Source organism: Ipomoea nil, unplaced genomic scaffold (genome assembly GCF_001879475.1).
Source record: "Ipomoea nil cultivar Tokyo-kokei standard unplaced genomic scaffold, Asagao_1.1 scaffold0268, whole genome shotgun sequence".
NCBI classification, from domain to species: domain Eukaryota; kingdom Viridiplantae; phylum Streptophyta; class Magnoliopsida; order Solanales; family Convolvulaceae; genus Ipomoea; species Ipomoea nil.
In genome coordinates this window covers 2,521,203-2,629,526 of record NW_017616696.1, presented here as the reverse complement: position 1 = coordinate 2,629,526, position 108,324 = coordinate 2,521,203, and the positions used below count along the sequence as shown (strand labels likewise).

Genomic DNA, 108,324 nt, shown 5'->3' with positions numbered 1-108,324 from the left:
GAGTTTAGACTAAGCTCAAGTAATGTGACCAAATCAGGAAGAAGAATGAGAGTTAAGTGACTTGACAACGCATGTCATCAAATGGCCAGAAAGAAGTCTTTTTCAAGATCATTCAACTCCCTTAAGAGTTAAGACACATGTACAGATACATTTTCATGACTCATGAGTGTCTAATAAAAATTTCATCAAACATCTTTAGTTTTCATTGAAGATATCTAGTTGGTAATAATCTAGAGTTAGACATTACTTTCATATATTTTTTCAACTCTTAGAACCCTAGCAGGAAATTTACAACTTCAATTTTTATTTCAATTTCAATTCTCATTACAAGTTCTAGTTATATTCAATTGCTATTTCTATTTTAGAAACATGTGTTGATGTAGATGGAAGATTCAATTCATTTTCCAACTACAAGTTTACTTCCAATTAGATAAGTTAATTCCAATTCCACTATTTCAATTCATTGCAATTTACTATATATTTGTTTGCTTTGTTACTTTGATTCATTGCCTATTATATTGTCAGATAATGTGCAATAAACTAACTCAAAGAATGATGACTTACGGATACTGTGTTAGATATACAATAGTCTAACTATAATAAACCATAGTATACGAGAGATCTGACCTCGTATGAGCGGAAGCGATAGCCGTGCATCTCCAGCCATAGTTGATGTTCCTGTTGTGTTGTCTCGTAACGGTAGACCGTTAGCCATGTATTGGCTCAGACCTGACTCAGAACCCTAGATGGTGTATTGGTATCTACTGAGCAGTCTGAGTACCGTAACTGAATGTGCTAACATTCATCACCCTGTATCCCATCAATCCAGGATTATATTAGGAGTCTGGTTCACTAACAACTTCTAGTTATTCAGTCCAACCAGACTACTTAATAAGCCTAGTCAACTTGCACCACTTAATTAAGGTCCTAATATATAATATATATATATAATATATAATATATATTATTAGGGAAAATCTTACATACTGTCCATGGTGTGCTGGAGTATTTGGAGAAGAAGAAATGAAGCTCTCTGGAATGGCACATAATTTTCAGCATTTTTTACTGTTAATGCAGCCATTTCCTTCCTTAACATTTGGCGAGAGGCCAGAAATGGAGGGGTGGTTAATACTGTGCATGGGTAATACGTCGGTAGTGAAAGGTGGTACGGTGGCGGAAACGGGTAGATGGAAGTTGAATGTTGATACTGCTGTTGACGAGGAAAGTGGTTGCATGAGTTTTGGGTGGATACTTCGTGATAGCTTGGGTTCGTTTAAATTAAAGCAGCTAAATCAGTACCGTGGACGGGGTGCTACTCAATGAAGGTGGCGGATCGGAGGCTGTAAGTATCCGGGAAGCTCCAAGCTGGATAAAGGATATGAATATCGATTAAGTGGACATTGAAATAGATGTTCAATTAGTTTTTACTACTTTGCATGTTACCTGTTTTATTATTATTTATGATATTAAAGAAGCTGGAAAGTAATTTAGCAATGTTAACTTCATTTTCACTAGAAGTTTTGCAAATTGTGCTACCCGTGCATTGTCTAAGTAGGCTGTTTCTAAGATTGGTGAGTGGTATGCCACTCCACCTACTTTTATTCTGGACATCCTTTTGTTGGATTTAATGCATAATTTTAATTTTGTTTTTCAAAAAAAAATTCACAAAAATGTTTCAAACATGAAATTCACCGACAAAATTTCAAAGCTCAAAACGCAGGCAGGCCGGGTAGGTAAACCCGTGACAATAATGTACGTAAAAATTTATTATTATTTGGAAGCATTTGCGACGACGGACGACCCCGTGACACACAAATTAAAACTCCACAAATTTCAAAACCATCATAACGTAAGACCCACACCATGCCCCCTGCCTTCATTTCCCTCTTTCCAACGACACAAAAACCACATCCTATTCCTAGTACCTACTCACTTCATTCTGTCTCCGATCCAAAACATCAAATTCTTCATCACAACATAATTAATAAAATTAATTAAACTTGCCCACTAACACCAACACCAATACTTATTATCTCACCGATTTCCAATCCAAAACACCAAATTCTGGATCACGACTGAATTAGCAAAATTAATTAAAGCAGTGATATGATATGATATGATATGCATGCATGATTATATGTTATAATATAATATAACACTCCGGCCGTCCGGCGGGCGGTTTAGCTGCAAAGTTCACGGGCGACGCCGAGTCTTGAATTGGGGACGTCGAAGAGGATGCGGTGGTTCTGCTGCTGCATGTTGGCGATGACGTTGAGGACGGAGTTGAGGTTGTCCGGCGCGGCGGCGATGGCCAGGCAGGTGGTGCTCCCCGCCGTGCTGTGGATCAAGAAGTTGTCTTGCGGCAGCGTCACGTTCATCCCCTGGAACATAAAAGTTATGGTCGGCACCGTCACCGGCACCGTGTAGCACGTGTCGAACCCTCCTAGTGACGTCACCGTCGTGTTCCGCCCCATTCGCCGCCGGAACTCGTTTCTCACGGCTACGTACGCCGGCTCCACCAGCCGCGTGAACACCGTTCCGGAATCGATGACGGTGCCGGAGCCGGTGACCGGGTTGAAAGCCAATGCGCTGGGAGGGATATCGACGACTCGCCGGCCGACCTTGATTCCGACGAGGTTGACGTAGTAGAGGGAGGATCTCCGGGGGTTTTTGAGGAGCTGGGTGTACTTGATCCTTAGGGGTTGGCCGGCGGGACCCAATCGGAGAGATCCGGCGAAGTTGGGGGACTTGAAGCTGGGCAAGCAGTAGGAGAATGTGGACTTGTAGAGGCTCTGGGTTTGGGACAGCAGCGAGAGGGGCCCACGGCCGAGCCCCAGGAGACCTTGCGGCGGCATCGAGCTTCCGGTGGCCCTCCGGACGCAACCGAACGTGTAGCCCGGCACGGCGTCTGTGCCCAGTGTCACGGTGTCTTGGGACAGGTTTCCGGCTATTGTAGAAACGCCGTAACTCATGTTGAAACTACACGCGCCGCCTTCACACGTAGACTTTGGCATCTGAAAGTTTACATCAACATCAACATTATTCATCCAAGGAATTGTCATAAAGTGATGATCATCTAACTTTTTTTTTTTTTTAATGACGAGAAAATCCAACAATTATAAATCTGGCATTGTAACTCTAGTTAGTAAAGAATCACAAAAAAGTAAACAACTTAGGATATTTAGAGACAAAGATTTAAACTTAGGTTACAAACGTGGATCTCTTAACATCTTGATTGAGGTTACTCTCAACTTTTTTTTTTTTTTTTTTGGTTACTAGGAAAATTTGCAATCATTTCTTAAGAGTGCAAAGGGAATAAATTTCACATTGTAATCTTAATTGATAAAAGAATGATAAATCATTCTAAATTATTTATAATTGATCGATTCAAAATAAGAAAGCCAATAGACTTCTCTCATTGAAAATTAAATTTATAACGTTATAATTACCAAATTCATATGACTAATTTAATTGTGTTGTCCCATCATCACCTAACTTTGTACGACTATAAAAATGAACATTCATTTCACAAAATAGACATTATATTTTATTCTTTTTTACATGAATATATATAATATGTGTGTTATTAATATAATTTAACCAATTTTATATTGTTATAAGATCCATACATACTTTCTCAATCTATTAAAAAAACAAAGAGTTAATACCTCCACTAAAGTTAGAACATTTGGAAAAATTATATAATTGTCATTAAGTTACAAGTTACTTTGACAAAAATGTTATAAATAAGGGAAAATGACACTTTTTCCCCCTAAGTTATATACTTATATCACTTTTTCCACCTCAATTATTTAAGTGGCTCTTTTTCCCCCTGAAATCTTAAATGGACATATTTACTCTTAAAATAAATATTTCATTTATTTTTATTCTCCAACAAATTATTACTATAATTTGGTTCAAACCAAATAGATACTATAGCAACCAAACCAAAATATTCCAATTACAATTTATAATGAAAACGCGATATTTAGAGTTTATTAAAATCGCGAACCGGAATGACCGGTTCATATTCCGAACTGAAAAAATAAAATACATTTATTGTTGAATTTAGATTATTTTAAAATAAAGACGGTTCAAAATCGCGAACTGGATCCGGAACTGTCGGTTCACGGTTCATGATCCAGTTTTTTTTTTTTATTCTTAAATTTAATAAATTGAAATTGAAATATTGGGTTCTAGATCTGAATCATAACTGAAAATTTTTAATTCGATTGCTATAGTGTCTGGTTCAGTTCGAACCGAACCGTGGTAATCGCTATATATACGCAATAATTTGTTGAGAAGTAAAATAAATAAAATATTTACTTTAAGGGTAAAAATGTCAATTTAATATATTTGGGGGAAAAATCACCACTTTTAAAATAATTGAGGGGCTAATATGCTTACATAAATAATTGAAAGGGAAAAACTGCTATAAGTATATAACTTATGGGGAAAAAGTGCCATTTTCCTTATAAATAATGTCATAAGTGATAAGACAATCATTTCATGCTATCATTTATTACATAGATGGCAAAAAATGTTATAAATATTTGATCCAAATTTCTTGAAAATATTTTAGAAAAGTTATTTATTTGAAGGAGATGATAATAATATAGTTAGATTAAAGCATAAAGCTACTTACCAGATGACACTGAGGAGCTCCACAGCTGACGTTCTTGAAAGTGGTGGACTTGACCGGCGAGAAGTGGGCGGAGGCGGGGCAACCGGCGCAGCCGGTGCAGGGAATCCAGGCGGCGTCGTTGCTAGTATCCATGGCCAGAAGCAAGGTCTGGGGCGGCGTCCCAATCTTGGCCCTCACAATGTAGGTGGGGCTCTGCATCATCTGCCGCCCGGAGGCAATGGGCACGGCGGACTTGCGGCCGGCGGCGAGGCTGCCCAAGTACTCCAGCCTCGCCTCGTCTTTGCTCTGCATTTGGACCACGCTTTCCTCCCATGAAACTGAACCAGACGGCCTAAAAGGAGAGCAAGAGCTGTAAACATGGAGGACTTGCAGGGTTGAGCCCTTCTCTTCAACTTTGCAGGTGCCTCTGCTGCATTGCCCTACTGTGAATAAAACTGCAAAGGCTAGGGATACTAAGAGGATGGCCTTCATGGCTAGGGGCTTTCTTTGTGTTTGATAGATGCTTCATTTTGGGTTGGTCTGCCAATGTATATATAGGGGAAAATTCAATAATTGTATAATTGGGGCAACCAGTCAAGTAGATCGGGTTGTTGGTTTGGTAACTATATAATTTCATTTCAAGTTTAATTTTCAGCACGAGCTGTTTATGGGTCTTTTTTATTTGATCCGTTCAACTATAAGCAACTTAGGTTAATGTTACCTCTTTGTAATCTTTTATTGGCTAGAGTCATAAAACAATTTTACTCAAAATATACCTTAAAAATATTCAATAATGGGGGCAACCAGTAAGTTGGTTAGATTGTTGGTTCAGTAACAATGTCGTTTCAAGTTCAATTTCCGGTGTGAGCTATTTATTGACATTTTTTATTTGAATCAGTCAGTTATAGATAACTTAGCCTTAATTTATCTTTTTGTAATCTTTTATCAGTTATGATCAATGGATCAGAAAAATTCAATAGTGCATGTGATATTCAATTCGGAGAACCATGTTTTAACTTTTATTTGTTTACATGTCCAAAGAGAGCTAGCTTGAATACAACCATGTTTTAACTTTTATTTGTTTACTTTTCTAAAGAGAAGTAGCTAGAATATATAATTGAAAGTACTCTGATCTCTTTATATATTTTACTTGTCACATTATAGGATACATGTATACACTAATTAATTACAGCCCTAAAACTAGGTTGAAGTAGTAATGCTCTAACTCTAATTAACGTCGTCGTTGGTTATTTGTTTACTTTTTAACTCCTACATGTCAACAAAGTTGTCGGTTTAGTACGATAGAAACAGGTTTTAAGAAAAGTTAAAGAAAAATTACGTTGTTTTTTTTTTTTTTTTTTTTTTTTGCCTAAACTTAAAAAGCATATCATTTTTTTTTTAACCTTTTAACCTTTATCTGAAGAAAGATAATGTGGGAAAGTAAGATTATTTGTGATGTTTTATTACATGAGAATGGCAACATTGTATATTGTATAATGAAATAATTTTTTTTTTTTTTGTGGACCAAAAATAGAATTTAATGTTATACATTTTAGGTTAAGAGAAAGCTATGGGATAAATTTTTTTCCGAAACATGAATACAAAATACATTTTTAATATACTAAAAGTTTATTAATTGTGTACTGAATATACATTATTTGATAATATATAAAATAATATATTTTAATACTCAAATAATGTACTTAACGTACACAAATAATGTATTTTTAATATATTAAAAATGTCTTCTTCTTTTTTAATGATCCATACAGTTGTGTGGACCATGAAAAAATGATTACAACTAATTTAAGGGGCAGAATGAGGTGAAGGGTAGTATGTATACAATATTAAAGATGCACCCCAATCCCCTAGATCCCATCTGTCAAACACCCTCAAATACATACTTGTACGTTTGGTCTCGGTGGCTAATAAATGCACTAGGAAGACCCACTCAGCCAGTCCTTCTAAAGTTATACAATAATATTAAGTTTAAACTCCTATTTTAAAACTTCTCAAAAGTATGAGATGAGTGAATGAAGTAAATTGCAAGATCTTTCTCAACTAACTCACATACTTTCAAACACCCAACTGACCTAGCTAAGACAGTTTGTTTAGAGGAACTAACAGAGTCGTCGACAGTTGTAGATTGAACAGCCATAAAAAATCCTAGACAACTTATATATACCAGATGATAACGTTAAATTCTGGATTAGTTACAAAAGTCACAGAATACAACAATTATATACACAATGAAGACTTACAGTAGCATGGAACAAATAGAGACCTAATACACTCATGCTCAGACTAACACCCCGACTCGACAGAGCATTTGGGAGGATGTAAATCATGGTAACGCAACTGAACATGAACCACAGAGGTCAGCATTTGGGAGGATGTAAATCATGGTAACGCAACTGAACATGAACCACAGAGGTCACTCTGAGAGGTTGCTCCCACTCTGCCGCTGTTATTATGACTCAACTGAATATGAACTATGAGGTTGCTCCCACACTACCGCTGGTGAGACTCGATCCCTGGTCATTCTTTTAAAATTTCATCTCTATGGCCAGTTGAGCTTATCATGCTGACTTATTATTATTATTATTATTATTATTATTATTATTATTATTTATGGTGGTGGCTTAGCTTGAGACAGACTGTAATTCCATTCTCGAGTTTCGTGTGTGTATGTGCGATGACATCTAATTGCGTTATAGAAGAATGAAAAAGCATGAAAATAATACATTTATAATAAAGTTAGGTAAGTTTTAGTGGCGCATTGCTTGTCTCTTCTTTTTTCAGATTTTCAGAATGTGGGGAATCGGAAATCGGAATGGCAACCACGAATATCATGGACTACTAATATTAATATGGATTAAACCTATATTAATATAGTACCAAAATAAAATTTATATTTTTTTGGAAAAGAAATAAAATTACATTAAACAATAAATAAGGATTATGATATTTATAATTTATTTTTAAAATACTAAAAATCATATTTCAATTTTTTTTTTTAAATGTACACATTTAATCATCACTTAAATATTCCAATTGCTTTATATATTTATAAATAAAAATGGCATTTTATAAATGTTGTCTAACAATAAAACAAAATCTACGTATCTCTAGATACATTCATGTGCTGATGCATGTGAGTGATTGGAGTAGTACCTGCTCCCATACATTCTTTCTTTCTTGTCTACTTCTCAAATATATATTAGTTGGGGGATGCTAAAAAAATGTTCGAGTAGGTAGATCATAATTCTCGTACTTAAAAGTTATGAGTATGATTCTTATCAATATCCTTTTGGTCGAGTTTGTCGCACATGCATTTTCTAGCGTAGTTTACTTTTTCTTGAATAATTTACGAAATATAAATTTACCTAATGCATACTCTCAAGTAGTGATTGCGAGTTTTTTCTGATAAAAATAACAAAAATTTAAAATTTAAAAAGTTGTGACTAATAATAATTAAATGAACAAAATCTTGTACTGAGCATTTGAGCTTAACCTCAAAAGGCAGCTCACGTGGAGTCATGGAAAGAGTGTCCGAGATTCTTTAAATCTAGGTTAATGTAGCACATTTTGGTTATATAATTAAATTTATCTTGTCCAAAATATCTATAATATATTATTTATCAGAAAATTTGTAATTTTTTCTATGAATCTAAATAAAATGTTGCATATTTAATCTCTATCACTTTTGGTTTTGGTCCTTTTGGATGTAAAAAAAAAAAATTAAATCATTCAAGTTAATATTCAAAAAGCAAAATTACTTTTATCCATGAAACAAAATGGAATTGTGGGTGCAGTTAATTAACCAGATATGGGAATATTCTTTCTCTTTGAGAGGATGTTCGCAATGATTAAGGCTGGTCAAAAGTAATAAAGTTGCTCAATAATTCCCATCATACATCTAATGCCAATTAATGGTGCTTATTATCCACTACATCTAATAACCATTTGAGATTTTATGCTCATGCACCATGTTAAAATAATCAAAAGTGTGATTCTATGTTACTCTCCTAATATTCACTTTATTTTATGTGACATCATTAATTATTTGATTGATTTTTTTATTTGATTAATAAGTAATTTTATTTAAACTTATTGTGGGTGCCAATCAATTCATAAATAGTTTTATTACCCCATTAAGATGTGAAAAATAAGAGAGAGAAAAAGAGAGAAATCTCAAGTGGCACAGATGAGAAATTGAGAACAATAATATTTACAAAGAGTTTTATTATTGATCAATCGTGTTTCTAAAGTATAAGAAATGACATATTTATAGAGATACGATATTTTGTAGGACTTTTATATGGTTGAGTTGTGGATGTTGTACTTAACTTACTATTAGCTGGAATTGGAGTTGAGATTGGTTTATAGTGTTCCGAACCATTCCTGACTTTATATACCTTTTGCGAGACAAGATCATCACCCCCTCGTTGTTAACTGTTTCTTTCTGTATCTATAAAGAAGCTCAATGGCATCATATCTCTGATTTTAAAAACATCAGCTAGCCTGTTTGTAATTGAGATCAAGAGGTTTTTGTTGTTGCATATTATTAGTATATCATCAACATAAATTAATAAATAAATCTGAGTGTTAACATCTGAATATATAAACAGAGACACATAAACTTTTGATGCCTTGGAACCGATTGAAAGTAAGCAATCATGATGTTTGAACCACGCACGAGGTACATGTTTCAAGCATATAGTAACTTCTACAGTTTTCAAACATGAGTAGGAAAGTCTTTGTTTATATACCCTGGTGGTTGCTTCATAAAAATTTTCTCACTTAGGCATCCATTTAGGAACGCATTATGAATATCAAACTAACGAATGGACCAATGTATAGTTATAGCAAAAGATAAAAGAAGTCTTACAGTAGTTGATTTGAACACTGGACTGAAAATGTCAAAGTAATTTTCTCCTTCAACTTGATTGGACCCTTTGGGAGCAAGTCGAGCCTTGTAATGTTGAATTGATCCATCAATTTTTCAATTGACTAGGAACACCACACCCACTTGCATCCTATCATATTCATATTTTGTTAGTGGAACTAACTTCCAAGTGTTGTGCAGTAGGGCCTTGAACTCTTGGTCCATCGTTGTTTGCCATTCAGGGCTCTTCACAGCTTGAAAGTAGTAGGTGGGTCTAGAATTTTCTACACATGTGATCGGCTTTGTTACTAGTAGAGCTACTAGTCATGTTGCAATGTACCATAATATATGTTCGTTGAGCCATAAGTGCTGGTTGGCGTTGCTCGGGCTTGGAAGGAACAATTGGAGGATGCTCGGGGGTGAATTCTATCGGGGGTAGGTTGTGTCGACATAGTTGTGTCCCTGGCTGGACTGGTAACATGACCGTGTTCAGGAGTGTCAAGGTGGTATCCCTCTCTGACTAGGCGATATAGCCATGACACGAGGGAAACATGACCATGTCCTCTTGCTGACAATGCGATTGGCTCGGGGCGCTAACAACAGCCCATGGTACTACATCCCGAGCACGAAGAGGAACCTAACTTGTAGAGAAGTATTTAATTTGCTGCAAAAGGAAAAACATTCTCATCGAATCGAATATTGCATACAAAAAAAATCTTTGTAGTATTGAGATTCAAACAACGGTACTCTCAAAACAACTTTGGGTAACTAAGAAAGACATATGGGGCAAATCAAAACTCTATATTTTGCTTGTTGTAAGGACGAATGTAAGGAAAACACAGGCAAATAGAGACACAAAAGAAGGAATAGTAAGGATTTTCTTTATTGATGAGGGTATTGGAGCTTATACTATTTAGGGTTGTAGAAGACATTTGGTTAATGAGGAAAATTATGGGTTTCAATCAATAGAAAGTCTAGTATGGCAAAACGATAAGCTTAACTGTGAAAAGAATTGCCCAAGGTTGGGGGAATAGTATGGAATTCTTATCCAATAGAAGGAACGAGAAAAATCGAAATATTCCTACTCGAATAAGAAATCGTCAAATGAGCAAAGCCCAAGCTTATACGCATTGGCTCACAGGGTGCCCATCTTCAAGAAGACCCGAATGAAAGAATGCTACTAAGGACTGAATGAAGAATGAAAAATGTCCGCTAAAGCCCACGGGATAAGGTTTGCAGATGCGATCATGAATCGAACTATATCGAAACATTTAGCTGTTGACAGACAAAGCCGGAACGTCAACCACAAACGATGGATGGCCAGGCCCCGACTGTTCTATATCTCCATGAATCTAGGAGCTTTTGCTTGCATTGTATTATTTGGTCTACGTACCGGAACTGATAACATTCGAGATTATGCAGGATTATACACAAAAGATCCTTTTTTTTGGCATAGGTATATGCCTAATAGCTAGGAGGAACGGAGGCTTGGGTAAGCAAATTGAGACCAGTTTGGATAATGTGTTTATGGCGTACGTCTTTCTACACGTCCATTTTATGTAAGACTTTCCCGTATAATATATATTATATATTATGGGTCTTACTTATGTGGTGCAAGTGAACTAGGCCCATTAAGTAATTGGTTGGGTTAGACCTTTAGGTTTAAGTTTGTATTCCACCAATGTGCCTATATAAAGCTTGTATTGATGGGATACAAGATACATGAATATTATATGGTACTCATACTGCTCAGAAAATACCAGTACACCATCTAGGGTTCTGAGTCAAGTATGAGACAAAACGGCTAACCCTATTCTGCAGATCTACCGTTCAAGAGGCAACACAACATGATATCAACCATGGCTGGAGATCTACAATGCTTCCGCTTCCGCTGCTACGAGTTAAGTTTCTCGTAGATTATGCTTTGTATATTTAAATCTCACATTTGGTATCAAGAGTCTTTATTAATCTCTGTCTGGTTGATTGTTGTGCCTAAAACAATATCAATTTATTTTCATATACATTAAGTTTTTGTATATGAATATTTGGACTGCTGAAAATTATTATTTTTAGCATTAATAAAATATTTTTTTTTTTGAAAACATTTGTTTGGCTCAATGAGATATACGTCGTATGAAATTTCATTCCTCCCTTCACAAAAATTTCATGCTGATCCCATTTATTGATGATTTTATGGTTGTTGCCTGACCGGAATTACGAGTGCTGCACCATGGGGCGCTGTTGGTGGGAGACCGACTCTCAATCATAAAGAAACTTTAGCCATTGATTTCGCGGCTACATGAGGAGGAATAAAGTCACTGGTTTTCCGGAGAATGGGCAATGGATGCAGTAGACGGTGACCGACAGCAAGCTACGGCTTTGCGATTTGCAGACGACGGCGGCTTCAGACTCCAGTGGCGTCGTAGCAGCAACGCTGTGGGACGCTGTGGGGTGGCAACTTCTTCGCCTAAGCCACGTACGGCATCGATGGAGAAATCACCGGTCGGTTTGTTCGTCCGGTGGTTTCCCTGCTTCTTCGCTAGTTTTCCGGCGACGTCCTGCTTCAGGTGACGTTGGCTCCGGGCTGCGGCTGCTCCATCTGCGCGCTGCTATTAAGGTCGGCGACGGTGTCCTCCTTCAGGCAGTGTCTTCCGTGGATGGTGATGGTCCGACGAAGGCATGCAACATTCCAGGAAGAAAACGGATGAGTACTACTGGTACATTTCCTTTTTCAAAATTGCAATATACCTTTATTTTTTAGTTTTTTATCATATTTAGTTGCCTTATTTAATTAATATTACATATTAATTTTGGTAAATGGTAATTATGTGGTTTAATTATTACCATATTTATATTACCTAATTTAATATGGTATATTATATTATTTTGGTAAATGGTAAAAATATGGTAATTGCTTGTTTTTTTGGATGATGCACTTTAGTTTTCTTAATTTTGGCATTGAATTCATAATTAAATTATCATTCAATTATGGGAAAATATTAAGATTTAAAGTTTCTATGTGAATCTTAATTTAATATTAAAGTGTATATTAAATTGCCTGAAGTATTGCAATTTGTTTAGGATATTCATGAGTTAATATATATTAATATGTAAAAATCCAAGCATGCTATGTATATTCATAAATTATTTTATTATAATTGTACATTCATAAAAGCATGCATTAAAGTTGGATTAAAATATTATCAACTCATAGTCTCTATATTAAATGTCATTCAATTTTTAGGATCCTTAGGTCAATATTTGACATTATGGTCTGTTAAGACAACTTGTTTGGTTTCTCATTTAATTCTGAGCATATTTTAGTCCTATTTCTGACTTAGGGCTTTAAAACCTATTTTGAACAAGTTTTTTGGGACCTATCTTGGGTCATTAAGTTTGGATCCCATCATTTTTGATTGATATTTTAATAATAATTATAGCTATTTTATTTTGACTTATAACATGTTTATTATGGTAATAATATTGATTATTATGCATAACATGTTCACTAAGTCTTAATTATTACTAACTACCATATTATGTTAATGGTATTCTTGGTTGGTAATAATATTAATTATTAAGTTTGGATATATTTCAGTACTAGACCATTTTATATCCATGTCACAACTCACTTGGATCACTTGGACCATTGAGTTTATGAGTCTAATTTGAGTGATTAAGTGCTATAATTATTATATTGGGTCTATTTATGAGCCATTAAGAATTTAAGGATTATAATTGTTATTTTGGCCATTAAGAATTATAACTATTGTTTAAGTTGATTATATATATTTTAATCTATCAAATAGTTTTCAGGGCCTTAATAATAATATTAATTCCTTTAATGATATAGTAAGCAATATAGTTGGTATATTGCCTTTACAATGGTAATTTGATTATTACCATAATTTCAGTCTCCCTGAAAGACATTATAGTCTTGGTTAATTATTATGTGGTAATATGAGATTGACATTCAGTATCCCCTTAATTATGGTTTTGCGGTTTTGTCATTTATTAAGTTATATTTGGCATTATTAATTACTATTATTAAGTTTAGGGACTAATCTAGTTTATTACCTTTCATAGTAATTATTATTTCTTGGTAATCTATTATGTTTGGAAAGATTACCTATTTAGTGTTTATTGTTACATGACGTTGCATTGAGGTTACTGACGATGAAGATGGGAGAATTATAGCACTATGGGAAATGCAATTTGCATCATTAAGGTTAGTCATTAAGTTTTATCATTATTCATTTTTAGTAATTAGTGCTATAGTTATAGTTTGACTGCTATAATTTTGAAATTGCCACATTTTATTTCTTTAAGAAAAATGAAAACATTAAAGAAGGTATATTACCATACTTTGGTTGTTATTACCAAATATTAATGGTGATTATAAGGTTATTTATTACCATTAATATTTTAATGATAACAATATTATTATGGTTTATTTATGAATCCTGATTTGTTTCCAATTATGTTTATGTGGCAATGCTTCAGATGAGAATTTTTTTTTTTTTTAAGACAACTGACTATTGCCATTATTGTACATTTATTCCATAATTCATTTATTAGTCTTTGAATTATGATTAATGTTATTGCCCATATTTGGTTATGTATGAAATATGAATAAATGAATACTTGGTGTATTTTTCATACTCGATCTTTATATTGTTTTATGCATTTGGTCACATTAAGTGCATAATATTAAGTTTAATTATGCAATTAGGGTTTGTGAGATTTTGATTTACAAATGATAACATATACTTTTGGTTTGTTATTGTTATAATCTGTGAATTCAGTTATTTCTCATAAATTTGATCTTTATGCATTAAAACATTTTGTCATGGGTTTACAGTTTAAAATTTCAAATTATTGAAATCTCATATTGTAAATTGCTTTGAACTATGCAATTTGTTTGGAATATATGAGTTTAATGTTTAATTTTATGCATATTTGTCCTAAGCATAATATTCTGTTTTAAATTATGCAATTTTGTCTTATTATGCCTTTAGAAATGCATAAATTTAGGATGGAATTATATTAGTTCCTAATTAAGTTGGACCAATGCATAAACTTTAGTTGCGGTAGTGCCTGAATTTAAGCACGTTTAGTCCGTTAACTTAATTCATCAATTTAAAGCCTTAACCGTAGGTGAATCTACAATCTTTAGATCTTCCAAACGATTTTACTTCAAACATGAGAACACATAACTTAGGGAAGTTTCTTGGGGAGGAATACTAGTTCTATGGCCCTGGCTTAAAAGCCTTGTTGCTACTAGTCCCCTTGCGATGCTACTCTGTCTAAGGAGTTAGTATTTAACCGAGCTTCGTCTCGACCAACTTTCCTGGGAGTATACCTAATAATTATCTATCATGTGTTGGTTTAATTTGTTTGTTAGGCTTTAAATTCCCCTTTTGCCAACTGATTACAATTTTAGATTAATTAAAGAGCAGCCACACGCAGCATCTTTAATTTACTAAAAATTGTCTATAGTTTAAATTACATAAAGATGGCAATGATAAGTGTCTAGTGATGTTATAATTTTAATGAGTTGGGGAGTAGCCACAGCATCCTTAATTAGCTAAAATTATATATTAAGCAGTTTATCTTGATCACATACAGTTTTGGACATATCATTTGTGATTAATTGTATGTAATATGATCGAATTTAGCCCACAGGCAATTTCGTTATATTTGTATAGTTAATCAGGATGAAATACTGGACTACGGTCATAATTTAGCCCACAGGCAATTATGTATCGGAATGTGGTTTAGTAGTTTTATCAGTGATGATAGAAATAAATTAATTTTATTTACTTTATGGTTATTTGTAAATAATTCTCATCTCTATCCTAAAGTTTAATTTTATGATGTAAATTTTTAAATCATATTTCTTAATTTACCCACAGGGATTAAGGAAATGAACATGATTTCTTAAGTTTTTTTATCATAATAGTTGTTGTGAATCTTATTGAGTAAAACTTTAGCCTACAGGCAAGTTTTATGTCACTTGATTCTTCAACTTATTTGATAATTGTTTCATCATAAAATTTCAGTTGGATCTAATTGAGTAAAACTTTAGCCCACAGGCAAGTTTTATGTCACTAGATTCTTCTATCTATTTAGTAATTGAGATAACATATTATCATAAGGGTTTAGTTGGACTTAATAGAATTAAAACTTTAGCCCACAGGCAAGTTTTATGTCAATAAATCCTTTAACCCATTAGGTAATAATTTTATCACAATTTCTTAGAATTTATAAATTTAGTTCAATTATAATTCTAAGTTTCATGGTTTGCATTGGCAAAACATGTATTCAGTCACTTCCCAAAATTTAGCCACCTTTATTAATTGAGCCACAGAACTTGCTCGGTTTTCGGACACACTGTAGTAAGTTACGTGATTTGATATAACTCTATTCCAAGAATAAAATATATACCTTTTTGAGCCAAATTCTAAATTGGTTTTGGAAAGTATATTTTATTATTTTTGAATGTCCAACTATGGTAGGGAGTCATGTCCTCATTAGTTATTCCTTTTGTTGGACTTTAATTGGAACCCAAAATTGATTATTTAGTATGTCCAACTAATGGTGGGGAATTATGTCTTCATTTGTTAGTTGGTCAAATCAATTACGAGTACGTATATCATTAATTTTGCTAAAGAATATCTTAATCAGTGGGAGTAATCATTTAGAAAAAGATCATTAAGATACTCCATAATCAGTGGGAGTGATCATTTAGAAAAAGATCATTAAGATACTCCATTAAAGATTTTGGATTTAATTGACTTCATGCATCCCGTATTGGATTGTATGTAAAACAATAAGTCCAAAAGATTCCACAAGTATTAATATTGTATTTGTTCATATAAATTCATATTGGTTTAGCAACATATTTATGAAAAATGTTGTAACAATATTGAGGAGTTTATTAGAACAAAACATATAACTTGTGGTGCACTGTTAAGTAATAAATTCTTCACCACGCATTTAATAGTCTTTAGTTTCTTCAAAATTGATCCTGGGCCATTTTGGTTTGTAAGGCTCAAGACAATTTTGAGAAACATAAAAGTAAGACTCATAATGTTCAGTTCATTTTGAGGTGGACCTTAAAGATTATTTGGGAAGTTATGGTGTATGTTTAAGATTCCAAATTTATGTACTTAGAGTTTTGGTTTATTGTCTAAGTTATTGGAATGCTTCTGTGACTTGACTATCTTTTGGCTATTTTGATGAGTGGGAGTGACAGACGTGTCAACTCCAAGCTCTTAGCCGTTAGAGGTAGTACTTATGTTAACTTATAAAGAAGTTATGGAATATATAGTTAGCATTATGCTAATTAAGAGATCTCTACTTGAGGCATGCTTTTAAGGATATTAGAGATCATACAATGTACTCTTTTGTACAATTTGGATGATTTTCTCTCTTAAGTTGCGCATATACATTTTATTTTGAGAAACATCCCTTCAGGTACCAAGAATAAACATTGGGTTTGTTCATAAAGGATTCAAGTTGGGGAATCAAATATGCATGTGATCATAGGAGATATTACTCACTTATTCAGTAGAGGACATATTACTATGATTCGTGTGTTTTGTTCTTTAATGCGAATTATGCTATTACTTGCACCAAGTGGGAGACTGTAAGACTTTCCCGTATAATATATATTATATATTATGGGTCTTACTTATGTGGTGCAAGTGAACTAGGCCCATTAAGTAATTGGTTGGGTTAGACCTTTAGGTTTAAGTCTGTATTCCACCAATGTGCATATATAAAGCTTGTATTGATGGGATAAAAGATACATGAATATTATATGGTACTCATACTGCTCAGAAAATACCAGTACACCATCTAGGGTTCTGAGTCAAGTATGAGACAAAACGGCTAACCCTATTCTGCAGATCTACCGTTCAAGAGGCAACACAACATGATATCAACCATGGCTGGAGATCTACAATGCTTCCGCTTCCGCTGCTACGAGTTAAGTTTCTCGTAGATTATGCTTTGTATATTTAAATCTCACATTTTACTCATATGTGTAAGCACATGATTTGACGATGATTTATTTTAAGATTGACAAAGAACTTGTCTAATTTTTTGTATTCCCGTCCTATATCATAGTAAATGGCATTAATTTTACGAGACAAAGTTTGCTCAACTAGTGCTTGAAACCTATGAAAAATGATATAGATATCTGTCTTTAGTTTCTTGAGAAAGAACCATGTATACTGAGAGTAATTATCTATAAAAATTACAAAATAACGATAACCTCATAAGATAAAATTGGGGATGACCCTTAAATGTCCGTGTAAACTAAACCTGATACAACATTACTAGACTTTTTTTTTTTTTTTTACTCTTTCTAGTGAAAACCATGAGGATTTTCCTAGTTTACATTCAAAACAAAGAGAGTTAACGTTATTTAAGGGCTTACATACTAGATAATGACGTAGAATATTGTGTAAGGCTCTTGATTGAGGGTGACCAAGACGATTGTGCCAAACTTTTGAAGATTCTTTAGATGTAATGATGAGACAATCATTCAGTTGATCAATTTTCATAGGTTCCTTTATGGTCCATGAAGAGACCATTGCATGGTCTCAAGGTAGAGACCTTTAAATGCGTAAAGATTCTGCTCATCTAAACTAATTGGTATGTTGAATTTTGCAAGTAGTCCAATTAAAACATTAGCTTTGCCAAGATACTCACCTATAGTGGAATCCCCCTTGGTGCAAAAGACTGCAGCTACTAAGGAGACTCAAAGATCATGCTTGTGAAGTGGACACAAACGCAACTTCAATAGCTTGCCACAAGGCCAGGGACGTGGCACGTCCCAAAACAACATACATAACTTCATCGGACAGAAACTAGATGAGCATGGACAAAATAGAAGAATCCTTACGACCCAAGATTGGGCTGCATGATTGGCAACAACGGAACAACCATCTGAATCTTGAATATAAGTAGTCGGACACAGAAAGGAGCCATCAACGTATCCACTATAGATTTTGACTGTAGAGAAAGGGAACAAGCTGGGCTTTCCAGAACAGATAATTTGAGGAAGTAAGTTTGAGAGAGATAAAGTGATGTGATGACATTCGTAGAGTATTTATCGAGGCCGGGGGTAGAGGGATAATATTTGAGATAGTGCGAGAGGAGGAGTTAGTAGTGTCGATGGTGTTGGCAGTAGGAGGTGGCGTGATGTCGGGATTGGCATCCCCAGGGGTGGCGCCGGCATGACTGTTGTATTGTTGGACATGGATCGTTTGGTATACTAATACGAGATGAGAAAATTAATATTTGCAAAGAGTTTTATTAGTGATCAATCACGTTTACAAAAGTATAAGAAGGGACGTATTTATAGAGATACAAGAATTAGTCCTAGTTTCAGAGTGAGGGGGCTCTTTGTGCGCAGTAAGCAAATGTCTAGCCTCTGTGGTTCATGTTCAGTTGAGTTACCATAATTTACATCCTCCCAGATACTCTGTTGGGCCGGGGTATGGGGAGCCCTTAGGGTTGGGGTTCAACCTTTTGAAAAGAAGAATTAGTCCTAGTTAGAGGCCAGATCGATAAAGATAGAGTTACAATAATACACATAAACGAAAAAGGAATTCTATATATAGTAGTTGATAAAATATAGTCATAATAGAAAAAATAGCATATTTCTAATCAAAATATGAACTTTTCCTGGTTAGAGTTTTTATGCTGCTCTTCGTTATATTTATGTTATTACTAAAATAAGAGATACAATAACATTTAACAAAAAAAAATAATAATAATAAATTGAATCAAGATGCAGTAAAAACTTCCTAATTATTTATAGAGTTCATTTCCACCTTTGGTTTCGGGAGACTATAATGACATTTTCATTTTTAGTTCTTGATTTTAACTTGTTTCACTTTTTAGTTTTGGACGGAAAAAAAAAATCACTTTTAATTTAAAATGCCCTTAATACAGTAACATAAAATTTGATGCCTTTTGAACATTTAGAACTAAAATAAAACATTTTTTTTAAAGTTGGAATCTAAAACATATTTTAAAAAAAAAATCAAAGTTGATAATTAAAAGAAAAACTAACGCGGAATAAACTCTTGTTTATGTTGTTATCAATGTAGTGTAGTGTAGTGTAGTCTTGTCTAGCCTAGGAATAAGATGTTGATGGAGTGTGTTTCAAAAAAAAAAAAGAAAAGAAGATATTGATGGAGTTTAGATATGGCACTAAAGGAGAAAGTAGCAAAATAAATTAAACAGGAAAAGTGGAAAAAGTAGATCCACTTCACAACAACAATTATTATGGGAGTAGGGGTGGTTTTGTCACATTGTGACCAACACATACATGCAAGAAAAATGCAGTGAACTAAAAGGAGAAAGAAGCAAATGCAAATAATAGACAAAGTGCCTGCCTGGTGACTGGTGTAGTGCAGTGAAGGTCAGATCCAGACTTTAAATCACAAAAATGGCAGTGTAAGCTGCGCTGCATGTGATTCTACTGCCATTCCATGTCCTTCTCTCACATTACCAGTACCCCTTTGGGTACAACTTTTTGGGTAAATCAATAGTGTGTTTGACATCAGATCTAAGTGTAAGAACATCATGCATGTGTTGTTAAGGGTAATAGCATTAATGAGATAAAAGATTGGGTTGGGTATTTTTTTGTCTGTATTTGGTATTTACATTAAGGGTCGGTTTAAAAATCTAGAAAATGTTTTATGTAAAATAATTTTTTAAAAATGACTCATTTTTTTAAAAAATATTTTAATTTTCTAGAGTTTGGTTGAATGTCTAAAAATTACATTTCTCTGTTTGGTTGAAAGTTAAAAAATTGTATTTTTTCCTGTTTAGTTCATTTTCTGAAAATGAACATATTATTTGTTATATAACAAAAACAACAACAACAACAATAACAATAATAATAATAATAATAAGTAGTGGTATGGTGGTGGTGATGGTGATGGTGATGGTGGTGGTGTTAGTGGTAGCGGTAGTGTGGTGGTGGTGTTGGCTTTAGCGATAGTGTGGTGGTGGTGTTGGCGTTAGTGGTAGTGTGGTGGTGGCGGCAAAAATAATAATCTGAAAATTTGAAAATGGATGAGAGAAAAAAGATAAACATAGACAATAAATAATTCAGAAAATGTCTTTTGACTAAATATCTAAGAAGACATTTTATGTCAAATTGAGTCTTTTTTCTATTGATCATAATGAATGGTTTCCATTGTACCAAAAAAAAAAATGAATGTTTTCCATTGCTTGTATTTTCCTTGAATAGCCAAACACAAGAAAATTCAGAAAATGACTTTCAGAAAACATTTTCTGAATTTCTAAGCGGACCCTAAGTTTTGACTAATAATTCAGAATTGAATTGCACTTGTTGGAGAATTTTTTTAACATATATCATTTCATTCATAATACCGGCACTTGAGATCATGTTTAAGAATAATTTAAATAATTCATTATTGTTGGGGTAAATATCATCAACCAAGATGTTGCGGATTGCCAAATGGTCAGACTCGAGATGACACACTTTGTAAATGACTACGATGAATAAAGTATTTCAAACAATTAATGGAGTCTAGCAGACGATTACAATTTCCCTTCTTGCAAACAACACCACTTTTGAAGCAAACTGCTCCGAGACGAAGGAGATCGCCATGGCCAAAATCAATACACATTGTGCTTTTTGTATCCTCATTCCTCGAGCCGCCAAGAACTTTTATTCTTAGTTTCTTGTTTATTTAACCTTTTTACTACTTAGATGAATAACATGTAATCAATGTTAGAGTTATATGATTCAATTTACATCGGCGCCTATTAAAACAAAAACTATTTAAAATCTAGTTGAACCGGCCACCATTCGGGAAATCTCATGCTTAAGCAACTCGCACCCATTCCACTTAAGTCACCCTTTTCACTTGAGCCAATATCACTTGTGAATTCTTTGTTTTAAACTTCAAACATCTTGCAAGTCAGTATGTATTTTTATCTTTTTCAAAACGATCAGCGAACATGACAACCTATTTGTTTCTAGGTCTGGTTATTCAGAGTGATTTACTTACTAACCCTCATCTCTATCTTTGTAATGTTCTGTCTTCGGACTTGATTTAATGAAATGTTCTCTTTCAGGAAAAAAAAAAAAAAAAAAAAAAAAAAAAAAAAAAAAAAAAAACTTCAAACCTCTTCAGATCCCTTGGCATGGCATCTCTCCACTGAATTTGGAGCAGAGCCAAGTGTAACTTGTATGGTGTAAAATACTCAGCAGCTACAGTGGGGCCCATGTTCAGATGTGGAATCCAAAAGCCTACAGGTATGGTATGCCATTTAAAATATGTAAACAGTAAAAACTGAACACAAAGGCTGCAAAGATCTGAAGAAGATGATAAGAGCAAAAAAAAAAAAAAGTGGGATCATGGATGCTCTCATGGGACAAAAATGACATTTCATTTTGTGAAATAATATACTATACTCAGTAAATCACCTTTCTTGGCCATTTCCCATATTCTAATTTTCCCCACTATGCTATATTCTGGACTCTAAACTCTAAACCTCAAAAACATATATCCTGTTACACCACAAACAGATTCTTGATGGGCTCAACACAAACATCTAATCTACTTAAACTAAATGTAAACATGACCTAATCGTGTTCACAGGAGTTTCCGCCTTGACTACGTGCTAACACTTTTGTCTTAACATGATGTTGTGTGCCGGGATTTGTCAACAAGTATTATTTGTGCATTGGATTCCTTTACGTAGCCCGGGAATTTCCTTGGATTTAAAAACCGAGAGATGTTTTTACCGTGCAGTGGTACGGTTCAGATGAAAGATTCCCAGTTGGGAAGGTTGGCGGTGGCTTCATTTACCATCTTCACAAGAGCGACCTGCAAAAGCATCAATTGTGTGATTAAATACAGTCATCATACCCATCATGATGTTCACACATCTTTGCTAAAGAATAGCCCTTTCCAGATTTCCAAATCGATTGTACATTGAATGTTGTTATGAACAGACAAATAAATCGAAACTTCACAAGAAACGACAATAGAATGCTTCTTCAATTATTGCACGCAGGTTGCACCCCCACTGCCAGAATATAATCGAAGAAGAGAAGTTTGGAAACATAGAAGAAACCGAAAATGCTTTAGGGAAAGATAAACTCAGTAAGGTCAATTATAGATTAAAATTGTAACCACAAGGTCACAAATTCGAATCCCAGCCCTCTTGGTTCGAGCCGGTCAGCTATGGGCAACCTAAGCTGGTTTACCTCCTTGTGGTCCTTTGCTGGCTAGGGTCACAATGCGGGGTTTACCCAGTGCACACTCTCGGGTAGTGGCTGCAGGTTTCCCTCGTCACCCCCAAAAAATGGAATCATTTGATAAAAAGATTCGGAAAATTTCTATGGCATTCAAGCAAGATTGTGCAATGGATAATGCAAAATCAAAATACGACGAAAATGAAAAAAGATTGAGAACAGCCCCCACATCACATTGTAGAAGACCTACAACTGTCAATTCAATCATAGCTGCCCAGTTCCTCTCTAGTCACAATTCCCAAACACCCCCACCAACATAAAAGAGTAATAATCAATCAAAAAGACAACAGAAAGGCCCCCAGCTACTAGTTCTGTTCAATACTTTTATGGAATATATATTTGATATATAGAATCTCTATATATTAGGCAGTCTTAGGGGTTTAGGTAGGTAGGACATATAGAAACTTGTTTCCTATTTGTAGTCTTCTAATACCTATTTATAGGGCTTTGTATTCTCTTTTTTATAAGACAATTTGAGACAATATACGACAGCACATTAGAAACTCTCTCTTCACTTTCGTATGGCTTGCAACAATGACTTTCAAATGGCGTCCCGGTGAAAAAGACGTAAAAATAACTACAAACAACAGTCTATTGCTACAGGAAACCGTAAATTTTGCAAGTTACTGTGTACGGAGAAACTAGCATTTCAAAGTGACGAGTGCAACTGGCTTGGAGAGAATGTTTAATCATACCACACTTTCCGGGACACCCGGTGGAGGCAAAGGGATGTTTCTCGGTGGAGGTCTCTGGAGGTGTGATCTCTTGTCAAATCGCCACTCCCCGACTTTTCCATAAGTCAACTCACCCTGATAAATAAGCTCGACGGTAAGTTTATAAGCATCACGGGATAAACACATGGAATCGAGAAACAATTTTTACCTTCATATTGTAGTCACACCCGTATGTAAAATGCAGGATAAACTTATTTTTAACTTCCAAATCCCATGGCGGCTGAAAGCCAACAACAATACAAGTTTCAACGAATTCTCGTAATTTATAAAACTGCAGCTACCATGCACCGAAGTATATATATAATGAATAACGAAGCAAAAAGAAAAAAAAAAACGCACAAAACCTACCTGTATCATGAAGTCCTTGATAAGAATATGTTGTACACCGTGCAGAGCAGAAGCTACAGCATACGCGTACCTTTTGTTCATCAAAGCATAATTAAGAACGTAAAAACCCCATTTTTGCGGGAAAGATCACGTTCATCTCATAAGGGCAATGAAAGTTGTTAAAAGTCTCGCAACTCACATTTCCAGAACCCAGCCAAAAGTGTTATCAGTCTCGGGATCATGTTTCATTCTCAAAGAAACATTCATCCAAGTAGGTGCAATTATCTCCAACAAATCCTAAAAAAAATTGTTACATTAATATTTCGGACTAATATTAGCAAGTAATAGCAAATAATGATAAAGAGTTGAGTCAAGAACTAAAACAGTCCAGAAAGAGAATCCCATTACAGAGTCAGTTCATTCTTGACTATGTTATTGCCACGTTATTTTACCTTCTTAATAATGACAGGAGAATTGCCGATTGGATCGATATTCGTTACTGGACCATTCTCTTCGGGAAAGAACTTCCTTATGATTTTTTCATGTTCAGCAGGTTTAATATAGAAAAATGGGTAACCGGCAGGGTAGTCCCCGTGAGCCAAATTTGGCAGTGGTTTTAGAAAAATATGATCAGGCTCTGCCATCAATACGTACCTGCCAAAAAAACCCAAAAAAAAAAAAAGAAGAAGCTTTAATCTTTCATAAACACGATTAACTATGCAATCTCATGTAAACAGAAGGAAACGTACTCTTCCTCTATGGTAGCCTTTTCCAGCCATTGCACAAAAGCCCAAGGTCGATTTAGAACAACATAACCCTGAAACAAAGGCACATTAGGATTTAAAAAGAATGGCCATAACCCTGCTATGGATTGTCATGAATAGCTAAGGCAATTTTGAATATGTCAAATCCACCGTGGTGATGTAAAGCCCAGGATTTCAATAAGAAATCCAAAAACCCGAGTTTTGAGATCGACTAAATATGACCCAAAAACAACCACTCAAAGGTACATAAACCGACTTAAAAGATACATAAAGTATGCAAAAGCACACATATATCATGGCAAGGATAGGTCAAGATGGCTTTGTCTCACCCGATCTAGCCCTTCTGGAAGAGGATCAACCACAACGGTAGGAATTTCATCCATTAGATTGTCGGGCCCACCTGAATGAAGAATTCGAGTGAATTTTCCCATCTCCGAGCCAGGCAAATCCTTCTGCTTCATGTACCAGTAATACATAATGCGGCATTGCCATTTGCTATAAGTAACATTAGTTGCTGTCATGGCAATATGGAATAACAATTTTCCTTTCTTCGCCTTTCTTATGCTCTTAGGCATCTCAACAACAGGATCACGAAAGGGCTGACTACCCGGACCACCAGGGATCCATTTCACAGAACGAACGGTTTTGTAGTGAATAATCACTGTGATCAAATTATAAGTTGCAAGGAAAAACCCAAGTGACAGAAGAAACAGCAATAATGGCGTTGCATGTCCAATATTTTTCTTCGAAATCATGACTATATATTATGTAATGAATTTCATAACTGAATATAAATGCAATGTAGAAAGTGCTTTGAAGGCAGGTGTGAAAGGAATAATCAAGCTTTGGAACTATTGAACCCAATAAGCCAAAATGTTGAATAAATTCCACAGAGGATCAGAATTTGAACGGAATCTGCAAGAAGAAGAAATTTGTTAGCCTGATTCAGCTAAGATTTAGGGCGGCAAAATGTTTTCCACAAAACGACAATTAAGATATGAATTCCCAATCAACTAAAAACATATCCAGAGTGAGTCACAGCATACTATTCTCCTATATAATCAGTTCAAAGAATGAGATCACAAACCAAATTGGTTTCAAGTGCAGACCTTAAAAAGCTCTAATTTTTTTTGTCAAAATAATATGGGCAAGAAGTTCTAACTTCTAAGTCAATGTGTCTACATCCAAATCTCACCAACTGAATGTATTAGTTAGTATGTCCATGACACAACCAATTGCTAGAGTCCTATCCACATAGAGAAAATGGATTCTAGCAAAGCCCCCACACTCAAAAGGGCAACCCCCTACAACTAAAAGCACCTTCGCCAAAAATATTTTACCACTAAATTTCACTATCAACAATTAAACACCGACCATCTAACCAGCTTGGTTGGTGTGAGTGGCCATGCACTCTTGTCCCTTAAGAGAGTTCGGGAGTTGAACCCCCTCTCGTATGGAAAAACCAATCTGGCCAGCACTTTGCCTCTTAATTGGGCCGGCCCGGTGCGAACCGGGGATTAGTAGTATGGTACGGGTTTAAAGGTGCCTCATACAATTAGGACCTGCTCAGGACACTTCATGGTTTGACCCAAAAAAAAAAAACACTCATCTTTTAAAGGGTTATTGGCAAGTATACCCCATGATTCTCCTGCCCTTTTTGTACTTTGTGGAATGGCTCACCCATCAAAAGCCATTAAGATACTAAACCCCCATGCCAAGTCATCTGCAACCAATCCTGTGTGCTATCAAGAAGCCATTGTCAATTTAAACTGGTCCCTTCTACTAAAAATAGAATCTTGGTAGCTTAGACTTTAGTTAATAGCAGTTGGTTTGTTTCACATGATGAGTAAGTGATAATCCCCCCATACTCCTATTGCAATGGCAACAGCTAGCTAGGTTGCCATAGCCACAAGCATCTCACCTAATCGAATAGGGCGACCCATGCAAGTTACTATCAAGTACCAGTCACCAAATCATGGCATCTTTAAAAATAAATTTAATCGAATAATGAAAAAACAGTAAATAATTTCAGCAACGTAAACATCAAAAGGATCAAACATCATTAGAGAATCCAAAGAAAATCAGAACCATATCCAAATGATCAGTTTTGGGTCAATGCTGAAACGTAGAAGAAAAGATAAAAGATTAAGAAAAAATAAAAAAATTTGCCATTTCACACACACTCGAGTAACTCGAAGAACAAGTGGTAAAGTAGGAGCAGAGGCGTATCTGTAAACCAGACTTAAAGCTGAAAGTTTGGATTTGGTTTTACCTTTTTGGACGGAAATGGGCATCCAATTTCAAGAGAGCGACGGGGCGACAGGCATTTTTCCAGTGAGAAAGAAATATGGTAACAGTAGATGACGCGGGATGACAGAGTGGAATTATGGAGGGAGAGATAGAGATGAAGAATGGAACTTTTTGGAACCCTGGCTGAGGCTGACAACGAAGCCAACCACTTTCGGAGTTTGTTTTCCTTTTGTTTTTGTCTGGTGCGCCAAATGGCAATTTTGCGTCGTTGGACGTCCCTGTTATTGTTTCTTGGTCATTACCGATTTCGTCCATAGACTATGGGTATTTCATTAATCTGGTCCTAGACTTTTAAAATTCTTTAATTTATGGAGTGTTTGGTTGGCATAAATTACATTGACATTGAATTACTTTTTTTTGAATGCACATTGACATTGAATTACAATTCAATAAAATGATAAACTATATTGTTTGGTTGGAGGGAATTGCAATTCAATGAATTCATCTATATAATAAAAAGGAAAAAGGAAAGAAATGACATATTTGTCCTTGAATATTATTATTATTATTAATATTATTACAAAAGAGTATTTTAGTCTTTATATCACTTCTCTCATTTTCATTATTCTTCTCTACCAAACAATGTAATTGTAATTTCTACTTTATTCCCACCTTATTCTTTTTCCACTGAATTACAATTCCTTTCCCCCTTAATTCATTCCTTCTAATCAAACGCTCTGTTAATCTCTGATTATGTTTTTTTCATCCGAAATGATCCTAACGGTTAGACATCCGTTAATTCGGGACCAATTTGGCAATTTTGTTATAGTCAATGAACCATTAGTCATCACATGCACTATTTTCTTCGAAAGTTAATTACTGAAATGGTCCTTTGACTATAGCGAAATTATCAATTTGATCCCGAGTTAACGGATGTCTAATGGTTAGGATCATTTTGGATTTTTTTTTAAAAAAAAAACATAGTTAATGATTAAATTGAAGAATTTTGAAAGTCGGGGATCAGATTAGTGAAATCTTCATAGTTAAAGGACCAAATTCTTAATTAACTCTTGTTTCTTGTCTTTTTTTTTTTAATTATTATTATAAGGAAGGGGGATACCCTACATACAAACTACTTGACTCAAGTAAGGTTTAAACCTTTCACCTTCCACTTAAAGGAGCAACCGGATACCAATGGACTACAAACCCCTTGTTTTAAATTGAGATAATACTATTTTAGATTTTTACGCATAAAGGGTAGTGGTTCGGTTTCGAATCAGCTATTATTTTCAACGTCTCATCTTAAACATATAGCCGGTTACAAATTTGGACCTTTGTGTAATATTGCTTTTGATTTATTATTTATAATAATAGTTTTATTTTGATTTATTATTTATAATAATAGTTTTATTTTTAATCTTCAACTATTATTTCAATCAAATTAAATCCTATGAGGTTTTAAAATGATCTAATTAAATTTGAAATGCTCAAGTATTTTTTTATTTTTTTTAAGGTTTTGTTTCTAGCCTAGTTTAGAAGTTCACTTTTGATTGTTTAAAGTTTAGTATGTATGGTTTAGTATAACAAAGATGGGAATGGAATGAATTGTATTGATTGAACTTGATTACAAAGATATAGGATACATACATACATACATACACACACACACACACACACACACACACACACACACACACATATATATATATATATATATATATATATATATATATATATATATATATATATATATATAGTGAGGAAATCACGGTGAGATTATGATAGAGAGTCATAATATAACTCAAATACATAGAGTCTTAATACTCCTCATCAAGCACATGATAAACTAGTAATTTGTAGCTCGTCTCTAAGAAAAGAAAATTTATGACTAGGTAAAGCTTTTGTAAATATATCAGCAAGTTGATCTTTCGTTGAAATAAAATTAACTTGAATATCTCCAGATGAAACTCTGTCTCTGACAAAATTGTAATCAGTTTCAACATGTTTGTTGCGAGCATGGAAGATCGGATTTGCACTAATATAAGTAGCACCAAGATTTCACACAATAGGAGCAGTTGAAACTTGTTGTACAGAGTCCACAAGTACAACTGACGTGTTATGACATGGCTGCAAAACGGATTCAACCAGAGGTTGAGCCTGTGGAACTGGAGGTGTGACAACTCAAAACTATGATTTTTAGTCTATTAATGCTAGATTCTTGAGATTAGTTGCTTAGAAATGTTAGAGAATACTTGTTGTTGAGTTATTTGTGTGTTGATGATGTTATATGTTTGATTTATTGTGGTCTGGAAGCATTTATTTGAGCTCTGTGTTGAATCTTTGGAGAATAAGACCTCTGGTGCACACTGTCTGGTGCACCAGACTTGCCTTACGGCCCTAGCCAACGGATCTAGGAGAGATCCGCTGGCTATGACTGTGATCCAACGGACCAGGGTGACAGATCTCAGCCGTCACTCAAGGCCGCTGCTTGCCGGAGTCAAGTGGAGGGGCTCCTCAAGCCCCGTCACTAAGCTCCACCATGTCAAGTTTTGAGAAGGCCGGGCCCTTTGAGGCTCGGACACTCGGGTTTGTAACGACGCGCTAGTATGAGTTGTTTCGTTTAATTTCAAGTAGAAGCATGTTTAGCAGAAGCATGAAAAAGATGAACTTTGTGTATTTGAGGCTTTGAAATGCATGACAGTGAAGTATATATTTTGCTTCTATTCTCAAGATTGTGTTGTAGCTATGCTATTTACTTTGTTTAATTCTTAAGTTGATGATTTGTTTAGTTATTTGAGATTAATTGTTTAAGGCAGTGCATTCTAAGTTTCACAGTAAAATAGCATGCTCATCAATTTCATGATTTATGTAGAGTTGAGGCAAAGTAAAGCCTAAGTTATATTTCAAAACCTTATATCTATTTTGGAAAATCTATATCTTTTTGCATTGAGAAGTTCTCATGATATTTAGTTTTCCATTATAAGAAAGAGAAGTTATATGAGATGTATTTGTGCATTGAGAAGCTTGCATGACATCAAGATTACTAGCTTGAGTAAAGAAGTTGCATGTGTGATATATACTATTTATGTGGTGAGGAAAAATCCTTGTTTTGGAGGTCCCCGTTTTGGAGAAAGAAAGAAGTTTTGAGAAAAGAAAGAAACGGTCACTGAGGACCGACAGTTTATTCTAGAAGTAACTTGGTAGAACAATCCCGAGTTGCTAGGTTGGATACTACCCACTGGGCTTGGAATCCTAGTTAGCGGGTGTGCATACTGAAAGTACGATATCTGATTCCATAGAGTTTTTTTTTTTTTATAAAAACCATGAGTATCGGTTCTGTGGGCGAGATGAGTATTAGGCCGGCTAGATGCCGAGCCTGGATAGGTCCATTCACGATTCGTGAAGTTCCTACCTCGCCCGCGAGTTCAGAAAGAAAGCAAGAAAGAAGAAAGAAGAGAAAAGCGAGTCAAGTGACTCAAACAGAGATCCTCCACAGAAAAAATATTTCTTTTTGATAAAGAGCGAGAGTATAAGTATATATATCTATGTATATATATGTATAACATCATATCCTTGTTCATATCATGTCATAGTTTGAGTCTCATTGCGAGTAACTGAAAAGTACAGTATCATTCATTGTTTAAGTAGTAACATGAAAGCATGACCTTACTTATTAAACTTCATTCATCTCATTATCTATCTTGAAAGTATCATCTTGATTATGAGAAATGCATAGTAGAATATAGATGACTTATATCTGTTTGTGGCATGTGTATGTGCATAAGTATAAGTTATGAGTTAAAGCCTGTTTATATGAGTTTATAGGTTGCGAGCATATAGAAGTATATATGTATATCTATTGAGATCTATGACTAAGTATCTTAATTGCTTTTATTCATACTTGAGAATGTGTGTGAATGCAAAATGTTTTCCAACATATATCTATAGTACTTTACAGGGTTGAGTGACTTTATACTTAACATTAATTGCTAATGGGTTTATTTTCCTACTTGTTTTTTTTTTTTAACCCCTTTTAGGTGGACCCAGTACTTGAGAGCGCACGATGATAGTTTAGTGCGTAGCTTTAGTTGTGGTAGTTGCTAGATCAGTATCTCTTCCTTTAGTAGTACTTTTAACTGATTGTAGTGAACTACCTTTTTGATGGTGCGTAGACACCGGGGTTGTTTCCCCTGTATTACTGTTTTGATGAGCATTGACTCTAGCTCCCGTAGATGTTTTGTAGCCTGTGCAGTTACCGTGAGTGGTGACTGGGGTGGTGACATTCCCTTTTAGTTTTCCTTTTTGGATGGATATTTTAGTTACTTAAGTTATCCTTGATTTATCTTAATTAAGTTTGATTATATCGGGTTTTAGATTTTAGAAAAACGGGGTGTTACAGGAGGTGCCTGCAAAATAGTCTTAGTAGCAAAGGGAAAAACTGCCTCATCAAATCGTACATGTCTACAAATACATACCTTATTAGTCTGTAAGTCCATGCACCTATACCCCCGAAAAGAGATACCCCCGAAAAGAGTTAGGATAACCTAAGAAGACACAAGGAGAGGATTTGTAGTACATTTTATGACGATTGTAAGGTCTTAGGTGAGGATATCATAGATAACCAATGACACGAAGAAAAGAATAAGACGGAGGAGATTTAGGTAGCATAAGATGAGGAATGGAATTATTCAAGACACTGGATGACATTCTGTTTATAAAATAAACAACAGTTTCTTGGTTTGTGTACGTCTTTGTTATTTGTTCAACGTTTTGCTTTAGATAACAATGTGTTTTTTGAGTTTCACCATTTTTTTTGTTGTTGTGAAGGATATCACCACCAAGGAAATTCTACTACGGACTAATAGTTCTAGTGGATTATATAGTCTGCTTGTTCCACGTTCTTCACCCTCTGGGTTTCTTTTTGCTCATGCCTTTGCTTCGGTTTGTCACGACCGTTTAGGTCATCCACATCAGTGTGTTTCCAGTCGTGTTCCATTAGTGGGTCTGGTCGTTCTATTCGTTGTAATTCTAATTTTTGTTCTGCGTGTCAATTAGGGAAATCTGCACGTTTTCCTTTGTCACGTGTTGAGTCTACTAGTTCGAATATTCTTGAGTTAGTTTATATTGATTTTTGGGGGCCAGCACCCCTTTTGGTCTTATAATGAATATCGTTATTTTGTTATCTTTGTGGATGACTATTCTCGTTATACTTGGTATTTTCCTATGCGATTAAAATATGATCTTTGTGCTATTTTTGATCGCTTTCATGTCATGGTTGATGGCTTCTTTTCCCGTAAAATAAAATCCATCCAATCTTATCTAGGTGCTGAGTATAAAAAATTGCATTCTTTATTTCAGCAACTAGGTATTAATCATAGACAATCCTGTGCATACACTCATGAGCAGAATGGTTGTGTAGAACGATGACATAGACATATTGTTGAGACTGGGTTGACTCTTATGGCTCATGCCTCTGTTTCATCTCGGTTTTGAAATTTTGCTTTTGAGACTGTTGTTTACCTTATCAATAGAATGTTGTCCAGTGTCTTGAATAATTCTAGTCCTCATTATATGTTGCATAAGTATCAACCGTCATATTCCTTTCTTCGTGTCTTTGGTTGCTTGTGTTATCCTCATCTAAGACCATACAATCGTCATAAAATGAGCTACGAATCTTCTCCTTGTGTCTTCTTAGGGTATCCTGATTCATTCCAGGGGTATAGGTGCAAGAACTTGCACACTAATAAGATATATGTTTGCAGGCATTTGCGGTTTGATGATGTAGTTTTTCTCTTTTCTCTTCCAGGGGTATAGGTGCAAGAACTTGCACACTAATAAGATATATGTTTGCAGGCACCTTCGGTTTCTCAGCCTCGTCCTTGGGCTGGTTCTGTCTTGCAGTCGTGTTCTGAACCGCCTATTTACCAGTACCAGTTTCGCTCCCACCCATGCAATCTGCTCCCACTGCCCCTACTGTTGCCTTTATACGTGGTCATGCCTCATGGCCAAAGACAAGGACTTACGCCATGATTACTATGAGTTAGTATCGTGCTCCTCCTGCAGCTTTTAATTAAATAATACTATCCATACTTTTAATTATTTTCTCTCAACTCATGTGACATGTTTTGATTTATTTAATTAAAAAAAATAAACCACAATTTTATTAATTTCTTTCTCTTTTATCAATAAAATCATGACATATAACTAGAGACCTACTCCCTATAATTTTCCCTTTTTTAGGTTGTCCAAAAGGTATCTTTCCAGATAGCTAGAAGGTTAATCCCCGTCCCTATGATTTGCTCCATTCACATAGGTAGGGATCAAAGCCCCAACCTCATACTTAAGGAACAAGGTACTGGACCACCACGTCAACCATGTTGGTTAAAGATGTTTATTGATTAATAGTGTTATTTGTTTATTGCATTTATGCCATTCACTATTATATTAATTTAATGGTGACTGGTGATGGACCACAAACGTGGAGCACATTAATCTCTCTCGACTGACTAATACGGCATTTTAAATAATGTCTTGGAGGCATTAATTTATCAAACTATTTTATAAATTGCTTACACATTTTGGTTATTTATTTAATTGAGTTTGACTCATTTTGGTAAGACATTGGAACTGCTTATGCTTCACCACTCCCAATATTTTAAGGCTTTGAAGTCAATATGAAGTTGACACACTACAATTATTTATTTATCAAAAATAATTTTTTTAATAAAACAGATAACATTATTTCCTCATTTTAAAAAAATGAAGTTTTTAGTTATCAGTAATAACATATAATAAATTTAGTCACTAAATGTATCCAATTTGACTATCTAATTAATAACATAATGATATTTATTTTTTCTCATTGATCGAAAATGTTAGAAACAACTAATTTCAGCCTTAAAACAATTATTTAAGGCTAAATTTATAATTTCACTTCAATTTTCTTAATCTCTCTCATACAATAATTTTGGATAATAAAGTTATTGTATTGTACGGTTTGTACCTTCGTAAATATACATAGATACTAAGTTGTATATATCGACTCTTAAATGATTGAGTCAAGTTCTATGGAATAGGGGTGAGTGCAGAGCGGATTGAAGCGTATTTTGAGAGAATTCACATCCAATCCGTTAAAGATGAATTTGAGAAATCTTATCAACATTTGCATCCGTAAAAGGTGCGGATCCGATCCGCTAATAGTAGCTTTAGAGGATTGAATGCGCATCGAATGACGAATTTTAAATTTAAAAAATAAACTAATTTATAATATATAAGATTTCAAACATTAAAAAAAATCAAAGTAATCAATTTTCCAATCTTTATTTTGAACCTTCCTAAACTTCAAGACTTTTTGATTCTTTCTAATTTGTTCATCCAAGCAAATTAGAAACTAATTTCTTATTATAGCACATGATGAAAATATTTCATAATCTTTATTAGAAAAGTTCAAGGTTGTCAAATGTCAAATTCAATGATTGTTTAAGATAGCAGAGTAGATTTGATATAGGGAATTTTGTAAAAGTCACATTTGTATCCAATACATTAGTGGCAGATTTTCACCAAGTGGATCGATATCCCATCCACTTTAAGTGGATACGAATTAGATCGATTTAACAGATTTGGTAATTCTTGCTCACTGTTGGACATTATTCACGTTATTTGATTACTAGAAATACTAAATCACGTGACATGGCAATATATACAATCTTATCTCTTTTCTTTGATTGTAAACATAGAATCATGATCAAATGAAGCGGAATGGGAATGCATTTAGGGCATTCACAATAGTGAATTTTGAAAGATTTTTACAAGTTTTTAAACATATGTGAAAGAGAGAAAGTGTGAATAATCTTCCTACAAAGTCTTATGGTCTGTTTGGTTGGGCGTAATTTGGCTGTAGTTGAATTGCAATTCAGTGGAAGCCACAATTACGTTGTTTGGTTTGAGGGAATTGCAATTCCACAGAATTGCAATTCCCTCCTTTTGCTGAATTGCAATTCATGGGCACCCCCCTATGAATTGCAATTCGGTGGTTGTTGGAAAAGGAAAAATGACTGAAATGACAAAAGTACCCTTAGTTATTACTACTATTATTATTACACAAGGACATTTTAGTCTTTATATCACTTCTTTCATTCCCTACCCAATAATTCTATTCATCTCTACCAAACAATGTAATTTGAATTCCTACTTTATTCCCACCTTATTCTTTTCCCACCGAATTGCAATTCCTTTCCACCATAATTCCTTACTCCCAACCAAACGCCCTGTTAGTGTTTATCATACCTGTGGGACCCACCAAGGAAAAAAACCCCCCCTCGTCATGTGAAGCACAACCACAGTGCCCAGCCTCTGCAAGCGATCGGGCACGTTAATCTGAGGCTTATCTTTTTATTTTTTTGTTTTTCAAATTTGTTTTGTTTTGTTTTTTTTTTCTTTTCTTTTCTTCTCTTCTCTCTCATATTATTTTTCCTAGTCACACACGTAAAAACTCCTCAAAATCTATAGATCATGATAATGCTCCTAACTATTATTAAAAGATTTGAATATGACAATGGAATAATAGAAGTGATTAGAATTATCCTTACGAGTTTAACTCATTAGTTCAATAGGTAATATTTGAAGAAAATGTCTAAAGTAGGCATTATACAGATTCCTAATGTGCAACGTTGACCTTATCTGCTGAACTATTAAGTTATGGTAATTTTACATTATTTTAAATGCTCCATTGGATTAGGGCGTGAGGACCATTGAAGTTAAGAATTCAGCTTTTGGGAAGAGAGTAATAATTAGAATAAAAGTTGAGAATATGCTCCGGCAGCTCAACTGGTGGGGTGAAGTTTGGGAAGATGATCATTATCATGATTTACATCTTCCCAAATATTTCGTAGAGTCCGGGTGTGGGGTCCTTGAGATTGGGATTCAACGGAAGAATAAAAGTTGAGAATATTTATTAGGAGAAAGATAGAAGACGGTGAATGTGATAAAACACGGTGGATTTGCAATAGTGTGGTGCGGGCGGCATGGGCATAGCGAAAGAGTGCTGCGGTACGCCGAAGAAAATGGTAAAAGCATGATCGGCATCATAGGCATGTGTCTGTGATCTTCGCATTTGTAGCCGATTTCGGAGCCAAACCCGGGGACCAACAACGGATTCTTGGTCAACCTCAATCAAGAAAAACAGCAAGATTGTGAAAGGACAAAAATTTTAGAAAAAATTTTAAACAAAAACAAAAGAAAGAGACACCCTGCCTGCCTGTTGCCTGTTGCCTGTTGCTTTCCATTCCTGCCAAATCTATCGCCTCATCATCATCGCGGATAAAGCAACAACAAAAGAGACAGACGCACGTTTCTTCAAATCAATCAATTTGTACATACAGAGCAGAGATACCGACCCAATTCTGGGTCTTCATGATTGTTTTTGACAACAATTTGTTTCTTCTTCTTCTCCTTGTTCCTGCCAATGTAACAGCGCTCCTCTTGGCCAAGCCTTTCCCGACCTCATTTCTGAAAAATCTGACACGTGGTACGGGCAATAGCAGAGGTTTCCGTTTTCGTAATGCATCTTTATTCATTTGTTGTTGGGTGTGTGTAAGGTGTTTGTAGAAATGCTTGATGGTTTTCTTCTTTTCAGAAAAATTACTGACACTTTTTTGCTTATGGGTGTATTTAGGTAGGGCGTGTGTAGAGTGCAGAAATGTTTGGTGGTTTTCTTCTGAATCTCTCATTGGGGAAAGAAATGAAGATTGATCTGGGTTAAATAAGAATAAAGGGGGTTAGTAATATAGAAGAGGATTGATAGATAGGAGCGTGGGTTAGTTGGCGGAGAGAATGAGCAAAGAATTCGGTGGCATTGTGAGGGCCTGGGAAATGACATTAAGGAAATCACAAGCAGCTGCAAAGAGAAGGGCAAATGGCATTTTTTCGACAATGTCGGTGTCCCATGTGGATGATGACCTTGATGTTCCTGGGGATGTCTACCACGTTGAGAAAGTTTTCTCCCATGGAGACATGTATACAGGGCAGTGGTCAGACAACTGCCCCAATGGGCAGGGCAAGTACCTGTGGTCTGATGGGTGTATGTATATTGGGGACTGGGTAGGTGGCAAGACCATGGGCAAGGGGAAGTTCAGTTGGCCATCTGGAACCACCTATGATGGCCAATTCAAGAACGGCTACATCGATGGCGAGGGCCTTTTCACTGGCTGCTCCAATGACACCTACAAAGGCTCATGGGCTTTCAACATGAAACATGGTAAGGGCTCCAGGAATTTCCCCAATGGGGATTGCTATACTGGGGAATGGCGCCGTGGGCTGCCAGATGGGCAGGGAAGGTACCAGTGGCCCAATGGGAATCAGTACATTGGACAATGGAAGAATGGGAAGATGAATGGCAATGGGGTAATGCTGTGGGCAAATGGGAATAAGTATGATGGATGCTGGGAAGATGGAGAGCCTAAAGGAAATGGTGCGTTTCGATGGGAGGATGGAAGTTTCTATATGGGTGTCTGGAGTAGGGACCCTAACGAGCAGAGTGGGACGTTTTACACTTCGGATTCAAAACCGGGTAGTTCTAACTGGGATCCTCGAGAATTGTATTCAGTTCATTTGAAGGAATGTAAGCTAGCTACTGGAGAAGAGATAACTGTGTTTCCTTCAGAAAAGATGATAAACTGGCCTTGTGAAGGGGAGTTCTTGCAGAAGCAGCTCATAGGGAAGGTTAATAAAATGAAGATAAAGCCTAGACGGAAGTCTGTGGACGGGAGGCTCAGCGATGGAGAGGGCTTTAATATTGACACTGATTCTGATATGCGTTCAGATATTGTTTTTGGACAATGTGTATCACAAAGAAGTGAAGGGCTTGATAGTTTTAATGGTAATGATCCAGATGCTCCAAGGGGGTTGAGATCCCATTGCTTCAAAATCCAACCAGCAAAGACTCAGGGAGAAACAATATCTAAAGATCATAAGAATTATGAGCTTATGCTCAATTTGCAGCTAGGAATAAGGTACTCATCTCAAATTAAATTTCTCCTTCAACTGTCCGGCTCTTTATCCCTTTGATTGCGCAGTTTGAGATCTTTATATTCATTTATCTTTTCATCTACTTTTTCCCCTGATTTTGCAAACGGAGGTACTTCTACATTTTCATAGCATTGCTTTAGACCCCTCTATGTGCTTGTGTTTTGTGGTCTTGCTGTCAGCAGCTCATTTATAGTGCCATTACTTAGACATTCTGTAGGAAGGCCTGCTCCAGCTACATCACTTGATCTGAAAGCTACCGCTTTCGATCCAAAGGAAAAGGTATGGACAAGATTTCCTCCAGAAGGATCAAAGCACACTCCCCCTCATCAATCATGTGATTTTAGATGGAAGGATTACTGCCCACTGGTTTTCAGGTTAGGCCTTGATTTATTGCATTTCAGAGAAGGAAAGAACAGATTACTAAATCTCTAACCTGAACTCCTAGCTAATTTCTCCTTTTATGTATGTATATATTAGTATATGTATCAATGTATGTATATGTGCCCATATGTATATTTGTGCGTGTCTCTATTACTCTATACATGGAAAATAATCCTTATACTTGTTGGAACTTTCCTGGCCAAGGCCTTAATGTGTGTGAACATATGAATCTTTTGTGGGCATCAGTTGGTTGGGGAGGTCGGGGTGGGTTTAGTCATAATAAAACAAGAAAAGGTTTTGCTTTTGAAGTTTTTAAAGTTGAAATAGGTTGATTTACTTTGCAGTTTTTTAGCATTATTCACCACTAGTTAATCTGGGAAAAAAATAAATATTTTCAGGACATTAAGAAAATTGTTTAAGGTGGATCCAGCAGATTACATGATATCCATATGTGGCAATGATGCCCTTCGCGAGCTCTCTTCCCCTGGGAAAAGTGGAAGCTTCTTTTACTTGACCAATGATGACAAATACATGATAAAAACCATGAAGAAATCAGAAGTAAAAGTGAGTTTTTTCTTCTGCTTCTCTTCTCTATGGATTTGCAATGAGTTACATGTGGAGTCATCTAAGGAAAGCTTCAAATGCTGTTTTTTATTTGTATGGGACATCTTTGGGGCATTCAATAACGTTAATTGTGATAACAAAGCTTTCTTGATCAACACATGCAGGTGTTCATACGAATGCTTCCTGCTTATTACAATCATGTCCGTTCCTTTGAAAATACTTTGGTTACCAAATTCTTTGGCCTTCACTGTGTGAAGATGATAGGACCTGCTCAAAAGAAGGTAGTGTTGGACTGAAATATTTGCGTTACGACTTGCAGTATTTGCGTAGTTAATGGACTTTATACCTTCAATACATAATGTCTGATGAGCAGGTGCGGTTTGTTATCATGGGGAATCTGTTCTGTAGTGATTTTGCCATTCACAGACGCTACGACTTAAAAGGTTCTTCACTTGGCCGCTTGACTGATAAACCTGAATCTGAAATTGATTCTACTACCACTCTCAAGGATCTAGATCTCAATTTAATATTTCGGCTGCATAAAGTTTGGTATGAAGAGTTCTGCAGGTGAACATTTTATACCTTTTTTTTTTTTTTTTTGGTGTGAGTAATTGAAAGGATAAATTGGAACTTTATTCAGAGGCTAAACTTTTGCAAATTTTAAGAGCCTCAATTTTCAATTTGACAATAATGAATTCCTTTTCAACAAAAAACTGGGGAAATAAATTTTGGAATTCCTTTTCAAACAAAAAAAGTGTTAATAGAGTTCACATTCCACAATGAAATGCTGATTTAAGGGTGATTATTCTTGTAATTGTCTCTTTGGTTTTTGCTTTTTATTTTACTTTCTTTTATGGATTATTTTTAGTAAAGAGCAAACTACATTTTTGTACAAATGTTCATTACCATCAACACACAAATGGCAGTCAGGTTGCTTCTATATGTAGGTCATGTTCAATACTAAGGCTCTGTTTGACACACCTGGCTGAAAAACTAGTATCTAATAAGCTAACTAATTGAAATTAAAGTGTTTGGTAAAATTAACACTTGAATAAGCTAACAAGTGTAAAACGAAATAAAAATATTAGGGTTTTGATTAATGAATGGTATATGATATCATTTTTGTAAATTAATAAGGAAAAAGACAAGATAAAAGTTAAAAGCCAATAGCTTATATTGAAACTACTTGGTATGGTTTTTCAAAATATTATTGTAAACTTCCTATATTTTACCAAACAGAACTTATTGCTTACTTGTAGCTTAAAATGAGTTATAAGTTCCAAAATAAGCTCTACCAAACAGAGTCTGAATATTTCATTTTGCAGGCAAGTGGACCATGACTGCGATTTCCTGGAACAGGAGAGAATTATGGATTACAGTCTATTGGTTGGTGTGCACTTTAAGGAAGTTTCGAGTTCTGGGGAGCCAGTTATAATTGAAGGTCATACAGCCGGAGGTATATATCTAAATTTTCTAGAATCATCAACTGTTTGAAGTATACTCGATAGAGGAGTTGACTATTTTGATCTTTCTCACAGAAAGTGGAGATTTGGAGTGTGAAGGAGGAGCCTGTCGACTTTCTAGCGCAGACACAGGCTCTTCACGGTAAAGATACAAGATTTTACCTTTTTCTAGCTTGATAAAACATCACGGTTATTCTTTGTTTGTGACACTGTATAATTGAATTTCGCAGGCATCTATCGGGTAGTTTAGGTATCAGCATGGCAGCAAAGGCGGAATTAACAGTGAGGAGAAGTGACGAGGTGCTAGTTGGAGAACCTACAGGGCAGTACTATGATGTCATTCTGTTCTTTGGTATAATCGATATTCTACAAGACTATGACATAAGCAAGAAGCTTGAGCACGCATACAAGTCGTTCCAATACGACCCCACTTCAATCTCCGCTGTCGACCCGAGGCAGTACTCGCAGCGCTTTAAGAATTTCGTACTCAAAGCTTTTGCAGACGACAATTTTAGCTAGCTATCAACTTAATTTCAGTTCCCGTCAGTCCAAGCTGGCAGGCCTCGATGCGTGGATCGTTGGTCCTCGGTGACATGACAGTGCTTCTTTAGGCCACAAAGCTCGGAAGAAACTCGGCTTCTAAAGGTGGATCCTTGTACCACACTCGCTAAAACAGGTGCATGGCGTTGCAAGTTTCATCTCCTTTTATGTTTTCAAGTCACCGGGCGTGTTGTTGTACTTGCATATAAGCCAGGAGTATATATAGTTTAGCAGTGTGAACAGAAGCCCCCCCACCCCCACCCACCCACCCCCAGGCATGTCACACTTCAACCTGCTGGCTGCAATTGTACATGAAAGAAAGTAGAATGGAGTTGAGGTTAGGTTTTTGTTTATTTATATTATGCTGTCATTGTAACCCATTCTTTGCTCCAGGGAGTGAGTGATCTGATCAGTCTGGGAGCCAAACATAACTGTATAGAAGAAGCCTAAGAACTAACAGTGATGATATATATTCACCATTTGAGCAAAATATATATTACATCTCTTCAAATGTTCTATCCATCCATTTTTAGCTTTAATGAGAGTACAGAATTATAATTGACTGCATAAAATTGGACAAGTGTGGACATGATTTTGTGATCTAAAAATTCTCTTGAAGGGGAAAGAACAATTATTATTGTGTGGATCATACTATCAAATAATGTACATTTAATACACAAATAATGTATTTTTAGTATATTAAAAATGTAAATTGTATGTAAGAAAAATACATTATTTTTTTTATAATGTACAATCAGTACACAAATAATATATTTTTAGTATATTAAAAATATACTTTATGTTATGGTCCGCATACTGTGTAGATAGTTCACACAATAATTTGCTGTGAAAGACCATTCTGTCAAAAAATGACATTTGTTACTATTATGCGTGTGATAACTCACACCTATTCATTGATTAAGTTTGTGAATTTATTAGGAATTGAATTTATATATATTGTGTTGAGTTTATGAATATTGTATTGTACCTTCAATATGAGATATTGTACATTACTGAGTGAGCGAGCGGATAATGGGCATGTAAAAATAAAATTATAATTTAGAGAATATTGACTTATAAGGTTAGGCATGTATGAGTTTTAAAATCTTCAAAACATCAACTACAATTTGTGGGTTAAATAAACTTTTCTATTTTACTTGTTTTCTTTAACTTTTTTTTCTTTTTTTCCAATTTTTAACTTTAGTCTTATGTTTTCAATGAAACTTTTAGTATAGTTTATACCTATATAATTTATTTACTCATATAAAATTAAACAATACAACATATAAAAATTATGAATAACTAATCTAGCTGACATCTTGAGCAATTTTAGATGAAATTGTAAATATAAATATTATGTGTTTAAATTATTCACACATGAAAATTGAAATTTATAAGTGTTCAATCAATAGAATATTTGTAGATGTTATAAATTATTGTGTATCCTCATGGAAATTCTATATAATCATATTGTTAGAACAATACTCAAGAACCATACAAAGAGTAGTAGAGAGAAGAAGAGTAAGGGTAAGAAACTGGGAGAAATGCAAGAACTGGTGTCATTCACAACTGACAAATATATATAGCTACAACATGGGAGAAACTGTACATAAGATAATGCCCAATAATATATATTTACAACAGTAGCTATATTATTATTATTACTAAAAAATGATTAATTGATTGATTAAAAATAGGCATGTACAAAGAGTTGAAGGATGCCATGTAAGACCCTTTGGAGGGCTCAGCTAAACCCGATAAAGTGAACAAGCACCAACAAGAACAAGTACCAAAAAGAAAAAGGAATTCTATAGTACCGTGTGAAGGAAATTCTGTATTGTGGAATCTCATCTGATCAAAACTCAAAAGAATAGAAGATGTATATCCACAAAACAGTTAGCACATTCATTTGCCCATCTACAGCCTACAGGTTGGTTAATGTGTACACAAAATCAGGGAAGCTGTTATAGTAAGATGTCATATTACTGGCTTAACAGGCCGGATTGCCCACATTCCCTAAGCCTGGCTAGTAGTAGAACCCATTACTTGTCATTTGTCAACAGTGGTCAGTAGGTAACCAAACTCTTTCACCCAGAATATGCTGCCTGCTTATACTATCTCTGTCTCGGAACAACTTGTGCGAACGAAGCTAAGCCTAGCCAGATAATTGTTTTCAGCAAAGTCATGTACTGTGCGATGAAGTCGTGATCCATCACGACCTTGTTTATCATGTGCTTCCTTCAGTAGGCTTCTGAATTCATCAGGATCCTAAAAGTAAATGCATAAAACTTTATTATACTTGTTTTCAAAAAAAAAAAAAAAAAACTTTATTATACACACAAACTCACTATAAAAACCTTTCTCTACCATCAAATGACATTCAAAACAAACACTAAGGGGGAGTTTGGTTCAGTTATCTCACATAACCTCCGAAATGTGAATACATACATATTGTAATATCAAATTCCCTTGTTTGGTTCAAGGATATGTGAGTACGTGAGGTCATTGTCGTAGGGAATGTGAGAATATGAGATTCTCAAACTTTGTTTTTAGTTCATTTTTGGTAACATTCATGGGAATCATATTCCTCCCACATTCTTAGGTTATGTGAGATTCCCGGGAATGTTGCATTACCTCAAAACATCCCTTGAATCAAACACCCTCTAAGGTTCTTAACTGTAAATAATTCAATTTCCAAAAAAGCTGATTTGCAATTCACCTACCAATATTCCCATATCCATAAATAAAAACTAATCTTAGCATGCTCTTTCACATTAGAAAAGGGAAAACGAAAAGGAACAGATGAAGATAACCAGTACAGCGACTATAGTAATCAATTAATCATCACACAGCCTAGAGATTTTCAAATTAGATTAAAAAGACAAGAAATCAAATTTTCAAATTTCTGATAATCAAACTTTTAATTAAAGAATACACTGTACATTAACAATGCTATGCTAACATGGGCAGATAGAAATTTACCACTAAATGTTTATTCAAACACATAATGTTTACTACCTCATGCCATCAGGAATCCTTATCTAGTCATTGCAATTACCACTTAGAAGCCCCAAAACATGCTAGATATTGGTACCCAATTTTCACTCTGACACTCTCAACTAGTTTGTTTGCCTACAGTCAATTAATTTGACCAATTTTTTTACCTAATCCTGCTACATGGCATTGACTTGCTACTCTCAAGGTACAAAACACTATAAAGGGAGAACATTTTTCTTTTTTCCTTTTTTATTAGTGGAGCTGTGAGTAAGTTTTAGGAAGTGTGAAAATGATTTTTTTTTTAGAGTTTTGTTCCTTGACAGTTCCAGGTTTGGGTAACAAATGGGTTAAATTGACGATGGGCAAACAAAATACTAATAGAAGGGCAATATTGACTCAAATTAATCAAAGTGATTGCAGTTTTGGCAGAAAAAAAAATGAAAGGATAAAATTGTTGGAATAGTCGTAACATAGGGGCCAAATTGACATTTTTGCCAATAAAATATAGAATAAGCACACTACCTGTAAGAATTTCAGCATTTGGTCTTCAATTGTACCGCTCATTGCCAAAGTTTCCACAAAAATAGGGCGTGTTGCACCCATCCTGTGAGCACGACTAATCACCTGTTCCTCCATACTGACTTGTTTGAAAGGAAAAGATCACATAAATGCATGAGAAAGATTAACAAAAAAAAACCTTGTTTCTAGTTGTGAGATATATCCCAATATATACCAAGTTCAGTAAAGTAAACTATTATCCAGCAGAATACACTATAGTACCAACAGAGAAAAAAGAAACAGAAGTTTGATTTCAAAAATGGGTTCAATTTATGCCTCAATGTTCAACCAACCGTAAATAAAGTTGGGAAAAGAGTCAAATCGGCCCTCAAACTTTAGCTTAAAAGTCAATTAGGCCCCTAAACTTTTTAAAGGTTCAATTACACCCATCAACAATTATTTAGGTGCAATGAAGCCGAAAAACAATTTAATGACCTGCTATCACAGGTCATTAGGGTTCAGGCCACCTTCCAGCGAATTTTCCGACAAAAAAAAGGTGACCAGCAACCGACCCAGATTTGCCGAAAATTTTGCCGGTCACTTCTTTTGTCAAAAATTTCGCCGGTCATTTTTTTTTTTTTTGGCCGGAAAATTCGCCGGAAGGTAGCCTGAACCCTAATGACATGTGATAGCAGGTCATTAATTTGTTTTTGGGCTTCATTGCACTTAAATGAATTGTTGATGGGTGTAATTGCACCTTTAAAAAGTTTAGGGGCCTAATTGACTTTTAAGCTAAAGTTCGAGGGCCTATTTGACCCTTTTCCCAATAAAGTTTATTAATACAATTACAAAGCTTTTGATGTCATAAGCTCTTAAAACAGACATATAATCTTCTAGTACCTTTTGTCCCATATTGGTTCCATCACATAAACACGTGACACAAAGCTTAAATCAAGGCCTAAAGCTGCACTTCCATCCATCAGAAGAGCCAAACAGTTTGCATCATGCTGAAAGGTTGCCAGTGATTTTATCTGAATCATGTAAAAGTAATTGTCCCCCAATTAAGCAAACAAATCATCCGAAAAAAGATCAGATAACCACAGACATTAAATGCTACAAGTACTAATGAGGTACCTTGTTGGCAGAATGCATTGGACTATACATACTAGCAAACTGAATACCAGCAATTGTTAACTGGTAAAAGGAGAATTTGAAATTATTAAATTATCACTTGATGAAGAAAAAGAATCATACTGAAGTATCCAGGCATATAATACAAAGAATTACCTGCTGTTCAATCACATGTATATGCTCAAGAAACTGAGAAAAAATAATAACTTTCTCCGGAAGAACTTGGCAGATATCACTCTCTGGTCCATGTAAAGTCATGCTGATGTTGCGACGCAAAAAGGGGAGACGAATATCATTAACACTATCGACACCTTTATCCTCAATAGTCTGCACAAGCAGCCTATTAGCTTCTTGAATTTCCCTCAATCGATGTACAAGATAAGTTACTTTGCTGCTGGAGGTAGACTGCCAATCAGGATTCCAGTCATCCTGTGAAAGAACCATAAAAAAAAAAAAAAAAAAAAAAAAAATAAAGACCTTAAGTACTCGATGATTTGATAGGCAAGAGGAAATGAGGAATAAAAAACAAAAAAGACAAATAAATAAATAAATTTATAAATGAGGGCAAGAAAAAAGGCTATATCAGAACCAATGACAGTTTAAATTATCCCACCTGCTTATAAGAAGGCTGTAACTCAATAAGATCCTGTGGAACAGGCCACTTTGGATTGGGATTTTCTGGACGGGTTAGTATTTCAGGACTCTGCATCTCGTATAAGTTACCACAGCCAGGAAATGTACACTTTTCACTGTCCAAAGAAACACAGTCCAGGCATAAAAGGTGTTTACAGGGTGTAATGACAGGTAAACGGCACCATACTTTGCACCTACACATTTGGATAAAGCTTGGAAATTATATTGTGGACAAATCAAATTGATTGCACAAGGAATCTTTAATTAGTTAAAAGTCAAAACCTCACCTCATACAGTTGCCACCAAATTGAAGGTTATATTTTATAAAAGCATAGTCCTCTGAACTAGGATCCAGACCATTCCCAACTAAAATATCCATAGTTTCCTGAATATCTTGGCTGGCATCCGTAACACTAACGTGTCCGGCCACACAACAAGAAAGTCTCACGTTTCTGATGGTAGCACTGCGGAACTTCCATTGTTTTGGGTTCAGTAGACTCTCAACATGAGAAGGGTCACTCCAATCTGCCATTAATATATTCCGCCGTACTGTTTCTACCAGCTCATTGTAACTTCTTGCATGGTCTTGAGTAAAATTCAAGAACATCACTTTCTTGATGCAAGGAGGAATTGCTAGCAAATCTTTCTTCCTTGCACTGATCATGCATCTGTGCAGTAATTGCAACAAGCGTGACCGACCTTCCTCCATCTCCGCCTCAAATGGCCTAATAATGCCAGTTTCCCATGATTTCTGATTCTGGCCATAAGCTTCTTCTTGAAGGAACTTAAGCAGTGGTTGAAGATGAGAAAGCTGACTGTTAGGGATGTTGGGAGTCGGTGTACCTGTTAATAGCCAACGGTTTGTAGCCTTCAGAGAAACCGCCATTTGCAACTTATTTGTCAAACTCAAACTCGACCCAAGTGTGTGGCCTTCATCTAGTACTATCCGTAGCCAATGAACTTGCATCAATGCACTTCTCTTTTGGGGGCTCCATTCAGCACTAAGACGATTAAAGGTAGTTATAACTACATCATAATCCCAAGCAAGATTGTGCACAGAAGGTTTTCTGCGATCAGTCCATGCAAAAACCCTCAACTGACCAGGTCTGACATGTTTTTCAATCTGAGTTATCCAATGATCAACTAAATTTGAAGGAACAACAACTAAAGTAGCTCGTGACAGATACAATCTGAATGAATTTAAAGGCCTGCAGAGGGCAATTCGGAGTGCATCCAAATCAAAGACCAAGTTGACAAGAGCTCTTGGGTAGAGCCACCTTGTAAATCCCTTCTCTACCCTCTTAACGAGACCAAATGCTTGAAATATTCTGTTATAGGGATGAGGAACTCCTGTATCTACAACAGTATAAACCAATCCAGCCGCTTCCATTTCTGAAAGCCTTTCAGCGGACAGTTTAGCCAGCCAAGTAAGTGCCTTCTTTGTTTCTGAATTAATAAATGTATAATGATCTTTTAGCACATTGATAAAAAAGGATACATTTTCTTCCATGCCTCCTGGTGTTCCTTTGGTATGGAATCCTGGAAGGTATGTAACAGGCTGTTTAGAATCCCAAGATTCTTCTGGAGCACTACATGTCTGAAATAAAGGATCTGTGTTCATACTGCAAAACCATGCTCCACTTGTATCCATTACGCTTGCATCATCAACCCTCCGCCACCTGCGACAAGCATCACATTGGACCCAAGTTTCATCGTGCTCAAGATTATCCACATTAAAATTTTTAAGCTTCTTCTGAGTGGAGGACAATTCATGTGATTGAGTATGCTGTTTCTTTGTCATGTTTTCCCATTGACCATTTGAAACACGCTTTCTCTTTTTAAAAGTTCTATTGGGATTTTTTTCTTCTGGGGATAGAGCTGATTCTTCATATGTAAGCATAAGATTTCTCTTCACATGGCTCCAGCTCCTGGTACATCGTGTAGCACATGTTGGTGGTGTGGAGAATGTAAATGGCGGCAATTTGATATCTGGATCTGTTACACACTTAGCTGAATCAACGAAGGTAGATCTTAAAGGTAGGGAGCTTTGCAAACTTGTTTTTGGCATTAATTTATCTGGAGAAAACATTCCCCTCCTAGCCTTCTGTTCCATAACTCTATTAGCTGGTAATACCCCTGCATCATTATCACTCTTCAACTCATAATAACCACACTTTTGATCTCCATTATGTGAGCACCATATCACTTCCACACCATCAGGGGGCTCAGCCAATGTTCCTTGTGTCTTTAGAATGAGAGAAAGAAGAGTAATAGTTTTACCAAGTCCAGGTTCATCACAAAACATTCCTCCATGGAAATCATTAACTTTAGGAGCCACATCAGTTACTACTTCACCAGACACAACATTTAGATAAAAAACAAATCCATCTTCGGTAACAAAGTCCATGTACAGAGGGTGTGGTAAGGGTCTAACATCCCGCTCACGTTGTAACATCCAATCAACTGCAGCCTGCTGATGCGGAAACAGCTTAAGTTTCATACAAGGCATGATTGACACTGTCAAATGTCTTAAATGGTGACATGTTGCTGATACCCGAACAAGGTCAATAGGGTCAAGGGAAGAAAGAATATTGACTAAGATATCATCTGCAACCAACCAAATACCAGGTCTACTTGGATCAGCTGCATTTATTCTTGAAGAATCAGGATCGACCTTCTTTACTATGCTAGGCAAGCTCTTAAAGATTTCATGAAGCTCAAAGAGCTTTTTCTTGGATGGGTCAGGGGCACTGCAATGGTGTTTGCATCCAAGAGCATGACAGTCGGAAAGATTCCAAATACTACAATTGTCTTCATCACCAAGTTTGGCATACTCAAGTATCGAACTTCTAGCTTTCCAATCACAACTGTTATGATAGAATTGGAGAATGTGAATATCATCCACATATGTATACAGCAGTATGTACATTACAACTCTCAAGCTTTTCAAGTTACAAATAAATTGCTAGGAACCAAGTAATCCAAAGGGCACAATAAGGCAAGAAAGTAAAATGGTGTAATGTCAAGTGCATAAAAGTTCAAGCAGATAAAGAAAGTTAATAAAAATCTGCTAATGCAAACAAAGGAAAGCATTGGTTTCTTCAGAATTTGCTAGCGGCCACATCCGCCCCACTGAGACTAACATTTTTTAAGAGGAGAAAAACAGCACATAGTCATTAAAGAAAGACCTAGCCTCCCCATAAACAACAAAGATTATGAATTCAATGGAAACTTTTTTTTGATTCATTTGAATGTATGGCTATATAATTATTTTTGAGTACTACTCGCTCTGTTACAATGTAGTATGTTACAATATAGTATTTGTTCATAGCTACTTCCTCAACCTACTACTGAATATAGTATTTGTTCATAGCTACTTCCTCAACCTACTACTGAATTTAGTATTTGTTCATAGCTACTTCCTCAAACCTACTACTGAAGCACAAAGAGTCAATACCACCCCCACTGAGGGCTCAAACCCATGACCTCCATTTGGGAGAGTCACTTCATGTCACAAGACTACAAGGGCATTGGCTATGGATGTATAATTATGATTGTAGCAAAAATTTTAGGAAGAAAAATAATTGACGTTAAAAAAGCTGAAATAGAAGAGGGAAAGGTATTAAAATTTGGGTAACCTGACGTGGCGGAATAGCGCAGCAGCAGCAGAGGCGGACCTAGGGAATCTCCAACCAGACCACAATGCCACTGGCAAGTAGACATCGACCAGCAGAACAGCCCGGGCCTCCCCATTCTCAGCCGCGACGCAAACCACCCGTGCAATGATGCTCAAACACTTATGCGCCACCAGCGCGTTAAGCTGATGGACCACGCTCAAGCTCCCATGAACCATCCCGATTCTACTCCACTTGTTATTCTTCTTCGAAGTGGAGGGCGTATTGACAATAACCGCCATACTGTTCGCCTTCTTCTTCTTCTTCCTCTTTGCATACTTATTCTTCGAGGTTGAGGGCACATCCGAACCAGAGGGCGCCGCAGTAGCATCGCCACTGCCGCCAGGGTCCGGGGTATTAATAGGGGCCAAAACGACGCCGTTATCCGTAACGAAGTGCACGTCATAGTGATCGTCGCCGGCAATGCGGCAAAAGGAGCCGAGAGGTAGGGCATCGGCGAGGTCGTCGTCGGTAGGGTTAATTTTAATACTAAGGACTGCGCGTAAGAAACCGCAGAGCTTGTAGTCAGGAGGGATTGAATCTGAAGCGTCGGCAATAGGGTTCTCCATTGCCGAAAGGAATTGACGGTTTCTCCCCGTCCGAGACGCGAGAAGAAGAGGGGATTGGATCCATGGCCAACAGAAATTGGCAAGTGATAGTGGACAGTTAACGAAATTACGAAAATGCCCTCGAACACTTGTGTTAACATTTGACTCTCAGATTATCTTGACTTTCAGACTTAAAAGTACTAAAAGCATCCTCATCAAACAAGTTTGTCTTAGTTTTTGCCAAATTTGTTAAATGAGGAGGGAAATCTTGTTGGGAATAACACACAAATATCTGATGTTGGAAAATTTATGAGTTGGTCTAAAGCTACTTTGTCCAATTGTTTTTGTGTGGTTGCTGATTTTTCACTCAAATGAGTGAATCTCATTCGTTAAGAATGAGTGGTCCTGCACTGTTTTTGGGTTTGGATGGTTGAGAAGTGAAGCCTATGTTAGTATATAAGGGGCTCTTTCCCTTGTTCATTAAAACACACAATTCATTCTTCTCTTCTTCTATTATGTCTAAGCTTTAAGTCGGGTTCTACTGTGACTGCGAATATCTGTGCCGCTATCTCGTAGAAAGTCTATGTGCAACAAGTCGAAAGTACCTGGTTATACCGGCAATTTGCTTTTAAGGTAGTGTATTCACACGACACAGGATTCCCTTACTTTTTCCCTAATCAGTCAATATAAAAAGCAGTGCTTCTGTGACATTTTCCGGTACAAAAACCCAACAGTTAAAAGTAAATTATTCTCGTGAAAATGTCGTCAATGGCAACCAAGCCCTCCTCTGACCTCGCCAAGATCGAATCTCTCACCGGTCTGAACTACCGCTGGTGGGCGATCAAGATGATGATCCACTTCGAGTCTGTCGAACTTTGAGCTAAGTATTATTTCTTTAATACATGTGTACGTGATAATTCATTTAATGGGTGTTAGAAATGCTTTCATACATAATCACCACCTTATATTTCATCTTTTGGTTCGTTCTCTTCAGTGTGCACAACATGAGGATTGACATAACTAAGAGATAATTAGCTACATGCTTTTCAGCACACAAAATTATTAGTATTTTGTATATATTATGACTTAGTCATTATTAAATTTTGTGCTCTTGAATTTAAAGTGCAAGCAATGATAGTTATGATGATGATATATCACATAATTATCTTTTATAGCATATTGGTCTTGAAGAATTGGAATAGCAAGATCATTATATTACTTAAATATGCTCTCTCACTCTTAAGAGTTAATTCCACCAGAGGTTCCTTATCTTTGGTGGCAATTCAAAATTTAGTCCCAGATTATTGTTTTTGTTATTTTACATCCCAGGCTATCATTTTTTGGACATTTTTGGTCATTCTTATGATTTTTTTTTAGTAAGGACATTTTTGTCTCTTCATATTTTTCTTTTGTTATTTTTTTTTATTTCAACCGGTTTAATTGATTTAGGACTTTACTAAAAATCGATTGAAAAATATGGTTACTAAAAATCAAAAGTTATATAAAGTTCTAAACCAATTAAACCGGTTGAAACTAGAAAAATAACAAAAGAAAAATATGAAGTGACAAAAATTTCCTTACTAAAAATAGAAAAAATCATAAGAAGGACCAAAAGAGTCCAAAAAATGATAGTCTGGGATGTAAAATGGCAAAAACGATAGTCTGAGACTAAATTTGGAATTACCACCAAAGATAAGGGACCTCTGGTGGAATTAACTCCACTCTTAACATCCAAGATTATAAATGGAACTCCACTCTTAACATCCAAGATTATAAATGGTTAATCTTGATGATCAATATCTCATGCATATTGTTATGTCTATGTTGATAGGGAATATACCCCGGGTTCAGCCTCCCCGTACGCTTCGTGCTCCGGTTTGAGTCGGGTCAAATGGTTCGGGTCATGGTCCAAGTTGACGGTTCAAGTCCTATATAAAAGGCATTAGCCCTCATGGTGAAGGAGGATTTTTTCCTCTCCACTCTCTCTCTCTCCATTCTCTATAATCCTCTCAACTTTCTCTACAAGCACTCTAAACTATACACTGAATAAAAGGGCATTATTGAGCTACATTTATGGCTTCTTCCCTTTGCTATTATCCGACGAGAATACATACGGTATACACCTCGGGTAATTATCCACATCAAATGGCGCTGTCTGTGGGGACTGTGGCAAAAAGCCATGTCCATCAAGCACTCTAAACTATACAGTGAATAAAAGGGCATTATTGAGCTACATTTATGGCTTCTTCCCTTTGCTATTATCCGACGAGAATACATACGGTATACACCTGGGTAATTATCCACATCAAATGGCGCTGTCTGTGGGGACTGTGGCAAAAAGCCATGTCCATACCATCAAAGAAAAACCTATGAAGTACTGGAGATTAAGGAGGGTTCGAAACCAAGTATTCAAACTGCCTAGCCGTTGCCCCAACCACCAGACTACTCTACTTGTTGGTTCCCATTCTCTGTTTATTGCCACTTTATGGATTCGATGAAGAGGAGAGGCGAAGGGTTTTCCCAGCCATGCATTGTCCGAGATGAAGCCGTCACTTCCCTTCGCCGGAGCTCTGTACCTTGCCGTTCAAAGCCATTAAAGGCATTCTGGGCATCAGTTTCTGATTCGAAGAGAGTGCAGCAGCCGCATGCAACCACCATAGCCGCTACCCACATCATCACCATCCTCGCCATGCGTAACGGCCACTCGCTGTCGTCTCTACTGGACGCGGCATCAGCATCGTCGCTGTCGTCCGCGGTGCGGTGGGCAGGGAGAGAGAGAAAGAAGACCTGGCACCGTACCGCCACCCACCGTCGTTGCCTTCTTTGTCGCGTCGCTCCGCCACCCACCGTCTGTGGGCAATCAGGGGCATTCAGGGCAATTGTGAAGAAAGTGAATGCTGGTTTTGATGATCAGTTTAAAAGATTAAGAGATTATGCTCATGAATATTTGAACTCAAATCCAGGGAGTACTGTAATTACAAAAACAAATAGAGTTGTAGAAAATTATCCTTGTGTTCAAAGAATTTATGTCTGCTTTGAGCATCATAGAGGGGGTTTGCACAAGGATGTAGAAAAGTGCTTGGCTTAGATAGATGTGTTTTAAAGGGTAAGTTGAAGGGGGAAATACTAATTGTTGTAGGTAGGGATGCAAACAATCAAATGTATCTGGTTGCTTGGGTTGTGGTAGAAATTGAGAATACTAATTCATTGAGGTGGTTCTTGACCTTACTTAAAGGAGGATTTGGATATGAGCAACAGCTGTGAGTGGACTTTGCTTTCTAATCAACAAAAGGTACAAGTTTTTTTAAAAATAATTTTTTGATATGTGCTTACTGCTTACTGCATTATGCTGATTTTTTATGGGTGCTTACTGTTGCTTAGTGTTTTTGAGATATTCTTAGTTAGTGCTTACTACATTACTACTTATAGCAAATCCTATTTTATAGCATGTGCATTACTACTGACAACATTCTGTTGATATTCTCATTGCTTATAACATGCTGAAAATAAATTATGCACTATCTACTTTAAATTACTGCATTCTGCTAATTTCTGACATGTGCTTACTGTTGATTTCTGCTTAGTGTTTTTGAGATATTCTTAGTTATTGCATACTGCACTACTGCTTATAGCATGCTCATAAAAAAATAAAGTCCAGCTTATACCATGCTGATATTCTTACTATTGATATTCTTACTGTGCATGGGTTAACTAATGTGATCCAACAATTATTTCAAAAAGCAGAGGATAGAAACTGTGCTCGACATATTCATGTAAATTGGAGTAAAAAGTATAGAGGCATGGTGTTCAATTAAGAAACTATTCTAGAAATGTGTAAAGGCAACGACTACCTCACAGTTTGATGAAGTTGTAATGGCAAAGAGAGACCCTAAAGCAAGTGAAGATTTGCTGAAGTACCCACCCAAGCTATGGTGTAAAGCATTCTTCTGGACCAATATTAAATGTGATGTTGTAGATAATAACATGTCAGGAGCTTTTAATGGCACTATCGTAAAAGCAAAACCAAAGCATATAGTGCCAATGCTTGAAGATATCCATGTTGTCACGAGGAAGAGGATTGCTAAAAAACATAGGTCTTTGGATAAGTGGCAAGGAAATCATGATCATCTCATCTTAAAGAAATTAAACCAAAATATGTTGGATAGTGTTGGATGACATGTCGACTTTAATGGCGTTAATGAGTTTGAGGTAAAGTAAGGAAAACATCAATTCAAGGTTAAGCTATTGGAGAGGACATGCAGTTACAGACCATGAGATTTTAGTGGCATACCTTGTATACATGTTGTATGTATGTGTAATCTTTGATAGGAAAAAAGATCCAGCAAAATATGTACATCATTGCTATAGTAAGAAGATGTACCAAATGAATTATTCTCGTTCACTTAAACTAATCAATGGGGAATTATTCTGGCAAAGAAGAGAATTTGAAGATACTGTTGGAGCTCTTATACCAAGGAGAATGACTGGGCGCCCTAAGAAAAGAAGGAATCGTGAAAATATTGAGCCACGTCATTCTAAGATCAAAATGTCGAGGAAAGAAGGACCAATCAATTGTTCCATGTGTTAGGAGAGTGGACATAATAAGAGATTTTGTCCAAGAAAAACAATAGAAGCTACATGTGTGTCATTGAATGTAAGTGTTACAAAAACTTGTATTAATGTTTTACACTATTAGCTATTGAATACTTGGATAATTGAAACTCTATTTTTGGTCTTTATTATAGTCTAGCCAAGCAGGGGAATGAGCTTAGACAGGATGGACTAGTTGCAAATGGTGTTAAAGGAGCAATATTGGCAGAATAGTAAAACTGGCAGAGTAGTAGAACTTGTTCAATGTTCAATTTTTTGTATGCAATGTTCAAAATATGTATACTTCCATCACCTTATGGAATGTTTAATTTTAATTTTTGTAAAGTTAAAATGTGGCTTTTTGTAATCGGCTTTTTGGCACAAACTATGACTTTTTTGTAATAGACTGGCAGAATAGTAGGACTGTCAGAATATGTAGTAGAACTTGTTCAATGTTCAATTTTTTGTATGAAATATTCAGAATATGCACGCTGCCAGAGTATTCAAACATCATGCTAGAATTATCTTTCATAAAAGGAGGAGATATAAGGTACAAGATTCAGTAAGATCATGTTTTAGTTACGATTGGTTTCTGCAGTCAACCATAAATTGTCATTGTGGGTTATGTCTTATAATATACTAGTATTTGTCCCGTGCAATGCACGGAAAATATGTTATAAAAATATACCCTATATGAGGTTTATTCATATATAAAATTTTTGTTATTTAATAATTATTATGTATGAATTCCTATGATAAAATTATGAACATAAATATATTTACAATTAAAATAATATTTAAGGTGGGTGATTACTACAAATCTTAAACTATATTAAAAATTTAGTACATAGTATTTAATATTACAAATTTTTAAGAACTTAGTAAACTACAATAGTAATTGAATTACAATTTTAGAGTCACCACGGATCAAAATTTTTAGACCTTTGAGATTTCTAACTCTAGATGTAGCAACATACAATTGACCTTTAAAGACCAAAATCACAATCTTAGTTCGAACATTGATTTTTTCTTCCAAATACTATCGAATTAAGTGTGTAATCAATAAAAGATGAGAACTAATAATTTGAGAATATAATCTTAATATTACTAAGCCACTTCACGTCAATTAAGTTGGAGAGTGTTGTTGGATAGTATCCGATGAATCCATGAATAACACATCTTTGTCTCCGTAGTCCTCAATATGCACATCAACCATCTTAAATATTACGCCGCCTAGCTATGCCATATATTAATTTCAAACTTATGAACTTTGGGGTTGCATGCAATAAAAAGTATATTTTAAATATACTAAGGGTACATTATATTTATATATGTATGTAAGGTACTTTCAATATAAAAATAATGTATTTTTAATATATTAAAAATGTATTTGATATTCATGATCCATACAATTATGTGGACCATCGTTCCTCACAATAATTTGCCAGTAGAAATTGAAATATAAATAAATATAATAAATAAGTAAATATATATATATATATATATATATATATATATATATATATATATATATATATTAGAAATTGTCCGTGGAAATTATTATCATTATTATTATTATTATTGCAATTATTATTATTATTATTATTATTATTATTATTATTATTATTATTATTATTATTATTATTGTTATTATAATTAACAATATTATTATGGTTTTGTGAAAATTAAATGTTGATTATCAACATTTAATTTCACAATAACAATATTATTATGGTCTTGTGAAAATTAAATGTTGATTATCACCATTTAATTTTCACAAGACCATATGGCTTTATTATATATAGGATAGGATGTTAGTTTGCCTGATTTTTGTTTATGTGATAATATGTTGCACATACGGCTGATGGAGTGCACATACTATCCCTAAACAATCATTGTCAGTTCTATCATATACTAGATGTTTGCTAGAAGTTGTTTACATGATAATTGTTGCACATCTTGTTGATGGAGTGCACATACTAAACTAGTGGAGTCCTAAAAATACTTTCAGAGCCTTTACACTAGTTAATCGTACCAAAAATTTAAGAGCTTTTACTTTTGAAGGATCTGTAGACTGTAATGATTTGTTTTCCAAATGTGATGTGCCCTATGTATGAATTTTGAACAAATTAAAGAAGCATAACATAATAGCATTTAAATACTGTCATTTTGTAAGGATTTCATTCTCATTGCAGTGCAAAACATCACAATACATTTTAAGAATCATAAAGTCCATAAAGTTTTCCTTGTAATCCCTAGACCTCTACTTAGCAATTATTGTCCTTGCAAACTCAAACAATTAACCTTAAATTAACATAAGAATATATTCCAAAAAAGGACTATTATGCCGGAAATTATGTAATAAATAAATTGCTACAACTATTACACTAAAAATCACCCACATTCTCCTCATTTTCTTAATTTTCCTAGATTGAATTTCCAAATCCATTCATAGGTGCTTGATTTCATCTTGCAATTCAATATCACGCTTTTGAACTCATGAATTGGCTGATTACTCACATCATTCAAAACTTCAGCATCATTAGCCAAGATGTCTTCTTTCCAATATAACAATACAAGCAATAGAAAACAAACAACCCTACAGGATTTTGCTTCTAGAGCCACTATGAAAATATATGTAAATTACATAATCAGTTACATAATCAGCTAGCCCACCAATCAAATTCTAGTCTTTATGTGTACATAAGGGATCTGACCTTCCAAAAGATCAAGCTAGCGTCAAATAAATAGATGTGCGCTAGGGTGGTGGGCGTAAGCGGCAGCAGAATTATGGTAGAGTTGACCAAACGGGTAGGAGGCGGCATCTGCGGCGAAGAGGAGCAACATGGTAACCCACCACCGGAGACCAGTGCATAACACTTTGGCTATGCAAAACACTGTGTTCCATGCCACTGCCATTCTATGATGTTTTGTATTATTGTCTTTTTTCTATATACGATGAATGAAAGAGATGAATACAAGTATGTGAAGATCAGATAATGAGGATGGTTTTATATATAGATATCACTTATTAGATGACAGATGATGATCTACTAGTATGGATAGGAGTAGGTATTAGACTGTTAGGTGACCATAATCAAGCAAGCCGATCTTTTATTTATTTCATAATCCTTTTAAGATCTATATATCCCATAATATATTGTATTCTTGAGAAATAAGGCTCAAATTAAATAGATTATTATATATGTAAACATACATTTTTAAAACTGTACGTAATTGAGTCTTTAATTTGAATTGGGCGCAAATTCTACTTATTTTGGTTATAACGTAACATACAGATCGAAAGATTAACTCATTTGGGGTTATATACAAAGTAGGAGATCGAAGGTTAATTTTAGTCAAACGCATCAAGCAAATCAATTATTATATTTATTTCATAAATCTTTTACAAAGTACGAGTACGTTTATTTGACTCCTTTCAGGATTAAATTGAAGATATCGAATCTAGATTAATCTTATAATTATGATATCAAATATCATATGAAAAAACAAAAAATCTACTTAAGATACCATATATCCTTTATTTTTACTTTCAAGTTTCAACAACAAATGTGTTGGGTTTTGAGTTTTGGTTTGATAAAGATCAATAATATCCGTAGAATAGAATATATGGAAAAAGAATAATGAAATAATATACACATTAGTTTGATTTTTTTTTTTTTTTGGATAGTAATTTTAGTCTATTAATTATATTTAAATTGTAGACTCAATCCATGAATTATTACCCTATCCACACTATCCCCTTTAGTTATGCTGAAAGTGGTAATTTCAATTGATTTATTCAAGATTTTGTTAACATTAACAATTTATTTTGATTAGCATATGATCGTGTCGAGTGGAGGTTTCTTAGAGCAGTTATGCTTAAAGTGGGTTTTGATTTGAGATGAGTCAATATCTTGATGGAGATTGTAAGCTCAATGAATTACCATATACTATACGAGCAACGCAAGTTAGGGCCTATTTGCCCCAATAGGGGTCTGCGGCAGGGTGATCCACTATCACCATACCTGTTTTTATTAGTGGCAGAAGGGTTAAGTGCGCGCACTAATTGAGCATAAGATGAGACGATGAGACATGCATGGTATCACCGTTGCACGAGGGGCACCGCCGATATCCCACCTTCTATTCGCGGACGACTGTTTCCTTTTTTTTGCGTGCAAATAAGGAGGAGAGTGAGCAGATGAAAGGTGTTCTGGATATGTATGCTACCGCTTCGGGGCAAAGAATCAATTTTGATAAGTCTTTGGTGTGTTTCAGTGCAAATGTGCCACAGCAAACCCGTAATGAAGTTGTTTATATCCTTGGGGTGAGTCAAGGGGAAACACATGGGAAATACCTGGGACTCCCCTCGCTAGTGGGTCGGAATAAGAAGGCCGTGTTTGGTTTTCTCAAGGACAAGATACTGAGCTGTGTTAGAAGCTGGAATTCAAAATTCTTATCTCGAGCAGGTCGTGAGGTTTTGTTAAAGAATGTGCTACAAGATCTCCCATGTTATGCTATGATGGTTTTCTTACTGCCAGTTGGTGTTTGCAAGGAAATTGATACTGCCCTCAACGAGTATTGGTGGATGGGTGCAATAGGGAGTGGGAAGGGGATGCAATGGTAGGCGTGGAATGGCCTGTGTGCTCCAAAGAGTAGAGGAGGGCTGGGTTTTCGTCGGTTGAGGGAGATGAATATGGCTTTGTTGGGGAAGCAAGCATGGCGGCTACTCTCGAGGCCAAATTCGCTGCTAGCTCGGGTTTATAAAAGTAGGTATTTCCCCCAGTGCTCCTTTCTAGAAGCTACTTCTTGTAGTAATGCATCTTTTGTTTGGAAAGGTTTGATGGAGGTGCAAAGTGTGGTGAAAGAGGGTTTGAGGCAATGCATTGGAGATGGGCTCAGTACGATTATAGGCTATGATCCGTGGCTGCCAATTGATGAGGACCCTTATATATCTACCATCTTACCGGACAATATAAAAGAGTCATCTGTCTCATCTCTTTTTAATACTCAGCAAACTGGTTGGGATGAGGGATGTGTTCGGGACATCTTTAATGATCGTGATGCAAGGTACATTCTTAATATTCCTATAAGCATGCGAAAGCCCCCACTTGGTTTTGGCACTGGGATTCAAAGGGTAATTATACAGTGAAATCTTGTTACAGAATGCTGGCCGGAGAAGTTCATGATGACCGACCTTGGTGATAAACATTATTTGTATTGATAATTTATATTAATTCTTTTTATTATTCATTAGTAATTTTAATTAATTATGCATTTATTTTTCATTTATTTTAATACTTAATAATGTTTGAGTTTTTAATATTTTTTGTTTAGTTTTTGTTAAATTTATCAGCTCACTAATTTCTCAACTTCAATTTATTATTATTATTATTATTATTATTATTATTATTATTATTATTATTATTATTATTATTATTATTATTATTATTATTATTATTATTATTATTATTATTATATTATGTTAGTAGTTTTGTTCCCATCCCAAATAAAACGCAGATCAACGCCAACGCAGCAGGCGTGAACAGAATCCGACGACGCGGAAAAAGTGAGCGACGCGAGCGGAAGAGGCTCCGGTCCTTGGACGTCCGACTGTTTCTGGCAAGAAGCTCTGTGGCATCCCTTAGATCAAGGATTGTTGTGGCTATTCTTCATTGGAATCGCAGCATTACGGTTGGGCTGAAGATTATAAATATTGGGCAGGAAACATCAAGATCTTCATCAAAAGACTCCCCGGAGCAACTCCGGTCGAGACGGCGGCGATCTCCTGCAGCAACGTTGGCATTCTACGGCAGCGACCAGCCCTTGGGTGGTGGTGATTTCCGACCGGCGGTGGCATCAGCTTGGTTCAACGTGTGGCTGCAGATCTCATCTTTCCTGGTTTTTGCCTTTATTTATACTTTCATTCTCTAATTAGTGTTGCAATTTATTTAATCGTTAGTGGCAAAATTACTGCGTTTTTGTTTTTATCATACTGCCAACTCTTCCTTTCACTTCACTTTCCCTTGTTATTAATTTATTTTGATATTAGTTGTTTGGTGAAGGAATGAAACTGTATGGTGATTTTTAATTTGGTTTGCTAAATCTAAACATTCTAGGATCATTTTAGTAGCAGCATTCCCTTTCTAATTTCCTTTAAATATTGCTTTTCCTATTCTTGGATCAAAATATGTTCATTTAATGTGTTTATCATTTGATTATCAAAACATTAAGATTTAGCAGTAGCAGTTCTCTGGTTTTCTTCTTCTTAATCTTCACTTGTCATTTAGAAATTCTTTACTTTCAACTTTGAGAGTGGTGTACGTGGTGAGCTTGTCGTAACGATATTTAATTGGTTTGCAATTAATTTTGAAATGCTTTTGATATTTTTAGGAACAAGATGATTTTAATTTTATTCACACTATTTGTTAGAAAATTTAATTTAATTGTTGATCTTGAATGAGCCCGTGCTTTGTTTTCGTTATTATTATTTTGATTTTGCTTTTCAAATATTCCATTTGTTAATTAGTTTAGTTTGCATCAATTCGTAGAATTGAACTATTGAAGCTATTATTAGAATGAGTAGCTAATTGATTCATGTTTTTAGCCTCTTTTGTTGTTTCGTTTCGTGGTTGATTATTTATCCTTCTTGCTTTGTTTTCTATGTGTTTTATTACCTTAGTTGCCTTGTTTTCTACATGCGTTTCCACTTAGTTTATTCCATTGCTTTTGGAACATTTCATTCAATTATTTCTTTTAAGTACAGTTATTAAATTGCATTATTACAATTCCCTGTGGGATCGACACTTGCATTTGCACGCTATTACTACCGTGACTCGTGCACTTGCGAGGACATAAAAATTGTCCATCACTTGGTGTAGGATTTGGAACCTACAAGTACCCCCGAAGGTGAAGTTGTTTAGCTGGCAGTTAGCGTATTCTTTTCTGCCTACGTGTGATGCACTAAATAGACGAAGAGTTCATTACAGTTTTACATGCCATATGTGCGCTCAGGAGGAAGAGTCTGCCTACCATCTGTTTGTGTCGTGTGGGGAGGCAGTGCGAGTATGGGATGGGTTTTGTTTACCGGCAAGCAGTTTACAACAAGGTAATGTAGTTGACTGGTTCTTTCATTACCTTACTGTTTTGGATGAGTCTAAGCGTAGCTACTTTGTCATGCTTTGTTGGGGATTGTGGTTGAGTAGGAATGAGAAAGTGTGGAGCAATATCCCGTTTGCACGAGTTAATATGGTCCAAAGAGTTACCTCATTATTGCATTCATGGCGCTGCGCGAATGAGCAGGATGAGGAGCCCGCCGGCATAGGAACTGTTGGGGAAGTTTGGAGAAGGCCACGGCCAGGAAGGTTGAAGTTGAATACCGATGCAGCTTTTAATGATGCGAGTAATTCCATGGAGCTCGGTTGGGTTTTACGTGACGATGGGGGGGGGGGTGTCTTTCTAGGGGCGAAAGCGGTCCGACTCATGGGGAAATACACGGTGAGGGAAGCTGAAGCCATTTGTATCCGTGAAGCTCTAACATGGATGAAGGGAACAGGTCTGGGAGATATAGATGTTGAGACTGATTCGCAGTTAGTTTTTTATGCATTAAATTCAGACTCTTATATTTCTGCGTTTGGTTTGGTTATTGATGATGTAAAGGAATTAGCATCCAGTATACATGGTGTTAATTTCTCCTGTGTTAAGCGATCTGCGAATCGTGCTGCCCACACTATTGCGAGGGAGGTCGTTTCTGTGTCAGGTTGCGGGGAATGGTTTGACATACCACCCCTTTGTCTTGTCGATTCTCTTTCTTCTGATTTAATGAATTAAGCCTTTTATCTCAAAAACAATTTATTTTGAGTTTTTAAATTATTAAAAAATATATTGAGTTAAATATTTCAAAAGAAACCGAAAAATAAATGAACGTGTTCAAAAAAAAATTTCCTCTCTAGGGTTTTGCTAGGGTTTCCTCTCCCTCTTGATTCTCAAGATTTTCCGGCGTTTGTCTTGTGTTTCCTACGGTTTCTACACCGGCGTTTCAGCGATGGAAGGTACGGAGCAGGCGGCGGTAACGCAGGCAGTAGCGGCTTTGGGCCGCCGATGGGCGGACGTAACTCTGGAGGACGAGGAAGACGCCGTCTTCGTGCCGGCGATGGTGAATGATGATGAGCAGCCGACCGAAACAGTCCCAACATGGCGCTTGGTAGGTAGGTTCTTGACTACTAAGCTTGTGAAGGCGGAGTTTATGAGTCAGGTCATGGCTTCGGTATGGCAGCCGGTGAAGGGAGTTCGGGTCTCGGAATTGCAACCGGGGCTTTTTCTCTTTGTGTTCTTTCATGAAACGGATATTCAGTTGGTTCTAGATGGTGGCCCATGGTCCTTTGAGAATCACACTTTTGTTTGCAAGCAAATTCAGGATGGAGAGATACCGGTCTCGATGCCGTTGGATTCGGTTGATATGTGGATACAAGTACATGACTTGCCGTTGGGCTATACTTCTGATCTTATTTTGGAGCAGGTAGGAAACTTTTTGGGAGTTTTTATTAAGATTGATGATAGGTTTGCTAATACACCCTGGAAGATGTTTTACTGGATTAGGGTTTCAATCTCGGTTTTGAAACCGCTAAAACGGCGCATAAAACTAATGAAGAGGGATAAAACTACTTGTTGGGTAAATTTCAAGTATGAAAGGCTACACCACTTTTGTTACTTCTGTGGCATGATGGGGCATCTACATAAGTATTGCTTAAAGGCGCGGGATGCGAGAGTACCGATTGAACAGTATCCATATGATGAAAGTTTACGTGCTGGATTTAGGAAGGGGCCGCGAAAGGTGGGAGCTTCATGGCTTCTTGACATGAATGGTAATCCGATGGCGGGGACACGGCCGGATATTGTGCCTAGGGCACGGGTTGGTGGGCAAGAGGGGGGCCATCTGAGCCTTCACGTGAGCAGGAGGAAGGTGACATGGTCACGGCTGCAAGTAAAAGGAGAAGGGCTGAGCTGAATGATGGGGGCAATGTGAGTGTTGGTGGGGATGTGGTTATGACAGAGATCCAAAAAAACTTGTCCATGGCGGGTTCTGGTTCCCAGACCCGCCTGTCATTATGAGTACCATCAGCTGGAACTGTCGTGGCTTGGGCAATCCACGAACAGTTCGAGAATTAACGGACCTTGCGTCCCAGAAGAAGCCTAATTTTATTTTTCTTATGGAAACCATGGTGCAACGAATACATGCTGAAAGAATTCGTGTCACCCTTGGTTTTGATGGTCTTTTTTATGTTGATCCGACACCGTAGGGTGGTGGTGGTTTAGCACTGCTGTGGCGGAAGAATAATACGGCAAGTCTATTGAGTTACTCCAAAAACCATATTGATATTGAAGTAAATATGTCCAGTTTTCCGAGGTGGAGAATGACATGTTATTATGGCTACTCTCAGCGCCATAGGAGGGCAGAAGCATGGGAATTAGTAAAATCCTTTGCACCCCGGTCCACCTTACCATGGGTTATGATTGGAGATTTTAATGATCTCCTATTTCAGCACGAGAAGAGAGGCGGTAACCCTCACCCTAATAATCTCCTACGCGGCTTTCGGGAGACTATTGATCAGTGTGGCTTGACTCAGTTGCCTATGGAGGGTTACCGTTTTACTTGGGAAAAAGGAAATGGTACGCCAGCCTGCATTGAAGAACGTTTGGATAAGGTATTAGCATCTAATGATTGGCGTGAGATTGTGCTTGGGGCTAGGGTGATTAATAATCTGATGAGGAAATCTGATCATTCTGCGTTGTTTTTGAGTGTCCATGGAATATTCCAAAACGGAGGGGGAGGAAGGAGGGGGTTTCGGTTTGAAATGGCCTGGATATATGATGATGGATGCAGGAATGTGGTGGAAAAATCATGGGAGGAAGGGAGGAGTGAAGGGATCCAAGACTGTATAACACACTGTGGGAACAGATTGTCCAGATGGGGCGGAGACCGGTATCATAAGTTTGGTGAAAAGATCAGACACCTGCGAAAACAGCAATTACATCTTAGGGGTCGTACTGATTTGGCATCCTTGAATGAATTCCAGCGCCTGGAAGGAATTCTGAGTAATATGGAGATCCAAGAGGATGCTTACTGGAGGTAAAGAGCCAAGCAACAATGGCTGAAGAATGCAGATGCTAATACAAAATTCGATCACAGGTACGTCTCTCATCGTAAGAAGAAGAATACTATTTATAAACTTATGAATGATAATGGGGATTGGGTGGAAGGAGGTGCTATGAGTACGATTATCTTGGATTATTTTAGACATATATTTTCCTCCTGTAATCCTATGAATGGTGACAATTTATTTTCTGGGGTATCCCCTGTGTAACCCAGAATCAGAATGAGTCATTATTACGTCCTTTAGAGGTATTTGAGGTTAAAGATGCCCTATTTGCAATGGCCCCTGACAAAGCTCCTGGACCAGATGGTATGAACCCAGGTTTTTATCAACATTTCTGGGATATAGTTGGTAGCGATGTTTCGGCGTTTATAGTAAATTGCCTTAATAATCGAGTTTTTCCCTCTAACCTGAATGATACGGATGTGGTACTCATCCCGAAAAAGAAAACCCCTGAGGTGGTAGCAGATTTACGCCCGATAGCATTGAGCAATGTGATATACATGATAATGGCTAAGATGATTACGCAGAGAATGAAACCGTTAATGGAGAATATAATATCTGGCTCCCAGAGTGCTTTTATTCCTGACAGGCTGATTACTGATAATATTCTTGTAGCTGCGGAAGTGGGGCACTACTTGAATAGGAAACAGTGCGGGGCAGTAGGATGGAGTGCACTCAAACTTGATATGGCCAAAGCCTATGACCGCATGGAATGGCCCTTCCTCTGTGGGATGCTATTAGCTCTGGGCTTTGATAATAGATGGGTTGAGTTACTTATGATGTGCGTGACTACTGTGTCGTATAACTTTATGATAAATGGCTCTCGCAGTTCCTCCGTTACGCCCACGCGTGGCCTCCGCCAGGGAGACCCATTATCTCCATATTTGTTTATTATATGTGCAGAGGGGCTCTCAGTACTATTGCAACAGGCACAGAATAGAGGTTTAATACATGGCTGCAGGGTTGCTAGAGGAGCACCACCGATCTCTCATTTATTTTTTGCAGATGACAGCCTACTGTTTTTCAGAGCAAATAGACAGGAAGCATCTGAAATTAAAAATTGTTTACAATTATATGAGAGTTTATCTGGCCAGAAAGTAAACTATCATAAGTCCAGCATATGCTACAACAGGAATACAGGACAGAACGAAAAGGATATGGTGGCACAAATACTAGGTGTTGCCCAAGCCCCCAACTTTGGGAAATACCTGGGATTACCCTCATTTGTGGGTAGGAACAAAAATGCTGCATTTGCATACATAGAGGATAAAATCAAACAAAGGATTGGATCTTGGAACAAGAGGTTGTTAACGCAGGCCGGTAAGGAAATTTTGTTGAAAAGTGTGGCTCAAGCAATGCCAACATTTTCAATGAGTGTTTTTCTTTTACCCATATCTGTTTGTACAGCTATTGAACGTGTACAGCTATTGAACGTATTATGAATCGGTACTGGTGGGGGTCGGGTACGGAACGTGGCATACATTGGAAAGCCTGGGATAAATTGTGTGTCCCAAAGAAACATGGTGGACTGGGTTTAAAGATTTAAGGGCATTTAACTTGGCAATGTTAGGAAAGAGGCATGGAGGCTGCTCACTAACACGGATTCATTGGTAGCCAAGGTTTATAAAGCTAGATATTATCCAAAGGATACTTTCCTAGAGGCAACTATAGGAAATAATCCAAGTTTTTGTTGGCGCAGTATCATGGCGGCTAAGGATCTAGTATGTGGTGGCATAAGAAGACGAATTGGGAATGAGAATTCTACCTTAATATGGGAGCATCCCTGGCTGCATGATGAACTGGATCCTATGATTCACACAGAAATGCCACAATACCTGTCTGGGGCCAAAGTAAAAGGATTAATTGATCAAGATACGGACACCTGGGATCCACATATATTAGCTGATATTTTCCAACCGAGTGATATATCCAGAATTCAGAGTATACCAGTTGCCCCTGAGTATGATGATATATGGTATTGGTATGGTGATCCTAATGGAACTTATTCAGTCAAGAGTGGTTACAGACGTATAGTTGGGAATTATGAGAATAATTCTAATGGAATTTTTAATGAATGGCTAGCCCTATGGAAATTAAAAATTCCACCAAAGTGGAAGACATTCCTATGGAGAGCTATTTGTGATATCCTTCCTACCACCAACAATTTGCTTATAAAGAAAGTGGATGTTAACCCAATGTGTGCCATGTGTGGGAATGTGAATGAAGATACCATGCATGCATTAGTTTTGTGTGACTATGCACACTCCATTTGGGCAAAATCCAACCTTCCAATCCCCAATATTGTCACAAATATTTTCCATGAATGGTTTAGTGCAATCTTGAATGTTCTAGACTTTGATGGAATTGTTTATGCAGCTGCAATTTTATACCACCTTTGGAGGGCCCGAAACGGAGCGGTATGGGATGCCTGTCTACTAAGGCCAACGAAATTATTGACAATTGCAGCAGTTACAATGAAAGCATGGAAGGATATTCACCATCGGGCCCCGTCACAGCCCCGAACAGCGGCCGGCTCCCTACTGCCGAACAGCAACCACTGACGCTACTTGGACCGAACGCAGGAACTGCCGAGACCGGACTGCCTCTGCCGCACGCCACCGTTCCGGAAACCGCGATTGACGAGATGATGACGCCCGTCAAATGCTACATGGACGCGAGTTATCATCGAGGAACCAATGCAACAGCTGCTGGTGCGGTACTCCTCGACACCAATGGCCGCTACATATCTGCTTTCAGCGCCCCACTAACAGGTTGCCACTCACCGCTCATGACCGAGACATTGGCATGCAAAGAGGTATTATCATGGCTTAAAAGGATGAATGAACTATCTATATAGATTCATACGGATTGTCAACAACTACAGAGCTATTTATCTGGACCACCAGCCACATCACGCTCGTATTTAGGTTATGCTATTGATAGTTGCAGAACCTATATATCTACCTTTACTTATTGTTCAGTAATTTACATTCCTAGATTACAGAATTTATTAGCTCATACTTTAGCTACTTCAGCACTTAGTTTCGCTACTGCTATGTACTGGGACAATGTCCCACCAGACTCTATTTTAACTCTTCTATAAATACAACCGCCAGGTTGACTTTCAAAAAAAAAATATATTGAGTTTTCCTTTAAAGATGGAGTGCATTCACACGAAACACCTGACTATAGATAAACTTAATAAAGGTAAGACAATTGTAAAACAAATTTTGAAAGAGTTAATTATCATTTTGCATTGGTACCTTAATTGTTTTTCAACTGTTAATGTAATTCTTAATTTTCAATTTCAACCAATTTGATCTTTGAATTGTTTAAAATTTTGTCAATTAAACTCTTTCAGGGACCAAAATGGTAATTTTCACATTTTTAAAATTTTATCAATTTGATCTCTAAAAGGATTTAATTGACAAAATTTTAAACAATTTGAGGATCAAATTAGTTGAAAATAAAAATTATGAACTACACTAATAGTTAGAAAACAATTAAGGGACTAAAATGGTGATTTCCCTATCTTCTTCTTCTTCTTCTTCTTCTTCTTCTTCTTCTTCTTCTTCTTCTTCTTCTTCTTTTTTTTTATTTTTTTTTTATTTTTTTTTATTTTTTGTGAAAAGATAGTATTTACTCATTATATCTTTCAATTTACATTATTAAAGATTGAGTGCATTCCCACAAAGCACTTGTAACAAATGGAAGCCATGTAATCAGAATTGAAAGTATAGTGTTCGATTTGATTTAAAATTTTCTTGTAAGAGCTTATACTTTAGTTTTAAAAAATAAATGATAATATTAATATTAATATTAATATTTATATTATATTATATATTTTGAGTGAGTCACGTTGCGATTGTAAGAATATAAAGAAAATAGGTTTAAGTTGCAATTATAATGATGTAGTATGATGATTTTATAAGGATCGAGTCTATCATAAACCAAGTATGCATGCAAGTACAAAATATAAATAGAAAAATAGTAGTATTGTTGTTCGGAAAAGTCTAGCCCAATATAATATGTACAATGCCCGAGATAATAGCTCACGGAATAGATAAACAATAAATACTATAGTCCAAATAGAGGACTAGAAATAATGTTGTAGTCACGGAGAATCAAACCCTGATGTTACTGTAGAAATTAAAGACCACAATCCACTAGACCAAGAGGCATGTAAGCTTAAGGCTCTGTCACAACTTACTGAAGTACAAAGAGTCAATATCGCCTCTATTAGGGGCGAATGCATGACCTCCCATTTGGGAGACATGTCACTAGACCACAAGGTCGTTGGTCCCTTTACACAAAGGTAAGAATCTGAGAACTGACGGATCAACTCACGATTTTCTCCAACAATTGTGAGAACTGATTTAGTGACTCACGATTTATTAACAGGGATTTTACGACTTTGAATTAATTCGACGTAAGTTAGGAATACTTAATACATTAAAAAAAAAAAAAAAAAAAAAAGCTTTATGCATGGTTTAAAATTAATTGGACATAAGTTAGTGATACGTAATGCATGCATAAAAAAAAATGGCATTGAATCAACTCATACCCCGATTTATATTATTGAACAAGGAATGATTATAATATAAACCAATAAAAAATGAGAGACTCAAATTGTTCCAATTGTTTCACGATTTATTTATTCAAACCCCGTCCGCTTCAACACTAGGCGAGTAAAGTAGCACCGCTACGTTGTTTGAAAAAAACGCGGGTAAACAAAGATTCAGTTTTAACGGCCAAAAATGGTCGCCCCACAATGTATTCTTACCGATTTTACAGTACGTTTTCTAGGAGTGTATTGATCCATCCTCCTTTTACCGGCCATCAAATTACCAACATAGAATTATAGAAAATCCAAAAAAAAAAAAAAATTGAAGAAAAACTCCCGGAGGTTCGCCGGAAAATCTATAGATCGTTTGGATCTTGATTCCGCAATTGTTTATAAAAGAAAAAGGGAAAGATCGGATCTGGAATTTTCGATAATTCTGTGTTCCATATTTGATGGCCAGTAGGGAAGATGGATCGCCTGTGAGCACAATAAGAAAAGGAAACGAAGGTGCAAGGTTCGGAGGCTGCGATCTGTCTGAATCCCCCCAAAAGGCCTCATTCATATTTAAAAAGGTGCAAGGTTTCCAGGTGATATCCATGGCGAATAGTTCTTACAAGGGCAATAATGTCCGGAGGCTTCGCTCCATATTCGAGCCTCGGACCCCTAGCGGGTCGCCCAATTCGCGATCCCTGCCGTCTCCTTGGTCCCCGGTGAAAACCCCGCCCCGATCCAGCAAATCCTTGAATTCCGATCTGTTGGATTCGCCGTGGCGGTTACCGGGGACGGAGGACAGAGTCGTGATCTACTTCACCAGCCTCCGCGGAATCCGGAGGACGTTCGAGGACTGCTACACGGCGCGGATGATCGTGAAGGGTTTCAGAGTGAATCTGGACGAGAGGGACATTTCAATGGACAAAGCGTACAAGAAGGAGCTGCAGAACGTGCTGGGGGAGAAGAATCCGACGCTGCCGCAGATCTTCATCAAGGGCAAGCACATCGGCGGCGCGGAAGTGATCAAGCAATTGAACGAGACAGGGGAGCTTGTCCGATTGCTGAGAGGGCTCCTTACGCGGCCGCCCGGGTACGTGTGTCAATGCTGCGGCGACGTGCGCTTCATCCCTTGCTGCAACTGCGACGGCAGCCGGAAACTGTTCGACGAGGACCAAGGCCTGCTCAGGAAATGCCCGGAGTGCAATGAAAACGGCTTGGTTCGTTGTCCTATTTGCTGCGACTCATAATAAATTATATTATTACTATTCCCAATTATTAGTTTGATCGAGTTGCATGCATTATTGTTCCCCAAAGGTTAATTCCCAACCCCAATTGCCCCCCATATTCCGGCTCGGCAGAGCATTATATATTATATTTGAAGCCTGGCCAGATCAGAAAGCCAATTTTTTTCCAGATTGTCAATCTTTTACACAATGAAAAACATTATTTGACTACTTTTGGAATGATGTCTATAATATAAAGTGGTAGAGATTGAGCTATATATATATATATATATATATATATATATATATATATATATATGTGTGTGTGTGTGTGTGTGTGAGAATTGATGTATTTGTGTTTGAAGACATGAGGGTTGGGGCTAGGGGTTTAATTACACAATTCGAGTTCTTAAGGAAATATTTGGCCAGTTGTTAACTACATGTGCATAATATATTAACTGCAAGCACATAATATGCAGTTAATATATTATGTGTTTGCCGTTAACATATTATGTGTTTGTAGTTAACATATTATACGACTTCAATTTATTTACATGCACTTAATATGTTAACTGCAAACACATAATTTGAATGTAGTCATTTTGGATTAAGTCCACAATGCAAGGTGGACCTTGGTCCATGGTATAATTTGTCCTCTTGTATAGGGGGAAATTTATATCGTGCACCAGGTGCGCAGTGCATTGTGCGCCCTGATGCAAAACGACATCGTTTTAGTTTTTTTTTTTTTTTGAAATTTTCGCTACCCTGTGTTGGCGGTTAGTTTTCTTTTTAAAAAAATTCATGTTAAAAAATGTACATAATTTTATACTAGAATACACATAATTGTATAAACAAAATACACATAATTGTATAAACAAATACACATAATCACGTTAACTCCCTACATAACTTACCAAAACGACGTCGTTTTGGGAGGTACGGAACGCACAGTGCTATGTGCACAGTGGTGCAAGGTATAACGATTGTGTATTGGGTCGACTTTGATATTAGAATGAAGGATATGTATGTTTGTCTCAACTATAGGTTTATACATGCATATCTTAGAAATATGTGATGATTGTTGTGTTTCGTAAACTCTTATTGGGCTTGAATATCATTCATGTTGAGAGTAGGGCAAATTATGCTATGCGCACGGTGCTAAAACGGCGTCGTTTTCCGCTGTTTTAACTATAAAAAAAAATTTGTTCGAAACGCCATTAACGGCATATTCGTTATGAAATTATGAATATACAGTTATGACATTATGAATGTACAGTTATAGAATTATGAATGTATAGTTATGGAATTATGAACTTACAATTATGAACATAGAGCTTCGAAAATTATGAATTTACAGTTATTGAATTATGAATGTACAGTTATGGAATTATGAATGTACAGTTATAGAATTATGAATGTACAGTTATGGAATTATGAATGTACAGTTATGAAATTATGAACACAAAGCTGTGAATATATGCTCCTATAACGAAGCGGTCTGAAATTAAATTTAAAAAAAAAAAAAAAAAAAAAAAAGGAGGAAGATAACGGTGCTTGACGGCACCGTTACCGTGCCCATGATGCACGCTGGGCACGAGCCCACAGCATAACTATCCCGAGAGTAGTTAATATATGATAGGGTTCATTCATGAGTACATGCCATATTGGCTGTTATCTGATAGCTGTTAGTTATTAGCTGATTGTGTTAATTAGAGGGTATAAATAGTTGATAACATTAGATGATTGTAAAAAAGTGTTTGGTAAATTAGCTGTTAGTTGTTAGCTGTTTGGTATAATTTCTTTTCTCAAAAAGCTAATTGAAAAAGTTGTTTGGGGTAGCTTTTTCAATTTTAGCATTTTAGAGTTGCAAAAAGCTAATTAACCAAACATTTATATTGATATTTTAACTAAATTAAACAATTAATAGTGATCAAATAAGCCAAAATTGACCTATAGGCCAACTTTTTACCAAACAGGGCCATTATCAAGCTAAGTTTAGTAGTCTTTGACTCCATGAACAACCTTGTAAATGCATGCGACCAAAGCAAATATATGAGGGTCTTTGGATAGTGGCTAATCAGTTATTTTTCAGCTTATTTGATTAAGTTTGGCTGTTTGACTTAATCAATCAGTTAAAATGGGTGTTTGGTAAAATAGTTTTTTCTTTGAGTTGATTGTCCCAAACAGCTGAAATTAGAAATGCTACTTTGAGCAGTATTTTCATTCACCTTTTTTATCTTTTTATTTTTAAGACTAATCTGCCCCCATTGTAGATTCACCACAAAATGCCATGAAAATCTATCTAAAAAACAAGAGTGAAGAAAAAACATTTTTACATATATTTTCTAGTTTCTACGACAAAGATTAAGCCGTGGAAGCCCAAATAACATAGAAAATCAAACTCAAAACAAAAGACATGAAAATCATTTTTGTATTGAGATTTCTATTACAAAATCGAGCGGCATAAGCACAAAACACCGAGATTCAAACCCAAAAATGAAATAGAAGAATAGAGTTTTTTCCACTTTTGGTCCTATGACTTTAGTGTCTCTGTCAATTTAGGTTCATAACTTTCATTCCTGACGTAAGTAGTGCTTGACTTTGATTTTTTTTCCATTTTTAGTCCTTCCGGCCATCTGAGCTGCAAGTTTCAATCAGAATTAATGAATTGCCTTGTACATTTAAATTTTAGAAGGATAAATAAGTCTTTTACCATCAATTAAACAATAAACAAAAGAAAAAAGAAAAATTAAAATCAACATCTCATCTTCTTCTCACCGTATCTGCATCTGAGAGTATCTACAGGCTTGGGCTGTGCCGGCCGGATCATTCCGACTTGGATTGCCGGACATGCCTAAGAAGCAGTATCCAACAACTGGAAACTCCGGCAGTGGGTGCTAGAACTATCACCCCAGACTGTAATATTAGGTATGAGAAGTACCCTTTCTATAATAACACAGCCGCCTCTGCGCCTCCGCCTCCAATCCCTCCTCCTCCTCCCACCGGTGAAGGTAAAGTTTTCTTGGTTCATATATATCTGTAATCTGATGTTTTGGGTATTTTCTCTGTTTTAAGAATTTAAGAATTAGTTTATGTTAAGGTTGTGATGGATTCATCCTTTCAACACCAATTCGATCAGTACTGTAGTCTATCTCTGTTGATGCAGGAAACAGTGGAAATTCATCTTCAGAAGTGATAATTGCCATTGTAGTTCCTGTCGTTGTTGGGATTATACTCTTCATTGCAATCTTCTGTTTTGTGAGAACTACAAAAGCCAAGAAACAAATTACTACAACAAAGCAAACAGGTTAAGTTAGTTCTATACTTGTTTGTGATACAACATTCACCTACCATTTAAGCTTTTTGAGATTTACAATCTGTTCTCCATCTTTCATGTAGATGTGTCTGGATTCTCAACTGAGGATTGCTTGGAGTATGATCTTGCTACTATTAGCTATTACAGATGATTTCTCCCAGAAAGTAAAATGGACAAAGGTGGAAGAAGAAGATGAGCGGATGACTTTAATTTTTCATTTTTCTTTTATTTATTGTTTAATTAATGGTGAAAGACTTATTTACCCTTCTAAAATCTAAATATACAAGGCAATTCATTATTTACGATTGAAACTCGCCGCTCAGATGACCGGAAGGACTAAAAATGTAAAAAAAATCAAAGTCAAGCACTACTTATGTCAGGAATGAAAGTTGTGAACCTAAATTGACGGAGACACTAAAGTCATAGGACCAAAAGTGGAAAAAACGCTAGAAGAATATGCAATTTTTGTAGGTACTGAGGTGTTCTACTGCAAAATCGAGCAATGAAAGCCACGGAGATACACAGAAAACCGAACAAAAAATAATAATAATAACGTAATTTGTGTACTAAGATTTTCTACAACAAACTCGAATATCTTTTCTTCTTTCTTCGGATTCTCACCATCCCTCAATTTCGAACTCCCAAATCACTGTCGTTGATGATGCTCCATTTCCACCGCTGTGAGTTGCTCTCGCCGCAAATGGAGGTAAAGGGAAGTGGAATGCAAGTTTAATTAGAGCATCTACACCAAATCACCAATGCATTTCTTGGAGTTTTTGCACAGGAAAAAAAAAATAACAAATGGGAAGATGGTTTTTGGGAGGGTTTTTTTTTTCCTGCAAAATGTATTTTTTGTGGGGCCTGCCATGTGAGAGAAAAGAGAAAACAACAGAGGAATTTCCGGGCGTGAAGCGCAAGGAGTGCAACAAGTATGCACGCGCCTACTAGGCGCGTTTTTATACACTTTTTCAGTTTTTTTTTTTTTTTTAATTTGTTGTCGGCCTTTTTTTTTCCCCCTTTTTTCTTGCCCTCATATCTCTTTCCTAATGACACTCCAAAAATCGTGAAAAATCAAGAACGGATGAGGATGCTCGTAGGGCATTTGCTTTTTATTTGTCATATTTTGTATAATTATATTTTGGCCTCAATAATTTGTTATGATTTCAAATTCACTCTTTTAATAATAATAATAATAACAATTGATGGGGAATATACCCCGGGGTCAAGCTCCCCGTACACTCCGTGCTCCTGTTTGGGTCGGGATCAAATGGTTCAGGTTATGGTCATAGTCAGTGGGTCAAGGTCAAAAGTAGCGGCTCAAACCCGCCCAAACCTTTGACCTATAAAAGGGCCTTTAGCCTTTCAAGTTAGGAGCTTTTTCCCATTTCCACCCTCTCTCTCTACAAGATCCTCCTTCATCTCTCTAGAAGGCATACAAAGAACACTTTGAATAAAAAACCTCATCGTTCATACACATTCTACATTCATTTCATACACACACGTATACATACGGTACACATCCTGCATACTCTACGAGTACAACCGGGAATTAGTACTATCAACAATAACAATAATAATAACAATAACAATAACAATAACAATAATAATAATAATAAAATAAAATAAATAAAATAAAAATAATAATAATAATGTCCTACCAGCTAATAGTAAAAAGTTAATTTACCAACTATCTTTCTTATAACCAACTAATAAAATCAATTGGTCAAATGTGTCCTTATTAGTCATTTTACATGCAACCAGGTAATAGTAAAAAGCTAATTTATCAACCATCTTTTTATAACCAACTAATGCAATCAGTTGATCAAATCAGCTAACACAATATAAATATCTTGTTTAGATGTTATTTTTAATTAACTAGTAAAAATTAACATCTTGTCATTTTATATTAAAACTTGGTTATTTATAAAAATTAATATGCAAATAGGGTAAAATAAATAAAATGTTGATTAGCATAACATAGTATTTCTCATGCCTCATAATGGGGGTTATGAGAACATAACAAAGAAGTAAATATGAAGAAATGTCGAGATTTAAAGATGTTAAAACTTCCAATATTCACATCAATTAATGTTGGCAAAGCATGAAGACAACTTTTAAATAATCTTTCTAATTTTTGTCACAATTTACCTTAGACATGACTCAACATTTAGTGTTATAATATGAAACCCAATAAAAATTGCAACTCACAATCTTTTTCCATAACACTTGAACATATAACAAACACACAACCAAATAGGGATATTATCCATCCATACATTCTCCCCAAAAAAAAATAAAAAAAATATCATCGTACTATAAAATCTACAATTGAAACCATTAACTTGTAAAACTTATACAATTGACTCCTTTAATCCTATAAACCTTTGGCCAAAAGCTGTAAACCTCTTATCAAAATCAATAAAAAAAAATGAAGTTAATTACCGATTTAGTCCCTCGATTATAAGGATTTTACCAATCTGGTCCTCGACTTTCAAAATTTCTCAATTTAGTTCCTAACTATGCTTTTTTTACCCAAAATGATCCTAACCGTTAGACATCTGCTAACTCGGGACCAAATTGATAATTTTGCTATAGTGAAGGAACCATTTCGGTCATCACTTGCACTCTTTTCTCCGAAAGTTAATTACTGAAATGGTCACTTGACTATAGCAAAATTACTAATTTGGTCCCGAAAGTGAGAGAGTGAGTGTGTGTGTGAGTGAGAGGTTGAAGATGATGACCAAATCAAAGAAGTGTGTAAATTTGAACTACTCACACTAAGATTAACTTTCCATTCAATCAGTATAATACAAGAACCATAACTCCAAATACAATATTGAGATTCAAAATGGTCTTTGTTCAGACCAGTTATAACAGATCTGGAAACATGAATAAAGAACACAGTACACATTCTTGATGTTTAACCATAACTAAGAGGAACATGGTAGTTCCGAGTAACTCTTTCAACTAACACCGTTCTCTACCTTCCAAAATCGATGAAAAGGAAACCTTTAATGCTTGGAGAACTTCTGAAGGACCTCGAAATAATCTGGGAAAGTCTTGCGGGTACAACCAGGATCTTTAATGGTGACTGGTACCTCTGCACAAGCAGCAAGAGAAAACGCCATGGCCATTCTGTGATCGTCGTACGTGTCGATTTCTGTCACGTTTAGTCTCTCGGGTGGCGTGATTATACAGTAGTCTGGCCCTTCCTCGACTGTCGCTCCCAGCTGGATTCCAACCAAATTGCACGTGTAAGAAACACAAAAAGAATTGAAGCACGTAGTCGCTTATCGGGTGACGTAGAGATTTGAACCCATAACCTTTGGTCTGGCTCTGATACCAAATTGAAGCATGTGCTCCATCTCAACTAAAATCTTAAGCTAATAGTTGGATTGCACATTAATGGTTATATGCTCAACAAAAAGAAGAAGGAATAACAGAACAAACATAACTAGGATTGGAAGTCGACCTTTCTAAGTTCAGTGCATACAGCAATCATCCGCTCGGTTTCCTTAACTCTCCAGCTCGCAACTATGAACGATGAAAGAAACAAGATTATGAACTTCTGAAATCAGGCAGATAACCGTATGTAGTGAAGTAAGAACAGCGTAAACATAAATATACATGGAATTCGAGCAAGTTAAATCGCATTAAGTTCCACTTTCATTAGAAGTTCACGGAATATTACCTACCTAATATATCTGTATGTATCATATCAGAAGATTACATACCGTCTCTTATGGCTGTCGGACCGTCAGCAAATAGCGCAACTACAGCAAGAGTCATGGCAACATCTGGCATTTTGTTCATGTTGACATCAATGGCACGTAAGTGTTTTCTTCCCGAAGGGGCACGTGGTGGTCCTTTCACGGTAACACTGTTCTCTGTCCAGGAAACTTCGGCTCCCATCTTCTCGAGAACCTCAGCAAACTTAACATCCCCCTAAATGAAAAGAAAAACAAATATAAACTGATTCAATTCTCTCGAGAATAGAAAGAGAACAAAGCATAACGTACATAAATCATTTCAATATCATCATATCATAATGGTTAGCGAATAGCTATACCTGTAAACTGCTTGTTCCACAACCTTCAACGGTAACAGTACCCCCAGTAACAGCTGCACCGGCTAAGAAATAACTCGCACTCGAAGCATCACCTTCCACGAAAGCATTACCGGGAGACCTGACGATGAAAAGTTTCGTACATCGTAAATTTCAAATTTGAAAAATGAAGTTGTAACTATCAGCAGTAACGCAAAACTTACTTGTATTTCTGACCTCCGCGGATCAAGAACCTGTCCCAGCTGTCACTATGCTCTACACTGACCCCAAACCGCTCCATCAACTTAATAGTCATTTCAACGTAAGGAACAGAAATTAGTTTATCAACGATTTCAATTGTCACATCTCCTAAAGCCAGGGGAGCGGCCATCAGCAGAGCAGTCAAATATTGGCTGCTAACTGATCCTGAGAGTTTCACCTGTTAACAAAGGCCATAGGATTAGTCGGAATTAGACAACTTACAAGTTCTGGGCTACAATTATAGTGGCAGATTATGCAGTCTAATGCAAGGATAATTAAGGACACGTTCCTTATATAGACCGAAATTATATTATAATGGAACATAAGTCTCACCGTCCCTCCTGGAAGGCCACCCTTTCCAATTACACGAACCGGGGGACAGTTTGTCCCAAGGAAACAATCAACATCTGCTCCAAGCTGCTTTAGACCTTCAACAAGATCACCAATTGGTCTCTCTCTCATCCTAGGAACTCCATCAAGGACGTACCTAATGATAATAAGTAGACCAAAAGAATTAGCAATCAGATAAGACCCAATGCTAATGAAGAAAATTGTTCTATTAACAATGCCAAATTTTACGATAGCAACCCTTGAGCAATCAACCATGCAAAACTCTAAAAGAGCACATTCTAAAATCTAAACTATATTGCTTCAATCAAGATCGAATATACACGAGAGGAAGAATGTTTTAAAACCTTGCATTTCCACCGGCAGCAACAACTGCAGCAGTCAATGGTCGCATTGCTGTTCCAGCATTTCCAAGGAAAAGTTGAATTTCATCTGTGGATTCCTTACTGGCAGGGAAGAGACCACCCGAACCTTCTATAGTTGCTCGCTGGATTGCGCTATCTTCTTCAACACGAAGACCAAGTGTTCTCAAAGCACCGAGCATATAATGAATATCATCACTGCTTAGTAAATTGTCTATCACAGTTGTTCCCTGAGTTCATTATGCAGAATCAGACAATAATGCACAAGGTAAATTAATGGAAAAGCATATAGAACAGAACAAAGAATGAAAGCATAATCTTTAATGATCACTGATAGGTAATAACAGTAAATGTATTGAAAGCATAATCTTTAATGATCACTGATAGGTAATAACAGTAAATGCATCATGTCTGATCAAACAACCTTATACCCCTAGGAAAAACAGCCATGTCTGATCCTATGATGTTTACAGTGTGAAATTCAAAAATCTCTTTGTGATTGCTAAAACTACTATTATAAAGCTGAAATCTTTCAACTAATACAGCCCAATAGAAACCTCAGAATCCTCTTAAACAAGACATCCAGCAAAAAGCTGAAACCTTTCAACTAATGCAACCCAATTGAAACCTCAGAATCCTCCTAAACAAGACCTCATATATAGTGAAGTTAAAAGAATTATGCGTGCATATATCAACTGTATATATAGGATGAGAGAGAGAGAGAAGGGGGGGTGGGGGGGGGTGGGGGGGGGGGGGGGGGGGGGGCTGGAAGCAGTAGGTATACCTGAGAAAGAGCAGCAAGGAGGAGAATGCGATTGGAGAGGGATTTAGAGCCAGGCAACTTGACGGTGCCGGAGATCTCTTTGATGGGCTGCAGCACAATCTCCTCCGGCGCCTTCGATGGCTTTTTGGTGGTGGCCACCGATGCCCTGACCTGTAACGGCAACCGGGTGGCAGTAAAAATCGAATCTTTATTACTCTTCAAGAACTTAACAGAAACAGCTGATTTCTTCAGGCTGCTCGACCCCAACAAAAGCGACCGCGAAGGCAGAGGGGTCTGAGGTTTGGATAGATTGGTGGGATTCAAACGCAGACCCTGCATCATGTGTGCCATATCCTCCCACTGCACAGAGCTTGAGACCTTTCAATTGAATTTGGTAGGTGGGTAGCTTGAAAGGGGTGAATCAGAGAGTAGCGTGGCGACAAGAACTTGTATTAGTACAATCCCTCTCAACAACCCACTTCTGGTTGAGCAGGTGGACTCGTTTTATCTCTACCAACAAAAAGTAGGTAAGGATATCTTTGCAAACATCATCTTATTTAATTACTAATTTCAATAAAAATAATCAACATTTTGATAATGTTATAAACAATTAAATTACTAAAAAAAGTTATTTTAACACATTATTTTATGTTGTATGTACATATAATATAAAATATATATTATATATGCATATTATAATCAGTATAATACTATAATACTTTCAGCAACAGAATACATACAAAAGAAAATCAATCTATCTATACATATATAAAAACAAAATGTTCTGTCAAAAAGAGAAAGAAGCATTTTCCCGCCCAAATATCCTATCCTATCTAATCCTATCTATAATAAAGCCAGATCTTTTCCCGGACGTAGTTTTGATAAATTTGTAAGACATTAATTGTGCAATTATTGTGTTTACATTTACTGCAAAAAACAAAGAATACTTACAAATATCAAAACTCACATGTTTTGAAGTGCAAATGACTTTTACCATCTCCAAGACTAACATTAATTGATTGGAGATGAATTTAAAATTCAAAATCAATATTTAGAACATCTACACCTACTTCAACACTATAAATAAGTCATCATACCACAACCAGTACTACAAAATTTGTTCTTGCAACAATCAATAATGCTGAAAGTGGCAGAGTATTGTGAGGACGGTCGTTGGCTTGAATTGGGTGAAGATTAACCATTTCTTAGATCTCTTATGGAGCTTTATACCGTGCAATCTGGGGAAGAAGAATATTTCTAGGAGCTGGAGAACTTAGGGTTGTTAATCCCTTTTATTAATTTTAATATGTAAAAATAAAAGGTAAACAACTAAAACTATTTTTTATGCAATCCTAATAATTCGTATAGGCCAAATGTTTCTTCACCTATTGTTATGTTATTACCATGCTGGCATTCAAGCTCTGATGATGTAAACTGAATTATGACTCTAGCCAATAATAAGCACTAAATGATGAGACGCAAATTAGATTTAGTTAACAGCTTAACACAAGAACAAATTTAAAAATCAACAAACAAACGATACAAATTGAAACATAAAAATAAAATAAAATAAGCTCATCAACAATTGATCAAGATCGAAAAATGCAGGGATTAGGTTTTGGAGCAGTAGCAGTTTAGATAAATTAATGATCCTCGACAAACCAACCAGAGCAGCAAGTTACTAGATTTTCCTTTTTCTATAAAGTAAAAAATGAAAACTTACTTTGAACCTTAGAGTCACACTGACTGACTCAGTGAAGCAGAGACGGGCTGAGGTGAGGCCCGCAGAGCCGCTGAGTCGATGAAGTGAGGTCTGACGGCGAGGGCGGACCAGAGGCGGTGAGAGACGACGGAGAGAACCGTCGTCGAAGAGAATGTGTCTGCGCAGACCTTTGAATTGAATTTGGTAGATTGAAAGGGGTGAATCGGAGAGTGGCGTGGCGACAATAACTTGTATTAGTATTTAGTACAATCCCTCTCAACAACCCACTTCTGGTGGTTGAAAGACTAGGTTTTTTTCTCTACCTACAACAAAGTAGGTAAGGATATCTTTGCAAACATATCTTTTTTTTTTGTACATATAATATAAAATATTTATTATGTGGGCAGCCATATGGTTGAATAGCGTTAAGGGTTGTTCTGTGTTAGATGCTAGGGTCTGGCCGAATTAGGCACACCGATCCGAGTTTGGAGAGCCTGCGATTCAAAGGGCACAACTGGTTGCATTCAAAGGGCACAACTGGTAGGGAGCTGTTGCCGCTTTCAGATGTGGAGCCTGTCGTTAGTTTTGGACAGGGCGAAACCAAATTGGCTCACGACAGGGTGAAACCAGATTGGCCCAAATTGACTCAGATGTGAGTAAAGGCTGATCCGCGGAATATAATGAGGGCCCGACCACACAGGCGTTGTGCGTTGCGACGGGCTCTATGCCCCGGGATTCGTCTAATTTCACAATAATAATGACTAATTTCCAATCCTAATTATTATGGATTTATATTGTAACTGTTAAACAGAAAAAGACAGAGAGTGGAGAGGGAAAGGTCAGGATCATCTTATTCCTTATCTTCATCATAGTACAGTGATCTATATATACAAGATACAATGAAGAGATATAATAATCAGGGTTGTAAAAATCGGTCTAGGCGCCCGCCTAGGCGCTAGGTGCCTCTAAACCGTGACGATTTCCCCCCTAGGCGCCCGCCTAGTGCCTAACTCGGCCGATTTGGCCGCCTAGCGCCTAACTCGGCCGATTTGGCCGCCTAGCGTCTAAGTTAGTCGAGTTAACTCGTCCATTTCGGTTGAGTTAACCCAATCGGCTCGGCCTATTATATATATATATATATATATATATATATATATATATATATATATATATGTGTGTGTGTGTGTGTGTGTGTGTGTGTGTGTGTGTGTGTGTGTGTGTGTGTGTGTGTGTGTGTGTGTGTGCACGCGCGCATACATATATATAATGACATATATACACTCGTAGACTAGTTTGATACTTTGAATCTTTGGATGATTGAAGTATTTGAGTATTTTTAATTTTTAATATTGTTTTAATGTTTTTTTTAAAAAAAAAAACCATTGTTTTGATGTTATGACTTAAGAATTATCATTAAATTCATTTATTTGGATGTGTTATTTGATTAAATGTTGAAAATAACCTCATTAAAATTGTGAAATTGCAAGTCTACCACTGTTTTTTTGGCGCCCGCCTAGATTCCGCCTAGGCGCTGTCCGGGCGCCCGACTAGCGCCTAGCGCTTACTGCAACCATGATAATAATAGAGAATAATTACATCCGTTACAGACGTTACAAAGCTATTATTAATGTCCACCATAAATCTATTTACAACAGTAACTTTATTGTTTGATAAAAAGTAAGTCAATCAAATATAATCGTACTAAAGATCAAGCTTACTATTTTTTTTTTGATATAAAATATGAATAGTATTTGCATAATAGTCTATATAAGTATTTACATACAACTAAAGGACTAAAATTACATTTAAAAATGAATCCAAAGAAAATATTACCAGTACATTCACAAGGAGTTGTTAGTAATTGCATTAACTAATGAATTTATTTAATTTACATAGAAAATCTAAAAATGGATCCCCTCCATCCATCAAACAAACATCATTATATTGCACACTGTTTCTAGGTCAAAGGTATCCCCCCAGTATCTCTGAGATTAATTGCAGCTTAGAAGCAACAACTAACTCAGCAGAGGCTGCAAAAATTTTCCCAAACTGTTTCTGAAGCAAAATAAGCTATCATATGATATCTGTAGTGCAAATGCAAATGGATTTTGTTTTCAGTTTAACTTTGTGAACTATTGTGAGAGAGACACACATTCAAGCTCAACCTCCAACACTCCCCTCTCAACATTCTGCAGCTTTAAGACTATTTCCTGCCTCACTGTACCTTCTGCGAGGTTTATAGTGCCATCTGGTGGAAGTGGGGGCGGGGGCAGGGGCAGGGGCGGGGGCATGGCGTTTTCTGTTTCCGCTTTCTTTGGTGTCCGGGGCTGCTGCTGCACCGGATCGTTCTTGGTGGAATTCTCAGATGCTCTCGCAGCCACGAGGAGAGGTTGGATGTCGATCTCCGCCTCCCCCATAAAATCATCTGTCGTAAATGTATCCTTGTCAAACACATGCTGCAAAATCATTTCAACACTAGTTGGTGACTTGAAGTACAGTTCAGTTCCACAGCACCCTATCTAATCTATTTCAAAAAGATGAAAAATCGCAGGATATTATAGATTAAAGAGTTAATTCCACCAGAGATCCCTTGTCTTTCGTGGCAATTCCAAATTTAGTCACAGCCTATCGTTTTCGCCATTTAACATCCCAGACTATTGTTTTTTTGGACATTTTTAGTCCTTTTCATGACTTTTCCTACTTTTAGTAAGGGCATATTTGTCTTTTCATATTTTTCTTTTGTTATTTTTTCGGTTTCAACTGATTTAATCGGTTTAAAACTTTAGGTAACCTCTGATTTTTAGTAACCATATTTTTCAACCGGTTTTTAGTAAAGTCCTAAACCAATTAAACAGGTTGAAACTCAAAAAATAACACAAGAAAAATATGAAAAGACAAAAATACCCTTACTAAAAATAGGAAAAATCATGAGAAGGGCTAAAAGTGTCCAAAAAATAATAGTCTGGAATGTTAAATGGCAAAAACGATAGTCTGGGACTAAAAATTTGAAATTGTCACCAAAGACAAGGGACCTCTGGTGGAATTAACTCTTAGATTAAATGAGCCTACCACTTTTAGAGGAGGGACGTTCTCTGGAATTGACAACATTAGTTGCTCGTTCCACACCGGGTTCAAATTGTTTTTTATGACGCGCGTCTTCACTGACTGCAAGGAAAAAAGATGTCACGACTTGAAAGAATACAATAATGTAGAGCTCTTTTAAGCTCTCGCTGATATGAAATGCAACCGAGAGATTTACCTGGTTTCCCAAGGTTAGAATAACATAAGGATCGCTGGATACCATATCACGGATAGCTAGGTTGGTGCCCCTTACCACATTCACTTTGATCAGTCCGATGAATTCAACCATACCTGCCTATAGAAAAATGCCCAAAATAATATCGAGCTGTTCATTTGTTTTTATTGAACTGAGATATTAGATCAAATATTTTAGCATAAAACTCTGTAATATTTAATGTATCAATGAACTTTCTTTATGTTCCTCGAACAATCTTAGTTATAAAGCCTTGACTACATTAGACACAAATCCTTGCAGCATAATAACATACCATTGAGTTACTTTTCCTAGTCGCCTTCTGGGTGTCGGACTCTTTCTTTCTCCAGCTGTTGCGAAATGCAAATCCCAGACCATGGATTCGATGGCCACCCGAATGTTTCTTCTCGGAGGTTGAACTAGAAGAAGTTGTTGGAAGCGGGCACATCAAATGTAAATCGGAATTCACAAACTGTTGCAGCTCGTATTTTCTCCTGAGCATTGACTACGAGAAATTTTCAGCATAGAAACATATATTACATATGAACGATGAGATTGAAATATTATTACCTGATAAAGTCATTGCGCTCTTCGGTGGACGAATCCGGCTTTATCTTTTTATAATTTTCTGGAAAGGCAGCTTCGTACTTCAAGTTTGCAACATTATTTCCGCCCATCTCAGTTAAAATATCAACTTGCTCATGTGTCCACTCATCTAATTTCACTGAAACCACCTGGAGAAAAATTCGGGATGTAAAGTTACTCATAGGAGATAACAGTTGGATGTGTGCAACAAAGACTACCAAATTATCTCATCAAACGATGAAATCACTAGACGTTGAGATCAAATATTGCACTTCCGGGAGGGGAGTGTTGAGCATATAGCCATTAATGTGCAATCCAACTATCAGCTTAAGCTTTTAGTTGAGATGGAGCACATGTTTCAATTTGGTATCAAAGCCAGACCAAAGGTCATGGGTCATAATGCTTATTCTTTTCTTGGATTTAGCATTGAAACCGACAATGCAACTAAAGACTTGGGGTAGAAGATGCTCACAAAGTCACACCCTTATGCTTACTAGTCATGTCGAACGGGAGAAGCCATTAAAATGCAGCTTATCTCATCAATTGTCTTCCTTCAAAAAAACTAAAGTTTAGCACTCCACTAAATTGTCTACCGAACTTCTCCCTCATTTCCGTCCTAAATTTTCACTTCTACCTCAAGTCTATAAACATTTCCATGATACAAGTCCAAGCCATGGAAAACTAGGCCCCGAAGCAATCAAATGCATTGTTCTTGGGTACTTGCATGCCCAAAAAGGCTACAAGTGATATCGTCCCTCTTCTAAATAAAGAAGAGGATTAGTACCCTACCTTCGATATATGCACTCCAAGGCTTCTATGTACACCCGAGCACTTGATACATATAAACACTCCAAGACTTAAAGACCTGGAAATCATCAAATGAACATATATGTAACAGTATAAAAGCAGGGTGAAAAGACCATCTTATAAAGAGACCAAGTAACTTCTTAGTCAAGGTGCCATTATGAAAATACGAACATAACAAGGAACTACTAAGAGACAAAAATAACTGTTCATTGGCGCAATTTTCATACATTCTTGTCCAACACTTTCTCCGAGTGTTTGTTTTGCAGCCCAAGTGTAAAATAATGATTTGCAGTGTTCACCAGTGAGGCATGTTACACAGAATGTATGAAACCAGACAATCAGATGGCATAAAAACGAAGTTGGACTTTACTCTAGGTATGGTTTAGTTACTAGGCGTGAAAAATGGACTTCAGTAACAAGATTTAGTGGGTAAGCAAAAATAAGCAGCATAACCAAGTGCATTGACACTTACACCCATTTTGGATCGGGAGATCCACAATCTGCACAAAATTGATTGCCAGACTCTTTCATTAGAGCCTTTAGTCTACATCGAGGACCTGACAGAAACAAAGTAATTAAGACACTGAAAAGGAGCCTATTTTGTATAACATGGGCAGAGAAGCAAGAGAATCAAACGTGGGAAATTGAGCAAAATTGAATAAGAGGAGATAAAGAACAAGAAAAGAGAATGATGCATTACTTATTTTCAGGAAGGAGTTTTATCGATTTAAATGTGTTTCTTTGGCCAATTATATAAGCTAGGAAGGGCAAGCAGTCAAGCACAATAGGCTTATAACAACAAATCCAAGCACTAAGCAGAAACAAGGGAGCGAATCAGAAACTGAGTAGTGTGCAGATGATGAACAAATTACACTGTAGTAGAAACTCGTAAACAACATTCTAGTCCCAAAATTAGAAAGCAAGAATCACGTACTCAAAGAATAGTCTTGCATTTGCGGTTCCATCTGATCACTATCACTTGGAGAAGTGTCCATTTGTAGAAGGTCATAGAGGCGGGCACCTTAACAAAATGGATTAAAATAAGGTTGCTTTTTATATTAATAAGCATCTCATAAAAATAAGCTTGATCTCCGTGATCAAGAAACACACCAGATAAACGAAAAGAAAACAAAATATACAAATTTAAAATCCAAGAAAAATCAAAGGCATAGAGTAAACATCAAACGAACGACGAATTTACTAAAACTCCAATGATTCTACGAGTCCATGTGGACAAATTATAATATAGGAAACACATACCAAGCATTTGACAGATTATCATTGCCACCTAAAACTCTAAAAGAATGTGAAATACGCCACAAACTAAACGAATTGACTACTCCCTCACAGAGGTGACAATTCTAAGCACATTAACCATCTCACAAGCATACCAATTATGTAAATGCATTACAAAGCAAATATTACTTTTATTTTTCCTCTTTTAAATCCTCCAAATCCTCTCCCTTGTTGCTAGGGTTAGGAAACTTTGGCAAGGGCAAGATTTTAAATAAAAGTACCCAAGAACAATTCAATAATAAATGCAGAATTAAAGAATAATTTAATTGATTTCTGGATAAAATAAAGAAAAGAAACTACCAGAGACATTATTGCCCTCTGTATTGCCCACTGTATTGTCCTGTGTATTGTCCTGTTGAACAGACATTTTTCAGCCTCTGAAATGAAAGATCCAGATCAGAAAGGCTAAATGCACAGCACTACAATCCTAATCCTAATGAATCCATTTCTTCGGCACCAATTCTGCATTGAAATTAAGGGTCACAAAGATCAATTTCCCAAAAATTAAAAGTTTTCTTATCGAATGCAAGGAAATTAGAAACAGATAATGCAAAGACAGGAAACATACATTCTCAATTGAATTCCACCAGAAATTGTGTATCACAAATATGCAGAGAAGAAGAAGATGTTAGGTTGATAAAGGGTATATCAAATTGCATTCAGAGTTACAGGATATATTCCATACATGAACATATGTCTACATTCATCAACAAATTTCGTCATCAAAATCAACTAAATTTTCATAAAAAGATTCTCTTTCGGTTGTCCGAACTCTTTTTCTTTTAATTGGGGAAAAAAAAATAAAAGAAGAAAAGTCAATTGTTGTTGGAAGGTTGGTTAGACAATTACTGGATAACTTCTCAGTCCCACGCGGGTGCACTTGTGGCGCCTATTCACTGTTCTAGTTTTCGTTTTCCTTATCCTTGGTTTGGCCGACATAATTTTCCCCATTTTGGTTTACGTTCCGTAAACTAAAAGGAAAATATTATGTATACTTTGACTCTATACTCCTAATTTTTATTCTTACACACAAAATCTTGATACACTTGTATTGAATGCACATGAAAAAAAATGACTTATCAGAGTCCGTCACATCAGAAAGTAAAATTTGAGAATACATATAGTAAAACTCAATTAAAAAATAGACCTAGGGTGAGTCAGAGTTAAATGCTCATTACCCTACATCTATCACTCACAAACTTGACACACCCTAATGTGGCAAGTTGTGACCGGTTAAGATATGAAATAAAAAAGATTAAAAAAAAAAAATCAAACCAATTAAAACTTGTCAGATTAGGGAGTAGAAAGTTTGTGAGTAGTAAATGTAGGGGCACTAAGTATTTTTCATTCTTTTTTAAATCTTTACACTGTTTTTTTTTTTTAAAAAAAATTCCAAATTGATACTTTAATTTACAAAAAGTTCACAGCCATTATACTCCAATAAGTGCAGAAAGTTCACAGCCGTTATCCGAATAAACGCTCTAGATGAAGCCAGCCTCCGCCTTGCAATTCTAAACGGCAAAGGATTATAAGGAGGTAAACTATCTTAGGTTGTCCATAGCTGACTGTTCAAACAAAGAAAGCTAATAGGCAACTTCCATGAAAAATTGAACTTGAAATCTTGTGGTTACTAAGTTAACTATCGACCAACTTAGCTAAGATTTCCCCAAAATTAACGTTACTTAACTTTTGAAATTTTGTCACTTTTAGTTTTCAATTGTACTAAATGTGGTCTTTGGAGAACTAAGATTTATAAATTTTCAAATTCAACTGCTAAATTTGTTAGTTATAAAGTTGATAATTAAAAGCAAAAAAAAAAAAAAAGACAATAATTTATTTTATATGTAGGTGATTTCCACTTCGTCGGACTAGTCCTAAGCCCACAGTACCCCGCTATTAGAACCACTACAGAGGTAAATCACGAGTCGCGTAATCAGCTCACTTGTTGGACCCTAGTCTTCATGTGCGCATTAGGGATCCAATCCACACATTCCATCATCCTGGGCACCCCCCCCCCCCCCCCACACACACACACACACACATACACACATTGTCGCCTTTAGCCGTGACTCCAAGTCAGGCGACGAACCACTACTCTATGTCTTGGGGGCAAAGTTATTCGTTGAGGGAGTAGGTTCATGCAGCCTCGCAAAGGAGGTAAGCAATTTTTGGAAGCATATCTCTGGTATTATGAGGGCCATTACGCGCGTAACAGCCTGTGTGGCAGCAGAGAGTCTGATATTATGAGTCTTCTACGGATAGTTTCTACTATTAAGATATGATGTCACAAGGGGTCGTTATGATCGTTAACGCACCCTCATGGCGCGACACAGTTCAGTAGATGCGCATATTTTGCATATGATTTAACCCCTCCATTTCCCAATTATCCTACTTTCTTTCTTTACCTCCAATTATGCACCCTCTCAAGTACTCTCTTCAAGGTAATGCTCTCTAATCCATTTTCTTGTTCAAATTATCATGTCTACCCATTTATTGTGTAATCCTATGCTTTATGCAATGATTATGTTGCTTAATGTATACTTGTGAGTTGCATGACCTTGAGGTGTGGAAATCATTTTTGTAGCTAATTATTGTGTCTATTGGTCATTAATTTGGGGAAATGTTTTAATTGGAATGCCTATGGTCTATAGCCATCTATCTATTACTTGTCTTTTGTCTAGGTGATGGTGGGCCAAGAAACTCCTGTTGAAAACCTAAGGAGGCAAAGTGAGCATATCCGCAAGCGTGAGGAGTCAAGGAAGAGAGCACCACACTCATTTGGTTGCCTGGAATGCACATTGAACCCACCAAAGAGGGGTGAACCAAATGTTGACTCCGATGAAGACATCAACCCTGAGGGATGGGATTCCGACTACCTAATAACCTTCTGCACCATGCAAAAGGCGTACAAGGCGGAAGAAGCGACTCGAAACCGTGCTCTCGAAGCCCCAACTGAAGTCCCTCCAGCGAAACCCCCGCCCCTCATGGGTCGCTTACCTCCTGACACCACGTCCACCACCACTGCAAGACCAACCCTAACGTTTCTTGCTCATTTGAGTTGTTGATTTTTTATTGAGACATTACACATAGGTCTATATTGATGGGATACATCATTGACACTCTTTATTTTTCCTGCACTTTCATTTTATGTTCTTTACTTCTATCCTATTTGTTTGTACTAATTACTTTTGGTTATCTTGTTGTGTTAATTGCCAAAGGATTCTATCCTATTTGTTTGTACTAATTACTTTTGGTTATCTTGTTGTGTTAATTGCCAAAGGATAGGGTATGATCGTGGGGATCGACTTCCTTCTAATGATATATTTGAGGGAGTATCTTACCTTCTATTCCTTTCTCTTTCATTTCTTATTCTTGTCATTCCTTACTTTGCATTGTTTGTGCCTCCCCATACACACTTCTAAAGTGTGGAAAGGGGAAGTTGTATACTGGCATTGCCATACACACTTCTAAAGTGTGGAAATGGAAAGCTTGATTTTTCTCATCCCACCCTTATTCTAAAATGTGGAAAAAGGAAACCATGGTTTGCCCATCCCACCCTTATCCCTAGGCTTATTTTCTTTGAACATCAGGACGATGTTCCTTTCTGAAGTGTGGAAAGGGGTGCCCGTTGCACTTGACACTTTCTTGTGTGTGAGCTAATCATTTGAAGTGTCCGTTGCAATTGACACTTTCTTGTGTGTGAGATAATCATTTGAAGTCATAACTCTCAATAATTGGATAAATATGTATTTGTGAACATGTATGATCCAATGTTGTGTTGTTTTTGTTTTTGGATTGTCTATGTATTTTGAATGGTTTATTGCATCAAAAGTTTCGTGAATTGCCTTCTTAACCCATTTGTGAGACTTGTTTAGAGCCACAATTACACACTTCCACTTTAGGCTTGCAATTAATATTCATTGTATGTTTGTATGTAATTTAATTGATTGATCCTTGAATGGTGTCTAAGTGAGCCGAAGCCGTAGGGTCAACCCGCACTCACCCCGTAGGGCGGGTTAGAGTCATAAAAAAGATGTCCCACAAAAATACTAGCTTAACAAGCCTGGCCCGCAGCCCGCGGGGGTCGCGGGCTAGGACATGTTTATTAAAAAAAAAAACCTACAAGACATCTTTTTGCTCTAGTCCTCAAATTGCTTTGGAACAATCAAAATCTAATCAAATATTGGGTTGGTCACTGGGTCCCCAGTTTCCCCCTAATGGCCTAATCTACTCCAATCTCTATAATACTTTTGATTTTCTTTAAGAGTCCGTTTGGAAAGTAGGAAAATGAATTTTGGAAAATATTTTCTGTAAAATTAGTTATTTTTCACAAAATATTTTCCTTTATAGTGTTTGACTGTACATCATAAAACTGTCTTTATGTGTTTGATTCATTTTCTAGAAAATAAGCAAGAAAATGAGCATAATTATATACTTCAACATTTTAATTGTTATATACCCAAAAAAAAAAATTGTTATTGTTTTGTTTAGAATATAACAACTTTTATTTTAAATTCCATGCAACATAAGTTTGGGCGGTAGTCAATCATGGTGGTGGTGGTGGTGGTGGCGATGAGGGTGCAAATGAAAAATGACTTCCTAAAAAAAAATGGGAAAGTCATTTTCTAAAAAATTCCCTTTATTTTCCATTGACCACACCCCTATTTCCATTGACTTTCATTTTCCCCTTTTAGTCAAACACGGGAAACACACCCTTTTATTTCTGTGCTTCCTCTTCAACCTCAATTCCTTTTTTCTCTTCTTCTTCCACTTGGCTCTCAATTCTCATGGTGACTGAAGCAAAAATCGCAACCCAAAAAAAGCTTTGAGTCCAATTGTAGTGCCGCACAGCCCCGCCGCTCGCAGACGCCGGTCACGCAACACGCCATCGGCCCTTACAACGTCATAGTCTCTGGAATCGCTGTTGTTGGCTTGTCCTCGCCTGCTAGCCGCACCTGCATAGTTGTCGTCACCGTTGTTGCCGTTTGTATTTTTAATTAAAAAGCATGCATTGTGGGCTAGGGTCAAGTGATGGGGTTAACTCAGGAGTGGAGAAATGAACTTGCAGATGTCACAGCAAGCGCCAATCATCTCATGCGGTAAATCTACTTTGCTACTCATGCTTTTTATTCTGTATACCTTGAAGGAGCACTTGATTCAAATGTTATCACATAATTATAATAATTCATAATATTTTGAGAAATAATTTTCAAGTTCTCCCTAAAAAATCTCATTCCCTCTAATATTATAGATTTTTAGATTAACATTTAGGGGAGATCATATGAAAATCAAAATCAAATATTTAGTAATTATTGTTGACTTCAAATGAATTGTCAAAACATTAGCAGCAAAAACCATATCTCAATCATAGAAGATATCATAATCCAAATATGATTATGATTAATAACCTATTCATACACAAACTAAGGTTAAATTGATCCTATAAAAGAAGCCACTCTCAATCACAAGAATTTATGCTTTCAACACCTGTGAGCACGAGAGTCATTGAGAAGAGATACCCAAACTCCCTTGAAAAGTAATACAAGTGTTTAGGTCACAATAGGTTAATAGGATATCATATTGTGTAATCCCCGTTCCCTAAACCAAGTGTACTTTAAATATCAAGCTTTTAGTGGATTTAGGCAAATTCTCAACTTGAGAAGTGCCTCGCAATTTAGGGTTGTTTGCCCAAACTGCGTTATAAATTAATTGTGTCACAACGCCAGTTTCAATACTACCGAATCCATTGTCTATATTAATTTCAATTGGTATCAGAGCGGGTCTGCTTAAGTTATTAGCAGGATCCAAATGGAATTCCCTAGAGAAGGACTTTCAAACAATAGACCACCAGCCCTACTTGGCACAAAATTTTCTTACTGGAAAGCTCGAATGCAGATATACATTTTAGCACAAGGAGAAGCGGTCTGGAATGCAATAGAGAACGAATGGAAAACTCCAGTCGATGACAAAGGAAATGCTAAACCTAGAATCGAATGGAGTGAAGAGGAGAAAACTGAATATGACTTCAACTCAAAAGCTATGAATGCTATATATGGAGCAGTAAGTGAAGACACATTCAAATTAATTGCTTATACCCGCATAGCCAAAATCGCGTGGGGAATATTGTGCAATCATCATGAAGGAAACACATCAGTAAGACAATCTAAGTTACAGATGATTCAAACGGAATTTGAAAATCTAAAGATGCAAGAAGAAGAAAATATCACCCAATTCAGTGCCAGGGTTTTGAGTATCTCCGGAGATGCATTCAACCTAAGCGAACCTATACCCGAACATAGGATCGTCAAAAAGGTACTACGCTCACTACCCGAAAGATTCCTAATAAAAGTCACTGACATTCAAGAGAACAAGGATTTGAATACATACAAGCTTAGTGATCTAATAGGAAATCTTCAAACCTATGAGCTTGAAATGCTGCAAAATCATAAATACAATGGCAAAGGAATAGCATTTCAGTCCAAACAAGAAGAGTACTCAGAAATTGATTCAGAAACTATGGAACAGTCAATTGCATTATTGATAAAGAATTTTAATCGAGTCCTTAAAAAATTCAACAAGTTCAGAAATAAAAATTCTTCAAACAACCAAGGAAATTCCATAGTCAATCAAAAACAATCAAATCCAAAACGTAGAGACAACACAATTACGGAAGGAATACAATGTTATGAATGCAAAGGGTTTGGACACATCCAATCAGAATGTGCCACATATTTGAAAACAAAGAACAAAACATACATAACAACCCTGAGCGATGACTCAGATAGCGAAGAAGATGACAACAACACAAATTTTGTGGCATTCACTGCTAGCCATGAAAGCAACAATAACGATGACATGCAAGAATTGCTAGAGGCATACACTCAATTAAATGCCAAGTGGGAGCAGATCATCAAGGTAAATTTAGAACTTATGGAAGACAATCACTTTTTGAAAGATGAAAAGAGTCGACTAGAAAAACAATTCCAAGAAGCCCAGAACGAACTACTAGACTGCAAGAACAGAGAAGCTAAACTGCTACAAGAAATTAAGGAGCTTACCGAAAGACCCAGGACTCCAAGTACAGACATTAGTGAGAATCATCAAACCGAGACACAGGAAGTGTCGCAACAGCACTTCCGACACCGAAGAAGAATAAGGTGCTACTATTGCCACAAACTAGGACACATCAAAGCACACTGCTACAAAAGACAAAATGATCTTTACTACAGGCAAAACAACAGAGTATGGCCATCACATAACAGAAATAATAGCAAGAAAATCTGGGTAAGAAAAGATCAAAATGTTGCGTATACCTCCAAAACAAACAAAGAGCAAGATATATGGTATTTTGACAGCGGATGCTCCAGGCATATGACTGGAAATCCAGAAAATTTAGAGAATATACAATATAAAAGGGAAGGATATGTAACCTTTGGAGATGGAGGAAAAGGGAAAATTATCGCAAATGGAACTCTAAACGTACATGGGCTGCCAAAACTGTCAAAAGTCTTCTTGGTACAAGGATTAAAAGCAAACCTGATTAGTATAAGCCAGCTATGTGAAGATGAACTTAAAGTGGAATTTTCAAAAGATAGTTGCAATGTTCTCAATCAAAATCATGAATGTGTTATGATTGGAAGAAAATCCACAAATAAATGCTACACATGGGACAATGATCTATCTTGCCTACAGACAACCGTCAATCAAACACAATTGTGGCACCAACGGATGGGTCACATAAACTTTCATGACATGATAAAGGGCTTAAAGAAGGGAGTCTATCGAGGAGTTCCAACACTTGACATAGACGAGAACAAAAAATGTGATGCATGTCTTGAAAACAAAATAACACGAACAGCCCACAAGAAAAGCTCAGGAATACACACTTCTAGAATCTTAGAACTACTCCACATGGACCTATTTGGGCCAACCCAGACAGAAAGCATAGGAGGGAAGAGATATGTCTGTGTAACAGTCGATGACTATTCACGATTCACATGGGTGAACTTTCTTAGTGAAAAATCTGAAGCATTCACAATATTCAAAACTCTCATTATCAAAATTCAGAATGAAAAAGGCGGAAGAATAGGAAAAATAATTCGTTTAAGTGATCATGGAAGGGAGTTCGAGAACTCAAAATTCAAGGAATACTGCACAGAAAATGGGATTCATCATGAGTTCTCCGCACCAAAAACACCCCAACAAAATGGAGTAGTCGAACGAAAAAATCAAACTATCCAAGAAATGGCAAGGGTTCTCTTAAATCACAAAAGACTTCCATCAAAATTTTGGGCAGAAGCAGTTAATACAACATGCTACTTGATAAATCGAGTATTCATACGAAAAGAAACCAACATGACACCATATCAAATCTGGAAAGGAAAAACACCAAATTTAAAACACACACGTGTTTGGAAGTAAATGCAATATTCTAAAAGATAGAGAACCACTGGGAAAATTTGACATTAAAGGAGATGAAGGGATTTTCCTAGGATACTCCTCAAACAGCAGGGCATATCGAGTATTTAATCTTAGGACAGACACTGTCATGGAATCTATCAATGTTGTGGTCAATGACACAACAACAGAAGATCCCTCCACCAATGATGAAGAGATAACTGTTGTTGAAACAACAGTTCTAACATCGCAAAATCAGAAATCTGAAACAGAAACAACAGAGAAAGAAGAAGCTGAAAACCCTGAAGAAAAAGAAGAGACCCTCACCACTGATGAGACCAGGATACAGAAAAATCATCCAATAGAAAACATTATAGGAGGACTAAATGAAGGAATCAGAACTAGAAGAAAGAAACGAGACTATCAAAAAATGGAAGAAGGAGACTATGACTACTGCTACACCTCAAAAATTGAACCCAAAAACATCACGAAAGCCTTAAAAGATGAATTTTGGGTGGGAGCCATGCACGAGGAGTTACAACAGTTTGAAAGAAACAACGTCTGGCAGTTAGTCACTAAACTAGAGAATGCCAATATCATAGGGACAAAATGGATCTACAAAAATAAAACAGACGAACAAGGGAACATTATACGAAACAAAGCCCGACTAGTAGCACAAGGATACACTCAAGTTGAAGGAACAGATTTTGAGGAAACATTTGCCCCAGTAGCCAGAATTGAATCAATCCGGCTTCTCATAGCAGTAGCCTGCATACTCAAGATAAAACTCTACCAAATGGACGTGAAAACGGCATTCTTAAATGGATATCTAAAAGAAGAAGTCTATGTTGCTCAACCAAAAGGGTTTGAAGACCCCCATTTTCCACAAAGTGTTTTTAAACTCAACAAAGCACTATATGGACTAAAACAAGCACCACGGGTTTGGTACGAACGTCTCATTGAATTCCTAGTCAAAAAGGGCTACAAAAGAGGTAGCGTGGACAAAACTCTATTCGTCAAACACTATGGACAAGACATAGTCATTGCCCAAATCTATGTTGATGACATAGTATTTGGCTCAACACTTGAGGACCACAAAAACCAATTCATCACTAACATGGAAGGAGAATTTGAGATGAGCATGGTTGGAGAACTAACCTACTTTCTAGGACTACAAATTAAACAACAAGACAATGGGATCTTCATATCACAAAGCAAATATGCAAAAAATCTAGTTAAGAGATTCGGACTAGAAGAAAGCAAAGTTGTCAGAACACCAGTTCCAACAACAGAAAGAATCTCAAAAGATATAGAAGGAAAACAAGTTGAGCAAACCTTATATCGAAGTATGATAGGAGGACTATTATATCTAACTGCTAGTAGACCAGATCTAAGCTTTGGAGTAGGAATATGCGCAAGATATCAAACAAATCCTACTGAACAACAGTTAAAAGCAGTAAAAAGAGTCATTAAATATGTTAAAGGAACCACCGAATTAGGGTTACGATATTCTTTCGACACCAATCATCACTTATCAGCCTATTGTGATGCCGATTGGGCGGGAAACGTAGATGACAGAAAAAGCACCTCAGGAGGTTGTTTCTTTCTAGGAACAAATCTCGTATCTTGGATAAGCAAAAAGCAAAGCTCTATATCATTATCAACAGCAGAGGCAGAATACATTGCAGCCGGGAGCTGTTGCACACAACTACTTTGGATGAAACAGATGCTAGAAGATTATGGAATACATCAGACAACCATGATCATACACTGTGATAACAAAAGTGCTAGACATCTCCAAGAATCCAGTACAACACTCAAGAACAAAACACATCGACATCAGACATCATTTTATAAGAGAGTTAGTTGAAAACGAAATTATCAATCTCACACATATCAACACAGAAAATCAACTTGCAGATATACTAACAAAGGCACTTGATGGAAATAGATATGCAAAACTAAGAGCCGAATTAGGACTGTGTATTTTATGAACCAATACATGGGTCATTTTATTTTATTTTATATATATATATATATATATATATATATATATATATATATATATATATATATATATATAATAAAAACAAGATCATATAAGCATTATCCATACCGTCATCTTTTAAGGAGGTCATATCCAGTCCATCTTCGAAAGGCCCATACCCAATCCACCACTGAAAAGCCCAGAACCCGGTCCACTTCTAGAAATCCCCAAAATCAAAAACACATTGAGCACACCCGATCGCGATTTCTCATCCACAATCACTTTCACGGTCTTCTTCTACACTCTACGACAGAGCAACAATGGTGAGAACAAGAAATCAAAGGCAAGAAAAATTACCTCGGAGAAGAACCACCTCACAGTACGCCGGCACCGAAGTTCCATCAAATCCAGTATGTATCGAAGAAGAAGAATCCACCACCATCATCATGGACCCGGTCCCCATCTCACAAGTACCATTCGAGGAGATACAAGATCATCAAAACCCTAACCCAGGTAATCTTACAGTTGAATTACACGGGGACATCACAATTAATCTACCCACTATGAATGAAATTGGGGATAATGCTAATTGTCTCCAAGCTGAGGAAGAACGCCCTATAATTGGAAGTGTTGAATCCTCATCTCCACCTCCTCTATCCGACAGAGAACAGAGAAAACGAAGAAGATCTGACCCCTACGAAGGGGCAGATCCTAGAGCAAAAAGGTCCAGTGACTTTCCAATTTCTGCTAGACCCCCTCGAAGAATCCCTAACATACCTCCCCCAAGACAGACTACCTCTAAGAAACAAAAAGAAAAACCTACTGAAGAAGAACAAGATTGGGTTCCCGAAAGAGAAGTCTCCGATTGTGATAAAGCCCATCCAGAAAAGAGGAAAAAGAAATTGTCTATTAGAGAAAAAGGAAAACAGAAAGTAGTTAATGATGCTGACCTGTCAAAACTACCCAAGCCCTATAGTCCAAAATTCTTGTCTAAAGAAAATTCCAAAACATGGAATAAATTCTTGGAGAAAAAGATCATCAGTCAAAAGCTTCTAATACTAGACAGGCTGGAAAATTGTGAACAAATCACTGAGGTTCTAACAAAAACCAAACTCTTAGGATCAGTCATCAATATTGACTCCTATGAAGAACAGGCTGTCAAAGAATTTTACTGTAATCTCACCAAAGACACATCATCTCCCACCAACCCTATGTACGGAAAAGCATATCTAAGAGGAAAATTTTATGATTTCAATCCAGAAATCATCAATGCTCACCTAGGAACAACCAGTGAAGAACAAAATATTCAACTAGAAAGTGAACAGGTTATTCAAGAACTTACATCTGGAAACGTGAGTTTTGACAAAAAGAAAATCAAGGCTGCCTCATTAACGAGCAAGTATGCTATATTACAAAAAATTGCACTTGTGAATTGGATGCCCTCTCTACACGAAACAACAATCAAATGGAGTCTGGCAGAGCTCCTGTACAAAATTGGAAAGGGAATCAAGGTTAACATTGGAAATATTGTGTATTCACAAATCACAAACTTGGCAGAAAGTAGTGAGTCAAAGGCTTCCCTCATTTTCCCAAATCTAATCCACTCTATCCTATCCAAGCAAGGACTGAAATCACATGGACCAAAAACACAAGTCAAGACCATAAACACAACCATGAAACTGAAAAAGGGGAATCACCAAAATGATCTCAAAGCCTCTTTTCCAACTGATGATCCAACTGACCAACAAACCTTGATCAAGTACTTTGAGAAAAGGATAAAAGAATTGGATGACTCAGAGAAACAGTTGTTACGAAAACACATGATTGAAAGCCCTAAAAACAGAAAGAAATGAAGAAAACAGTGAAAGTGAAAATGAAGAAGAAGAGGGTCAAGAAAATGATGAAGCAGATGATGAAGAAGAAGATGGTCAGGACAGTGAAAATGAAGAAGAAGAAAATCAAGAAAATGATGAAGAAGAAGATGGTCAGGAAGATGATGATGAAGAAGAAGATAGTCAGGCAGAACATGGTAAAGAATCTACCTAGCATTCTCAAACTTTTAGCAAAAAGGGGGAGACAGTGGGGAGACAGTGATCACAGTGATATATCTGGATTGGATAGTTTTTGAGGTCTCTATCTGGTTTGAACAGTTTTTGATAGTTGTTTGTGACTGGATAATAGCTTGAGACAGTATCATGACTGCTCTGTTTGTTGATCGAAACATTGGAGTTGACAGGGTGTTCTTAACTGCTTTTTAAACTGTTCTTTTTGAAGACTAGCTTGAACATTCCTTTTTGGACAGTGATCTATCTGGTTTGGACAGTTTTTGGATACAGCTTTGGATAGTTGCTTGTAACAGTCTTGTGACTGTTCTTCTTGTTGATCGAAACATTGAAGCTGACAGGGTGTTCTTAACTGTTCTCTTTTGAGACTAGTTTGAACATTTTCCTCTGGATTTTAGAATATTAAAGCTGATCTATCTGGAGGCCTTTTAATCTATCTGGAAGTTTTTTTTATTATCCTTGAACTGGTTGTTGATCATTTCTTTTGTATATACTTGGAGTACCAAGACTGGATAGCAATCTTCTTATGATCCACACTGTGTAGTAGTCTCAACAAATGTAAATTAAAGGAAGACACATCAAAGACTGGGATCAAACTAAAGGGGAGACAAGCCAAGAAACAAGCCTCTCTAAGGATCAAGGTTTTTGCAAAAGTTTGACAAAGGGGGAGAGTGTTGACTTCAAATGAATTGTCAAAACATTAGCAGCAAAAACCATATCCCAATCATAGAAGATATCATAATCCAAATATGATTAGGATTAATAACCTATTCATACACAAACTAAGGTTAAATTGATCCTATAAAAGAAGTCACTCTCAATCACAAGAATTTATGCTTTCAACACCTAACTGTGAGCACGAGAGTCATTGAGAAGAGATACCCAAACTCCCTTGAAAAGTAGTACAAGTGTTTAGGTCACAATAGGTTAATAGGATATCATATTGTGTAATCCCCGTTCTCTAAACCAAGTGTACTTTAAATATCAAGCTTTTAGTGGATTTAGGCAAATTCTCAACTTGAGAAGTGCCTCGCAGTTTAGGGTTGTTTGCCCAAACTGCGTTATAAATTGATTGTTTCACAACGCCAGTTTCAACACTACCGAATCCATTGTCTATATTAATTTCAATTATAATAAACAAAAATCTGAGAGATGTAGTGAGAAAGCGCCAAAGTGACAGATCGAGGTGACAAATAAGGAATGATAACATGAAATGAAAAACTCATTTTTAATTAAAGAATAAAATTTTTAGTTGAAGAGATAATTAAATTTCATAGTTATATTTTAAAAATTTATCAACCGAACAATACTATGATTTTAATTCTCATTCAATGAATATAAACCCATAAATCAAAAACACTCTTATTAAGTTATTATAACTTGGAACCAAATGCCTTCTCACGGATGTTTTAAGCGCATCTATGTTTCTATTAAAGCAGAAGAGGTATATACATGGTTGCAAAAATCGCGCTTAGGCGCCCCCGATTAATCAATCGGCGCCTAGGCGCCCAGCCGTCGCGAAGAAGTTCGAAATCGGCCTCCTCCGCGGCCGGCCGAACCGGCGCTTTATTAATTTTTTTTTTTTTTGGCGTTTTAAAATTGCGAAAACTTCAGGAAAGCATAACTTTTGACTCGGTTGTCCATTTTGGACAATTTTTTTTCAAATCGCGTATTTTTTTGAGATCTATCCACCGCAAACAGCCGAAGACAGTTTGGTCCACTAATTTCACAAAAAAATGCGTCTTTAGCTCTTAATTTTAGTTTTTTATGTATTTAAATGATTTAAACAATCTTTTGAACACTTTTACAACCACTTTCGTAAATAGTTTCTAAGAAATAACTATGGAAACCTTATGTTTTATTACTAAATTTTAAAAAATTTTAAATTTTAATTTTATTTTTAATTAAAAAAATAAAAATAAATTAAAAATAAAAAAATCAGCGCCTAGGCGCTAGGCGCCCCCTTGCCGCCTAGGCGGCGCCTAACGTGTTTTGCAACATCGGGTATATAACAGCAACGCTAAACTACTAATGCTACCGGCTAACTCGGTTCTCAATTCTCATTCTGATTGGATATAAAAGGTCACGAATGTAAAGTCCAAAAAGGATAGAAAAAAATTTGGCCAATGTCATATAACAGCAGTCTTGAATCTTGATGATAGAAACAATAATGCAATTAAGGGCAATGCATAAAATCCGTTCATAAGCAAAAAACTAAGAAACTAGTTCAGATGGAATGCGCAAAATGGATTCAAATCCTCTATTGTATGACTGCAAACCTAAGCCTTCCGAGATTTGCTGGTTGCTAACTGGGTTTCGGGCTGTAAAAAGTAGAACGAAAACAGATATTAAGATGTTGTGGGTAATCTCCATTATATTTATTTATTTAAAAAAATAATAATCAACAACAACACAAAACCAAACAAAATTACGATAAATGTGATCCTCCAACTCGAAGACAACTAACCTCTTTTTTGACAGGCTCTTCCTTTTCGGACAAGATCAATTCGATATGGCAGGGGGATGACATGTAAGCTGGCAACCAAATACGTTAGCATAAAACATTTTGAGATATACAAGTACCATGCAAATAAGAAGAATAAAGTAGGACATGGGGCATACGGTTAATTCTTCCATGAGCACGGTATGTGCGACGCCTTTGCTTCTGTGCTTGGTTAACTTGAATGTGGGAAATGAATAGTGAATCCACATCCAATCCTTTCACCTGAAGAGTTGGAAGGAAAAAAAATTCAACTAATAAGAACAAAATTAACAGAGAAAATGTAATAAAAATACCTTTCACACATGAAAGTCAATGATTGATTATACCTCAGCATTGCTTTCGGCATTCTTGAGCAAATCAAGAATAAACCTAGCAGATTTCACAGGCCAACGTCCCTGTCCATTAGGATGTCTGTTCTTTGCCTGTGCAGTTCGCCCCACACCTCGACAGAAACGGGTGAAGGGAATGGCTTGCTTGTGGACCAAAACATCTTCCAAATACCTTTTAGCCTTGTCTAAAGGCAACTTCCTGATAGCATGAGCTGTTTCCCTAGTGTTCTGAAAGGGCATAGAATGTTTAAACAAAATGTCAATATCCACTGGATGGCCAAACAATATGCCAAAAAGAAAAGAGCAAAAAACAAAAATCAAAAGTGAATCACAACAATCGTCGATAAAGGATAACAGCTGAGCATGTATAAGAATTTGGGGAAGATGATTGTTGAAATCTTTCAACTAAGAAGATGAAACACAATTGCCTATCTACTTGCAGAGAAATCTTTCAAGCATAGTGCACTACAAAACTAGCACAACACCAATACACACGATCCCTGTTTTCCTACAATAATATACTTTAAAATATGATCATTTCCTTATTATAGACATCGCAATGGATTCAAAGGAAACACATTCAGCAATAAAGGGCAATATGGGTTTGCAAGAAATGAGAGTCCAAACTGAGCCAGTCTGAGACTAAAAAAATAAAAGATCTAGGGTTCATTCTGGTTAAGAGGACAGATCCATTCTTGGAAATCTATAAATGAGAATTGCACAAAGCAAATCTTCTAAAGTCACTTAAGTTTTATAATTAGAAACAAGCAATTAAAATGATAATTATATATAGTTGTAACACCATTTACTGAACCATCTGCCATAATCCACAAAGGACTGAAGAGGCTCACCGCCTCACCCAATAACAATGCAAATTTACTGAACACCATTTACTGAACCATCTTCTTTTAATTAGGTAATGATTATAACACAGAATCAAACAAATGAAATACAAAAATGAACCATAACTTAACAAAAAAGAAATATTAAAAAACAATTATCAGACTAATAAATCATCCCATTTTAAGGGGAAAAATGTACCTTGAAATGAACCCTGAGATCTGAGCCCCTGGCTTTGCAGGCTGCAATGTAGAAGAAATAGAAAAATACACAAAAGAATTGAATACTAACATACATTAAAAACAAATGAGACTTCTAATAAATTATACAAACACTAAGCAGAACATAACGAAAAGAGTACTCTGTGTATTGTAAGATCTTACACTTGGTGGGATTATCTGGCTCTCTTGAGTACTTCACCTGAAAGTTCAGGAGACATTCATTTTAGAAGTTCATGGGATCAAATCAACAAAAGAAATAACCTTAGAGGAGCACAAAATGAAGGAAAACATATGGAAAGATAAATACCATGGCGCTGGCAGTTGCTTCAGCTGCAATTTGGAGCAGAAGAACAGCTTGATGCCTTGGGGGAGAGAGACAATGTTAATCAAGCAGGAATTTTTATAAGCAATGTGAATAAAGCCCTAAGTGATATTTAGGGTAGTAATTCAGTCAAGTCAAGCTAGAATATAAAAGCACAGCTAAAGCTTTATAGAGCTCTACTTTTTTAGCTCAAGCTTCGAACTATTCAAGTCCGGCTTGAATAGGGACTAGAAATTTTGTTTACATCTCCATATACAAAAAACAAAAAAAAAAACAAAAAAAAAATTGTAATAATACACATTATATTATATAATCAAATATCATGACAAAGTGAACAAACAACATTAATACAAATCACACGAAACCTAATGAGCCTGAATGCTTAAAAGAATGCAGTGTACAAAAGACCATTCCAGCACAAGAATTAGGCTAAATTTGTCCATAGCCAAAATGCATTTTTTTTCAATTACAAAGAGCAAACTAAAATTATATCAATTCTGTCGTACTAAATGATGTTACATCAATGTGTATATGAATTCTATGAAGTGAATTATACATATATATGAAGTATAAGATGTGCTAAAGTCACAATGATTTCATTTATCTGTAATTTGCCCCCATAACGCAATGCCCCCATAACGCAATGCCCAATCACACTAAGCATCAACCTAATGCAAATTAACCTCGCCTCAATCAATCAACTTTTAGCAAATAGAGCTTAAAGCGCCAATATTATCTTCATTAATTAATTAAATATTTCCCCTATACTCCCTACTTAGCCCATGTTTCAAATGTTATAAACATAGTACGCCTTATATATAAATCAACGAAGTCTTTTTCATAAATTAATCAAAAGCCTAGCTAGAACTGAGATGTATATATACATAAACATACAAATATAGAGATGAATATATACAGGGCGTGAGGAACCTGAAGATGTTAAGCGGTGCCGGAATCCGCTGTGATCTGGAGGCGATGGGCGGCTCGCAATGCAGAGAAAGAGGAGTGATATAGTGATGTGTACTTGGGCTTTAGCCTTTAGGGTTTGACTTTAAGGTCATTTTATAAATATATAAAAATTTAGGATTAGATTGTAATATAAAATTGTATAAAATGTAAATAATTCTTTTTTTTTTTTAGTTAATTTCATTTTTTGTCTACAACTAGTATTTTCATCCGTGCGATGCACGAAATAGAATTGTTGTAATATATTAAGAATGTTTAAATTGATATATAATTATTTAAGAGTTAATTTCACTAGAGGTCGTTTATCTTTACAATTCCAAATTTAGTTCCAGACTATAGTTATTAATTATTACGTTTTATTCTACGTTATAATTCTTACTTTATAATATTCTTACTATTATTATTAACACTTAATTACTTTTAGATATTATTATTACCACTTATATTATTATATTATTAGTTTCCTTTCAAATTCTGTTAGTATATAATGGTCGTGATACACATAATAATAATATAACCATAATTAAATATTCTTGTATTGTATTCTGTGAGTCACAATAATAATATAACAATAATTATATATTCTTATATTCTATATTCTTCTAGGATTTCTATTACCATCATTAATTATTTTTTAATTTACCATAATTAAATAATTTGACCAATTAGAAAGAGAGATTATTAAATAATGCACGGGACAATTTTTTTAATTAAAAATTTTAAAAAGTCATTAATAAAACATAAGGTTCTCATAGTTTTTTCAAAACAACGTCGATTTGATATTACAAAAATTACTTGCTCCGCGCGCGTGTTAGAATAATGAACATTCCATGTAAAATAATGTACTTTATATGTGTTAAAATAATAAAATTTTGGGGTAAGATAATGTATTTTATGAGATAGAGTAATATACTTTATGTGTTTTCTGAATTAAAATCATGTATATTGTAATTTATGTGTTAGAATAATGAAATTTCTGGGATAAGATAATATATATTAAGGGTTAAAATAATGTATACTTTATGTGTTAAGATAATATATTTTATAAATTAAAATAATGTACTTTATATGCTTTTGGACCATGTTCTACACAGCTCCACGCAATAAAAATTAGTTTAGCATTACTACAAAATAAGGACTTAATAAATTTAATAAAAATAAACTATAATGGGCCAAAAAATATTTTTAAGTTGTCATTATTAAGCAAGGGCTTGAGCCCAATATATTGTGATGCAGCCTTGTCTTTTGGATTATTCCTATTCCTATTTTAAGAAAGAGTATCCTATTCCTATTTTAAGAAAGAGTATCCTATTCCTATTAGAAATAGACTAATATTATTCTATATATATTCACAAATGAGTAGACTATTTTACTATTGTTTTCTTCTTTCAAATATAACACGCACGTATTCTAAATTCGTGCGTATTCTATCTATTCTACTAGACATGGAGGACAATTACACGCACGTGGGTCCTTTGTATTTCATAATTATAGTGGTAGGCATTTGTTTGTGGTATGTATGTTCGTGTTGGTGTCCCGTTAACATGCCACCTCGAACTGCGGCGGCGCAGCTGCGCAACAGATTAGCGAGAAGGAGCACCGACGGTAACAACGTTAATGTGGAAGCACAAGTAGTCCCAGAAGTAAGGTTAAATATTAAAAGTTTCGAAGAAGGGAGCGTAAAGGGAGAGGAGAGAGATAATGAATGTGTTATTTGCATCACTGCTTTTCAGAAAGGGGACATCTCCACCGTTCTATCATGCAACCATAAATTTCATTCAGATTGCATTGCTATTTGGTTGGTACTTCATCAAACTTGCCCCATATGTAGAGCTAGTACTGTTCAGCCTGTTTCATAATCTCTATCGATTACCCTGTTTCTTGTACTTTTTTTGTCATCTTTTTCAGTACATACTAATCAAGATTCTTGATTCCTTATTTTAAAAAATTGGAAATGTATTAGGGTGTCTTTGGTTTGGTTCATGTGTTTACATATTAGGAATGAGAATCAAAATTATAGTGTTTGGTTAGGGATGTCAACGGGGCGGGGCGGGGAGTATACTCCCCGTCCTCGTCCCCGGCAGGGATTTGAAAAAATTCCCCGTCCCGCGGGAAATTTGACGGGGACGGGAATACCAATTCCCAATCAACCCATAGTCAAAGTGTCAAATTAGTACAATTTTTTAAAATAAAAAAGAAAATAAAATAAAATAATATATAATATATTCAAATATATACACAGTATCAGTATGTAAGTATATGCTTTATGCTTAATTCCACATTTAATATTATTCAATATTGAATACACAGTACACAATATATGGTTTATACTTATTGTTTAAATGAAAATTTTAAATATAAGTATGAGTGTATCGTGTATGACTTACCCCATGCAGAAGCAAAACTTATAATAATCTAATTTCTAATATATATTTTTTTTTTTGAAAGTTACTGGCTCTATTACAGTGTAGTATCTGTTCATATACTTTCTCAACCTACTGAAACACAAAGAACCAATAACACCTCCACTGAGGCTCGAACTCATAATCTTCCAAATGGAAGTCCAACCCGGGTACCATTGGACCACATAGTCCTGGTCTCTAATTACTAATATATATATATATATATATATATATATTAATATACTAATTATTCGCCTCCCCGTCCCCGTTCCCGTCTCCGCCGGGGAATTTGTAAAACTCTCCAATCCCTGAATTTTTCCCCCGTCCACGTCCCCGTTCTTGACGGAGACGGGGATCCCCGACGGGTACAGGGCACATTGCCATCTCTATGTTTGGTTGACAACGTTTTAAGAAATTTGATTACCCTTCAATTAAAAATCTTATTCCCTAATTAAAAAGGGGTATCATTCCATCTTATTGGTAATCTAATTTTTAATATGGATTAGTACTTTTAGATTTTTGTTTTGATTTTTTTGTTCATATTGATGCTTTGTATGTCATTATATTTGGATCAATTACCTTGATTTTTTATTTTTGTATTTTTAAAACATTTATTTCCATTATAGGGTTATACACAACCAAACATCAATA

The 108,324-nt window shown here is 36.2% G+C and overlaps 9 protein-coding genes and 2 long non-coding RNA genes across 21 annotated transcripts; 5 read left to right on the top strand and 6 right to left on the bottom strand.

Moving 5' to 3' along the window:
* Window positions 1-1,700: 1,700 nt before the first annotated feature.
* LOC109148337 (aspartyl protease AED3-like) lies at window positions 1,701-5,171 on the bottom strand. Its single transcript, XM_019296171.1, has 3 exons — window positions 4,646-5,171; window positions 2,181-3,014; window positions 1,701-2,103 (listed from the first exon to the last, which is right to left on the bottom strand). The coding sequence occupies exons 1-2, from the start codon at window positions 5,114-5,116 to the stop codon at window positions 2,181-2,183; spliced, it is 1,305 nt and encodes a 434-aa protein (XP_019151716.1). The 5' UTR covers window positions 5,117-5,171; the 3' UTR covers window positions 1,701-2,103.
* A 15,900-nt stretch (window positions 5,172-21,071) lies between these two features.
* On the bottom strand, window positions 21,072-27,146 carry LOC109148311 (hydroxyproline O-arabinosyltransferase 3-like). 2 transcript variants are annotated; one of them, XM_019296170.1, is made up of 10 exons: window positions 26,928-27,146; window positions 24,985-25,570; window positions 24,641-24,708; window positions 24,344-24,545; window positions 24,091-24,188; window positions 23,913-23,982; window positions 23,713-23,784; window positions 23,526-23,639; window positions 22,318-22,399; window positions 21,072-21,819 (listed from the first exon to the last, which is right to left on the bottom strand). In XM_019296170.1, exons 2-9 carry the CDS (start codon window positions 25,408-25,410, stop codon window positions 22,334-22,336), a joined length of 1,116 nt encoding a protein of 371 aa, XP_019151715.1. In that variant the 5' UTR covers window positions 25,411-25,570; window positions 26,928-27,146; the 3' UTR covers window positions 21,072-21,819; window positions 22,318-22,333. The 2 variants fall into 2 exon arrangements, with proteins under 2 accessions (XP_019151715.1, XP_019151714.1); XM_019296169.1 differs by lacking the exon at window positions 21,072-21,819 and having other exon boundaries at window positions 21,909-22,399.
* Window positions 27,147-35,903: 8,757 nt separating this feature from the next.
* On the top strand, window positions 35,904-41,417 carry LOC109148274 (phosphatidylinositol 4-phosphate 5-kinase 6-like). Of its 4 annotated transcripts, none has more exons than XR_002048781.1 (9): window positions 35,904-37,914; window positions 38,137-38,304; window positions 38,710-38,875; window positions 39,040-39,156; window positions 39,249-39,442; window positions 40,201-40,331; window positions 40,414-40,480; window positions 40,569-41,014; window positions 41,272-41,417. XR_002048781.1 is itself a non-coding variant. In XM_019296163.1 (9 exons), the coding sequence occupies exons 2-9, from the start codon at window positions 36,737-36,739 to the stop codon at window positions 40,855-40,857; spliced, it is 2,310 nt and encodes a 769-aa protein (XP_019151708.1). In that variant the 5' UTR covers window positions 35,904-36,431; window positions 36,579-36,736; the 3' UTR covers window positions 40,858-41,417. The 4 variants fall into 4 exon arrangements, 3 of the variants coding, with proteins under 3 accessions (XP_019151708.1, XP_019151712.1, XP_019151713.1); XM_019296163.1 differs by having other exon boundaries at window positions 35,904-36,431; window positions 36,579-37,914; window positions 40,569-41,417; XM_019296167.1 differs by having other exon boundaries at window positions 35,904-36,449; window positions 36,579-37,914; window positions 40,569-41,417.
* Window positions 41,418-42,665: 1,248 nt separating this feature from the next.
* On the bottom strand, window positions 42,666-68,694 carry LOC109148257 (F-box protein At3g54460). Of its 3 annotated transcripts, none has more exons than XM_019296152.1 (9): window positions 68,676-68,694; window positions 49,776-50,078; window positions 46,425-49,004; window positions 46,118-46,331; window positions 45,661-45,933; window positions 45,508-45,567; window positions 45,274-45,404; window positions 44,398-44,512; window positions 42,666-43,146 (listed from the first exon to the last, which is right to left on the bottom strand). In XM_019296152.1, exons 2-9 carry the CDS (start codon window positions 50,051-50,053, stop codon window positions 42,988-42,990), a joined length of 3,810 nt encoding a protein of 1,269 aa, XP_019151697.1. In that variant the 5' UTR covers window positions 50,054-50,078; window positions 68,676-68,694; the 3' UTR covers window positions 42,666-42,987. The 3 variants fall into 3 exon arrangements, with proteins under 3 accessions (XP_019151697.1, XP_019151693.1, XP_019151684.1); XM_019296148.1 differs by lacking the exon at window positions 68,676-68,694 and having other exon boundaries at window positions 42,666-42,894; window positions 42,957-43,146; window positions 49,776-50,456; XM_019296139.1 differs by lacking the exon at window positions 68,676-68,694 and having other exon boundaries at window positions 49,776-50,456.
* A 983-nt stretch (window positions 68,695-69,677) lies between these two features.
* LOC109153465 (uncharacterized protein At5g39865-like) lies at window positions 69,678-71,088 on the top strand. The gene has a single exon (XM_019301337.1). The coding sequence runs from the start codon at window positions 70,123-70,125 to the stop codon at window positions 70,906-70,908; it is 786 nt and encodes a 261-aa protein (XP_019156882.1). The 5' UTR covers window positions 69,678-70,122; the 3' UTR covers window positions 70,909-71,088.
* A 2,602-nt stretch (window positions 71,089-73,690) lies between these two features.
* Window positions 73,691-74,442, top strand: LOC109153707. Its single transcript, XR_002049565.1, has 3 exons — window positions 73,691-73,895; window positions 74,051-74,191; window positions 74,284-74,442. It is a non-coding gene; the product is annotated as an uncharacterized LOC109153707 (long non-coding RNA).
* A 2,527-nt stretch (window positions 74,443-76,969) lies between these two features.
* LOC109148248 (3-phosphoshikimate 1-carboxyvinyltransferase 2-like) lies at window positions 76,970-82,015 on the bottom strand. Its single transcript, XM_019296127.1, has 9 exons — window positions 81,703-82,015; window positions 80,001-80,489; window positions 79,202-79,446; window positions 78,840-78,993; window positions 78,470-78,684; window positions 78,270-78,387; window positions 77,935-78,145; window positions 77,673-77,734; window positions 76,970-77,430 (listed from the first exon to the last, which is right to left on the bottom strand). Exons 2-9 carry the CDS (start codon window positions 80,328-80,330, stop codon window positions 77,212-77,214), a joined length of 1,554 nt encoding a protein of 517 aa, XP_019151672.1. The 5' UTR covers window positions 80,331-80,489; window positions 81,703-82,015; the 3' UTR covers window positions 76,970-77,211.
* A 1,502-nt stretch (window positions 82,016-83,517) lies between these two features.
* On the bottom strand, window positions 83,518-88,504 carry LOC109148187 (probable ADP-ribosylation factor GTPase-activating protein AGD11). 4 transcript variants are annotated; one of them, XM_019296035.1, is made up of 10 exons: window positions 88,212-88,503; window positions 87,944-88,105; window positions 87,282-87,368; window positions 86,820-86,904; window positions 86,330-86,405; window positions 85,526-85,689; window positions 85,251-85,449; window positions 84,941-85,057; window positions 84,751-84,846; window positions 83,518-84,137 (listed from the first exon to the last, which is right to left on the bottom strand). In XM_019296035.1, exons 2-10 carry the CDS (start codon window positions 88,008-88,010, stop codon window positions 83,814-83,816), a joined length of 1,215 nt encoding a protein of 404 aa, XP_019151580.1. In that variant the 5' UTR covers window positions 88,011-88,105; window positions 88,212-88,503; the 3' UTR covers window positions 83,518-83,813. The 4 variants fall into 4 exon arrangements, with proteins under 4 accessions (XP_019151580.1, XP_019151589.1, XP_019151605.1 ...); XM_019296053.1 differs by having other exon boundaries at window positions 83,823-84,106; window positions 88,212-88,504; XM_019296044.1 differs by lacking the exon at window positions 88,212-88,503 and having other exon boundaries at window positions 87,944-88,106.
* On the top strand, window positions 85,698-86,094 carry LOC109148242. The gene is made up of 2 exons (XR_002048775.1): window positions 85,698-85,827; window positions 85,927-86,094. It is a non-coding gene; the product is annotated as an uncharacterized LOC109148242 (long non-coding RNA).
* A 9,843-nt stretch (window positions 88,505-98,347) lies between the features above and the next one.
* On the top strand, window positions 98,348-99,880 carry LOC109152651. Its single transcript, XM_019300298.1, has one exon. The coding sequence runs from the start codon at window positions 98,348-98,350 to the stop codon at window positions 99,878-99,880; it is 1,533 nt and encodes a 510-aa protein (XP_019155843.1).
* Window positions 99,881-101,463: 1,583 nt separating this feature from the next.
* On the bottom strand, window positions 101,464-105,332 carry LOC109148209 (60S ribosomal protein L17-2). Of its 2 annotated transcripts, none has more exons than XM_019296072.1 (9): window positions 105,236-105,332; window positions 104,291-104,345; window positions 104,146-104,182; window positions 103,964-104,004; window positions 102,920-103,150; window positions 102,713-102,815; window positions 102,558-102,625; window positions 102,090-102,411; window positions 101,464-101,509 (listed from the first exon to the last, which is right to left on the bottom strand). In XM_019296072.1, the coding sequence occupies exons 2-8, from the start codon at window positions 104,291-104,293 to the stop codon at window positions 102,370-102,372; spliced, it is 525 nt and encodes a 174-aa protein (XP_019151617.1). In that variant the 5' UTR covers window positions 104,294-104,345; window positions 105,236-105,332; the 3' UTR covers window positions 101,464-101,509; window positions 102,090-102,369. The 2 variants fall into 2 exon arrangements, with proteins under 2 accessions (XP_019151617.1, XP_019151626.1); XM_019296081.1 differs by having other exon boundaries at window positions 105,222-105,293.
* Between the last annotated feature and the right edge of the window lie 2,992 nt (window positions 105,333-108,324).

Coding starts and splice junctions, on each gene's coding strand:
- LOC109148274 (XM_019296163.1), top strand. CDS start 36,737: ATGAGCAAAGAATTCGGTGGCATTGTGAGGGCCTGGGAAATGACATTA. Junction 38,305..38,709: donor TACTGCCCACTGGTTTTCAG/GTTAGGCCTTGA, acceptor AAATATTTTCAG/GACATTAAGAAAATTGTTTA. Junction 39,443..40,200: donor TGGTATGAAGAGTTCTGCAG/GTGAACATTTTA, acceptor TTCATTTTGCAG/GCAAGTGGACCATGACTGCG.
- LOC109148248 (XM_019296127.1), bottom strand. CDS start 80,330: ATGGCACACATGATGCAGGGTCTGCGTTTGAATCCCACCAATCTATCC. Junction 78,994..79,201: donor GCTGCCGGTGGAAATGCAAG/GTTTTAAAACAT, acceptor TATTATCATTAG/GTACGTCCTTGATGGAGTTC. Junction 77,735..77,934: donor TCCGACAGCCATAAGAGACG/GTATGTAATCTT, acceptor CATCGTTCATAG/TTGCGAGCTGGAGAGTTAAG.
- LOC109148257 (XM_019296139.1), bottom strand. CDS start 50,380: ATGGAGAACCCTATTGCCGACGCTTCAGATTCAATCCCTCCTGACTAC. Junction 49,005..49,775: donor GCGCTATTCCGCCACGTCAG/GTTACCCAAATT, acceptor CTATCATAACAG/TTGTGATTGGAAAGCTAGAA. Junction 45,568..45,660: donor TACATGTGATTGAACAGCAG/GTAATTCTTTGT, acceptor TCCTTTTACCAG/TTAACAATTGCTGGTATTCA.
- LOC109152651 (XM_019300298.1), top strand. CDS start 98,348: ATGGTGAGAACAAGAAATCAAAGGCAAGAAAAATTACCTCGGAGAAGA.
- LOC109148337 (XM_019296171.1), bottom strand. CDS start 5,116: ATGAAGGCCATCCTCTTAGTATCCCTAGCCTTTGCAGTTTTATTCACA. Junction 3,015..4,645: donor GAGCTCCTCAGTGTCATCTG/GTAAGTAGCTTT, acceptor GTAAACTTTCAG/ATGCCAAAGTCTACGTGTGA.
- LOC109148187 (XM_019296035.1), bottom strand. CDS start 88,010: ATGTCTGTTCAACAGGACAATACACAGGACAATACAGTGGGCAATACA. Junction 86,406..86,819: donor TCTCCCGATCCAAAATGGGT/GTAAGTGTCAAT, acceptor GATGATTTCCAG/GTCTTTAAGTCTTGGAGTGT. Junction 85,690..86,329: donor TTGGAGTGCATATATCGAAG/GTAGGGTACTAA, acceptor ATTTTTCTCCAG/GTGGTTTCAGTGAAATTAGA.
- LOC109148209 (XM_019296072.1), bottom strand. Junction 104,005..104,145: donor GCCAGATAATCCCACCAAGT/GTAAGATCTTAC, acceptor TCTACATTGCAG/CCTGCAAAGCCAGGGGCTCA. Junction 102,412..102,557: donor AAGAGCCTGTCAAAAAAGAG/GTTAGTTGTCTT, acceptor TACTTTTTACAG/CCCGAAACCCAGTTAGCAAC.
- LOC109148311 (XM_019296170.1), bottom strand. CDS start 25,410: ATGATTTCGAAGAAAAATATTGGACATGCAACGCCATTATTGCTGTTT. Junction 24,546..24,640: donor AAGGCTACCATAGAGGAAGA/GTACGTTTCCTT, acceptor TTTTTTTGGCAG/GTACGTATTGATGGCAGAGC. Junction 22,400..23,525: donor CGGGTGTCCCGGAAAGTGTG/GTATGATTAAAC, acceptor ATGCTTTTGCAG/GTCGCTCTTGTGAAGATGGT.
- LOC109153465 (XM_019301337.1), top strand. CDS start 70,123: ATGGCCAGTAGGGAAGATGGATCGCCTGTGAGCACAATAAGAAAAGGA.